This window comes from Stegostoma tigrinum, chromosome 2, assembly GCF_030684315.1.
Source record: "Stegostoma tigrinum isolate sSteTig4 chromosome 2, sSteTig4.hap1, whole genome shotgun sequence".
In the NCBI taxonomy this organism is placed as follows: domain Eukaryota; kingdom Metazoa; phylum Chordata; class Chondrichthyes; order Orectolobiformes; family Stegostomatidae; genus Stegostoma; species Stegostoma tigrinum.
The window spans coordinates 41,393,287-41,537,465 of record NC_081355.1 but is presented as its reverse complement, the minus strand read 5'-3'; the positions used below and the strand labels follow the sequence as shown (position 1 = coordinate 41,537,465).

Sequence of the window (144,179 nt, the reverse complement as noted above, 5' to 3'; positions counted from 1 at the left end):
AAAGAAATTGTATCTCTTGTTAAGCAGAAGGAGGCTTATGTGACGATGAGGCGAGATGGCTCAGATGAGGTGATGGAGAATTACAGATTAGCTACAAGGGATTTAAAGAGAGAGAGTTAAGAAGAGCAAGGAGGGGGATATGAACAGTCATTAACAGGTAGAATAAAAGAGAACCCTAAAGCTTTCTATTAGGTATGAGAGGAATAAGAGGATGACTAGTGTAGGAATAGGGCCAAAGACAGAAGTGGGAAGTTGTGTGGACCCTGTGGAGAACAGAGGTGCTAAACAAATATTTCTCATCTGTTTTCATTCAGGAAAAAAAGGAGAATACTGTAGAGGAGAAGACTGAGTTACGGGCTTCTAGAATTGAAAGGATTGAGGTTAATAAGGAGGTGGTGTTATCAATTCTACAAGGTGTGAAGGTAGATAAATCCCCTGGGCCGAATGGGATTTTTCCGAGGATTCACTGGGAAGCTAGGGAGGTGGTTGCGGAGCTTTTGGCCTTGATCTGTGAGTCCTCATTGTCTACAGGTTTAGTACCAGAGGACTGGAGGACTGAAAATGTTGTGCCCTTGCTCAAGGAGGGCAGCAAAGATGACCCAGGTAATTATAGACCAGTGAGCCTTACATCTGTTGTAGGACAAGTTTTGAAAAGGATTATAAGAGATACGATTTATAATCATCTCGCAAGCAACAATTTGATTGGAGATAGTCAACATGGATTCATCAAGGGCAGGTTGTGTCTCAAACCTCATTTGAGTTTTTTTGAGAAGGTGACCAAGCACGTGGATGAAGGTAGGTTGATGTGGTGTTCATGGACTTAAGTGAAGCTTTTGATAAGGTTCCACACAGTAGGCTATTGGAGAAAATGCAAAGACATGGGATTGAAGGAGATTTAGCAGTTTGGATTAGAAACTGGATGGGTTCATAAGTTTGCAGATGACATTAAAGTCGGTAGAGTGGTGGACAGTGTGGAAGAATGTTGCAGGGAGACTTGGATAAATGGCAGAATTGGGCTGAAAGGTGGCAAATGGAATTCAATGCGGATAAATGTGAGGTGATTCACTTCGGGAAGAATAATAGGAAGGGAGAATACCGGGTCAATGGAAAGATTCTTGGTAGTGTGGATGTGCAGGCGGATCTTGGTGTCCATGTACATAGATCCCTGAAAGTTGCCACCCAGGTTGATAGTGCTGTTAAGAAGGCTTAGTGTGTTAGGTTTTATTGGGATTGCGTTCCAGAGCCGTGATGTCATGCTGCAACTGCATAAAACGCTAGTGCGGCCTCACTTGAATATTGCATGCAGTTCTGGTCGCCCCATTACAGGAAGGATGTGGCAACATTGGAAAAGATGCAGAGGAGATTTACCAGGATGTTGTCTGGTCTGGAGCACAGGCCATATGAAGGCTGAGGGACTTGGGTCTGTTCTCATTGGAGAGAAGCTAGCTAAGAGGGTATTTAAATAGAGACATGCAAGATGATCAGAGGATTATATAGGGTGGACAGTGAGAGTCTTTTTCCTAGGATGATGACATCAGCTTCTACGAGGGAGCATAGCTACAAATTGAAGGGTGACAGATTTAAGACAGATATCAGAGGCAGGTTCTTTACTCAGTTGTAAGGGTGTGGAACACCCTGTCTTCCAATGTAGTTAACTCAAACATTAGGGGCATTTAAACAGTCCTTGGATAAGCATACGGATGATCATGGGATAGTGTAGGAGGATGGGCTTAGATTAGCTCACAGGTCAGCACAACAGAGGGCCAAAGGGCCTATTCTGCACTGTATTGTTCTACATTCTATGAAATAGATGGCAGGTTTAGACAAAGGATCTCAATCGGCACAGGCTTGGAGGGCCGAAGGGCCTGTTCCTGTGCTGTAATTGTGTGTTTTTGGTCACTAGGTGATAGGCCAACAGGTTGCGATCACAAGCTTTTGGAGCTCTACTTCATCAGGTGACAAAGGAGCAGTGCTTCCAAATAAACCTGTTGGATCATAACCTGGTATCATGTGACAATACACAATTGGTTTGAAAATGAGATAGTAGGGCTCATCCAAAAGTGAGCAGATTTTCCACTACCTCCGCACTTATTTCTTTAATCGTGAACCTAACCCTCCCTCTACTGACCCCTTCTCCTGCCTCCAACGCACCCCCTCCTCCTGGACACCACCCGAAGGCCTCAAACCCTCCCTTGACCTCTTCTGCTATCTCGAATTGTCGTTGAGGCAATCACCTCAACCTCTCCACCCCTCTCACCCACTCCAACCTCCCCTGCAGAACGTGCAGCCCTCTGCTCCCATCCTGACCTCACCATCAATCTCGCAGACAAGGGAGGTGCAGTTGTAGTATAGCATGCTGACCTCTACATTACTGAGGCCAGACGTCAACTGTCCGACACCACCTCCTACCGTCCCCTGGATCATGACCCCCCTCCTGGAGCACCAAACCATCGTCTCCCAAACCATCCACAACCTCATCACCTCAGGTGACCTCCCAACCAGCCTCTAGCCTCATCGTTCCCCAAACCTGCACCGCCCACTATCTCCTTCCCAAAATCCACAAAACTGACTGTCCTGGTCGACCTATTGTCTCTGCCTGCTCCTGCTCCACTAAATTCATCTCCACTTATCGAATCCATTTTCTCCACTTTGGTCCAGGAACTCCTACCTACATCTGTGACACCACCCATACTCTCCACCTCCTCCCAAACTTTCAATTTCCTGGTCCCAAACACCTCTTTCACTCTGGACATCTAGTCCCTATACACCTGTATTCCCCATGCCAATGGCCTAAAAGCCCTCCACTTCTCCCTGTCCCACAGGCTCAACCAGTCCCCCTCCACGAACAACATCATCCACTTATCCAAACTTGTCCTCACCCTCAACAATTCTCCTTCAATTCTTCCACTTCCTACAGACTGACAAAGAGGGTGGCCATGGGTACCTCTATGGGCCCAAGCTATGCCGGCCTTTTAGTAGGGTACATGGAGCAATCCCTCTTCCAAAGCTACACTTGCCCTATCCTCCATCTCTTCCATTACTGTGACTGTTTTGGTCCTGCCTCGTGTTCCCACGAGGAGCTTGAACAGTTCATCCACTTTAGTAACACCTTCCAGCATCAAGTCTACCTGAACTATCTGACACCTCTCTCCCCTTCCTGGACCTCTTCTCTCCATCTCCTGGAAACCAATATCCATTTTAAGCCTACTGACTCCCACAGCTACCTAGAATATTCCTCCTCTCACCCATCTTCCTGTAAAAAGGCCATCCCCTATTCCCAGAGGGAATGGGAACTGCAGATGTTGGAGAATGCCAAGATAATAAAATGTGAGGCTGGATGAACACAGCAGGCCAAGCAGCATCTCAGGAGCACAAAAGCTGACGCTTCGGGCCTAGACCCTTCATCAGAGAGGGGGATGGGGAGAGGGAACTGGAATAAATAGGGAGAGAGGGGGAGGCGGACCGAAGATGGAGAGAAAAGATGATAGGGGGAGAGGTAGGAGGGGATAGGTCAGTCCAGGGAAGACGGACAGGTCAAGGAGGTGGGATGAGGTTAGTAGGTAGATGGGGGTGCGGCTTGGGGTGGGAGGAAGGGATGGGTGAGGGGAAGAACCAGTTAGGGAGGCAGAGATAGGTTAGACTGGTTTTGGGATGCAGTGGGTGGGGGTGGGGAGAAGAAGAGAGAGCTGGGCTGGTTGTGTGGTGCAGTGGGGGGAGGGGACGAACTGGGCTGGTTTAGGGATGCAGTAGGGGAAGGGGAGATTTTGAAACTGGTGAAGTCCACATTGATACCATTAGGCTGCAGGGTTCCCAGGCAGAATATGAGTTGCTGTTCCTCCAACCTTCGGGTGGCATCATTGTGGCACTGCAGGAGGCCCATGACGGACATGTCATCTAGAGAATGGGAGGGGGAGTGGAAGTGGTTTGCGACTGGGAGGTGCAGTTGTTTGTTGCGAACTGAGCAGAGGTGTTCTGCAAAGCAGTCTTCAAGCCTCCGTTTGGTTTCTCCAATGTAGAGGAAGCCACACCGGGTACACTGGATGCAGTATACCACATTGGCAGATGTGCAGGTGAACCTCTGCTTAATGTGGAACATCATCTTGGGGCCTGGGATAGGGGTGAGGGAGGAGGTGTGGGGACAAGTGTAGCATTTCCTGCGGTTGCAGGGGAAGGTGCCGGGTGTGGTGGGGTTGGAGGGCAGTGTGGAGCGAACAAGGGAGTCACAGAGAGTGGTCTCTCCGGAAAGCAGACAGGGGTGGGGATGGAAAAATGTCTTGGGTGGTGGGGTCGGATTGTAAGTGGCGGAAGTGTCGGAGGATGATGCGTTGTATCCGGAGGTTGGTAGGGTGGTGTGAGAGAACGAGGGGGATCCTCTTAGGGCGGTTGTGGGGGCCCGGGGTGTGAGGGATGTGTTGTGGGAAATACGGGAGACGCGGTCAAGGGCGTTCTCGATCACTGTGGGGGGAAAGTTGCAGTCCTTGAAGAACTTGGACATCTGGGATGTGCAGGAATACAACGCATCATCCTCCGACACTTCTGCCACTTACAATCCGACCCCACCACCCAAGACATTTTTCCATCCCCACCCCTGTCTGCTTTCCGGAGAGACCACTCTGACTCCCTTGTTCGCTCCACACTGCCCTCCAACCCCACCACACCCGGCACCTTCCCCTGCAACCGCAGGAAATGCTACACTTGTCCCCACACCTCCTCCCTCACCCCAATCCCAGGCCCCAAGATGATGTTCCACATTAAGCAGAGGTTCACCTGCACATCTGCCAATGTGGTATACTGCATCCAGTGTACCCGGTGTGGCTTCCTCTACATTGGGGAAACCAAACGGAGGCTTGGAGACTGCTTTGCAGAACACCTCTGCTCAGTTCGCAGAAAACAACTGCACCTCCCAGTCGCAAACCACTTCCACTCCCCCTCCCATTCTCTAGATGACATGTCCGTCATGGGCCTCCTGCACTGCCACAATGATGCCACCCAAAGGTTGGAGGAACAGCAACTCATTCTGCCTGGGAACCCTGCAGCCTAATGGTATCAATGTGGACTTCACCAGTTTCAAAATGTCCCCTTCCCCTACTGCATCCCTAAACCAGCCCAGTTCATCCCCTCCCCCCACTGCACCACACAACCAGCCCAGCTCTTCCCCTCCACCCACTGCATCCCAAAACCAGTCCAACCTATCTCTGCCTCCCTAACCGGTTCTTCCTCTCACCCATCCCTTCCTCCCACCCCAAGCCGCACCCCCATCTACCTACTAACCTCATCCCACCTCCTTGACCTGTCCGTCTTCCCTGGACAGACCTATCCCCTCCCTACCTATACTCTCTCCACCTATCTTCTTTTATCTCCATCTTCGGTCCACCTCCCCCTCTCCCTATTTATTCCAGTTCCCTCTCCCCATCCCCCTCTCTGATGAAGGGTCTAGGCCCAAAGCGTCAGCTTTTGTGCTCCTGAGATGCTGCTTGGCCTGCTGTGTTCATCCAGCCTCACATTTTATTATCTTGGGAATCCCCTATTCCTTTCTCTGTTGAATTTGCTCCAGTGTTGAGGCATTCCACTCAAACATCCCAGATGTCCTCTTTTTTCAAAAACTGCAACTTCCCCTCCAGTGATCAACAATGCCCTCGATCATGCCTCCCTCACACCTGCTATCCGCAGCAATAACCAAAACAGAATCCCTCTCATCCTCACATCCCATCTCAACAACCTCCAAATCCAACGCATCATCCTCCGACATTTCTGCCATTTGCAATCTAGCCCCAAAGACATTTTTCCCTCCCCACCTTTTTCTGCTTTCCAGGGGGACCACTCTCTCCGTGACTCCCTTGTCCACTCCACACTCCCCTCTGGCCCCACCACCCTGACACTTTTCCCTGCAACGGAAGCAAGCGCTACACCTGCCTCTATACCTCCCACCCCACCCCACCCCACAACCTGATCCCAGGCCCTCGGAAGACTTTCACATCAAACCAGATGTTCACCTGCACATCTGTCAATGTTATATACTGTATCTGCTCTTCCTGATGTAGAGGAGGCCACAATGGGAAAACTAAACAGAGGCTTGGGGAAATCGCTTTGCAGAACACCCATGCTCTGTTTGCAACTAGCAACTACACCTCCTTGTTGCGAACCATTTCGATTTGCCCCACCTCCACCCCCTACAACTCCTTAGACGACATGAAAGCTGCAGGAACAGCACCTATTTCACTATGATACCATTGGGAACCCTGCAGCCCAATGTGGACTTCACAAGGTACAAAATCTCCCCTCCCTTGACCACATGCCAAAACCAGCCCAGCTAGTCCCTGCCTCCCTAACCATTCCTCCCACCTCATCACCACCCCCAACCCCTACCGACTAACCTCATCCTGCACCCCCGACTTGTCCATCCTCCCTAGACGGACCTCTCACCCACCTACATTTCACCTTCACTGGCTCTAACCCCACCTCTGACTTGTCAGTCTCCTCTCACCTCATCTTCTCTATTCATCTTCTATCCGCCTCCCCATCTCCCTATGTATTCCAGAATTCCCTTCCCCTCCCCCATTTCTGAAGAGTCCCGACCCAAAACGTCAAGCTTTCCTGCTCCTCTGAAGCTGCTTGGTCTGTGTTCATTCAGCCTCACACCGTGTTAACTGTGTAAGTGAGCTGAGGAAGGGTCACCAGACTGAAAACATCAACTGCATTTCTTCCTTCACAGATGCTGCCAGATTTGCTGAGCTTTTCCAGCAACTGTTTCTGTCCCTAATTTACAGTATCCACAGTTCTGATTTTAAACTGTGGAAATAACACTTCATGAATATCAGATTACTTGCTTTCTAAAATAAAAGTGCAGGAATCCCTAATGAACACTTGCTTTTTTGGAAGAAAATGTTTTCCCATTATAGCTTACAATCAAATACAGAAGAAACTATTCTTTAATCTTAATACAATAGAATTCTAAAGTTACATTTGAGTGCAATATAGTCCAATTACAAAATCGTGCAATTTCACTGAACCAAATTAGAAGTTTGGAGGAGATTGTTCAGGTCAAATGGATAAGATAGATAAGTATGGTGATAAAACAAAAAATGCTTCCTACTGTTTAAGTAATTCAAAATGCTCAAAAATATATTCATAAAAAGTCTCTGGAAAATAGTGTCCACACCAGATTTAATGGGAAAAAGTTAAGCAGTTAGAAGCATCTCTAATTAAGACAGTTAAGGCTTTAAACTTCTTTAGATCTTGGTTAAGAAGGTCACAGACTATTCCAAAACAAAAATGTCTCAAAACATGCCAAGTCAAAGTGGTGAAAACTATTCCTGAGACTAGAGGGCAAAAGAACTTGTATGAAACCAGCAAATCTATTTATGGTCTAAAAACTTTTTCCCCCAGTCATGGGGTGTGGTGTCACTGGCCAGGCCAACATTTCGTTATCATCCCAAATTATACAAGAATTTGTTACCGAGCCTTCTAGAATGACTGCAGTACTTCTGGCTGTAGGGATATAGTGCTGTTAGAAGGGGAGCTGTTTCAGAATTTGTTTCATATGGACTGAATCAAATTGGCTGAAGATTGGCATCTAGGATGCTGGGAACCTCAGAAGGCAGCTCAAATTATCTACTTGGCACTTTTAGTTAGCCTCCCTGATGTTGAAAATGGCAACAATTTGTGAAGCCTCTTCCTCCAGTGGGCTGTTTATAGTTTCCAGCCACATTCAGGCATAATCAGGGATGGATTTAGGCCAGATTTACATATGAACTTCAATGGGAGGAGCCATTTTGACTGACCACCATACCTTCCACCTGCACACCCCACCCCCAAACAAAAAATATTATCTTATTTAATAGAAAGCTAAAGTGTGTGCAGGTGAGTGAGAGAAAACAAATTCCACAAAGCTGCTCAAGGCCAGAATCAAGCCCAGGTTCCTGACTGAGGCAGTAGTGTTAACTATTGCGCCACTGCCTAGTTCTGTCTATTGCATACCACTTAAACCATTTGGCATGCAAGTCATCTTTTGTTGTAGTATCATGATGACACCCATTTGTTTCAAAGTATACTTGGCATTGCCTTTAACGAAGCTTCCCTGCCATATCTTGATCAGGTTCCTATTTCTAATAAATAGACTAATGCTGGGCAATGAAGCGAATGAACTTTTAGAAGAAAGAAAAAAAAACCATACTATTTGAACACTTAACTCTAACCCACTCACTGAACTTGTACTGTTTGAAATCACCTCACTATTTAAACCAAACTGGGGGATTAACAGAGTTTCAGTGAAGAGTGCAAGAAGGCATAGCAGATGAAGGAACTTGAATAAGGGTACATTTACCTCATGCTGCAATTTAGGGTTGTGCAAGTAGATCAGGAACAGACAGGTCCTGGGCAGTTCAAATGAACCAGACAGGTAATGCAGGTGCAGCTTCTCTCCCTTGTCCAGCATTGACAAACTTTCCAATTTTGTTTCTTATTTTCACCCTGCACTCACTTTCACCTGGACTGACTCCTCCCTTCCTCAACATCTCTTTCCATTTCTGAGGATAGACTAGCCACTAATACTCACTATAATACCACTGACTCGCAGTTACTTGGACTATATAGTCTTGCTCCCTGTGAAACACTATTCCATTCTCTCAGTTCCTTCATCTGTGCCACATCTATCTGTGGAGGCCAACTTCGACAAGAGGGACCTCTGAAATGCACATCTTCCTCAACCAAGGACTCCCCAGCACTATCGTCAACAAGGCTCTCGGCTGGGTCAGACCCATTTCTTGCATTTCAATCTTCACCCCCATCCTCTTCCCTCCCAGTGATAGGGATCCTCTTGATCTTACTTAACATTCCACCAGTATCCACATCCAGAGGATCATCAACCACCATTTCCAGCACCTCCAGCAAGATGCCACACTAGACAGATAGTCCCCTCCACCACCTGCCCACTTCAGGGAACAATCCCTCTGGGACACCATGGTCCATTCATCCTTCATTCCTAACAGCCCTCAAAAGCCTCACAGCACCTTCCCCTGCAACTGAAGGTTTAATACCTGCACACATACTTCCTCCCTCCTCAGTATCCAAGGGCTAAACATACCATCCAGGCAAAGCAATGCTTTACCTGCACTTCACAAATCTTAGTCTACTGTAGTTGTGGCTCAAAGTGTAGTATCCTCCACACTGAGGAAAAGAAGAGTAAAGTGGGTGACTGCTTCTTACGTTCTACCTGAAAAAAATTCCCTGCACTTTCAGCTGCTTGCCATTTCACCACCACCCTGTTCCCTGGCCAGCATTTCTCTCTGCTGCAGTGCTCCAAAGATCAGTGCAGACTAGCAGAACACTACCTCATTTTCTGCTTGGGGATCCTGCAGCCCTCTGGACTCAAGAATGCAATAATTTTAGGGCCTGAACTCTCGTGTCTTAGCCCCCTATCCCAAACACCAGACCTTATTACCATTCTGCCATTACTCACTACTTTTTGTTAGCCATCAAGTCTCCATTAACAGCTATTCATTCTCCTAGCCCAGATCATTATCCATTCCCTTGTCTGTCCAACTGTCCTCTTTGGCCAGTATCCCCACCTATCGTTTATTCTTTACCTCCTGCCCCCACCCTACCTTCTGCATATAAAACTGTCATTTTCCTAATTACTATCAGTTCAAAGTGCTGGCAGACCCAGGTCAGTGACATCATTAGGTAGCTCAGCTGCATAGGGTGGGGGAAAAGAGAAGAGCAATATTGATGTAGGTTGGGGTGCAGTGGTGTCATGGTACAGTCAGAATCCATTTTTTGTCCATATATGACTTCAGGATATTACAATGCCCCACTGAAGACAGAGTCAAATAGGTATCACAGGCTGGATGAGGTAGTAACCACAACTTGATTGTTGGGGGCAGAAGTGGGTAGAATAGTGCCGATTAATATGCAAACTGATTTTCAAAAACTAGGAGGTTATTGAAAAGGTGTGATCTCAAAAATCAGTAATTTCACGATTATTCCCAGCCCTTCATGCTAGTGAGCATAGAAATAAATAGGGGGAAGAAAAAAATACTGGACTCAAATAACACCATTAAAGGCCAGTATCCCAATCACTAAATCACAACTTATTTGTGTGTGACTAGCACATAAGGCTGGCCCAGATAGTTTTGGATCAGCTCCTAAACCAAAAGAGAACCACTTTCTTTTAAAAAAAGTGTCAGTGTCACCAGCAAATGTTCTTCTGATACTATTGTTTTCTCCCATCAGTACTGAAATAACTGCAGAGACCAGTATCCAGTCACCAAGTCACCCTTTATTTACATATGCACAGGAAACTGGCTTTGGACAACTAGTTTGAGCCTGGCCCTGACAACAGGCTTTTCTGAATTTCATTTAATATTTTTCTTCCAACCCCTACCACACTGTATGGCAGTAGGACCTTTTTTGCCCACACCACCCATGTTCATATTAACCTCACCCTGGTCAACTGCCCCAATTAGGGAACTCATGCCTGAGATTCACCTGGCTGATGTAATTTGAAATTACCAAACTACATCCCACTGCCCCCAAGCCCTAGATTTGTTTCACATGTCAGCACATCATGTCTGGGGTCATTGGTGCACCAACACCTCAGATGACAACTGCTTCTTCATTTCCCTAAAGGCTACATTTCACTACAAGACCATTTCCAAGACTGACCTTTCGTCAATAGAAAATGCAAAAGGTGCCAGGTTGGAGGCCATGTTACATGTCAAATTTCCATAACAGTTTACCAACCCAAGCTAAGACCCAAGCTCTCATACAGATGAGAACACCTGGGCACCTTCGATTGCCCTCACTATCTTCCTCTGGTGTAACTAGAGGTGTCACCTCTTAGCCTAAATATGTCATTTGCAGTGCCTGGAAAACATCCTACTTCCTAAAGCTTACCCCACCTTTGAGAAATGTTTAAGCACTGTTTAATTTCTCTCAATGCTGCTTATTAGCACATCATTCAGATGATGATGACCTGTCTTGTGACATTTTCTCCATCAGCTGCTAGAAAACAGATTGCCTTTTGGGGTTTGATTAGTCTCATTTATTGAGACAAACCCTTAGCAGCTATTAAGTTGTAGCAAAAAACTCAGGAATCCTCAAATCAGAATTGCAGGTAGGCATGGCTCATGTACAGCTTTCTGAAGGATAGCTCCTGCCAGTCAGATTTGCATACAAGTCCTTTGAGTGAGACTGGGTGTATATTCAAGCAGTTCACAGTTAGAAATTCCCACAAAGGCAAAATTGAAATGTTCAGCTTCACAATTGTGGCTTATTCTGTAAACTGGACTGGTTTATGTCTCCAGCAAATCAGTGAAAACTGGAGGACCAATATCTCATCTTCAAACATGGCACCTTACAATCTGGAGGCGTACTATAGAGTTCAACATCTTCAAACTGTTAACTTACTCCTTCTATTTTAGCTTTGTTAGTTACATTCTGGAACCAGTGATCTCCAGGGTTGTTTTCAGTTGAGCATTCCTTTGCTTTCTGTCTCTACTTTTACATTCAAGGCAAATGGCATTGGGTTGGCCTTGCCAAATCAAATTGCTTCTTGGTGAGTGTGCAAGGTTGTCTTGGCCCCTTTGATAATCCCTAGGCCTCCCTGAAAAATGTCCCCATATTTAATTAGAGCTTCAGTCAGGCAACCATTTTCTGATTGAAAAATATTGAGGCTAATCAAGTTCAAACTTACAATTCCACTCAAAAAGATTTGGCCCAAACCTTTAGTGGTAACTGAACTAGCTGTTTCTTGTATGAGACTGCAACCAAAGTAGTACCCTCTCAGGGGTTCCCTAGTATAGCTTGAGCCTGGCTGTGTATCTTATGTTTGCATAAGATAAGAGTCCACATTAAGTTTTGTTAAACACTGATTCTGCAAATCAATGATATAGTCACACCATAAATTGACCTCTGTTAGAGAGTTGGGTGACCATATAACTAGATGTTCAGTTTGATGGTCCCAATTTGGATGTTGCGATGCAATCTAATGTTCCAGAACAGCTGTAAGTAGACTATGGCCTACACTCTCCTAGATACTAGTTGTCCTACTCAATTCAGTAGGAGATTCTTTTGCAGTCTTGAATCTGCATACTGGTAGTGTCTACAGTGACCTGCCAGCCTGGATCCTTAAAAAATTTGACCATTTTGCCAAAGCTTGGCTTTATTTTGGGGTTTTGCTATGCAATTGTCTTCACTCAAGTGACTATCCAAGCTCAGTCAGCCTGGCAAGGGTGCCTACTTCCATGGATGGACACTGACTCAAGCTCTGTCTTGCAACGTTTTATGCATGACAAAGCCAGTAGTCGTGCCTGCTTGAAGTCCAGTTGGGCTTCAGCTAGTAGGCACCTTTTCATGACAGTCATTAATCTCACATACCAAACAAACAATGTCAGCATCTCTAAGACTTGAACTCTAATCACATTCCTTTGCCAGTCTCAATCTCATCAAAAACTGGATGTTGTGGCCATTTCGGAGACATGGCTAGAGCAGAGACAGAAATGGTTGTTGCAGGTTCTGGGATTTAGATGTTTCAGTAAGAACAGAGAAGATGGTAAAAAAGGTGGAGGTGTGGCATTGTTGGTCAAGGACAGTATTACAGTTGCAGAAAGGATGTTTGGGGACTCATCAACTAAGGTAGTATGGGCTGAGGTTAGAAACAGGAAAAGAGAGGTCACCCTATTGGGAGTTCTCTCTAGGCCTCCGAATAGTTCCAGAGATGTAGAGAAAAGGATAGCAAAAAGAGGATTCTTGATAGGGGGGGAAGAGAGAGAGAGAGACACAGTAGTTGTCATGGGGGACTTCAACTTTCCAAATATTGACTGGGAACACTATAGTTCGAGTACTATTGATGAGTCAGTTTTTGTGCAGGAGGGCTTCCTGACACAGTACGTGGATACACCAACAAGGGCGAAGCCACATTTGATTTGGTACTGGGTAATGAGCCTGGCCAGGTGTTAGATTTGGAAGTAGGTGAGCACTTTGCTGACAGCGATCACAATTCTGTTATGTTTACTTTAGTGATGGAAAGGGATAGGTGTATACCACTGGGCAAGAGTTATAGCTGGGGGAAAGGCAATTATGATGAGATTAGGCAAGATTTAGGGAGCATAGGACGGGGAAGGAAACTGCAGGGGATGGGCACATTAGAAATGTGGAGCTTATTCAAGGAAAAGCTCCTGTGTCCTAGATAAGTATGTACCTGTCAGGCAGAGAGGAAGCTGTAGAGTGCGGGAGCCGTGGTTTCCGAAGGAGGTGGAATCTCTGGTCAAGAGGAAGAAGGCGGCTTATGTTAGGATGAGATGTGAAGGCTCAGTTAGGGCACTCGAGGGCTATGAGGTAGCCAGGAAAGACCTAAAGAGAGAGCTCAGAAGAGCCAGGAGGAGACATGAGAAGTTGTTGGCGGACAGGATCAGGGTAAACCCTAAGGCTTTCTAGAGGTATTTAAGCAATAAAAGAATGATGAAAGTAAGATTAGGCCCAATCAAGGATAGCAGTGGTAAGTTGTGTGTGGAGTCAGATGAGATAGGGAAAGCGCTAAATGAATATTTTTTAAACAGTATTCACTCTAGAAAATGACAATGTTGTCGAGGAGAATACTGAGACACAGGCTACTAGATTAGGTGGGATTGAGGTTCACAAGGAAGTAGTATTAGAAATCCTTTAGAGGGTGAAGATAGACAAGTCCCCTGGGGTGGATGGGATTTATCCTCAGATCCTCTGGGAAGCCAGGGAGGAGATTGCTGAGCCTTTGGCATGGAACTCTCTTGTCTATCTTTAACTGGTCATTGTCTACAGGAATAGTGCCAGATGACTGGAGGATAGCAAATGTGGTTCCCCTGTTCAAGAAGGGGAGTAGAGACAACCCTGGTAATTAAAGATCAGTGAGCCTTACCTCAGTTGTTGGTAAAGTGTTGGAAAAGGTTATAAGGGATAGGATTTATAATCATCTATAAAAGAATAAAATTGATTAGGGATAGTCAGCACGGTTTTGTGAAGGGAAGGTCATGCCTCACAAACCTTACTGAGTTCTTGGAGAAGGTGACCATACAGGTAGACGAGAGTAAAGCAGTTGATGTGGTGTATATGGATTTCAGCAAGGCATTCGATAAGGTTCCCCACAATAGGCTATTGTACAAAATGCGGAGGAATGGAATTGTTGGAGGTATAGCAGTTAAGATCAGAAATTGGCTTGCTGAAAGAAGGCAGAGTGTGGTAGTTGATGGGAAATGTTCATCCTGGAGGCCAGTTACTAGTGGTGTGCTGCAAGGGGCGGTGTTTGGTCCACTGCTGTTTGCCATTTTTATAAATGGCCTGGATGAGGGCGTAGAAGGATGGGTCAGTAAATTTGTAGACAACACGAAGGTCAGTGGAGTTGTGGATAGTGACAATGGATGCTGTAGGTTGCAGAGAGACATAGATAAGCTGCAGAGCTAGGCTGAAAAGGTGGCAAATGGAGTTTAATGCAGACAAGTGTGAGGTGATGCACTTTGGTAGGAGTAACTGGAAGGCAAAGTACCGGGCTAATGGTAAGATTCTTAGTAGTGTAGATGAGCAGAGAGATCTCGGTGTCCATGTACACAGTTCCTTGAAAGTTGCCACCCAGGTTGACAGGGCTGTTAAGGCAGCATACAGTGTTTTAGCTTTTATTAATAGAGGGATCGAGTTCTGGAACCAAGAGGTTATGGTGAAGCTGTACAAAACTCGGGCACGGCCATACTTGGGAGTATTGTGTACATTTCTGGTCACTGCATTATAAGGAGGATGTGGAAGCTTTGGAAAGTGTGCAGAGGAGATTTACTAGGATGTTGCCTGGTCTTGAGGGAAGGTCTTATGAGGAAAGGCTGAGGGACTTGAGGCTGTTTTCATTAGAGAGAAGAAGGTTGAGAGGTGACTTAATTGAAACATAGAAAATAATCAGAGGGTCAGATAGGGTGGACAGGGAGAGCCTTTTTCCTAGGATGGTGACGGCAAGCACGAGGGGGCAAGCTTCATTGTCATTCTTGACAAAATGGACAAGCCTCACACATTGCATTCTGTACCTTTGGCACCCATAGCTACAATCTTGCCATGATGGAGAAATAATCAAGCCGATGCTCTTAACCACATTTGCCTTGATGCCATGAAACATTCCAGTGCCCAGAGTCAATATTGAAGACTCCCGGCACTACTGCTTCCTAAGCGCTGTCACAACGGCACCACCTGACAGTGGGTGAGGATATACCCAAAAGTGGTGCTGGTGGTGATTATGATACTGTCTGCCCGACAAAACACCTAGTATGGTTCTCTTAGGCTGCTATCTGCTGAGTTGCAAAACAAAAAATATAGCAAACAAAGTAGGAGTAGGACATTCAATCCGATTACAGCTGATTATCCAACCTAGTACCCAGATCCTCCTTTCTTCCCATACCAAGGGTAGCTAACTTAAGAACATTTACTGCTTTGCTTCATCTGTGGAAAAGCTCTCCTGGTTTTGAAATATAAAAATGTGCAGGGTTAAGGAAGTTTTGTAATATCAAGTTTGCCATCCTCATTTGATGTCCTCATCGATGCCAGGTGGCCTGTCTACTTTCAATTGTTTTGAGGCACTTCATGGAAAGAATGAGGTGCTGGGCTCCCTTCGAGAAATCAATCACATTGCTGTGGATATGATGTCACATGTAGGCCAGACCAGAAGATGGCAGGTTTTCAATACCCTCAAGTGCATCCATGAGTCAAATATAATTTTCCAATTCAGTTCTTCCCAGAGGGAATTGAAATTGAATGTAAGTTTTAGCCATGGTACAATTCTAACCCACATCCCCCAGACCATTAGCTTGGGATGCTGGATTAGTCACCCTGTGGAGAATTTACGTGTGTCTTCTGCTGAAGATGGAGTGTCTTCCAAGAGGAAAAATATTTAAGGTCAAGGAGAAAAAAAAGTTAGGAATTGATTTAAAAGCATGTGCCAAACAAAACCCAGAAATCAAGATATTGGCAAGTTGAGAAGATTTGTAGCTCAGGTTGAGGTTCTGGATGTGAGTTTGCTCGCTGAGCTGGAAGGTTCATTTTCAGACGTTTTGTCACCATTCTAGGTAACATCATCAGTGAGCCTCTGACGAAGTGCTGGTGTTAGAAAGCAGGACATAACACCAGCACTTCATTGGAGGCTCACTGATGATGTTACTAGAATGGTGACGAAACGTCTGAAAACAAACCTTCCAGCTCAGCGAGCAAACTCACATCAAGATATTGACTCTGAACTTACCTCAAGCTTAGAAAAAGTGTCTAAGGTAAGGGCTACACTCAACTTGTGGTGATTTAACTTGAGCTTCAGGCAAGGGGCAAGATTGAGAAAGCAGAATCTTTCATTCATAGTTTCCTCAGCTGGCACTGGAATTGAACTCATGCTGTCAGTGTCATTATGCATCGCAAACAAGCCATCCAGCCAAATCAGCTAGCCAACCAACTGAAAGATGTATTTTGGAAGATGCCATGAAATTTGAACCTTAAAGTGTTGTGACTTCTGGAAAGAAGAGTCAGCGAGTTTTAATAGTGGGCAGATTTAGAACCTGGCTTTCCCAGGAAATCAAAAGTTATCAAATAAATCTTTGAGCCAAAGCAAATATGCAGGGTAAATCAAAATCAGAGCAATAATATGTTGGCTCAAAAGATAGGCACAAGTCAAGTTGTTTGATTCCTCAAGTGCTGAAGAAAAATGCTGGGAGCTGCTCTGTTGGAACATCCTTCACATGAACTATGCTGGTACCCATTTTCTGACAAAATTATACAACTGAGGCAATAAGTGGTTTGAGGGTGCCACACATGGAAGAGAGTCAGAAGGATTGGCAAAGGTGTCCATGGTGAAGATCAGTCACAGTACAGGACAGGATAGCAATTTGGGTAATAATAACTAGAAGCTAAATTGGAAATGTTGGCACATATAAGTGTATAAAGTCCAAATCAGCAGATAAAAGGCACCAAACTTGGAATCATTGGAGATAACCATGTACAGCTGGAAGACGACATCAGGCCAAGCAGCAGAGGAGTAGGAAAACTGATGTTTTGGGTCTGGACCCTTTCTCTGAAATCTTGGTATCATTGTACAGTGGCTAAACTTTCCCAATCTATATAAAAAGTGAGGGGACAGGATGCAATCAGCTGACACCCCAACACCAATTCCTGTGGCAGTGCACTGTAATAGTTTGCCATCCTGACAGAGGCCCATTTCATCTCTATGCTGCTTAGCTAACTGACCCTTTGTCTATACTAATGTTGTCCACACCATGTACTCTATCACATGCAATCTTTAATTCTTAAGAGATGCATTTTGCAAATAAACATACCACATCTACAAGCTTTCCTCTACCCACCTGAATCCTTTCCAAACAAAATTGCTGGAGAAAGATCTGGTAGCAGCTGTGGGAAACTTTCCATTGTTTCTGCCAGCCTGGGGGCTTTTCTCCAGCTGGCTGTTTCTTTCAGATCTCCAGCATCTATAGTTCCATTTTAAGTGTAGTGAATAATTCTCAGTTTCTAAGCTGGCTAACATGCACTGGAAAACACCATTAAAATAATCAGACACTGGCACTACAAAACTAGACTACTAAAAGGCAAATATAGAAAACAGGATCAAGATTATGCTATTTGAATCTTGAAAGCTACTCCTTCCATTCAACGTGGCAAAGGCTGATCATCCAGCTCAATACCCTATTCCCACCCTTCCTCAGTGCTTTTGATCCCTTCTACATTCAACACCTTGAAAGTGTCCAATATTTTGGCCTCAACCACTTCCGCTGGCACAAAATAAAAGAAAAAGTCTCATCTCAGTCCTAAATCATTTACCCAAATCCTTAGACTCCTGATTCTAGCAGAGCTATCAGGAACCTCTGCTGTGTTTACCCTGCCTAGTCCTGCTAGATTTTATAGGTTTCTACAAAAGGCACCAGCATGGTGGCTCAGAGGTTAGCACTGTTGCTTCAGTGCCAAGGACCTGGGTTTGATGCCACCTTTGGCGGGTGGTTATCGAGCAGAATGGCCTGTTTTCATACTGTAGGGATTTTATGAAAATCAACCACCCCCACTGTTCGTCAAAATTCTAGTGAACAGTACTAACTCTATCTAGTCTCTTCACATCAGAACTGTCATTCCAGCAATCAGTTTAGTCAACCCTTGCACTCCCTCCATAACCAGAAGAGGATCTTTCTCAGATAAGCATACTGAAACCATACACAATAATCCAAGTATGGTCTCAGCAAGGCATTTCCACTCCTGTAGTCAAATCCTCTTGTGTTGAAAACCAACATACCATTTTCCACCTCCACCTACTGCATTTATATGCTTACGTTCAGTGACTGGTGTACTAGGATATCCAGATCTCATTGCACCTCCCCCTTTCCCAATCTATTACTATTCAGATAATACCTAACTTTCTCTTTTTACTAACGTGGTTAATCTCACATTTCTACAAATTATACTTAATGAGCCTTGTATTTGCCTACTCAAACTTGTCCAAACCACTTTGAAGTGGTATCTGCATCCTTCTCAATTCACCTGCAAGAGGTAGGTACAGCCCAGACACACAATAGGTTCCCACAGCAACATTTTCAAACAATTCAGCAAAATTGAGAGTTCAAGGGAAAAAGGATGTTCAATATGACAATTAGTTCAATTAATATGACAACTAATGCAAAGCAGTTGTACATACAAAGGTGGCTTGACAGGCAGATGCTGAGAACGTGTTAACTGTCAGGAGAGCTTTGGACCAAAATCCTTGTCTAGAATGGGCCAGTGGTGCTTCTGACTGCCAGAGAAAGCATTTGGTGTAAGAAGTCAGAAATTCTCCATCACAAACAACTGTGGATGTTTATTTCATGAGTATTCAAAGTAGGTTCAAGGCTGCCATTAATTGATATTTTGTTTCGAAGGGGAAAGCAAGGAATATGAAAACAGAGGAAGAAAGTGGATTCCTTTTAGAAGTTCAGCCACCATCTGTGTAAAAGGTGGAGCAGGTCTGGTCAGTCATGCAGTCTAACACCGCTCACAATTCCATTCTTGTTAATAAAGAAGAAATAGTGCAATGGTTGTGGTTGGGGGTCAAAGAAGAAAACGACATACATCCCACCCCCCACTTCCAGCTGGTTCTTCTACAGTACAACCAGCCATAATTGCACTAGAGCAGAGGGCTGTTCTCTTGAGAGATGGTTGGTTTAACTCAAGTGCCACAGACAACAGAGTATAGGACACTTCAATCCATAACCATTTGCTCCTCTGTAGCAAAACAAAAAAACAAAACAAACCTAATACACTCAGTCCATCATTGATATAGAGTATGGCCTAGTGAAGTCTATCAAAGAATTACATTCTCTCATCTAGAAAATATAGGGATGCTTTATTACAATATGGCAAGTAATGCTAAAATTTACAATTGAATGCTTTATTGATTCTATGATGTGTACAATCCCTGCAGCATGGAAACTGGCCATTGGACCCAACAAGTCCACACTGACTCTTGAAAGAGCATCCCACCCTAATTCATACTGAAGACTTATGATATAAACTCATGTATTGATTCTCCCTCACTAGCCGATTGTCAAGAGTTCCTGCATCTTAGAAGATCTTGAAGGTTCACTCATTTTTACTGGAAAAATTTTAAAAGTAGTAATTTATTCAAGTTTACTTCTATTCTTCTTATAGAAGTTACTCTAACTTTTATAGAATGCCTTTTAAATAGCCCTTCTAGTGAAGAAACTTCTGCCTTTTCCTCAGACTCCATGACAGGATGGCTTTGCTTCTGGTTTGATTTGCAGACAGATATTCACTACCTCCAAGCTTTCCAAACCAACTCTGCTGACTGATTTTTGCTGCCAAGGGCCACTGCAGATTTATTTCACTAAACAGACAGCTAAAGCAAATCATCCAACTGTTTTTCCTTCAAAAACCCAAATTGAGATACAGCCTTAACCAAATTCTATCACCACCTGTTGACTCTCAATCCATTTTATTTTGATTCATTTTCAGGATGAGGGCATTGTTGGCTGGGTCAACATTTAATTGCCATCAAGGATGGGCAGTTAGAGTCATCCATATTACTGAGCATCCAGAGTCACATTGTCCAGACCAGGTAAGGATGGCAGTTTCCTTCCCTAAAAAGGATACCATTCAACTAACCAGGTTTTTTCAAACCTCAATAAATGGATGTTGTTATCATTAGACTCCTAATTCCAGATCTTTATTGAATTAAAATTCTACCATGGACTGGAACATTATAATTATCATCACCAAAACAAAGGATTTGCAGTCAGTAATGATAAAAGATCACAAGAAATCTAAAGAAAGATGATCAGCCATGATCTAACATGGCAGAGCAGACTGGAGAAATTGAATAGCTTAACCTGGTCATGATGTCCTTACAATTGCCTTTGACTTTTCCTTCAAATACACAAATTTTCTGTGACAATGCTGTGTACCTTGGGCTGACTGAGCTAGACATGCAAAGAATTTAACAATATTCTGCAACACATGAGTTGTTTCTACCCTTAGAATGACACTTTACAATGATCGTTCCCAGAAATGGGAGTTTTTTTTAAAAACAGGCACAATTTGGTACTAACAAGAGACACTCGGTCTCTTAGAGAGGTCCAAGAATGGGCTATCTATTGTTCAGTATTTACTCTTTATTGTCATTACCTTCAAGATCAAGTTGAAGTGTAATTTTATCAACTCCAAGCTTTTTTGCTTCAATTTAGCCAAATTCCCCTTTATATCTACAGTTAGCTTCTAAAAAAGTGAATTTTTTTTTAATAACAGTAATGAACTAGCTGTTCATGTGAAGTACCTTACCATGAATTCCTTTTTAACTGGCATACTTTGTCACTCGTTTACTTGCCTAGTACAATTCTTCTTCCCTAAAATTAGAAGAGTTTACAGTCAGAAATACAACAGCAAGCTTCACGAAAGAGATCTTCGTACAAAGGATCATTCTTAAAGCCAGGTCAGGCACCTGTTATGACACCTGCCATTTCAAATGGCCTCAACACTTTTGGGGATTCAATGGATACTCAATTTCTACAAACAGTGCTCAGAAACTGCCCCCTTTAAAAAAAGGTTAGTGAGCCTTTTGGAGGAGAGGCAGCAATGCAATAAATGAAAGGGTGGATTAAAAGCTGGTTGGCACAAGCATGGACACCTGCATGGTGGATTTTTCTCCTCACTTGACTAGTGAGGGGGAGGAAAAAGATGAAATAAGTCACCATCTATCATGCATTTCTATTCAATTAATGACAAAAATGGCATTGCAAGACAATTGCAGTGCTGGGACTTTGTAAACAATAACTGATACATGTGATCAGAGATAATGGGAACTGCAGATGCTGGAGAATCCAAGATAACAAAGTGTGAAGCTGGATGAACCCAGCAGGCCAAGCAGCATCTCCTGAATGGTCTTGGCCCGAAACGTCAGCTTTTGTGCTCCTGAAATGCTGCTTGGCCTGCTGTGTTCGCCCAGCTTCACACTTTGTTAACTGATACACATGCCCCATTACAAAGAAAAAAAGATCAACTTTGAAACACAATAGCACATTGAGGGGTTGTAAACTTGCTCACCAAGTTGATGGGTTTGATTGCAGATGTTTAGTCCATGCACCTTTGGTGAAATATTGGTGTTCTGTCCAAAGAACAAAGAAAATAACAGTATAGGAACAGGCCCTTCAGCCCTCCAAGCCTGCACCAAACCAGATCCTCGATACCTGTCGTCCATTTTCCAAGGATCTGTATCCCTCTGCTCCCTGCCCATTAATGTATCTGTCTAGATACATCTTAAATGATACCAGTGGAGGTGGTAGACACAGGCATGATAGCAACATGTTCAAGGCACCCACCATCTGTGTAAAGAACTTTCTACACATCTCCCTCAAACTTTTCCCCTTTCACCTTGAAATAGTGACCCCTAGTAATGGAGTCCCCCACTATGGGAAAAGCTGCATGTTATCCACCCTGTCTACACCTCATGATTTTGTAGACCTATCTTGTTTCCCCCCCACCCCAGTCTTTCTAATGTAAATAATCCTAATCTACCTCAACCTCCTCATAGCTAGCGCCCTCCATACCAGGCAACATCCTGTGAACCTCCTCTGCACCCTCTCCAAAGCAGCCACATTCTTTTGTTAACGTGGCAACCAGAATTGTGCCCAATATTCCAAACTTGGTTGAACCAAAGTCCAATACAACTGCAACACAGCCTGCCAACTCTGGTACTCAATACCACATCCAATGAATGAAAGCATATTGTATGCCTTCTTGATGACTAATTGACTTGCACTGTACTCCAAAGGTGGCAATAGACCTGAACACCCAGATCTTTGTGCATCAGTTTTCCCCGTTTACTATACAGTTCACTCTTGAATTAGATCTTCCAAAATGCATCACCTCACATTTGCCTGGATTGAACACCATCTGCCATTTCTCCAATCTCTTTTTATGCTGCTGCATTCCCAATAGTCCCCGTCACTATCTGCTACTCCAATCTTAGTGTCACCTGCAAACTTGCTAACCAGACCATCTATACTTTCCTCTAGATCATTTATGCATATCACAAACAGTGGTCCCAACACAGATCCCTGCAGAACACCACTAGTCACAGTTCTCCATTTTGAGAAAGTCCGTTCCACTACAACCCACCCCCATCTATTGTTGCTCAGCCAGTTCTCTAACCATCTAGTTAATACACACTGCACCCCAAACAACTTCACTTTCTCCATCAGCCTACCATAGGGAACCCGATCAAAAGTCCTGTTTGTTACTTATATGCCAACCACTGCAGCATACTAAGATTTTGCTTCCGGTTCTGTTTCTCAGTGGTTTGTATTAATCAGGTCCAGGTCAATGTGTTTGTTGATGGAGTTTCAGTTGGAATTACAGGACTCCAAGAATTCCCTGGCACATCTGTTTGTCTCAGATTATTATGGATGTGCTGTCCCAGTCAAATTCATGTCCTTCTTTAGCAGTGTGTATGGAGGCTAGTGAGAACTGGTCATATCTCTTGGTGGTTAGTTGGTATTGAATATATGGATAGGCATTTTTCTTCCAGTTTGGTCTATCGATCTTAAAATCTTAAGCACAGAGTTGGCTAGATGGCCAGAATATTGAAAAGACTAAAACAAAAGAACTGTAGAAGCTGGAAATCAATAACCAGAAATTCCTGAAAATCTGCCAGCATCCGAGAAGATCAAGTAGTGTCAACATTTTAGGTCTTGAAATATTGACATACTTTCTCTCCTGAAGCCGCCAAAAATGTCAGTTTTGCCAGCAACTTCTGCTACGTTATTTCAAAGTCTATTTCTAACTTTGTAAAAAGTGCTTCAGGTTTTAGCCCAGTATCAGTTGGCAAGTCAGATGACCCTTGACTGAGTATTTCTGCTTAAGCCAGTTTCTCCAACAAGACTGGAAATAATGGTACAATGCAGTGGCAGTATTCCCATCTGAGCCAGACAGCCTGGGTTCAAATCTCACCTGGTCCAGTTGTGTGCATTAACACCTCAAACAGTTGGTTAGAAAATATCTGTAATGACACTTGAACACAAGGGTAATGTTTGGATCTGTCACAATTTTCATTTGAGCATTTAACTCTGCTCCACATTCATTACTTCATGAGTATTAAATAATATAGTTCATTTGCACTGTGTAGCATTAGGACATAAAACAAACGTGAGATAAGAATACAAAGTAGCAACAATCCAGTGAATAAAACTAGAATGTAAAATAAACTGCAGTGCTAACAGCAATTAATACTCTTGATTTACAATTGCTGTAGCTGTACAGCTATATTGCAAAAGAGAAAGCCAAAACTTGGTATGCAGGATGATGGGATACAAGTGAGATAAAGGGGCATAAAGGGGAAGCATGGTGGCTCAGTGGTTAGCACTGCTGCCTCAGAGCCAGGGACACAAGTTCAATCCCACCCTCAGGTGACTGTCTCCCCACATCTAGGTGGGTTTCCTCCAGTTTCCCCTCAGTCCAAAAGGTGGGCAGGCTAGGGGGTTGGCCATACTAAATTGTCTATTATGCATGGAAATGTGTAGATTAGATGGGTTCTAGGGGGAACAGGTCTGGGTGGGATGCTTGGAGGGTCAGTGTGGACTTGTTGGGCCAAAAGGGCCTCTTTCCACATGAGGGATCCTATGATAATGATTACACAAACAACCACCTTTACATATTCATGTCACTCATTTGAGAGTGCAGAATCTGTGTTGCAAATATAGTCAAAACATTTCAATAGCCAGGACAATTTGCAAGTTTAAAAAAAGGAATGCACTGGAAAAGGAGGATAGTGCTGGTGGCTTGCACAATAGAGAATACATGGTTAACTGCCAATCTAACTTTTCAACCAAGCAAATTAGTTCTGGCAATCAAGGCATTGTTATCACTGGTGGCAGAAATGAACCAGAGAACATTGGCGTTTATTTTCTGGATTTGAAACAAGAACTGTGTGCAAACCTGATTGAAGAATTACACTATAGGATTGTCAATCATAAAATCACACCCAATGTTAGATTGGAGTTTTGCAAGCAGAGACTAATTGGATCTAGCCAGCACCTTGCTTGTTACAAACATGCTGAAAGTTATGTTTATTTATCAGTTTTGCTCTATTGCACAAGAAGCAGAACATGTTAAGGTTTGATGACAGCCTGATACATTGCACTCATCAGGGCAAATTCACAAGTTGCAATGCAAAAAGCTTTGATGTGTATCAACAGTACCCATTTTATTGTAAGATCTCCTGGATTCCTGTAGAATTATTCTGATGATTAGTAATAAACAATATACCTATTCAAGACAGTAGGAACTGCTGATGCTGGAGTCTGAGATAACAAGGTGTGGAGCTAGACAAACAGCAGGCCAGGCAGCAGAGGAGCAGGAAAGCTGACATTTCAATCTGGACCCTTCAGAAGTGGGGGAGGGGAAGAGGGCGGCGATGATAGCAGGTGGAGAGAAGACAGACGAGGTGGGGATGAAGCCAGTACAGGTTAACGTAGGTAGTGAGTTGGGATAGGGGTTGGTCAGTGAGGAAGGAGGGAGGGGCAGGTAGGTGGGAGAAAAGACAAGACAGGACAAGGAGCAGGGTACGAGATGGGCTGGGATGAAGAGATTGCAAAACTGGTAAAGTCCACATTGAGACCTTTGGGCTACAGAGTTCCCAGGCAGAATATGAAGTGCTGTTCCTCCATTTTTCAGGTGGCATCAGCGAGGCACTGGAGGTGGCCCAGGATGGACATGTCATTGAAGGAGTGGGAGGGGGTAGTTGAAGTGGTTAGCAACTGAGGAGTTTGTCACAAACCCAGCATAGGTGCTCCACAAAGCAGTCTCCACTTGGTTTCCCTGGTGTAGAGAAACAGTACATACAATATACCACATTAATTGATGTTCACTTGCAGGCCTAGGATGGAGGGGACAGGGTGGTGCAGGGACAAGTGTAGCACCTCCTGGCCTTGAGGGGAAAAGTGCTGGGGCTAGTGGGGAGTGTGGAGCCCAAGGATCTTAGAGAGAGGGTCCCTCTGAAAGGCAGATTAGGATGGGGAGGGAAGTAGATCCTTGGCCGTGGGTCCAGATTGCAGGTGGCCGAAGTGGCAGAGAAGTTGCATTCAATCCAGAGACTAGTGGGGTGATAAAATTCCCCTAGTCCTCACTGTCTGTTGTCATTGTGGTGAGGGTTGAGGTGCATGGAACAGGAGAGATGCGGTCAGGGCGAAAAACGAGGACACAAAAAAAGTAAATAAATATTTTGATTCTTCGGAAAACCGAATGTGTAGTGTCACCAAGCATCCACGTAATACCAACTACAAAACGCAATACTAAAGTATTTGTCTTGAATATTTTCAAATAGAACACTTGAGGATCTGATCATATGATTGTTTCGTTTACTCTAATATTAAAGTTCTAGAGCGCAGCTCATCGCGTAATGTGGGATGAGGTCACGTGCCGGGGAGAAAAAATATCGCAGCTGCAGTTTAAAACATAGTCTCGTTTTGACTCGCAACTGTGCATGTTCAATAGTCTCCCGTCATTATTACAGCACAAGTAAATAACCCAAAATAAGTCACAGTACTGCACAGCTTTTGGTTCCATTTAGCAAAATTATCGGATCGTAGAAAAATCCCTACATGCGGAAAGACTTCGGCTAATTGAATAGCCACAAATTCTCTAAAAGGATCCCACCCAAAACCAGCACCCACACCCCTCCATTTACCATTGTTAATCCGCTTTTCCTGCGCATACCTGGACACTACAGACAATGTAGCTGATCGATAAGTGAAAAATAGAAACCATACCAGGATTAGAGATAATATTAATATCAAGTTCTTACCTTGGAGAGAAATTGAAGGGCGAATTAATTGAAGTCTAAAAGTTAAGACGTTTGATAGGTTGATTTAGAGAAAAATATTTCTCCTGGTGGACAAGTCTAAAACGAAAGTTTTAAGTGGAATAAGTTTCACAATAAGAATGAGAAACTCTTCATCTAGATGACACAGCCGCTGCAATTTGAAACGTTAACTACAAGTAGTATCGAGATGCGGCATAAATACATTTCAGGGGGAAGCTAGTAAAGTGACATAGAAACGAATAAAACACACTAGCTAGGTAAGTTAGACAGCAAATAGATTTCTTGTCCACAATGTTTAATTGAGGAAACAAAGAAATACATTTCAAGCTTAAATTAGAAAGCAATTTATAAACGAGAAGACCTAAACAGTCACCTCAAAGCAAGAAAATCGCACATATCTCCACAAATACCTGTTACCCTGATTGCTGACATGTGGCTTTTCAAAGATTGTTAATGATTAATCAGATGGAAACAAGCTGCACGTGTGCAAATGAGACAGAAATTCTAACTATCCAACCCCTCGAATGGGTAATACTTAATTAGACGGCAGTCTAGATTGAATAAAATTGTAGGAATTTTTACAATTAAAGATTTTGGCTCTTGCCGTGTTTCAACAATCTAATTAATGAATTGAAAGTTGGAGATTTGAGTGCTTTTTTAAATAATGTCGCGCAATTCCCACATTTCCTTCGATGACAACTTAATTCGACTTTAAAGCCGACGAAAACCATCACCGTACCCCATTCAAAACAAGTTGGCCAAAACTGGATCATCTAAGAAATAAAATTAAAAGCTGAACTGTCGTATAAAATTCTTTCTCAAATGTGTTTCTTGCTGAAAACGAAGTTCAATTCATTCAAACATCAGTCAAAAAAAAGTACGACACAAAATAGTATTGTTTCGAAATAACAAGTTTCCAAAAACAGGCAAATTCCAAAGTACTCCACTGCTAAACAGAATAGTGCCGAAATGTTCCAGCACAACCCAAACTTTATTGAGTATTATTTAATGCAACTTATATTTTGATAAATGTTTTTCTCTCCATTCACTTGCAAGTAGGTTAAATATTGGAATCAGCCAGTCCATTTTTTTGATGGGTAGGTGTCCTGTAGACTCCGTCAGCTATAATAAATTCGAACTCGTCTCCAGCTTGATTTTTTTTCGGGCTGAAGGAACACCAAATACATTACGCAACTTTCCAAATCATCCGTTCCTAACCCCCAGCATTTCAGAATGCGAACCTGGAGTGGAAAGGAGAAGCTCAAGTTCTCATGGTCCATGTAGGAATCAGCTTCATAGGTAGTGCTGAGAAGAATACCCTGTTGAGAGTTTGCGGAGTAAGGGACGAAATCAAAACACAGAACCTCAAAGTTAATCTCTGCACCATTTGTCATAGATTAGAGAATTAAATCCGTAACCCAAAGAGTGGTGTGTGTGATGTTTGATTTATGGGACTACAGCGCCGGTGTTTGGGGGAGAGGGGAATGTTCTATTAGCATAGGCTCCATTTAAACAGGGCTGGAATCAGTAATCTGGTGAATCATTTAACAATAACTGTTTTTAAACTCTAAGAGTGAGGAAAGGTCAAGTTAAGGGAGATTTAGAAAATTAAAGGGGAATTTAAAGGCTAGATGGCTGAATTGAGATTTGGGTGAAGATAATAGGGCAAGGCAGGAAAGGATAGGGAGTTTAACAGTAGCAGTGCTTTAATCAATAAGGTCCAAAGAAAGAATCATTATGGAGCTACTTCAGCACAAAAGGAGATATTCAATATCCATCCATAGCCTTGTAACCTTACAATCAAGTTTCTTCAAATTCACCTAATTTCCTTTTGAAACTATTAATCATCTCTGCTCTGAGATCTGGAAGCAGTGAATTTCAGATCACCACAAGATATTTGAGGCTGAATCCTATCAAAACTTGGCTAAGTACCATTTTTGGTGAGAGCCATGGAGGGTTACGCTTTACAAGCCCTAGCATTTTTTTTGTGCTATCTTCCCAGATAATCTCATTAACTATGCACAATGTACCACATCCCACTCATCATATACTCCCAATTACCTCAGGTAACAGTACTGACTACTGCTGGATCTCCTGGAATTTAGGTACTGGCCTATCTTTAAATCGCAATTTTGCATCCAGTCAAGTGATAGCTGTGCTGAACAGTTGTTAGTAGATGTAACTTACAGCCCATCCTGGCTTTTGTCATGGATGTGTAAGAATGGGATTGGTGCATGTGGTTGCTGCTCATGGAGCATGCCCCAAGATGTCAGGGGGCAAGAGGACCAAGCAGAATGCTGCAGTTGCCAGTTTACCACACTGAGTTCTATTATGGGATCTGTTGCTGTTTATTTTCTATGCAGCAGGTGGGAAAATGGGAAACTGCATTTCAGTGAGGCAAAATAATATTTTGATGAAGATATTAATCTCATTTCTCTGTTCAACACTTGGTTGGAAAATGGAATTGTTTGATCTCAGCTCCATATTGCTGAACTCATGTATTTCTCTCAACTTTCTCATGATTGCCCATGTTGTTTTGGAGCTCAATGAACAGGTGTACTATGGGAAAGCTCCACAAACTCTCTTTGACCAGTAGAAATTTTAATAACTGATTAGACACTCCTGCTGAAACATTGAGTTAGCATATTGTTTTGACAGACTAGAAATCTCTTAAATTCTTACACCTTTTCTAAAATGACCTTTCAGAGGTCAAGAAGAAGACTCAAACCAACTTTTTACAAAACTAACCCATTTTTACAGGGGAACAATATATAAAGAATTAAATCAGGAAAACCAAGGATTTTTTTTTCCATCTGGAGGTCTGTGACTAGCTAGTAAGTTTGCAGATGATATAAAGATCATTGGAATTGTGGACAGTGTAGAAGGTTGTCAAAGGATACAGGGGGATTAGATCAGTTGCAGATATGGGAGGAGAAGTGGCAGATGGAGTTTATTCTGGGTGAGTGTGAGGTGCTGCACTTTGGGATATCTAATGTTAAAGAAAAATATGCAGTTAATGGCAGGACCTTGAACAGCATTGATGTACAGAGGAATCTTGGGGTTCAAGTCTGTAGTTCTCTGAAAGTGGCCACATAAATAGGTCGGGTGGTAAAGAAGGTATATAACATGCTTGATTTTATTGGTCAGGAAATTGAGTACAAAAGTCAGGATGTCATGTTGCAGCTTTATAAGACTTTGGTTACTCAAATTCTCGTCACCACATTACAGGAAGAACTTGGAGGCTTTGGAAAGGGTGCAGAAGAGGTTTAGCGGGATCCTGCTTGAATTGGAGGGGTAACAGCTATAAGGAGGGTCTAGAAAAACTGGATAATAAAATGTGAGGCTGGATGAACACAGCAGGCCAAGCAGCATCTCAGGAGCACAAAAGCTGACGTTTCGGGCCTAGACCCTTCATCAGAGAGAGGGTCAGCTTTTGTGCTCCTGAGATGCTGCTTGGCCTGCTGTGTTCATCCAGCCTCACATTTTATTATCTTGGAATTCTCCAGCATCTGCAGTTCCCATTATCTCTAGAAAAACTGGAGTTGTTTTCTCTGGAATAGCTGAGGCTGAGGGGAGACTTGATAAAAGTCGATAAAATTATGAGATGCATAGATGGGTTGATGGTCAAAATCATTTTCCCAGACTTGAAATGCCTAATAGTAGGGACATACATTTAAGAAGAGGGGGGAAGGCTCAAAGGAGAGGTGAGGGGCAATTTTTTTTTACACAGAATCATTGGAGTCTAGTACACGCTGCCAGGGTAGTGGTGGCAGCAGATACAATAGGGGCATTCAAAGGACTTTTAGATACAAGGAATGGAGGGATATGGACCAAGGACAGGCAAGGAAACTAGTTTAGCTTGGAATCATATTTGGTGCAACATCATGGCCTGAAGGGCACATTCCTGTGCTGTACAGTTTATGTTCTATTTTCTATATTCTATCTCTTACACACTTAAATAGTAATATTGATCTTGATGTCAGCTATGCAATCCAAGTCCTGCACTATCCATCATTTACAGAAATTCTGACACACTCATGGACATTTCATGCTCTTTTGATGGGATTATTCATGCAGCTAACTTTGTTAAGGAGTGTTAGAAGCCAGAGTGAATATCCTCATTAGCCATGAAAATGAAATCTGAGGTTGCTCATTTTGATTATGCATCAAGCATTTATGGTTAATTAATGTCTTTTGAAGTGCATTTTGATTTGTATGCAATGATTTCTCAGAGAACTAGGAAATGTAGCTCTGAATGATCAAGTGAGTAATAAAAAAGGGAAGTGTTGAATAGATAGTGGGAATGATTACAAAGTGATAATGTCACTGGACTGGTAGTCCAGAGAATGAGGTTAATGCTCTGGGGACATGACTGCAAATCCCAGCATGGTAGCTTGGTGGAATTCAAATTCAATTATCAAAATCTAGAGTTCAGAACTAGACTCAGCAATGGTTAAGGGGTAGATCAATAGTGATGCACTGCTAGATATTTAAGGAGATATTTCAGAATACGCAGAATAGATTCATTTTATTGAGAAAGCAGAGTTCCAAGGGGAGCATGAGAACAGAAAGATTAAAGGTAGTATGAATCTTCAGGAAAAAGCACATAATTGTGCAGACAGGATGCAAGTCTTCAGATAGGACAGAATATAAAGACAGGAAAGAATGAAAAAAATATTAATAAAGGAAGGAATAATTACAGTATGAGACAGAAAGTTAGCTTGAAATATACAAACAAATAATTTATAAATAGAAAGGGTGAAACAATTTTAATTTTTTAATGTCTTTGCATTTTAGAAAGTACAAAGCAACAATAGAACTTCAGAAAATCGAACATCTGGAAAAAGCACTGCAGATTAATCAGCTGTCAATATTTATAAAAAATTGGAGTTTTTTTTACTACCAGGCTACAAGAGTAAATTAACTCCCATCTCTTCAAAATCCCCACTTGGTCACAGCAAATACATAAAAACAAATTGTGTTTGCATGAGTTTGGGCACAACCGTCTAAAATTAAAAAATGCATTTCAATTTTTTCTGTGAAAAATGAGAAACCAATTAATAAGCTTTTCTTAAGTCAAAGAAAGAAGAAGCAAATTTACTAACTGCGAAACTCAAGAAAAAGATAAAACCTGTCCCTTGGACCACACATGCATGTACAATACAAGGGGAGATTAAGAATTATTATGATTTAGAGGTCTGTGGTTGTATTCCCGTCATTGAATTTTAACCTGGGGCTGATGATGATTAGTTAGTTTCTTGAATATAGTCAGTCACAGCAAACGTTGCAGCCATTAACATTTTTTGGTCCCTTTATGATTTTTTTTGTACCTGTTTCTGTGGGATCCAGATGCCAACATTTATGGAGACAGAAAATGGAGGCAGTAATGTTTCTTCAACCATCTGCCAAAATACTGTTAGATCCTTCTGTGAAATATTCATTCCTGCGTGTATTTTCAATTGGTTCTTTGGGTGGGTAAGCCATAGAAAAGTAGAATCCCTACGATGTGGAAACAGGCCTTTCAGCCCAACAAGTTCACATTGACCCTCAGAACACCACACCCAGACCCATCACCCTATAACCCACCTAATCTACACATCCCTAAACACTATGGGCCATTTAGCATGGGCAATCCACATCTTTGGACTGTGGGAGGAAACCAGGGCACCTGGAGGAAAACCACGCAGACATGGGGAGAATGAGCAAACTCCACACAGACAATCACCCGAGGGTGGAATCAAGCCCAGGTCCCTAGCTGTGTGAGGCAGCAGTGCTAACACTGAGCTACCATGCTGCCAAGGGGCAGCCATTGTGTCATGTCCAGTAATTTCCATTTATTAATGTCTTCCTGAGACCGTTGTACAAAACAATACAACACAATATAGGGGAGATGATGCCTAGTCATATTATCATTGGATAGTTAATCCAGAGACCCAGATAACATTCTGGGGACCAAGGTTCAAATCCCACCATGGAGGATGATGGAATTTGAATTCAATAAATATTTGGAATTAAGAATCCACCGATGACCCGTTAACCCATTGTCGATTGTTGGAAAAATGCAGCTGGCTCACTAATCCCCTTTAGGGAAGGAAACTGCCATCCTTACCTGATCTGGCCTACATGGCACTCCAGACCCACAGCAATGTGGTTGACCCTTAACTGCCCTCTGGGTAATTAGGGATGTGAAATAAATACTGCCTGGTCAGCGAAGTCCTCATCCCATGAATCAATATGAACAAAAAATACAGCACAGAAACAGGCCCTTCAGCTCACCGAGCCGGCAACAATTCCTAATCCTTATTTAGACCTGCCATTTGTTGCCCATATACAGCTTCTATCCCTTTGTTTGCCTCCCATTCATGAGTCTATCATGATCGTCATGAATCATTGGGTGAAAATCTGGCCAATGGTCCACAATGTGGAAAATCCATTTTTAGACAGCTAAGTAGTAAATTGTTATTTCCACTCATCCACTTGGATATAAATAGGAGTCAATTTTGGTTTTTACACATATTTAGAAGAATTTATTTATAGAGGTAAACATTGCTGCTGTACACCTCCTAATCCAGCAGTCACAGTTTTCATTTGTTCCAATTTATAAGATCGCAGATGAAGTTTCAGACAATGCCTATCACCTGCAATGCATAACAAGTTGAGAACATAGAACGTAGAACAACACAGCGCAGAACAGGCCCTTTGGTCCTTGATGTTGTACCAACTTGTGAACTAATCTAAGCCCATCCCCGTACACTATCCCATCACCATCCATATGCTTATCTAAGGACTGTTTAAATGCCCCTAATGTAGCTGAGTTAACTACCTTGGCAGGCAGGGCATTCCACGTTCTTACCACTCTGAGTAAAGAACCTGCCTCTGACATCTCTGACATCTGTCTTAAATCAATTTGCAGCTATGACCCCTCGTACAAGCCAACATCATCATCCTAGGAAAAAGATTCTCACTGTCCGCCCTATCTAATCCTCTGATCATTTTATATGTCTCTATTAAATCTCCTCTTAGCCTTCTTCTCTTCAATGAGAACAGACCCAAGTCCCTCAGCCTTTCCTCATAAGACCTTAGCTTCAGACCAGGCAACATCCTGGTAAATCTCCTCTGCACCTGTTGCAATGCTTCCACATCCTTCTGGGGCGATCAGAAATGTACGCAATATTCCAAGTGAGGCCACATTAGCATTTTGTACAGTTGCAGCATGACATCATGGCTTCAGAACTCAATCCCTCTACCAATAAAACCTAACACACCGTATGCCTTCTTAACAGTACTATCAACCTGGGTGGCAACTTTCAGGGATCTATGTACATGGACACCAAGATCCCTCTGCACATCCACACTACCAAGAATCTTTCCATTGACCCAGTGTTCTGCCTTCTTATTATTCTTCCCAAAGTGAATCACTTCATTTTTATCTGCATTCAACTCCATTTGCCACCTTTCAGCCCAATTCTGCAGTTTATCCAAGTCTCCCTGCAACCTGCAACATTCTTCCATACCGTCCACCACTCCACTGACTTTTGTGTCATCTGCAAACCTACTAACCCATCCACCTATGCCTGCATCCAAGTCATTTATAAAAATGACAAACAGCAGTGGTTCCAAAACAGATCCTTGTGCACACCACTAGTAACCGAACTCCAGGCTGAATATTTTCCACCAACCACCACATGTTGCCTTCTTACAGGAAGCCAGTTTCTAATGCAAACTGCTAAATCTCCCTCAATCACATGCCTCCGCATTTCCTCCAAAATCTACCATGTGGATCCTTACCAAAGGCTTTTGGTATGTATACCACGTCAACTGCCCTACCCTCATCCGCATGCCTGGTCACCTTCTCAAAAAATTCAGTGAGGTTTGTGAGACACAACCTGCCCTTGATGAATCCATGTTGACTATCTCCAATCAAATTGTTGCTTGCTAGATGATTATAAATCCTATCTCTTATAGTCCTTTCCAAAACTTTTCCTACAACAGACGTAAGGCTCACTGGTCTATAGTTACCTGGGTCATCTCTACTGCCCTTCTTGAACAAGGGGCACAGCATTGGCTATCCTGCAGTCCTCTAGTACCAAACCTGGATACAATGATGACTCAAAGATCAAGGCCAAAGGCTCCGCCATCTCCTCCCTAGCTTCCCAGAGAGTCCTGGGAAAAATCCCAACCAGCCCAGGGGATTTATCTATCTTAACACAATAGTCAACTTATATTTATCTACTTCTACAATATTCTCCTTTCCCTGAGTGAAAACAGATGACAAATATTCATTTAGCACCTCTCCAATCTCCGCAGTATCAGATCTAACTCTTCGTTTCAGCAATATCTATATGTCTCAGACTCTTGATGGCCTCATGGTGAACTATACATTCTCTCTGATGAATTTTAATGTTTAGGTTGTTACCCTTGCATAATCTTTTCCAGTCTATTCCTATGAGTTTGGCTACTTTCAGGTCACTTGACTTTGGTGGCTATTTAGAGTATCCTTGTTCTTTTTAACAGTTTTTTTCTCTCAATCCTAAATTCTTTTAAACTAGTTGATGAGATTTGAAAGAATAATGATCTGTATTTTATCATTGTGGCACTATAACAAGGATTAATTAAAATATATCATTATAACAGGGAACTTGAATACATATGAATCAGGTATTGTGTACAATTTAAGTCAGGTATTAATGAGGACAAATCCTCTGTTGATTTCAAGTAGTTAACATATTGTATTCATTACTTGTTGGTATTTCAGCATTGAAAATTAAAACATAGGATAGCTAGTGTACTCCAATACACCTTCTACAACACCTGTTTTGTTTTCACTGAAATATAGAACTGATGTACTGAATATTTCTGCTTCATAGAACATAGAACATTGAACAGTGCAACACAGTACAGGCCCTTCAGCCCACAATGTTGTGCCAATCTATTATCCTACTCTAAGATCAAACTACCCTGCATACCTTACATTTTACTATCATCCATGTGCCTATCCAAGAGTTGCTTAAATGTCCTGAATGTATCTGACTCCACTACCACTGCCGACAGTGCATTCCATGCACCCACCAATCTCTGTGTAAAGAACCTACTTCTGACATCTCCCCTATACCTTCCTCCAATCACCTTAAAATAATGCCCCCTCTTGATAGTCATTTCTGCCCTGGGAAAAAGTCTCTGCCTATCCACTCTATCTATGCCTCTCATCATCTTGTTTACCTCTATCAAGTCACCTCCCATCCTTCTTTGCTCCAAGAGAAAAGCCGTAGCTCCCTCAACGTCTCTTCATAAGACCTGCCCTCCAGTACAGGCAGCATCCTGGTAAATCTCCTCTGTACTGTCTTTAAAGTTTTTACATGCTTCTTTTATTAAGGTGACCAGAACTGAACACAATATTCCAAGTGTGGTCTAACCAGGGTTTTATAGAGCTGCTGCATATCCTCATGTCACTTAAACTCAATTCCCCTGCCAATGAAGGCCAGCACACCATATGCCTTCTTAACAACCCTATCAACTTGGATAGCAACTTTGAGGAATCTCTGGACATGGACCCCAAAATCTCTCTGTTCCTCCACTCTGCCAAGAATCCTGCCATTAATCCTGTATTCTGCATTCAAACTCAACCATCCAAAATGAATCACTACATACTTTTCAGTGTTGAATTCCATCTGCCACTTCTTTGCTCAGCTCTGCATCAATCAATGTCCTCTTGCAACTTACAACTGCCCTCCACATTATCCAATATTCCACCACCTTTGTGTTATTGGCAAACTCACTAACTCACCCTTCCACTTTCTCATCCAAGTCATTTGTAAAGATCACAAAGAGCAGAGTACCCCAAACAGATCCTTGCAGAACAAGGGGCGGCATGGTGGCATGGGGCGGCATGGTGGCTCAGTGGTTAGCACTGCAGCCTCACAGCGCCAGGGACCCAGGTTCGATTCCAGCCTCGGGTAACTGTCTTTGCGGAGTTTGCACATTCTCCCCGTGTTTGCGTGGGTTTTCTCCGGGTGTTCCGGTTTCCTCCCACAGTCCAAAGATGTGCAGGCTAGGTGGATAGGCCATGCTAAATTGCCCATAGTGTTCAGGGGTGCGTGGGTTGTACGGGGATGGGTCTGGGTGGGATGCTTCAAGGGGTGGTGTGGACTTGCTGGACCGAAGGGCCTGTTTCCACACTGTAGGGAATCTAATCTTAAAAAAAACACCACCACTGGTCACCGAGCTCCAGGCTGAATAATTTCCATCCACTACCACCCTGTCTTCTACTGGACAGCTAATTCTGTATCCAGACAGCCAAATTTTCCTGAATCCCATGCCTCCTTACTTTCTGAATGGGCCTAAGTGCTTGTCCACTTAAAATGTCCTGTCCATTCATTTTTAGGGGTGTGGAAAATTATGGTCTGGCAACTGCAGAAGTGTAAATTCAAGACAGCTAATGGTTGGATTATGTAAGTTAATTGTTGGATTGTGTAAGTTAATTGTATATCAGTTTTATTTTGTTGCTTTCCTGGTGATAGGTTTTATCTGAAACTTCACCTAAGATCCTATAAATTGGAACAAATGGAAACTGTGACTGCTGGATTAGGATGTATACAGTTGCAATGTGCACTTCTATAAATAAATTCTTCTGAAGGCGTGTAAAGATTGGCTTCAATTATATACTTCTGCATTTGGTTTCTAGACTGCAACTTGACAGAAAAGTTAGTTGCAAAAAAAGGGTGAAGGTTGGAAACCAATTTTCAGACAGAAAAATACAATCTGTGTAACAATTGTGGAAAAAAGGTAGAAAGCAACTTTACATTGTTAGAGTGCACAGAAATTACCTTGCAATGTTCTTGAAATCTGAATCACCAGTGAAAGAATGAAGTTCATAAGGAGACGTTGGTCACGTTCTATCAAAACTAAAACACGTCTGTACTTGACATTTTTACTTTCTACATTGACATAACTGCACAGAGGCTGGAATTCTGTAACCAATACACTCTTTATTTACTTGTGCACAGTGCACTGGCTATGGCCAGCCACCTCGGAGTTAATCCTTTGAACTGAGATTTTAAATTCCCTATCTATATTGATCAGTTAGGGCTTCCTGATTGGCCTGGGATAACAGTGCCAGTCAAGGACTTCAAACTCTAAGGCGTATTCCCACCTGGGAGAAAAGTTTAAGCACTGCATCTAAGTTCTCCAAGTGCTCTTTATTGGTCTTCCTGCCTCATTTTTGTGTCATCCAGATAAATGGCAACCTGGGGTCACCCTTGTAAAATATTCTCCATGGTCTACTGGAAAAGGGTGCAGGCTGATGATACCCCAAATGGCAATATTCTATGTTGGTAATGCTTATAGGTGTTAATTGTGGAGCACTTCTGGAGCTCCCCATCCAGTTACAATTGCAGGTAGGCATGGCTCATGCCCAGATTCCCAAAGGACACCCTTCCACCAACTTTGGATACAAGTCCTCAATGCAAGGGATTGGGTATTTATCCAGCTGCAAGAAGTGGCTAACCATTTGTTTAAAATCCCCACAAAGGTGAATTCAGCCATCAGGCTTCACAACTGGTACCCCCACCCCTCCTCCCTCTATTTATTTCCCAGCTCCCTTTCCCCTTCCCAGTTCTGATGAAAGGACATGACCCAAAGCGTCGACTTTCCTGCTCCTCTGTTGCTGCCTGACCTGCTGTGTTCCTCCAGCTCCATACTGTTGACTCTGACTCCAGCATCTGCAGTTCTTGCTACCCCTTCACAATCAGTACAACTGGTGCTGCTCATTCCGCAAACTGCACAGGTTTGACAATTCTTTCTCTCTCCAGCCTCCTGATTTTTGCTTCTGCTTTTGATCACAAGGCAAGTGGCAGCAGGTGGGCCATGCAGAATCATGGGATTTCTTCCTGGTTAACATCTAAATTTGCTTTGGCACCTTTTGATTGTCATTGTTGGACAGGACTGGCATACAGCCATTTTCAAATTGAAAGTTTTTGAGCCAATCTCAGTGAATCTTTCTCAACCAATTCTCTACTAATGGGTTTGGGCCCAAGCCTCTTATGCCCATCAGTCATAACTGCACCAATGCTTCTTGATGGAGACTGAAATTAAAGTCGTAGCCCTAATTTGCAAGTCACTGTGTATATTCTCAGGCTGGCTAAGGTCTTGCACAAACTTAATGTTTGGAGAACCAAACGATAGGTTCTGTAACCACAGATGCAGTTGCATCATTTTCAATCATCCTGGGAAGTGGGTGACCATTTGACCAAGCATTAATTTTAGTCAGTTCCCATTCGAATGTTGCCAAGCAATTTACTTGTTCCAACCCGCATGTAGGGGACTTTCCAGGGTGTTCACTCTCCTGGGCACTGACCTACGAGTTTTCTTGCTCAAGTCAGGCCTTTTAGGACATTGTTTACCCATGCAACAAATTTAATCAATCGGGCCATATATGCCAATTGAGTTCCTTTTTGATGGTAAATTTAACTAGAGACATTATTCCGCAATTTGAATAAATAGTTACAACCAAGATTTGGTATTGCCAACTTTTGTTTCAGAGCGATAAACCTTACCAGTCACAGCGCACTTCTACTTCTTACTTGAGCTCACTCTGGCGTTTGTCCATCAGCGTCCTGTCCAATTTGATCCTCACACCACCACCGTGCTCTGGTTTGTTTGCTTGTTTTAAAAATGGGTATCGCGGCTCACAGATGCAATTGACACAGGCTTGCTTTACCTTTGGGTGGTAAAATATAACGTACTCATCCTCTTAGCAATTCCATGACAGTGGTCTCAAGTGGGACACGCTGCTTGCTGCACCAATCTGTAAAACCGACCTTCTCAGAGGCAGTAACAACTTGGATGCAGAGGAGTTCATTTAAGTGAATTGAACGGTTTATCACAAGCAATTACTGGTAAATGCAGGGAGAGGAGTTCTAGGTAGACATGCAAGAATACCGAACTCCCTCTGATTCGTGAGCACGAGCCACAGCTTTCAATAACTATCATCAAAGACCCATTGCACCCTGGTGATGACCTCCTACAACCTCTTCCATCAGGCAGAAGATACAGAAGCCTGAACACGCACAAGCAGGTTTAGGAACAGCTTCGTTCCGGCTGTTATCAGTCTTTTGAATGTAATACTAATGTAACCTGCAATGTATCCTGTATGCCTCTAAGTCTTTTTAATCTGTACATTTTTTACTTGCTGTGATTTGTGTGTATTGATGGTAAACAAAGCTTTTCAGTGTATTTTGAAATGCATGATAATAAATTAATCAATCAATAACAAACAACCTCATCTACTGTATCCATTGCTCCCAATGTGGTCTCCTCTTATGAGGGAAACCAAACATAGACTCGGGAACCAGTTAGCAGAGCATATGCACTCTGCACACACCAACCAACCTGACTTCCGGTTGCTATCCACTTTAACTCACCCTACCATTCCCCTAGTGATATGTCCATCCTTGGCCTCCTCCGGTGACCCTTCCTCAGAACCAGACCTGCTGAGCTTTTCAGCAACTTTGTTTTTGTTCCTGATTTACAGCATCTGCAGTTCTTTTGGTTTTTATTAAGTTAATTCTTAGAAAGATTTAGTGTCTGGTACCTCTGGGAAAATTAAGTCCCTTATAACAGAAAATGCTGCAGGTTAACAAGCAGCCAGAAAGATTCCTCATTGCTTTTCATCTGCCCAAATATCATTAGCCTGGAAAAAATATCGCATTTTCGCCACATATTGGGCCCAGTCTTCAACAGCAGAATCAAATGAGCAAGCTTCCCAAATAAAGTCATAATGCCAGAAATGCTTACCCAACTCCAAAATGACTCATGAACATATGAACTTTTTATTGGAGGACTTGGATGATGTATGACAAACCTAGTTTAGATCTTCAACGAACAGTCAGAGTTTTGTGTGGATGGTGTAGTGGTCAGACATGAACCAAAGAAGGTATGTGATTCAGGAAAACTTGGCTGACGACTGGCCAGCTAACTCTGTATCCTGTAAACAGAAGGTGGTAGTAGATGCAAGGTATTCAGCCTGGAGCTCAGTGACCAGTGGTGTTCCACAGGGATCTGTTCTGGAACCCTTGCTCTTTGTGGTCTTTAGAAATGACTTGGATGAGGAAGTGGCAGGGTGGGTTAGTAAGTCTGTTGATGACATGAAAGTTGGTGGAGTTGTGGATTGTGTGGAGGGCTGTTGTAGGTTGCAAGAGGACATTGACAGGATGCAGAGCTGAGCAAAGAAGTGGCAGATGGAATTCAACACAGAAAAGTGATTCATTTTGGGGAGTCGAATTTGAATGCAGAATACAGGGTTAATGGCAGGATTCTTGGCAGTGTGGAGGAACAGTGGGATCTTTGGGTCCACATCCATAGATCCCTGAAAGTTGCCACCTGAGGTGATAGGTTGTTAAGAAGGCGTATGGTGTGTTGGCTTTCATTGGTAGGTGGATTGAGTTTAAGTGCTGTGAGGTTATGCAGCAACTCTGTTAAACTCTGGTTAGAACACAATTGGAATATTGTGTTCAGTTCTGGTCATCTCATTTTAGGAAGCATGTGGAAGTTTTAGAGAGGGTGCAGAGGAGTACCAGGATGCTGCCTGAACTGAAGTGCAGGTCCTATGAAGAAAGGTTGAGGGAGCTAGGGCTTTGCTCATTGGATTGAAGAAGGATGAGATGTGACTTGATAGCAGTGTACAAGATGATGTGTGGTATAGGTAGAGTGAATGGCCAGAGACTTTTTTCCCAGGTCAGAAATGGCTATCACGAGGGGCCATAATTTTAAAGTGATTGGAGGAAAGCATAGGCGAGATGTCAGAGGTCAGAGGTAGGTTCTTTACACAGAGAGTGGTGGCGGGGGTGGGGGGGGGTGGGGGGGGGGGTGTGGAATGCAGTGCCAGTAGTGTTAGTAGAATCAGATACATTAGGGACATTTAAGCAACTCTTAGAAAGACACATGGATGATAGTAAAATGAAGGATATGCAGGTCAGTTTGATTTTAGAGTAGGATAATAGGTGGCACAACATCATGGGCCGAACGGCCTGTATTGTGCTGTACTGTTCTACGTTCTGTGTTCTAAATGCTCAATGAGTATAGTGAAAAGTTTAAACATGGCCATATACAGTGCCATTTTAACTACAAAGGTACCTAGGTACAATTTATTTAGTTACAAGATCTTCGAAAATAGAGACATAAAATGTCTCTTGTTGCAGAAATAAAACTTCAGAACCATGGTTTTCGAACCTAGACCACGCTGGCACCTAGTCTTCAGTCCACATCAGGCCCTGTCTCCAGACCACATCAGACTTCACCTTGAGGATCATGAGACTAGGTGATTGCTTTAGATCGCTATGTCAGGCCATGAGGATGCCACACTGGGAGGTTGCATGGGGATCTGCTGTGCCAAGCCAGTAGGTTGCCACACTACGCCATGCCAGGAGGATGCTGCACCAGGGCAGGAGGTTGTCACACTACTCTGGGAGGCCACTGTGCCAAACTGGGAGGTCATCATTTCATGCTGGGAGGCTGCTGTGCCAGGATGGGTACTCCTCATGCAGGAGGCCTCTATGGGACACTGCTCTATTAGGCCAGGAAGTCGCCACAACTGGCCGGGAGGCCGTTGCACACACCTGGTCGGGAGGCTGGAGGTAATCAGTCATTGCAGGCAAGGAATCATGGCGGAGGCTAGGAATCTTCACCCGGCCTGAAATTGTCGCCAGTGGCCAGTAAAGAAGGAAAAAAAACACTAAGTGGGAGAAAAGGGAGGAAAAGAAAAGGAAGAATGGATGGGATGTATGAGCTCCAGCTGGAGCGTTGTATTCTACCACTATTCCAATCGAATGTGGGAAATGAGGGAGAATTTCATTGTTCCTGATGATTATGTCTGCAGGAAATGTGTTTGGTTGTGAATCCTATTGGATAATATGGATCAGATGAAGCAACACTTAGATAATCAGCTAGATTGCATTTGGAAAGCTTGGAGAGGTCGGCTGGATGCACAGGATTCTCCTGTGGCTATCCACATGTCAAACAAGTGTGCTGTTTTGGAAAATGTAGGAGGTGATGGACTGTCAGGGGACTGTAGCATTGACAGCCAAATTTCTGGTACCAAGGCTGACTCTACTGTAATGAAGAGTACAAGTGATCAATTGTGATAGGACATTCTCCAGTCAGAGGCACAGACAGATGCTTTTGTGGCTGACAGTGAGCCATCAGATTGGAATGTTGCCTCCCTAGTACCAGCATTAAAGATGTACCTGTCAGGCAAGGAGGAAGCTGTAGAGTGCAGGAGCTGTGGTTTACGAAGGAGGTAGAATCTCTGGTCAAGAGGAAGAAGAAGGCTTATGTTAGGATGAGATGTGAAGGCTCAGTTAGGGCACTTGAGTGCTATGAGGTAGCCAGGAAAGACCTAAAGAGAGAGCTCAGAAGAGCCAGGAGGAGACATGAGAAGTTGTTGGTGAATAGGATCAGGGTAAACCCTAAGGCTTTCTATAGGTAATAAAGGAATAAAAGAATGACGAAAGTAAGATTAGGCCCAATCAAGGATAGTAGTGGTAAGTTGTGTGTGGAGTCAGATGAGATAGGGAAAGCGCTAAATGAATATTTTTCAACAGTATTCACTCTAGAAAACGACAATGTTTTCGAGGAGAATACTGAGATACAGGCTACTAGACTAGGTGGGATTGAGGTTCACAAGGAAGAGGTATTAGAAATCCTTCAGAGGGTGAAGATAGATAAGTCCCCTGGGCCGGATGTGATTTATCCTCGTGTCCTCTGGGATTCCAGGGAGGAGATTGCCGAGCCTTTGGCATTGATCTTTAACTGGTCATTGTCTACAGGAATAGTGCCAGATGACTGGAGGATAGCAAATGTGGTTCCCCTGTTCAAGAAGGGGAGTAGAGACAACGCTGGAAATTATAGACCAGTGAGCCTTACCTCAGTTGTTTGTAAAGTGTTGGAAAAGGTGATAAAGGATAGGATTTATAATCATCTAGAAAAGAATAAATTGATTAGGGATAGTCAGCACGGTTTTGTGAAGGGAAGGTTGTGCCTCACAAACCTTATTGAGTTCTTTGAGAAGGTGACCAAACAGGTAGATGAGAGTAAACCGGTTGATGTGGTGTATATGGATTTAGGCAAGGCGTTCGATAAGGTTCCCCACAATAGGCGATTGTACAAAATGCGGAGGAATGGAATTGTTGGAGATATAGCAGTTTGGATCAGAAATTGGCTTGCTGAAAGAAGACAGAGCATGGTAGTTGATGGGAAATGTTCATCCTGGAGACTAGTGGTGGAGACTAGTAGTTACTAGTGGTGTACCGCAAGGGTCGGTGTTGGGTCCACAGCTGTTTGTCATTTTTATAAATGACCTGGATGAGGGCATAGAAGGATGGGTTAGTAAATTTGCAGACGACACGAAGGTCGGTGGAGTTGTGGATAGTGACGAAGGATGCTGTAGGTTGCAGAGAGACATAGATAAGCTGCAGAGCTGGGCTGAGAGGTGGCAAATGGAGTTTAATGCAGACAAGTGTGAGGTGATGCACTTTGGTAGGAGTAACCGGAAGGCAAAGTACAGGGCTAATGGCAAGATTCTTAGCAGTGTAGATGAGCAGAGAGCTCTCGGTGCCCATGTACACAGATCCTTGAAAGTTGCCACCCAGGTTGACAGGACTGTTAAGAAGGCATGCAGTGTTTTAGCTTTTATTAATAGAGGGATCGAGTTCCGGAACCAAGAGGTTATGGTGAAGCTGTACAAAACTCTGGCGTGGCCGCACTTGGAGTATTGTGTACAGTTCTGGTCACCGCATTATAAGAAGGATGTGGAAGCTTTGGAAAGGGTACAGAGGAGATTTACTTGGATGTTGCCTGGTACGGAGGGAAGGTCTTACGAGGAAAGGCTGAGGGACTTGAGGCTGTTTTCATTAGAGAGAAGAAGGTTGAGAGGTGACTTAATTGAAACATAGAAAATAATCAGAGGGTTAAATAGGGTGGATATGGAGAGCCTTTTTCCTAGGATGGTGACAGCGAGCACGAGGGGGCATAGCTTTAAATTGAGGGGTGAAAGATATAGGACAGATGTCAGAGGTAGTTTCTTTACTCAGAGAGTAGTAAGGGAATGGAACGCTTTGCCTGCAACGGTAATTGATTCGCCAACTTCAGGTACATTTAAGTCGTCATTGGACAAGCATATGGACGTACATGGAATAGTGTCGGTTAGATGGACTTGAGATCGGTATGACAGGACGGCACAACATCGAGGGCCGAAGGGCCTGTACTGTGCTGTAATGTTCTATGATCTATGATGTTCTCAGAAAGGATGCAGAATATTCTCACAGTGGAAAGTGACCAGTAGGAGTTTATTTACATTGGTACTATGACATAGGAAGAGAAAAGGACAAGTTTTTGAGAAGAGAATATGGGAAATTAGGCAGGAGGTTAAAAAGTAGGTCTTCGAGGTTAGTAATATCTGGATTGCTCCCAGTGTCATGTGCCAGTGAGATTAGGGACAGGAAGATAAGGCAAATGAATGTATGGTGGAGGAGCTGGTGCATGGGAGAAGAATACACATTTTTGGATCATTAGGATCATTCTGGGCTAGAAGTGACTTGTATGAGAAGGATAGTCTGCACCTGAATTAGAAGAGGAATACAGGAAGGGAGATTTGCTCTGGCTGCTTGGGAGGATTTAAACTCGTTAGGCAGGGCAGAGATAGCATGAAAAGAGATCAGCCTGACGCTAGTGCAGTTGAGAAAAAGAGCAAGGCAGAGAACAAGATAGGACTGATGAATTAAACTGTATTCATTTAAATGCAAGAGCCCTGATAAGTAGAGCAGTGAACTCAGGGCATGGTTGGGAACATGAAACTGAGATATCACAGCTATTACAAAAACATGGCTCAGGGGTGGACAGGGCTGGCAGTTTGATGTTCCAGGGTACAGGTGCTATAAGAATAATAGAAAGTAGGACAAGAGAGGTGGGGAGTGGTGTTTCAGGTTAGGGATAACGTGATGGCTTGTAAGTAAGGAGGATATTCCATTGACTATGTCCAGTGAAGTTATTTGGGTGGAACGAAGAAATATGAAAGAGATGATCACCTTTTTGGGATTGTATTATTGACCCTGCAATAGTCAGAGCGAAATTGAAAAGCAAATTTCCAAGGAGATCTCAGTTATCTGTAACAATAATTGGGTTGTAAAATAGTTTTAAAATAGTGATGGAAAAGGATGGACTGGATCTAGAGGTTAAAACTTAAAATTAGAGAAAGTCTAATTTTGACGGTATTAGACAGGAAATTTCAAAAGCTAAAGGGGGAGTTGGATATTCATAAGTAAAAGCATGGCTAGAATGTGGGCAATGTTCAAAAATGAACTAACGAGAATCCAGAGACAATATTATTAATGTGACGGGCAAGGCTGGTTGATGTAGAGAATGCTGGATGACCAGAGAAATTGAAGGTCTAGTTAAGAAAAAAAAGCATATGTCAGGTGTAAACAGCAGGGATTGACTAAATCTCTATCAGAATAGAAGAGTATAGAACATAGAACATAGAACAGTACAGCACAGAACAGGCCCTTCAGCCCACAATGTTGTGCCGACCATTGATCCTCATGTATGCACCCTCAAATTTCTGTGACCATATACATGTCCAGCAGTCTCTTAAATGACCCCAATGACCTTGCTTCCACAACTGCTGCTGGCAACGCATTCCATGCTCTCACAACTCTCTGCGTAAAGAACCTGCCTCTGACATCCCCTCTATACTTTCCACCAACCAGCTTAAAACTATGACCCCTCGTGCTAGCCATTTCTGCCCTGGGAAATAGTCTCTGGCTATCAACTCTATCTATGCCTCTCATTATCTTGTATACCTCAATTAGGTCCCCTCTCCTCCTCCTTTTCTCCAATGAAAAGAGACCGAGCTCAGTCAACCTCTCTTCACAAGATAAGCCCTCCAGTCCAGGCAGCATCCTGGTAAACCTCCTCTGAACCCTCTCCAAAGCATCCACATCTTTCCTATAATAGGGCGCCCAGAACTGGACGCAGTATTCCAAGTGCGGTCTAACCAAAGTTTTATAGAGCTGCAACAAGATTTCACGACTCTTAAACTCAATCCCCCTGTTAATGAAAGCCAAAACACCATATGCTTTCTTAACAACCCTGTCCACTTGGGTGGCCATTTTAAGGGATCTATGTATCTGCACATCAAGACCCCTCTGTTCCTCCACGCTGCCAAGAATCCTATCCTTAATCCTGTACTCAGCTTTCAAATTCGACCTTCCAAAATGCATCACCTCGCATTTATCCAGGTTGAACTCCATCTGCCACCTCTCAGCCCATCTCTGCATCCTGTCAATGTCCCGCTGCAGCCTACAACAGCCCTCTACACTGTCAACGACACCTCCGACCTTTGTGTCGTCTGCAAACTTGCTGACCCATCCTTCAATCCCCTCGTCCAAGTCATTAATAAAAATTACAAACAGTAGAGGCCCAAGGACAGAGCCCTGTGGAACTCCACTCACCACTGACTTCCAGGCAGAATATTTTCCTTCTACTACCACTCGCTGTCTTCTGTTGGCCAGCCAATTCTATATCCAAGCAGCTAAGTTCCCCTGTATCCCATTCCTCCTGACCTTCTGAATGAGCCTACCATGGGGAACCTTATCAAATGCCTTACTGAAGTCCATATACACCACATCCACAGCTCGACCCTCATCAACTTTTCTAGTCACGAGGAAATCTGATGGCAAAAAGGAGACTCAAGGTAGCTTTCGTAGATAGGGTTAAAGAGAATCCAAAGTGATCCTGCAAATATATTAAGGTCAAAAGAGTAAGTAGGAAGGGAATAGGGCACCGTAAAGATCATCAAGGATGATGTGGAACCACAGGAAATGGGTGAGACATTAAATAAGAATTTCTAGCTATGCTTTTACTTATGAATATCCAACTCCCCCTTTAGCTTTTGAAATTTCCTGTCTAATACAATGTTTATGGTGGAGAAGAATATTGAAGCTAGACAACGTGGGGAAATAAACAGATTTCTTGAAAGTGTCTATATTACAGAGGAGGAGGTGCTGGATGTTTTTAAAATGCATAAAGGTGGATAAATCCCCGAGATCTGATCAGGTGTATCCTAGAACTATATGGAAAACTAGGGAAGTGATTGCTAGGCCCCTTGTGGAGATATTTGCAACATTGCCAGCCGCATCTGAGGTGGCAGAAGACTGGAGGTTGGCTAACTTGGTTTCATTAGTTAAGAAGGGTAATAAGGAAAAGCCATGGAACTATAGACCGATGAGCCCGACGTCAGTGGTCGGTAAGTTGTAGAAAGGAATTCTGAGGGATAGGATTTACATATATTTGGAAAGGCAAGGTCTGATTAGAGATAGTCAACATGGCTTTTTGTGTGGGAAATCCTGTCTCACTAAATTGATTGAGTTTTTTGAAGAAGTAATGAAGAAGATTGATGCAGGGAGAGCAGCAGGCGTTGTCGATATTGATTTCAGTAAGATGTTCAACAAGGTTCCACATGGTAGACTGGTCAGCAAGGTTAGATCACATGGAATACACAGAGAACTAGTCTGTTGGATACAAAATTGGCTCGAAGGTAGGAGAGAGAGGATGGCAGTAGAGGCGTGCTTTTCAGACTGGAGGCCTGTGACCAGTGGTGCGCTGCAAGGGTCAGTGCTGGGTCCACTGCTTTTTGCCATTTATACAAATGTTTTGGATGTGAACATAGGAAATATGGTCAATAAATTTGCAGATGACTCCAAAATTGGTGGTGTAGTGGACAACAACGAAGGTTACCTCAGTATACAATGAGACCTTAATCAGATGGACAAATGGACCAAAGAGTGGCAGATGGAGTTCAATTTAGATAAAAGGGAGTTGCTGCATTTTGGTAGGGCAAATCAGGGCAGGACTTCTACATGTAATGGTAAGGTCCTGGGGAGTGAGTTCCACATGGCTGATGTCCCTGACTCGTATACGTGCAAGACGTATGTCCAGCTGCAGCTCTTGTTAGACCATATGATAGAACATAGAACATAGAACATAGAACAGTACAGCACAGAACAGGCCCTTCAGCCCACAATGTTGTGCCGACCATTGATCCTCATGGATGCACCCTCAAATTTCTGTGACCATATGCATGTCCAGCAGTCTCTTAAATGACCCCAATGACCTTGCTTCCACAACTGCTGCTGGCAACGCATTCCATGCTCTCACAACTCTCTGCGTAAAGAACCTGCCTCTGACATCCCCTCTATACTTTCCACCAACCAGCTTAAAACTATGACCCCTCGTGCTAGCCATTTCTGCCCTGGGAAATAGTCTCTGGCTATCGACTCTATCTATGCCTCTCATTATCTTGTATACCTCAATTAGGTCCCCTCTCCTCCTCCTTTTCTCCAATGAAAAGAGACCGAGCTCAGTCAACCTCTCTTCATAAGATAAGCCCTCCAGTCCAGGCAGCATCCTGGTAAACCTCCTCTGAACCCTCTCCAAAGCATCCACATCTTTCCTATAATAGGGCGACCAGAACTGGACGCAGTATTCCAAGTGCGGTCTAACCAAAGTTTTATAGAGCTGCAACAAGATCTCACGACTCTTAAACTCAATCCCCCTGTTAATGAAAGCCAAAACACCATATGCTTTCTTAACAACCCTGTCCACTTGGGTGGCCATTTTAAGGGATCTATGTATCTGCACACCAAGATCCCTCTGTTCCTCCACGCTGCCAAGAATCCTATCCTTAATCCTGTACTCAGCTTTCAAATTCGACCTTCCAAAATGCATCACCTCGCATTTATCTAGGTTGAACTCCATCTGCCACCTCTCAGCCCATCTCTGCATCCTGTCAATGTCCCGCTGCAGCCTACAACAGCCCTCTACACTGTCAACGACACCTCCGACCTTTGTGTCGTCTGCAAACTTGCTGACCCATCCTTCAATTCCCTCGTCCAAGTCATTAATAAAAATTACAAACAGTAGAGGCCCAAGGACAGAGCCCTGTGGAACCCCACTCACCACTGACTTCCAGGCAGAATATTTTCCTTCTACTACCACTCGCTGTCTTCTGTTGGCCAGCCAATTCTGTATCCAAGCAGCTAAGTTCCCCTGTATCCCATTCCTCCTGACCTTCTGAATGAGCCTTCCATGGGGAACCTTATCAAATGCCTTACTGAAGTCCATATACACCACATCCACAGCTTGACCCTCATCAACCTTACTAGTCACATCCTCAAAAAACTCGATAAGGTTTGTAAGGCATGACCTACCCCTCACAAAGCCGTGTTGACTGTATTTGATCAAGCCATGCTCTTCCAGATGGTCATAAATCTTATCCCTCAGAATCCTTTCTAACACCTTGCAGACGACAGACGTGAGACTTACCGGTCTATAATTGCCGGGGATTTCCCTATTTCCTTTCTTGAAGAGAGGAATTACATTTGCCTCTCTCCAGTCCTCAGGTACGACTCCAGTGGAGAGCGAGGATGCAAAGATCTTCGCAAGTGGCGAAGCAATTGCATTTCTCGCTTCCCAAAGCAGCCGAGGACAAATCTGATCCGGGCCTGGCGACTTGTCAATCTTAATGTTTGACAAAATTTTCAGTACATCAGCTTCCTCTATCTCTATCCATTCCAGCATGCACACCTGCTCTTCAAAGGTTTCATTCACTACACAGGTCGTTTCTTTCGTAAAGACAGAAGCAAAAAACTCATTTAGGGCTTCCCCTACCTCCTCAGGCTCCACACACAAGTTCCCTATGCTATCCCTGATCGGCCCTACTCTTTCTTTGACCATTCTCTTATTCCTCACGTAAGTGTAAAATGCCTTTGTGTTTTCCCGGATTCCTTCTGCCAAGCCTTTCTCGTGCCCCCTCCTGGCTCTCCTCAGACCATTTTTGAGCTCCTTCCTTGCCTGCATGTAATCCTCTCTAGCTGAACTTGACCCTAGCTTCCTCCACCTTATGTAAGCTACCTTCTTCCTTTTCACTAGAAGCTCCACCGCTCTCGTCATCCAAGGTTCCTTTATCTTACCCCGTCTTGCCTGTCTCAGAGGGACATATTTACTCATCACTCCCAACAACTGTTCCTTAAACAATCTCCACATGTCTATAGTTCCCTTACCATGGAACAACTGCTCCCAGTCCATGTTTCCCATGATGGGTCTGGAGCTGCGGATAGACTCACTTTGGAGCATCCTTGATGCTGAGGAAGTCGTGGACAGCATGATCAGCAAATTGGTCACACCAAAGATTAGGATTGCTGAGGGAGAAAGGAAAGGGTGACCAAAAGGCAGAAAAAAGCACGAAGGCAGTGCAGGTGTTCCCTATGGTTGTCTCCCTCCAAAACAGGTGCACCGTTTTGGATACTGTTGCGGGAGATGGCTCACCAGGGGAAGGCAGCAGTAGCCAGGTTCATGGCACTGTGGTTGGCTCTGTTGTACAGAAGGGGGAAAAAGAGTGGAAAGGCTGTAGTCATATGGGATTCAATTGTAAGGAGAGTAGATAGCGGTGCTGTGGTTGAAAACGAGACCCCCGAATGGTATAATAAAATGTGAGGCTGGATGAACACAGCAGGTCCAGCAGGATCTCAGGAGCACAAAAGCTGACGTTTCAGGCCTAGACCGTTCATCAGATGAAGGGTCTAGGCCTGAAACATCAGCTTTTGTGCTCCTGAGATGCTGCTGGGCCTACTGTGTTCATCCAGCCTCACATTTTATTATCTTGGATTCTCCAGCATCTGCATTTCCCATTATCACTCCCCCGAATGGTATGTTGCCTCCCAGGTGCATGGGTCAGGGATGTCTCAGATCGACTGCAGGACATTCTGAAGGGGGAGGGTGAACAGCCAGCTGTGGTAGTGCATGTAGGCACCAATGTTATAGGTAAAAAATGGGATGAGGCTCTACAACAGAATTTAGGGAGTTAGGAGCCAAGTTAAAAAGTAGGACCTCCAAGGTAGTAATCTCAAGATTTTTACCTGTGCCACGTGCTAGTCAGTGTAGAAATGAAAGAATATGCAGCATAAATGAATGGCTTGACAGATGGTGCAGGAGGGAGGGGTTCAGATTTTTAGGACATTGGAACTGGTTCTGGGGGAGGTGGGACTATTACAAATTGGATGGTCTACACCTGGGCAGGACTGGAACCAATGTCCTAGGTGCTGCTTTTGCTAATGCTGTTGGGGATGGTTTAAACTAATGTGGCGGGGGGGGGGGTGGAAAACAAATGAGGAGGTTAGTGGACAGTAAGGAGGTAGTAACTAAAGCTTGTAAGGAACTAGATAATGAAGTCAGTGTGACAAAGGGGAAGAGTAGGCAGAGAGCAAATGAGGAATGCAAAGGGACAGGTGGTCTGAGGTACATTTGTTTTTATGCGATAAGTGTAGTAGGTAGGACAGATGAACTTAGGGCTTGGATCAGTACCTGGCAGTAAGATGTTATTGCTATTACTGAGACTTGGCTGAGGGAAGGGCAAGATTGGAAACTAAATATTCCAAGATATAGATGCTTCAGGTGGGATAGAGAGGGGCAGTAATGGGCATCCCAACAGGGAGCATGAAATAGAGGCACAAATACGTGGATAGATTATGAAAAGATATAGGAGCAACAAGATGGTGATGGGAGATTTTAATTTTCCCAACATCGACTGGGATTCACTTAGTGTTTGGGGGTTAGATGGAGCAGAATTTGTAAGGAGCATCCAGGAGGGTTTTCTAGAGCAGTATGTAAGTAGTCCAACTGGGGAAGGGGTCATACTGGACCTGATGTTGGGAAATGAGCCCAGCCAGGTGGTTGAAGTTTCAGGAGAGGATTGCTTTGGGAATAGTGATCACAATTCTGTACATTTTAGAATGCTGATGGACAAAGACAAGGGTGGTCCTAAAAGAAGAGTGCTAAATTGGTGGTAGGCCACCTATACCAAAATTCAGAAGGAGCCGGGGAATGTGGATTGGGAGCAATTGTTTGAGGGTAAATCCACACTTGATATGTGGGAGGCCTGTAAAGAGAGGTTGATTAGAGTGCAGGACAAACATGTTCCTGTGAAAATGAGGTATAGAAAAGGCAAGATTAGGGAACCATGGATGACAGGTGAAATTGTGAGACCAGCAAAGCATTAAAAGGGAGCATACATAAGGTGTAGGTGACTGTAAACAGATGAAGCTTTGGAAGAATATCAGGAACGTAGGTCCAATCTGAAATGAGGAATTAAGAGGGCTAAAAGGGGTCATGAAATACCTTTAGCAAACAGGGTTAAGGAAAATCCCAAAGCCTTTTATTCATACATAAGGAGCAAGATGGTAACAAGAGAAAGGGTTGAAAACTCAAGGACAAACAAAGGAAGTTATGCAAGGAGTCAGAGAAAATGAGTGAGATTCTTAATGAGTACTTTACGGCGGTATTCACTGAGGAGATGGACATGATGGATGTTGAGGTTAGGGATAGATGTTTGATTACTCTTGGTCATGTCGGCATAAGGAGGGGGTAAGTGTTGGGTATTCTAAAAGGCATGAGGGTGGACAAGACCCCAAGTCCAGATGGGATCTATCCCAGGCTACTGAGGGAAGCAGGAGAGGAAATAGCTGGGGCCTTAACAGATATCTTTGCAGTATCCTTGAGCATGGATGAGGTCCTGGAGGACTGGAAAATTGCAAATGTTGTCCCCTTGTTTAAGAAGAGTGGCAAGGATAATCCACGAAATTACAGACCAGTGAGCCTGACGTCAGCAGTGAGAAGCTGCTGGAGAAGGTACTAAGGGATAAGATCTATTTATATTTGGAAGAAAATGGGCTTATTAGTGATAGACAGCATGGTTTTGTGCAGGGAAGGTCATGTCTTTCCAACTTGATAGAATTCTTTGAGGAAGTGACAAGGTTAATAGATGTGGGACGGGCTGTGGATATCATATACATGGACTTCAGTAAGGCGTTTGATAAGGTTCCCCATGGTAGGCTGATGGAGAACGTGAAGATGCATGGGGTCCAGGGTATACTTTCTGGATGGATAGAGAACTGGCTGGGCAGAAGGAGACAGAGAGTTGTAGTGGAAGGGAGCTTCTCAAAATGAAGAACTGTGGCCAGTAGTGTTACACAACGATCCGTGTTGGGACCACTGTTGTTTGCAATATACATAAATGATCTGGAGGAAGGAATGGACGGTCTGATTAGCAAGTTTGCAGATGACACCAAGATTGGTGGAGTAGCAGATAGTGAAGGGGACCATCGGAGAATGCAGCAGAATATAGAGAGATTGGAGAGTTGGGTGGAGAAATGGCAGATGGAATTCAACCCAGGCAAATGGAAGGATGCATTTTGGAAGATCCAATTCAAGAGCGAACTATGTGGTAAATGGAAAAACCCCAGGGAAAATTGATACACAGAGAGATCTGGGTGTTCAGGTCTATTGTAAACTGAAGGTGGCAATATAGGTGGATAGAGTGGTCAAGAAGGCAATATGGCATGCTTTCATTCATCTGACAGGGTATTGAGTACAAGAGGTGGCAGGTCATGTTACAGTCATATAGGACTGTGGAGCGACTACATTTGGAATACAGCGTACAGTTCTGATTGCCACATTACCATAAGGATGTGAATGCTTTGGAGTAGGTGTGGAGGAGGTTCACCAGAATGTTGCCTGGTATGGAAGGCACTAGCTATGCAGTGAGGTTGAGTAGATTAGGATCATTTACACTGGAAAGATGGAGGTTAAGGGGGGACATTTTGAGGGCCACAAGATCATGAGACATATAGACAGGGTGGGTAGCAAGAAGCTTTTTCCTAGAGTGGGGTCTCAATTACTAGGGGTCACAATTTCAAGGTGAGAGGGGAAAACTTTAAGGGAGATATGCACAGAACGTTCTTTATGCAGAGGGTGGTGGGTGCCTGGAATGCATTGCCAGTGGAAGAGGGAGGGGAGGGCACAATAGCATCATTTAAGATTTATCTAGACAGATACATGAATGGGCAGGGAGCAGAGGGATACAGATCCTTGGAAAATAGGCGACAGGTTTAGATAGAGGATCTGGATTGATGCAGGCTTGGAGGGCTGAAGGGCCCGTTCATGTGCTGTAATTTTGTTTGTTCTTCGTTCTTTGAGTGTTGCTGAACAGAGTTTGGGATGAAGGTTCATCGTTACTTGAAAGTGGAGTCATGGCTAGACAGGGTAGTGTAGAAGGCATTTGGTACACTTGTCTCTATTGGTCAGTGCATTAAGTATGCAAGTTGGAAGGTCATGCTGCAGCTGTCCAGAACATTGATTCGACCTCTTTTAGAGTACTGTATTGCATTCAGTTCTGGTCTCTGTGCCGTAGGAAAGATGTTGAGAATCTTGAAATGGTGCCCGAAAGATTAACAAAGATATTGCCAGGTCAGAAGATTTGAGCTGTAGGGAGAGGCTAAATTGGCTGGGGCTATTTTCCCTGGAGCCTCAGAGACTGAGGGGTGACCTAATAGAGATTATAAAGTCATGACATGCATGGATAGAGAGAATAGACAGGGTCTTTTCCCCATGGTAGGTGAATCCAAGACTAAAGGGCACCATTTAAAGTGAGAGGAAAATGATTTAAAAGGGAGCTTAGGGGCAACTTTTTCACACCGAGGTCGGTGAACGTATGGAATGTGCTGCCGGAGGAGGTGGTTTTGGCTTGTATAATTACAATATCTAAAAGGCATCTGGATGGTACAACAATAGGACGTGTTTAAAGGGATGTGGGCCAAATGCTGACAAATGGGACTCAATTAATTTAAAATTTAGAGTATCAGCATGGACTGAAGGGTGTATTTCTATGTTGTGCATCTTTATGGCTCTATTGTATTAGACTCTATTTTAGACATTAATTAGCTAGCATTTTAAAATAAACTATGAAAACAAAATGCATAAATAAAATAAGCATGCATATATATGGTATAAATTGCATTATGCATTAATTTCTTACAACTTTTCTAACAGCAAAGGCCAACCTATTAAACCTATCTGATTTGTAAATTCCTGCTTCATTTAATTCTAATCAAATTGAGTTCGTTTAACACAAATTGACACAGCCGAATACATATCTTGATTTTTTTTTAATGTCCCTGATAGCATTTGCAAGATTTGCAGAACTGTCAGCTGAAGAGAAATATAATTGTCAGTCATATACAATTGAGCAATTCCACTGGAATGTAATTTCTGCAAGGACCTCAGCTTCATCCTAGTCCAGCCTTCTCTTAATGAAGTTCAAGCGCGCACAGCACAGAGCTGTTCTTCCAACATCTTCATTTCTGTTACCATCTCTTGGGCTATTAGTCTTCCCACACTGCAGTTCTTCTCTTTCAGCTTCAAAATTTTCATTCCATCTGGATTCAACATTCTGGCCTCTTAATCTCAACAGATCCTTTTATCAAGAACTACTCGTCTGACATTTCAATTTCCCATTCTGTCTCTCCATTTAACTATTTCCTTCTGAACCTACTTTACTCAGTAAATCTGTAGCTGCAATGTAAGCTAACACAATGGAATATTTTTTCAATTATTCTTTCCATTGAAAATATCTTACTTCAGAGAGGTAATTTGATACAGTTTTATCAAAACTTGGGTTCACCATGAAATATATATTTGTCTTTGATTGGGTTGTCCAATCCTCCTTCTGTGAGTAACCCTAATTAAAACCACTGAAAGTGACTTTTGAAGGATATGCTGGACCATTTAATAGTTTCATTAATATGTAACAGTCAGTTGTTTTTGGGGAAATTGAAGACATTTTGACTTGATAAAGCTTTCTATTGGTACCTGCCTTTGCCTAAGTGACTAAAAAGATGAGTGTAACTTGATGAATTAACAACTTCTGTTCCTATACTGCCTTTTACATAACAAAATACCCTCAGGGTAACCCATGGAATCTACGGGATCTCACAATTACAAATTTGGCACCTGGCCCTACTCAATTAATTAAATCTTGGATGAGAGTAAAAGATTGCTGAAAAATATAATTTAGTTGTTTTGGGCGTTGCTCTATTTATATTTAAAACTTCCTGTCTTTTGTGCTGGTTTGGCTGTTTCGAATATTTCTGGTATAAATGATTGTCTGCCCTTTCACTTTATGACTGACTTAAGAAAGCCTTTTTTACACCTACTTAATATTGCCCAAAATTACCACTTTCACATATCATATGCTGCGAAATTTTTATTCAGTCTTCTTTTATCCCTATACTCTGTTCCAATGCACTCTGACTCCTGGCTAATCTTGCACATTCTAGCCTCTGTCAACTTGAGGTCAACCAAAATTCTGTTACCTGCTGCTCCTAACATTCACCAATCAGCCCTCTGTTCATTGATCGACTTTAGATCCCAGTCAAACAACATTTTGATGTAGAAATTTCATCGTTGTTTTCAAATTCCTCAATGGACTTGCCCGTCCCAACTGTGTAATCTGCTCCAGTTCCAAAAAAAACCCTAAGTTATCCTCAGCTCTGATCAGTACCCGATTTTAATTGCTCTATCATTGGCGAAGGTGTTTTAACTTGCCTTGGCTTTAAGCTGTATGTGGCATGACACATTTTTGCCTCTCTACACTCATTTTCTTCCATTTGGTGGTTCCTTAAAGTATTATTTGCTTTTAGTCAGTTTAACCGAATATCTCCTCACATGATGGAGCTCCCTTTCCAACAACATTATGGCTGTTCCTACCACTGCTTCCTAAAAACGTAGAAAATGTGAATAATAGTAGGCTAGTTAGTCCTTCAACCCTGCTCTTCTATTCAATATAAAAGTTATAGCCCTACAGGTTTATTCGAAGTCACACACACTTTCTGTGCACAGCCGCTTTGTCAGGCGCAGTCACTTTACCCTGTCTAGTTCTAAAGGGAGAGGGTAAATAGTTATAACACAGCGTGGAGCTGGAGGAACACAGTAGGCCAGGCAGCATCAGAGGAGCAGGAAAGTTCACGTTTCAGGTGGCAACCCTCCTTCGGAAAAATCTGCAGTTCTTACTATCTCTGGGAAATGGTTATGATATTTTAATCTCTGATTTTATGTCCCAGTTGTTTTTTTTTCCCCAAAGTATTCAGTTGGTTCAAATAATGACTGATTAAAGTGCAATGATATGAAGAAACGTTGTTTCACTTTAGTTATGTGCATGAAAAACGAAATAATCCACGCTCCATTTTTGCTAGTTTAGTCCTACTGCAAATGTAATATTTATCAAAAGATTTAAATATTATCTGGGCATTGGAGACTTTGAAAGTGAACATGATCAAAAACAAGAAATGAGTGCCAACATCATGAATTGGATAACCTGCCAGGTAGAGCTTTTCAAAGTGATGGATTTTGCTTCTGCGAGCAGCCTCAGTGCCTTGTTTAACAGAATTGCAATCCAGTTGGCTTTCAGGATCCTCCATTCGCTTATACTCCTTTCACTAATTAAAAACGTTCACACGATGGTCAATGTTTCAATGTTCAAATTGTCCAATATTTTTCACTTTTAAAGTGATCTGTTAGTATTTGGAAATGCCAGCTCTGTGATGTTTATGGCTATATAGAAAAGAAAACACAATGATTCTCGGGTTACTGGTATACCGGGAAATACTCTTAGTTCAGCTGGATTCTCTTTAACGATTCAGAGTTTTCTAAAAGTGTCGTAATCAACTAAACTCAAAGGTAGAAACTGGGATATTTACGTCGAATCCCTTTATTTCCACCCTACCTGTCTATGTCAGTTCTAGTGTATTGAACACACCGGAAACTGATGTATGTGCTGTTCATTGTGATATTTATTGGTAAGATGTTGTGACTGCCTTAGTTCTCAAAGTCCTTAAATGTATAATATTTAGAAAGTCAGTCCGACAACTTTATTTCATACTATTCCTCTGAGCAGTCCCTTTCAGTCACTGAATTGTTTTGTTTTCTGTCCGCTTAAACTGTCCACATTTAAGCTAAGATTGCATTCGTTCGTAATAAAAGCAGAAATTGTTGGAGAAACTCAGCAGGTGAGGCAGCATCTGTGAAGAAGGAAACAGTTAATGTTTAGACTTCTGCAGAAGGATTCGAAATGTTAACTGTTTTCAATCCACAGATGCTTCTAGACCAGCAAAGTTTCTCCAGTAATATCTGTTTTTTAAATTTGCTTCAGGTCTCCAGCATCCACAGCTCTTTGTTTTAATTTGTTCCATTCGTCTATTTTCCACCCCAAAGGTTTCAATTTTTCTTTATGTTCCATGAATCAAGTTGTTCGTGCTACAGTGTGGTTAGAGTGACAAATCTTGTTAGCGTTACGATAGAAACTGAACACTTTCAAAAGCACGATTTAAATGTGTTTAAAATCTCACAATCGTCAAGTCACTGATAATCAGTAACCCTTCTTTGTGTTCTTAAAACATTGTCTTCCGTTCCCAGTGATCGACACCAATTGTGAAAACAATATCGGTGATTCTACCTCAGTAAATGTAATGGAGAAGCGGGTGTAACATTTCAAGGTAAGGTTTGTTGCCATCACATGTTTAATTCAATATTATGTTGGAAGACTTTGTTAATAGAGTTTTATTTTAAATTGGGCAATATTGTTCTATTGAGTTTATTCGAGTGTATATGACTCCGAATATATACATACACAATTTAAAATTTAATAAAATGTAATTGCTTGATATGTCTTGTTATGACGATGGGTGAGGAGCTTAGTTACTCAGATTTAAGTTTTTAAAAAAAATGTTTTATGTCTTTTCGGTACAGCTCCAACTGTGAATCAGTAACATCCCATGTTTTAAGTCGCAGCCGGAGAATCCGAGGATCATGTCGGCAGAGAATGTCCATAATGTATTTCAGCCTTTTTTCCGTGCCAAGAATACAATCTAAAACAAGGAGTTATTCCAACTGGATCTTACAAAAAAGTACTTCCCATTACTTAAACAAAACTAAATCACGAAAGAACCAAAGAATTTTATTGGTGTCTCTTCAGCAAAGTATCCAAAGCGAGATTCCCGCGCAGGTCGGGCGTCTGAAAGGTGGTAGCTTTGAGTGAATTCCTATCTGGTTATGCTGTCAGTCAAACGAAACATCAAATGCAGCTCTGCCCATCTGTGCAATCTCTTCCAACACCGAAACCTCCAAAATAGCTGTGTCCCTCTAACTCGGGCTTCCTGTGTATGTTTAAATATAATTTTTCAATCTTGATGCCTCCATTGCTTAGGCTCCAACCTTGTAATTACCTAACAGGTTTCCGACGCCCAACCGAGGATTCCTCATTTAATACTTTTATTTAAACTGATCTCTTTGTCCAATCCTTCGGTCCTCCATTTTAGTATTTCCTTTCTACACTCTGTACCATCATTACAAGGTAAAATAATTCATATTGCTGAACAAATGTGAATTGATCACTTGTTTAAAAATACTTAAGTAACGCAAACAATCTTCAATGAAGCTGTAACTCTGAGCGAACAATTTGGCAGCGTTTACATTGTATAGATCACAGGCTGATGTGCCTGTTAATCTTGGTCAGTGGTCATGTTCTCTCCTCTAAATCAATACGTTCTGTGCTTAAGTTCCACTCCAGAGCCTTGATACCTGAACTACTGAATGAGTGTAATGTGCTCGACCAGACAAAATGTCAAAGTGATGCCCTGTCTGCTGCGTGACATGAGCATAAAAAATTGAATACGTCTCATTAAAAAGCAGGAGAGATTATTCAGTTGTCCTAGTCAATATCACTAAAACAGATTAATTGTTTACTTAGCTCACTGCAGTTTGTAAAATCAATGTGTGTTTCCCTACATTAAAGGAGTAGCTGCATTTTTAAAAAAGCATGGCAGAGTGATCATTGTACCATAAAGTTTAGATTAGTATAGGTGAAGAGCAAGGGATGATCTAAAACAGAATTTATAATTGGAAGAAGTATAACTTCAGTGCAATAACAGAGAATGTTAGGGTAAAAGCAAAGGTTGACGGGGGAAAATCTCTAACCTCTTGGTTGTGTTCTTTTTGGTACTCTGTTTATTTGTTGAATTTCAATTTAACTCACTGTGATGCAAATCAATATTTGCAGTCAAGTTTGACCAAAGATAAAAATGTATTAAAAACCAAAAGAACTGCGGATACTGTAAATCAGGAACAAAGACAAAGTTGCTGGAAAAACTCAGCAGGTCTGGCAGCATCTGTGAAGGTGAAAACAGAGTTAACATTTCAGATCCAGTAACCCATAAAAATGTATTATCTAGTTATACGTTTTATGTATACATCAAGATAATTCATTCCTGAAAATTACTAATAACTTCTTCAATTTTCAAATATTAATTTGGGACCATTTACAAGTTATTAAAACAAAATACTGCAGACACTCAAATTCTGAAACAAACACATAAATCAGTTCTGAGGAAGGGTCACCAAACCCAAAATGTTAAGTCTGATTTTTTTCTTCATAGATGCTGCTAGGCCTGCTGAACTTTTCCAGCAACTTCTGTTTTTTTGCATATAAACTGCTGGATTTAAAGTATTAACTATGGTTCTCTTTCCACAGATACTTCCAGACCTACTGAGTTTCTCCAGCATTTCTGTTTGTTTCATATATAAGATATTGTCTCTTAATTCAAATTTAGATTATGTGTTTCAAGAGATTCTTGTCGTCCCAGCAATGTAATTTTACTGGAAAACATTAGGATTGCAGTCTGAGTGTTTTCCAGCATCCTATTCCGAAGAAAATAATTTCTTTTCCCCAGGATAATTTATCTCTCATAACTGGGCAAATCAAGCAGCATCTGTTGAAATAGAAATACTTCTTCTCTTAATATATACTAAGGATAATGAATAAAATTTTCAATACCCCTACTTTTGATTCTACATTTTAAAAAAATACTTATTTCACAGAGCATGCAAACTTGCAATGATTTGAGGCATGGATTCTTGTCAATGGTTGGTATACTTTTCAAGTGACATTCAAATCTTCATTGTATTTGGGGCAAGTGGCAACAGTCAATTTCTGGTTAATTGTGAAGCAAGATTTTAGAAATTGTTAAGTCCTAGCCTGGGTCTGTTAAGTTTGGACAAGCCTTGCATTGAATATTTAAAAGTTATAAGAAGGTACAGAACTGCAGTCACTCTGTTAAGATATAACAAAAGGAATGCAAATTCATGTAACACAGAGTGCCCTGAATAGAGTTCTACAGATACATGGGAGCAGTCAGCAACATTTAATAAACAGTTGTTATAAAGCAGAGGTTGACCCCCTTCTGAGAACTAAAACCAAAACACTAACCTCACTCCATAATCTATCAAAGGAGTGTGAAAAGTGGTGTAACAAGGAGTAGAGCTGGATGAACACAGCAGGCTAAGCAGCATCAGAGGAGCAGGAAAGCTAATGTTTCAGGCCTAGACCCTTTCCTTCTTCATACCCTTCTAACTACACCTATTCCCAAACAAAACAACATTCTAATGGTATGTTGTTCCAATAAGTATAAGTCGCACTAATAGATATTTGGCATCATCTGCCAAACTATTAGATATAAGTCACTCAAAATTATAGCTAGGTTACCAGCTTCCAGAATGTTCTGTGCCTTCTCCATCAATTCTTCTGCCAAGAATATTAACTAATTGTGCTGTTAGTTTCATTGTTATTTAGATGGTGCTTTCTCAAAGATGGAGAGGAGAGTATGAGAGGCAGCGATTCTTTGTAGTATGGCACACTGACCTTGACATCGCCAAGGCCAGATGCCAGCTCTCTGACACCTCCTCCGACCACCCCCTTAAACATGACCCCACTCCTGACCATTACAACATCATCTGCCAAACCATCCACAACCCCATCATTTCAGGTGAGCTCCCATCCACAGACTCCAACCTAATCATTCCCAACACTGTGCCACCCATTGCTATCTCCTTCCTGCCTTGTTATTTCAGATTCTGCAGAATCTGCAGTTCCTACTATCTCTGAAAAGTGATGCAATCTGCTTTTCGGCAACTTCTAGTGATTTAAAAAAAATCCCTGACACTCACTTTAAAATTAACAAGTAACAAATTATTTATCCAACTCTAATAATGAACAAATTAACTAAACAATTAATAAACCAAATAAATCCCTTCTAACTACAACCATTCCCAAATAAAGCAACATTCTAATGTACATTGTTCTGATAAATACGAGTCGCACTAGTAGATATTTTAAAAAATTTAGTCACTTGAAATTATAGCTAGGTTACCAGCTTCCAGAAAGTTCTGTGCCTTCTCCGTCAATTCTTCTGTCAGGAATATTAACTAATTGTGCCATTGGTTTCATTGTTATTTTGACTGGAAAATCTATAGGTCGAGTATGTTAGATGGGTCAGTTTTTGTCCAATGTGTGCAGGAGGGTTTCCTGACACAGTATGTAGCTAGGCCAACAAGCGGTGAGGCCATGTTGGATTTGGTTCTGCGAAATGAACCAGGCCAGGTGTTAGATTTGGAGGTAGGTGTGCACTTTAGGGATAGTGACCACAGTTTGGTTACATTTACTTTTAGCGATGGAAAGGGTTAGGTATATACCACAGGGCAAGAGTTATAGCTGGGGAAAGGCAATTATGAGGAAATTCAGCAAGGTTTAGGATGCATAGAATAGAGAAGGAAACTGCAGGGGTTGGGCACAATTGAAATGTGGAGCTTGTTCAAGGAACAGCTGATGAGTGTCCTTGATAAGCATGTACCTTTCAGGCAGGGAGGAAGTAGTCAAGTGAGGGAACCGTGGTTTACTTAAGAAGTTGAATCTCTTGTCAAGAGGAAGAGGGAGGCTTATGTAAAGATGAGGCATGAAGGCCCAGTTAGGGCACTTGAGAATTACAAGTTAGCCAAGAAGGATCTAAAAGAGAGAGCTCAGAAGAGCCAGGAGGGGACATGAGAAGTCTTTGGCAGATAGGATCAAGGACATGAGAAGTCTTTGGCAGATAGGATCAAGGAAAACTCTAAAGCTTTCTATAGGTATGTCAGGGACAAAAGAATGACTAGAGTAAGATTAGGGCCAGTCATAGACAGTAGTGGGAAGTAGTGCGTGAAGTCCAAAGAGATAGGAGAGGTGCTAAATGAATATTTTTTATAGCATTCACACACGAGAAAGATAATGTGGTCAAGGAGAATACTGAGATACAGGCTATTAAACTAGACGGGATTGAGGTTCACAAGGAGGAAGTGTTAGCAATTCTGTAAGGTGTGAAAATAGATAAATTCCCTGGGCCAGATGGGATGTATCTGAGGATTCTCTAGGAATCTAGGGAGGAGATTGCAGAGCCTTTGGCTTTGGTCTTTATGTTGTCATTGTCAACAGGAATAGTGCCAGAAGACTACAGGATAGCAAATGTTGTCCCCTTGTTCAAGAAGGAGAGGAGGGACAATCCTGGTAATTTCAGACCAGTAAGCCTTACTTTGGTTGTGGGTAAAGTGTTGGAAAGCATTATAAGAAATAGGATTTATAATAATCTGGAAAGGAATCATTTGATTAGGGAGTCAACATGGTTTTGTGAAGCATAGGTCGTGCCTCATAAACCTTATTGAGTTCTTTGAGAAGGTGACCAAACAGGTGGATGAGGGTAAAGTGGTTGATATGGTGCATATGGATTTCAGTAAATTGTTTGATAAGGTTCCCCACGGTAGACTATTGCAGAAAATACAGAGACATGGGATTGAGGGCGATTTAGTGGCTTGGATCAAAAATCAGCTAGTTGGAAGAAGACAAAGGGTGGTGGTTGATGGGAAATGTTCATTCTGGAGTTAGTTACTACTGGTGTACTGCAAGGATCTGTATTGGGGCTACTGCTGTTTGTCATTTTTATAAATGACCTGGATGAGGGCGTAGAAGGATGGGTTTGTAAATTTGCAGATAACACTGAAGACAGTGGAGTTGTGGATAGTACAGAAGGATGTTGCAGGTTACAGAGGGACATAGATAAGCTACAGATAACAAGGTGTGGAGCTGCATGAACACAGTAGGCCAAGCTGCATCTTAGGAGCAGGAAAGCTGACGTTTCTGGCCTCGACCTTTCATCAGACATTTTCTGACATTTTCTGTCGAAGGGTCTAGGCCCGAAATGTCAGCTTTCCTGCTCCTAAGATGTTGTTTGCCTGCTGTGTTCATCCAACTCCACACCTTGTTATCTTGGATTCTCCAGCATCTGCAGTTCCTATTATCTCTTAGATAAGCTTCAGTGATGGGCTGAGAAGTGGCAAATGGAGTTTAATGCAGAAACGTGTGAAGTGATTCACTTTGGAAGGAGTAACAGGAATACAGAGTACTGGCTAATGGTAAGATTCTTGGTAGTGTGGATGAGCAGAGAGATCTTGGTGTTCATGTACATAGATCCCTGAAAGTTGCCAGCCAAGTTGATAGGATTGTTAAGAATGTGTACGGCATGTTAGGTTTTAACAGTAGAGGGATTGAGTTTCAGATCCATAAGGTCATGTTACAGTTGTACAAAACTCTGGTGCGGCCGCACTTTGATTATTGCACACGGTTCTGGTCGCCGCATTATAGGAAGGATGTGGAAGCATTGGAAAGGGTGCAGAGGAGATTTACCAGGATGTTGCCTGGTATGGAGGGAAGGTCCTATGAGGAAAGGCTGAGGGGCTTGAGGCTGTTTTTGTTAGAGAGAAGAAGGTTAAGAAGTGACTTAATAGAGACATACAAGATGATCAGAGGATTAGATAGGGTGGACAGTGAGAATGTTTTTCCTCGGATGGAGATGGCTAGCATGAGGGGTCATAGCTTTAAATTGAGGAGTGATAGATACAGGACAGATGTCAGAGGTAGGTTCTTTGCTCAGAGAGAATAAGGGTGTCGAATGCCTTGCCTGCAACAGAAGGAGACTTGCCAAGTTTAAGGGCATTTAAATGGTCATTGGATAAGCATATGGATGATAATGGAATCACGTGGGTTAGATGGGCTTCAGTTTGGTTTCCCAAGTTGGCGCAACATTGAGGGCCAAAGGGCACATACCGTGCTGTAATGTTCTATGTTCAAAGTGCTTTCTCAAAGACAGAGAGGAGGCTGTAAGAGGCAGTGATTCTCTCATGATAGTTGAGGGCTGTTAGCTCTGGCAGATGCCAACTAGCTCTGGGGATTTGTCCAACCTCCCCATTTTTAATACCCGTGATGACACATCAATATTTCTTACAACAGGATTAGTCCAATATTGTCAAAATCATCAAAACTAAATTTAATAGGTTTTTGGTATCTTAGTACCTGGTTCAAATTTATTGGATAATTAAAAGCCTGTTTGTCTCCGTCACAATTGCTGCTTGGCCTGCCAACTGAGTGGCCTTTCAATACAAATGTTTCAATTCAGGTGCTCTTTATATACTTGCAAATTTTCAAACTGCCACTCATAGACATTCATTTTAAATCTCTAAGCACAGAAAAAGCACATGATATTTGCTTTCCCCTCTAGTATTTTATAAACACCAAATTGTAACTGCTTCCTAATCCAAAAATACCCTACCCAACTTCGCAACTCTAACCGATGGCTTTCTTTTTAAAACTTTAACTCCATTACATTGCTATCAGAGATGATGGGAACTACAGATGCTGGAGAAGCCAAGATAACAAAGTGTGGAGCTGAATGAACTCAGCAGGCCAAGTAGCAACTTAGGAGCACAAAAGCTGATGTTTCAGGCCTCGACCAGGATGAAGTGTCTGGACCCAAAACCTCAGCTTCTGTGCTCCTAAAATGCTGCTTGGCCTGCTTTGTTCATCCACCTCCACAGTTTGTTATCCATTACATTACTAGATCCTTAGCTCATTAATCTAGAGTTACCCAATGCATACTAGTTCTATTTATAGATAATGTTGAACACTACCGTTTCTCATATAAGCATTTTTCTTTTAAACTCATGATAATGTATCTGTGATAATATTTTCACGATCTGCAACATGTACAATCTCCAATGAAATAATCTAGTGTTCTTGCCCTTAAATCTTTCCAGATATGTCAAAGGATTGTGATTGGTATGCGCAATCGTTTCTGATACATTGTTTGCAAAGTAAACATTAAAATGTTGTAAGGCCATTAGTAAGCTCAATAACGCTTTTTCAATGGTTGAGTTTTTTCAGGCAGACATTGAATTTTTTTGAAAAATAACTGATTGGCCTTTCAATTCCATAACATAATTCTTCCTGTAACAACACAGCTCCAACACCTACACTGCTTGTGTCGTTGGTGACTATGAAGGGATTTTAAAATTTTGGCTTGACTAAAACTGGTGTGGTGGTTAACAGAGCTTTTAAACCTAAAATGCCTCCTGGCATTGTTCTGTCCATTGATATTTTGTGTTATTTTTTAACAAATCCATCAGTTTGGTACAATTTCCTGTGGAATCTGCTCAATCATAAGAATCACAGCACTTCCTTCTTCGAGGATGGTTTTGGAAATTCTTCAACGGCTTTCATCTTCACCTCCTTTGGTGTCATCTGTCTGTTTCTGATGTTGTGCCCTAAGAATGTCACTTCCACCTTTGCAAGTTCTGTTTTTGCCATGTTTATGACAAAGTTTGCATTCTGTAGTCTCTCAAAGAGCATTTGGGGTGGCATCTAGCTCAATGGTTAGCACTGCTACCTTACAGCGCCAAGGACCCAGGTTCGATTCCACCCTCAGGCAACAATCTGTGTGGAGTTTGCACATTTTCTCCTCATGTCTTTGTGGGTTTCCTCTGGGTACTCTGGTTTCCCCCCACAGTCCAAAGATGTGCAGATGAGGTGGATTGGCCATGTTAAATTGCCTGTAGTGTTCAGGGGTGTGTAACTTAGTTGGGTATAGGGGGATTGGTCTGGGCAGGATGCTTGGAGGGTCAGTGTGGACTTGTTGGGCCAAAGGGCTTGTTTCCACACTGTAGGAATTCTATGATTCTAAGCTTTGCCAAATGCACCATGTGGTCTCTCCATGAATGGCTAAAGATCACTAAGTCATCTCTGTAGATGGCACAAGTAGTTAATCCTACAACATCTCTCTTTGTACGCCTTTGAAAAGTGGCTGGTGCATTTTTCATTCCAAAGGACAGTACTTTAAATTGATAGAGCCCATTTGGGGTTACAAAAGCAGAAACTTCTTTTGCTGTCTCTGACAAAGGTACTTGCCAGTAACCTCAAAGTAAGTCCAACTTTGTGATGTAAGTGGCTTGTTATGCTTTTTCTGCACAATACTCCAGCTTTGGAATTGGGTATAAGTAGATTTGGTCACAGTGTTGACCTTCTGATAATCTATGCAGAATCATTGAGTACTATCAGGTTTGGGAACCAACACAATTGGCAAACTTCACTCATTTTGACTTATCCCCATGATGTCTTCTTGGAGCATTGCTTCCACTTCCTCCTCAACCTGTGCTACTTTGAAAGAATTAAACTTGGAGGGGTGTTGTTTTATCAGATCAGCATTCCCCAGTCAACCTCATGTACTATGACATTAGTCCTTCCTATTCTATTTCTACATATGTCCTCCTAGCATGGTAACAAGTCTTTCAATTCAGTTCTCTGTTCCTGGGACAGATAGACCCCTGCCAATCCCATTCCCTAAGGACTTCCTCACTATTCAATTTATTCTGAGGCGCATCAAAATCCAAATCCTCTGGGTTTGCTTCGTCACCCTGAGTAGCAGTAACTAGTATCTGTTTCTTCAGATCCTTTTCCCCATCGTAGTAACGTTCCAGCATGTTCAATGACATACCTGAGAATATTTTTTCCGATCTGGCATCTTTACCAGATAATTCACCTCACTTAATTTCTTCTCAGTCTGTTAGGGATGACTAAACCTTGCTTTGAAGGGATCTCTTACCACTGGGAACAGTATCAATACTTTACCCCCACCGGCAAATGTACGAATTTTAGATTTCTTAGCTACTTCTTGCTTCTTTAGGTGCCGTACCACCTTCAACTGTTATCTAGCTAATTCGCCTGCTTTGTTTAATCTTTCTCTCACCTCAGATACAGAATTCAACTGTCAAATCTCTGACTTTGAGCCTATTAATATTTCCTTAATTCATTTTAAAGTCCCTCTTACTTGGTGTCTGAATATCAATTCAATTGGAATAAACTGAGTCAATTCATTTGGGGCATCTCTAATAGCAAATAATATAATGAGATACCTTTATCCCAGTCATTTGCATAACCCTGGCAATAAGCTGTCAACATTGACTTTAGGGTCTGATGCCAACTTCCCAATGCTCCCTGGGTTCAGGATGGTGCATACCTAATTTAAAGAGTTGGATGCCTAAGCTATCCATGGCCTCTTTAAAGATTTTGGCAGTTAAATTGGACAGTTGGTCTGACTGAATCTCCCTGGACAGTCCATAACAGGTAAAGAAAGCAAGCAACTCCTCCATATCCTTTCTCGCCCTAATATTCCATAATGGAATTGCCTCTGGAAGCCTGGTAGCCGCATCCATCATGGTTAGCAAATACTACTCCCACTTTTGATTTTAGGAAAGGGACCTACACAACCAGGAATAACCCATGTAAAATCTTCTTCAACTGTGGGAATTGGCATCAACGATGCTGTGGTTATCACTGCCTATGGCTTTTCTACCATGTGGCACATATGACAAGTACAGCAAAATTCAACCACATCTTTGTAATCTAGGTCAATAAAAATGCTTCTGTGTCCTAGCTTGAGTCTTCTTCACTCGTAGGCGACCATCTAAAGATAATTTGTGTGCTACCCACAAAACTTCCTGTCTGTATGCTAGCAGCAACACAATCTGATGAACTTTCCTGTCCATTTCTCATCTGCACTAACCTGCCAACGTCTCTATTTCCATGTTAAGATTTTATCCTTAAGGTACTTAGCAGTCTGGAATACGCTCTGATTCCTTTACCGAGTAAGGCTTTATAATAGAAATCATTTGTCATCTCTTCTCTTTGTTATAACTCCATTAATCTTTCAGAACTAAACACCTCCATCTGATCCTTTACCTACAGGCTTTTCCTTTGCCATCTCAGCAAACAGAGAATCAGCTAACTGGATCTCAATTCCTTCATCTTTCTCTTTTGCTTTTTTTTTAACTTGTTGTTTTAGCTTATGACTGTGGGATCTTGTCACCACATAGCCCAGAAAAGTTCCAGGGTATTTTTCTTTAACTCCTCAGTTCCTTTGTTTTCTTTACATTTTTCCACTACAGTAGGCATCACTCTCACCTGAGATCCAGGCTATACCATTTCCAAGAATAAGCTATATTCCTGGAACAGCCACTTTTTCCATCACTCCCACTACCACTTTCCCAGTCTTGATTGGATTTTCTAGCATTATCTTACACAGGGGAACGCTATTCCTCTCTCTATTTATTCCACAGATTACCAGTCTCTCGGGCAATATTTCAGAAGGAATGCAAATATTTTCATCCTCTTGGAGACACACTAGCTCCCATATCCCTCAATATTTTGACTGCTTTACCTAATCCCCCTCTTCTCCCTGAGTAAATCTTACCTACACATGTATCAGAGATAATGGGAACTGCAGATGCTGGAGAATTCCAAGATAATAAAATGTGAGGCTGGATGAACACAGCAGGCCCAGCAGCATCTCAGGAGCACAAATGCTGACGTTTCGGGCCTAGACCCTTCATCAGAGAGGATGCTCTCTGATGAAGGGTCTAGGCCCGAAACGTCAGCTTTTGTGCTCCCGAGATGCTGATTGGCCTGCTGTGTTCATCCAGCCTCACATTTTATTATCTTACCTACACATGTGAAGATTTTGAAAAGATTGGGTACTATCTTATTATCCAGCCTGTGTCTAAGCTGTGCACTCTCCTGAAGCTCCTCAACTTCTCTTGGAATTTCCTTCACTACCTTAGATAATCCCAAACGTTTGACCTCTTTTACCACATCAGTTTTCTCAGCGCCTTTCTTAAACCACCAGCATTGTGACTTTGTGTGTCCCATCTTATTGCAGTGAAAACACTTGAAGCCTTTCACCTCTTTTCTATCCTCTTGGGTTTCTTTTTTCACATGTGGTAAATTGTTCCCAGTGTGATCTAATTTTTGTTTTTCATAGAAGGATCTTCCTCTTTCCCAATTTCTCTCATGGAATGAAATTGCTGTCAGAAGCTAGACTTCAATTTATGCACTGTGTATTCATCTGGCATTTCTGCAGATGAACTTGCTGTTTTAATTTTCTGTTCCTCACCATGAGTTCTTGTCACTTCTGCACGGCAAACACCACACTAGCTCTGTCTACCAGTCTACCCACACAGTATCTGGCTAGTTCATTTGTTTAGCCAATTTCTCAAAAGGAATGAGAAAGGCTTCTACATTTTTTTCATAGAATTTTGGTAATTTTTGGACATATTTGTATATGTTTCTATCAGGGGGTTGGCTCTGATGAGTTTGCTCATTAACACTTCTTCTTTGTACTTCCAGTTATATCATTTGAATTCTTTTTCCTTCAAGTTCCAACTTCATCTTTCCCAACTTGAACATTCTTGCCCTTTCTTTTTCTTTGTCTAGGGGTTTTCTTTCCCTTTCTTTATCTTCTATCATGGCTATCCTTTCTTTTTCTTCAGTAGCTGTCTTCTTTCTCTTCCTTTATTCTCTAACTCCAATTGCCTCACTTGCAATTTATTTTTTTCTAACTCCACTACACTTGACTGTTTCTCTGATATACCTAAATGCTTGGCTAACTTAGCTACAAATTTGCTAATTCCAGAAGTATCATCTTTTCCTGTCTTTCTAAATGTTCTTGGCAAATTTGGGAAGCAGCTTTGACTCCCTCGAAACTCTTTATTGATGTTTAACCAACAAAAAGCAAAAAAAATTGAACAGATTTTCCACTTCTCACTTAGGTTTTATTTAAAGATTTCGGACACTAGTCCCCAAGTCTGTTTAAATCTGCTGGGACTTTTCATACCCTAAATCTGTTCAAATCTGTCCAAATCCCAGATGTGGTTCTATTATAAAGCAGAGGTTGACTCCCCTCCAAGAACTAAAATCAAAACACCCAAAGAGGAGCACCTTGCCCCGTAATTTTTTTTTCTTTTACAGGCCCTTCAGCCCACGATGTTGTGCCGTGGAATAATCGTAATCCAAGAATAAAATAACCTAACCTACATTCCCCTCAATTCACTGCTGTCCATGTGCATGTCCAGCAGTCACTTAAATGTGACTAATGACTCCGCTTCCACAACTACCACTGGCAAACTATTCCATGCACTCACAACTGTCTGGGTGAAGAACCTCCCTCTGATGTCTCCTCTATACCTTCCTCCTAACACCTTAAAACTATGACCCCTCATGGCAGTCAATCCTGCCCTGGGGAAAAGTCTCTGGCTATTGACTCTCCATGCCTCTCATTATCTTGTACACCTCGATCAGGTCACCTCTCTTCCTCCTTCTCTCCAGACAGAAAATCTGTAAAAGGATTGTGAAAGGAGGTTTAGCCTCCTTTTCAGCAACTTCTAGTGGTTAAATACAATAAATCGCTAACATTCACTTTAAAGTCAAGTAACTATTTGTCTAACTCTGACAATGAACATATTAACAAACCATTAATAAACTGAATAAATGCTTTCTAATCACTAAATATTCCTGAATAATGCAAGATTCTAAGGTATGCTGCTCCAATAAATACAAGTCCCACTTAAACAAACATATTTAGTCTTTCGAAATTGTAGCTAGGTTACAAATCTTCCAGAATGTTTGGTGCCTTCACTGTTAATTCTTGTGTAAGGAATGCCTTCTCTGTTGATTCTTCTGTTAGGAATATTAACTAGTTGTGTCTCTGGCACTGTTGTTGTGTAGATGGTGCTTTCTCTAAAACATAAAAAAGACTGAGAGAGGCAGTAATTCTCTCTTGAGAGCTGAGGGCCATTAGGTTTCGCAGAGGGCAGCTAGCTCTGGGGCTTTGTCCAACCATCCACTTCTTTTTATACCCTTGATGACATATCAATATTTCTTATGATAGGATTGGTCCTACATTCTCCAAACCATCAGACTTAAATTTAATAGGTTTGTGGTATCTAAGTACCTGGTTAAAATTGATTGGCTAAATTCAAAAGCCTTGGTAAAAATTGCTGCTTGGCCTGTTAACTGTGCTTGCAATACAAATGTTTCAATTTGGGTGTTCTCTGTGTACTTGCAAACTTTCAAGCAGCTGCTCACAGACATCTATTTTGAATCTGCAAGCACAGGAAAAGCACATGATCTTTCAAAAGGCCCACACAATGCTTCCACCGCCCCCCCCCCCCCCCGGCCCTGTGATTTACAAATACCCAATTCTAACATCCTGCCTCCCAATCCACAAGTACTGTACCCAACTTCGCAACACAGTGCTTTACACTGGTGGAGCTGCACAGCCAAGTATTTGCATGACCGCATAATCTAGAGCAAAACTCTAGAAGCTTATTGACCTAATCTGAGTACTGAAGTATGTCATGTTTGAAACGTGCTGCTAACTAATCTTTATAATGATTTGACATGTATAACGGAACATGTTATTTAAGTCAAGATGTTCTGTATTGTTTCTCAAAACTCATGGCTCTTCATTGCAGGGATATTGCATGAATTGAGAATCCAGATCTAGATAATATATAAAGAGCATTTAACAAGAAGCAATGCAATGCATGTTGTTCAAATTTAAACATAATTACAATCACTGAATCCCTACAATGAGGAAAGGGGCCATTCAGCCCATCAACTCTGCACCAGCCCTCTAGAGAGCATCCCAACCAGACTCAACACCCTACCCTATCCAAGTAATTCTACATTTACCATGGCTAACCCATCTAGTCTGCACATTCCTGGGCACTACTGACAATTTGCCCATGGCCAAACCACCTAACCTGCACATATTTCAACTGTGGGAAGAAACTAGAGCACTTGGAAGAAACCTGCGCAGACAAAGGGAAAATGTGCAAAGTCCACATAGACAGTCACCCAAGGCTAGAATCAAACCTATGTCCCCGGCACTGTGAAGCAGCACTGCTAACCATTGAGCCATCATGCCACCATAAATTGACAGTAATTAACAGTCCATAGCTTTAGTTTTGTTCACATTGGACTTCACACCACTGAATTTAAGATGTGAAATTATTTCTGTTTCAAACATGCAGATGCATGTGGCTCCATTTTACTACTATGCAACTTGTTAATGAATGCCTCGGTTTCTAAATCTCTAGGATGAATATTTTGATTTATGCATGCCTCAAAGATTATGTTGCAGCATGTTTTGAAAAGTAGCATATCTAAGTGTTTAGATTAGATTGGTAAACTACTGAAACAGAGGAGGAGGACAGTAGACGCAGAAATTGAGGAGAGGTAGAAACCAAGGCAAACATGACTAGGAACAAGAACAGGCATGGAAACACTGTTGAAAAGAGCAAGGGACATGTTCTGAAATGCATGTGCTTCAAAGCGAGAAGCAGGATAGACAAAGTAAATGAATTTAGAGCTTCGTTTAGGACTTGGAATTGTGACATGATTGTGGAGACTTAGCTGAAAGGGGTACAGGACAGGCAGCTGAAAGGGGTACAGGACAGGCAGCTGAATGTCCCAGGATTTAGATGTTTCAGCTGAGATAGGAAAGAATGTAAAAGGGGTAGGGGAGTTGCATTACTGAGAAAGGAGTATCTTCTAGCTGTACTGAAGGAGGAGTCATCAGAGGACCTGTGCAGTGAGGCAATATGAATAGAACTCAGGAATAGGAAACGTGAAAGCACAATGCTGGAGATATACCACAGGCCTCCCAATAGCCAGTGGGAGATGGAGGAGAGACTGCAGGCTGATTTTGGACAGATGTAAAAATCAGCAAGGTTGTTGTGTTGGGTGATTTTAACTTCACCCGTATTGAGCGGGACGCATTTCGTGCTAGGGTCCTGGGTGGGTCAGAATTTGGAAGGACTATTTAGGAGGGTTTCATGAATCTGTGTATAAACAGTCCAACCAGGGAAGGAGTTATACGAAACCTGGTTTTGGGAAATGAGCTCGGCCAGGTGAGCGAAATTTCAGTGGAGGAGTATGTTGGGAGTAGTGATCGTAATACTATGAGTTTTAAGATACTCATGGAGAGGAATAACAGCAGTCCACTGGTGAAGGTGTTAAATTGGAAGAAGGTGAACTACAACAATATTAGGCAGGAACTGGAGAGTGTTGATTGGAAGTAGCTGTTTAAGGGTAAATCCACGTCAGACATATGGGAGTATTTCAAACAGCAGTTGATAAGCGTTTGAGACAGGCGTGTTCCTGTAACAATGAAAGATCGATGTGGCCTTGGATGACCACGGGTGTTTTGATTTTGGTCAAAAGAAAAACGAGGCAAAAAATTTACAAGAATGCTGCCACGTTTGGAGGGTTTATGCTATATGGAAAGGCTGAATAGGCTGGGGCTATTTTCCATGGAGCATCAGAGTCTGAGGTGTGACCTTATAGACGTTTATAAAATCATGAAGGGCATGGATAGTGTGAATAGCCAAAGTCTTTTCCATGCAGTGGGGGGGGGGGGGGGGGGGGGAGTAGAAAGCTAGAGGGCATAGGATTGAGGTGAGAGGAGAAAGATTTAAGAAGGACTTAAGGGGTAACATTTTCATGCAGAAGTTGGTGGGCATTTGGAACAAGCTGCCAGAGGCAGTGGTGGAGGCTGGTCCAAAAGCAACATTTAAAAGGCACCTGGATGGGTGCATGAATCTGAAGGATTCAGAGACATATGGGTCAAATGCTGGCAAATGGGACTAGATTAATTTAGGATATCTGGTTGACATGGACAAGTTGGGCTGAAGTGTCTATTTCTCGGCTGTATAACTCTATGACTAGCATTTTGGTTCCGTGGTTAGCACTGCTGCTCACGGCACCAGGAATCTGGGCTTGATTCCACCCTCAGGTGGCCGTCAGTGTAGAGTTTGCACATTCTCCCCATGTCTTTGCAGGTTTCCTCCGGGTGCTCCGGTTTCCTCCACAGTCCAAAGATGTGCAGGCCAAGTGGATTGCCCGTGCTAAATTACTGATAGTGTTCAGGGATGTGTAGATTAGGTGAGTTGGAGGTGGATGGTGGGATATAGATATAGATAGGATACTCTGAGGGCTGGTGTGGTCTGGTTGGGCCAAAGGGCCTGTTTCCACATTGTTGGGATTAAATTTGATGACTCTATGATGTAAGGTCTAGAAGGATGGGAATTGACAATGCCTTTGAAGTACATAAGGAAAGTAAGAACAAATTTAAACACGGCCATGACAAATCATTAGCAAACAGAATTAAGGAAAATCCTAAGACCTTTTATACATACATAAGAAAAACAAGAGGGTAGCCAGGGAAAGGTTTGGCCCACTCAAGGACAAATGACGGAATCTATGTGTGGAGCCAGAATAGGTAGATGTTGTCTTAAACGAACACTCTGTGTTGGTATTCACAAAAGAGAAGAAATTGGTGGATGATAATCTCAGGTAAGGAGTGTTGAATTTCTAAGCCAAGTTGCTATTAAAAAGGATGAGGTTCTGTGCATCTTAAAAAAAGTATTAAGATAGATTAGTCTCTGGGCCCTTATGGGATCTATTCCAGAATATTGAGGGAGGCAAGAGAACAAATTGCAGGAGCAGTGACAGATATCTTTGTGTCTTCTCTGGCCACATGTGAGGTCCCAGGGGACTGGAGAACATGCAATGTCATCTCAGTTTTAAGAAGGGTAGCAGGGATAAGTCAGGAAATGACAGGCCTGTTAGCCTCACATCGTCATTAGGGAAATTGTTGGGAAAAGATTCTCAGGGACAAGATCTATGAGCATTTTGAAGCAAATAGACTTATTAGCAATAGGCAACATGGTTTTGCGCAGGGGTGGTTGTGACTCACTAGCTTGATCGAGTTTTTTGAGGTAGTGACACAGAAGATTGAGGGAAAATCAGTTTATGTTATTGATGTGAACTTCAGTAAAACATTTGACAAGGTCCTTCATGGCAGGCTGGTACAAAAGTTGAAGTCAATTTAAAGTCTTAAAAAATCTAAAAGGTGAAGTCACATGGCATCTAGGGTGAGCTGACAAGATGGAAACAGAATTTGCTTAGACATAGGAGACACAGGGTTAGTGGTAGAAAGAACCTTTTCAGAATAGAAGGTTGTGACTAGTGGTGTTCCACAGGGATCAATCCTGCAACCTTGGTTGTTCATGGTCTATGAAAATGATTTAGAGGAAAACATGACTGGTCTACTTAGAAATCGATTCCAGCCTCGGGTGACTGTCTGTGTGGAGTTTGCACATTCTCCCTGCGTCTGTGTGGGTTTCCTCCGGGTGCTCTGGTTTCCTCCCACAATCCAAAAATGTGCAGGCTAGTTGGGTCAGCCATGCTAAATTGCCCATAGTGTTCAGGGGTGTGTGGGTTATAGGGGTATGGGTCTGGGTGGGACTTGTTGGGCCATAGGGCCTGCTTCCACACTTTAGGGAATCTAATCTAACCTAATCTAAATTTGCAGATGATACAAAGATTTTTGGAATCGCACATAGTGAGGAGCATTATCAAAAGATAGAGCAGGATATAGATCAGTTAAAGGCAAGGGCAGAAAAATGGCAGATGGAGTTTAATCCAGACAAATGTGAGGTGAATTATTTTGGAAGGTCAAGTACTGATGGAAATTATACAGTGAATGGTAGAACTCTTAGGAGTATTGGAATGCTGAGAGGTCTAGGTGTGCAGGTCCACAGATCACTGAAGGTGGTAGCGCAGATAGACAAGATAGCAAAAAAAAAGACCTATAGCATACTTGCCTTTATTGGAAGGGCTATTGGGTATGAGGATAGGTAAATTATGCTGTAGCTGTACAGAACTTTAGTTAGAAGCCAGACTTGGAACATTGCACACAGTATTGGTCACCATGCTATGGATCAGGATGCTTTGGAGAGGGCATAGAAAACAGGATGTTGCCTGATATGGGGGATTTTAGCTATGAGGAAACATTGGATAGACTGGGTTTGTTTTCACTGGGGTGCAGGAGTTTGAGGGGTGACCTCATAGAAATTTACGAGATTATGAATGGCATGGATACAGTGGAAAGTATAAGGCATTTTCCTCGGGTGGAGGGGTCAATTACTAGGTTCAAGGTACTGGGGTAATTTTAAGAGATGTGCAAGACACGTTTTTCACTCAAAGGGTCTTGAGTGCCTGGAACGTGCTGTACTGTTTTTTTGTTCATTGCTGAAGTTTTACTCTCACAGTTTTGAGGTCATCTGAATTCTTCAATGTGTTATTCTTTTCCATTTATTTTCTTACTTGTGTGATTTGGAAAGGAGCATACAAAAACATGTTCCTCATAATTTTCTTTCATTTAAAATGAGGGCTAAAGTATATGATATAAGTAAAAATATTGTACACTTTAATTAACATGCCATTATCTTAGCTAATTTTAGAGGAAGTTCCAATCCTTGAAGATTTACAAGATTGTCATTTGATTTCTTTTCATTGATGCAATGAACCTCTAAATTTCTAACAAACTAAAACACCCTGTACAGATATTAATCTACCTCAGCTGGGGAACATTTCGAGTTACTTCTTTTGATAATATAATTTCAACAATTGACTGTGTCGCTAATTATCATCGTTGCCTACACACTATTTAGAACTTTGTTTTGGCTCCAGGGTCCTAAATTATTTAGAAAACCAGTGAGCCTTACCTCAGTTGTTGGAGACAAGTGAGCCTTACCTCAGTTGTTGGTAAAGTGTTGGAAAAGGTTATAAGGGATAGGATTTATAATCATCTAGAAAAGAATAAATTGATTAGGGATAGTCAGCACGGTTTTGTGAAGGGAAGGTCATGCCTCACAAACCTTATTGAGTTCTTTGAGAAGGTGACCAAACAGGTAGATGAGAGTAAACCGGTTGATGTGGTGTATATGGATTTCAGCAAGGCGTTTGATAAGGTTCCCCACAATAGGCTATTGTACAAAATGCGGAGGAATGGAATTGTGGGAGATATAGCAGTTTGGATCAGAAATCGGCTTGCTGAAAGAAGACAGAGGGTGGTAGTTGATGGGAAATGTTCATCCTGGAGACCAGTTACTAGTGGTGTACCACAAGGGTCGGTGTTGGGTCCACTGCTGTTTGTCATTTTTATAAATGACCTGGATGAGGGCGTAGAAGGATGGGTTAGTAAATTTGCAGATGACACTAAGGTTGGTGGAGTTGTGGATAGTGACGAAGGATTCTGTAGGTTGCAGAGAGACATAGATAAGCTGCAGAGCCCCGCTGAGAGGTGGCAAATGGAGTTTAATGCAGACAAGTATGAGGTGATGCACTTTGGTAGGAGTAACCGGAAGGCAAAGTACAGGGCTAATGGTAAGATTCTTAGCAGTGTATATGAGCAGAGAGATCTCGGTGTCCATGTACACAGATCCTTGAAAGTTGCTACCCAGGTTGACAGGGCTGTTAAGAAGGCGTACAGTGTTTTAGCTTTTATCAATAGAGGGATTGAGTTCCAGAACCAAGAGGTTATGGTGAAGCTGTACAAAACTCTGGTGCGGCCGCACTTGGAGTATTGTGTACAGTTCTGGTCACCGCATTATAAGAAGGATGTGGAAGCTTTGGAAAGGGTGCAGAGGAGATTTACTAGGATGTTGCCTGGTATGGAGGGAAGGTCTTACGAGGAAAGGCTGAGGGACTTGAGGCTGTTTTCATTAGAGAGAAGAAGGTTGAGAAGTGACTTAATTGAAACATAGAAAATAATCAGAGGGTTAAATAGGGTGGATAGGGAGAGCCTTTTTCCTAGGATGGTGAGGGCGATCACGAGGGAGCATAGCTTTAAATTGAGGGGTGAAAGATATAGGACAGATGTCAGTGGTAGTTTCTTTACTCAGAGAGTAGTAAGGCAACGGAACGCTGTGCCTGCAACGGTAGTAGATTCGCCAACTTCAGGTACATTTAAGTCGTCATTGGACAAGCATATGGACGTACATGGAATAGTGTAGGTTAGATGGGCTTGAGATCGGTATGACAGGTCGGCACAACATCGAGGGCCGAAGGGCCTGTACTGCGCTGTAATGTTCTATGTTCTATGTTCTAAAAATAAATACCGCAATTAACCAACTGATGTGACTCAATTCTTTATGCTAAAATTGAAATACAGAACGATTTTATTTCGAAATAATTTTGAAGGCTTTTAATGGAATTCTTAAACCTCCTTTTTCATGTTGCCAGTTACAATTTTGTCGCCACAATTCAGTTCTTCAAACATTTCACGTTCGGTAAAATCTTGATATTTTCCCCCCTATTCGTTTGATACGACATTACTAAGATAGTGGTGTGTTCAATTTGTATTTCTGAGGTATTCACTTCGTTTGTAACTGTGTGGTTTGAAACTGCCTTTACTTAGCTCTTCGGTAACTGCCATAAGTTCTTAAAAGCTCATTGCTGCTTCATTTATCGGCTAATTTGATTGCTCCAGAATTTAAAATACCACAGAATTCCTAACTCTTGAAAGTATGGGGCATCAATCTTTAAGAATTATTAATAATTCTTAATATTCACATCTACCTCAGGTTTGAGCAGGGTGGCAGTTTACTTTATATCAAATTTACATCACTTCCTTGAACATTTCTTTGAAGGAGCTTTTTCTTTGTTTCAAGAAGCCTTCCTGGTTTTGCTATTGTTTTGTCAACTTGATTCGATGCTATTTAACTAATGCGACGAAGAAGAAAAACGGTGTTTTCCAACCTAGTGCACTTCCGAATTAGAGTTAAACAAATGGTTAGATTCCTGAAGAGCTTGGATGTTTGCGGCATTTGGCAAATGGAAATTTAAAAAAAACACTTCCCAATGAAAATATTATCCAAAATACGTTAAGATCGTGTGCTGTGTTCCATTGTGTGGCTAAACTAGGGGAGATCTTATCTTTTAGGAATTTAGTTCCAGTAACGGGGTGGGGTCGGGGAGTGCGTTCATGTACTCACTACTGGTTTAAATTTCTTGGCCAATATTGATTTTATCTTGCGTTCAACTTTGGTTCAATTTGGTGTGAGTACTGGTTGTTATTTTGTTTGGTATCTATTTATTAATAATCAGTATTTTGAGGTAAATAATTATTTATTTTTATGTCAAGTATGCAGATTTCTATGAAGGAAATGCGCGATTAGACCAGTAGAGAGCTCAGATCATGAAATGTTCAGACGTTAGCGCTCTGACTTCCTTTTGCTGGTCAACTTTTTCGTGCTAGTGGGACGTGAGCTGGGGTCGGGGTTGATTAACCTTCGTGACGAATATTTGTATCGATTTCGTTGAATACGATCATTCGATTCAGTTCTAACTGCAGAATATTCAGTGTTTCCTCTCATTCTAACTGGCATATTTTTCTCATATATTTTAAATGTAACTTCAATGTTCCGTTTTTAAAAATAGAGTCGCCGTAGTCCTGCTCTGTCATTGGAAACCACTAGTGGTGATTTGACATGGGTTGGAGAGGAGACTCCTTTGTGGTAACTTCAGCTGGTGTAGGAATGGAACCGACATTGTTGGGGTTAGCATCACTCTACATCACAAACCAGTTGTTCAGCCAACTGACCTAACTGGCCAGGCAGTGCTGTCTAATGGCTAAAGAAATCGTGAATAGACCATGGTTTCATTCTGATATGCAGACTAATTAATAAATGCTCTGCCAGAATCAAGTGTAGGAACAAGTTTGGCTACAACGTCAGACAGGTTTCTGAATCCCAAACTGAAAAATCTACGAGGTTTACACAAAACAATTAGACAACGGGTTTGCCTATTTCTCTGTTTGATTCATTACACTCGGAAAGGTTCCTCTTTAATGAGACAAAGTGAAGCAGTGTTTAGCAATGTTGTTATATAAATAAAGGAAAGGGCAAAATACCCTTTACTTTCAAAATGCACAACGTCGTGCATGAGGAATGTTTTCCACCTCATCTTCGCTTGACCCCGATTGATATTATTTAAATATTCTAATTGTCATGCACCCGATTTTTAAAATACTAGTTTTCAGTTGACAAGCAATTTGCAGAAATTTAATTCACGCTTTTTTAAATCGCAATGTTTGAACTAAAAATCAATATCCAACCTTGTAAAATTTCCAACGAAGGTAAACGTTTAACTGTGGAAATAACCCCATTTCTTGCCTTTCTAGCTTGTATCAAACTGCATCTCGAGTCTTATCCCTCTCACCGAACTCAGATTCACAAGTAACAAAAATACAAGTACTCGATGATTAGGATGCATTGTGTCATCTCCAGTTCAAAATAACCTCCAAAACAACTTGAAACGCCCCAACAATCAGCTACACACCTCGAAGCTCACTTTGATCTATGGTGAAATGAACGGACATTCATTTTCATTGATACTTTCACAGGATCTAAACGTTCGTCTAAAATTCGCCATATGTTCTACACACATCATAACACCTGTGTATTGCCCACATTAGACAGACGGTTTGGTAGGACGTGATCACCTTCGTGCTGATAACGTTTTTCTTCAGTTGTTAAGGAATCGTATGGTATCAGAATTCCAATAAGGCAAGTTTACAAATGTTTATTACAAATGTTTTTACATGGTCATTTCAAGATCTCTGCTGACTTTGTTTTGATGTGGGATCTAACCTTGAATTTGTGGTTAATTCCTGTTCAATTTGCGGCTGATTATGTCTTTGGAGGCTGCTGTATTTGAGACACTGGCAGGCGGGTCATGTTGGACTGAATGTCTACGTGCAGATTAGAACAGGCTATCTTCGTAGGTCACCAACACGGTTCACCTGACATGAAAGCTAGTGCTGGTGTTCAACTCCTATTCAACTGTGTCAAAAAGTGCGTGTATCCTGAATCAGCGCGAGGTTAACCGGGGATGTAGGGAGTGTTCAGAACGTCTTTTAAGGTTTCAGATAAAGAGCCGCAAAGCGGCGCGTTGCACTCCTCGCGGCATCAAATGGGACACAAATGCCTAAGTTGGTTTCCGTGAACACGAGCACTTCCTGTCAAACTTTTTTTTTCATTCCGTGTATGTTTTGCCTCTATTAATTCATACCTCCAGCATCTTTGACGATTCCTTCACTCTGCCGTTTATTTTGCGCAGTACATGAACCGGAGAGCTAGTGGAGTCCTACGCCAGCCTATGTCACCTTGCGTCGTTGAGCGGAGCTGATTCCTGGCCCAGAGACAAGATGTCTAAAGGGGACCAGTACCAAGATGCCGACTGCGTGTGTTCTTACGGGATGAAAATCACCTGGGACATTAATGACCCCAAACTGCCCCAGGTAACTTTTTTGTAAAACATTTGTCTTGTAGGAGAACGCGCTCAAATGTGATATTTCTAGCAGAATGGTAAAAGTTATAGTCAAATGTCGTTCCTCAAACGAATTTTGAAATCCTTGAAGTTGGTCGAGCAGGCTGGAAAGATCAATTTGGAACAGTCTTGCTTATTTTTGTGCTTCTTCCATTTGAAAAAAAAATTGTGCATATTGTATTCATCTCAATGAACATTATTTTAATGTTTTCAATTCAATTTCAAAAGTTAAATTGGAAACATTTTGAAATAAATAATTTATGGGGTAGAGACAGGATCAGAGTCGTTCTGAGGACGACAATATTTTAACCAGACCTGAAACAAAAACAGAAATAGCTGGAGAAACTCAGTAGGTCTGGCAGCATCTGTGGAGCGAAACCAGAGACAATATTTCGGGTCTAATGACCCTTCATTGAAAGGTCCATACCTGTGGATTTCAGCAAATGATTCTGTCCCTGCACCTTAATATTAACGCCCATTTGCTGGTGATTTTAGCTCGTTCCTTTGGAAGTGCTTAATAGTTTAAAATCTAATGTATTTCAAAAGAAAGTCGACAATTTTGGGTTGGATTCGGATGTTCTGAATGGCAACAAATGCAATTTAATAAAATTTGCGATAAATTTTACACATGCAATGCACATGTAAACCAATTTCAATTTGATCGTTTGGATTTACTTTAGAGAGAGATTGCAGATTTATAAGTAAGACATAGATCTAAAATTGATCTAATAATGGTCTAAATTTGGCCTCATAATATGCGTGTGGTATGGGGCCTAGAAAAGGGTCACGTTTGCTTTTCTCATGTAATATTGTTTCTCTGCTGCCTTATACAATTGAAAATAAGTCAATATTTGTGTGTAACTCGCAGGATATAAAGCAGTTTGATACGTTCCAGGAATGGACAGATGGCTATGTACGATATATTTACACTGCAGATGATAAAAATGCGCAAAGGCACCTTAGTGGTTGGGCCATGAGGAACACCAACAACCACAACTGCCAAATCCTGAAAAAGTCCTGTCTCGGAGTAGTGATCTGCGCCAGAAACTGCACCTTACCTAATGGTGGCAAATTACAGCTCAGACCAGCCATCTGTGACAAAGCTCGTCAAAAACAGCAGAGTGAGTAACTCGCAGTCTGGTATTGTATATTGTTGGATTAATACAACTTTATTTATAGGAGACTGCTTGTTTCTAACAGATTGAACCCGATTTGCATCAGGAAAGAGAATGGCTGCCGGTATGTACCTTGTAAATATTCACTCAAAGGTTTTGGGCAGCTGGCAAGGCCATCAAATATTGCCCATTCCCTAATTGCCCAAGAGAAAGCAGTGAGCTCATTTCTTTAACCGCTGCTGTTCTTTTGCTTTAGGACCACCTATATTGCTGTTTGGATGAGAGCTCCAGGATTTTGACAGACAATCATGTAGTTTCAAGCCAGTATGGTCTGTAGCTTGGAAGGGAACTGTGGTGCTCCTGTACATCTGCTGTCTTGCCCTTCTAGATAGTAAAATATTACTCAAATATCCCACTCACCAAAGAACAATTGGGCCTATTTGAAATCAAAACAAAGGTTTGACGGGAGGAGGGAAAGGTAAAACATCAGATAGGGATGGAGATGGGACTGAATCTGCTTATAAAAAACAATTATTTGACAACTCACTGGATGTGCTGCAATACAATCTTCTAAAATATATTAGTATAAAATACGTTATGAAGGAAGCTTGTTTTTTTTTAAGAGTTCTCTTTCTCTGCTCTAAAATCTTAACTTCTCAGCAGGTGGACTTGGAGTGATTTTTGATTTGGTGCTCAGTTTTCTATAGTTTGAGGCATTTCTTCACTTTCCAAAAGTACTTGCTCCATACGTTGGATTACAGATGCCCCCTAAAAGAACCACAGTGAAATTTTTAGATTCTTTCTTCAAAATAAACTAATCAAAGGAAATTTATGTAATTAATATTATCCCCTTTCTGTATGTATTTCTGCATGTAAGTCTCACAAAATGCTGAGTATATTGAAACTTTTCTGGGAATGAGCCAACCTATTCAATCTAATTTTGATTTTGTTTAAATTGTGATCACTACAGAATTAAAGAATGTATTACAGCTCAGAGATATAATTTTCTCAACACAATCTAAACTAAAGCTGCTAATTTGCATGCAATTAAATATTACCATTTTTCAAGCAGGTACCCAATTCCAGCCCTTTATTGTAATTATGTATGATTAAATTAAAACTGTGATCATTCATTACTGTTTCACCAAGCAGTACAATAAATCTGTCACAATATATTATGTTACAATTTTTGATAACTTGGAAGAGCTCTGTCATTTTACACTTAATCTTTTCAGATCCAGTGATCAGAAGCCCTAACTTCTCATGTCTCTTTAAGAACTTGTACCTCGTTGGTGGCACTTAAGCCAGAGACAATCAAAAGTGGTTTGATATTTCTAACATGACTACAGAGGACCAGGAGCCAAATTTCCTGACATCCACAGGAACTTTAAGTAGAACATTTAATATTTCATGATACCATTGTTCTGTTATAAAGTTTTAATCATGTGGAATAGGATGGGTAGCTGATGGATGCACATTGTATTGAAAATCGAACAATTGCGTGTAATTCTTCTGTCAGCAAGTGAGAAACAGGGAATGTACTCTGCAACAAAATATTAGAATTATAATTAACTTCACTGTAATATGTACAGTAAAAAGTTTATAAATCGCCACTTATGGTGCCATCTTAGGTGCAAAGATACCTAGGTACAGATTCTTAGTACAATTTTTTAGGGAAAAATAAAAATAAAAAGTCCAGCATTACAGATCATAGGAATAGGTTAGAAAAATAAAGAAATAAAATGCTCAGAATAACAGCCCAGTCCAAGCTGGGCCTTGACTTCAGACCACACGTGCTTCACCTTGAGGCTGTCAAGGCCAGCAGATGGCTCTGGAATCATCCTGAGGCGATAAGTCCATGCTGAGGCCATGCTGGGCTGCTGACAGACTGCCACGTTGGGCTGGGAGACGGCCAGCCAGGACCAAGAGGATGCCACACCGAGTTGAGAGATTGCCATGCAGGGTCCAGACTCCACCACATTAGGTCTGTATTGAGGCTGAGAGTCTGGGTCCATGTTCAGGCTGGGAGTTCAGTATATCACCGAGAAGAAAGAAGGAAAGGAAATGCTAAAGGGATAAAAAAAATGAATAAAAACGAAACAGACGGAGTGGACAAGCTCTGGCTGAAAAGTTTTTCTGCATTGCCACCTTGGAAGTGTATGTATATTTTTGGTTTAATATAGAGTTACAGAGTCATACAGCATGGAACAGACCCAGTTCAACTTGTCCATGCCAACCAGGTTTCCCAAATCAAACTAGGCTCACTTGCATGCATTTGCCTCCATTTCCCTTTTAAACCTTATCTCTTAAATGTTGTAACTATTTCTGCATCTACCACTTCATTTGGCGGTTCATTCCACATATGTACGACCCCATACAGAACCCATTCATTTAGCCACCAAACTTTAAAGTTGGGAAATTATTGCTAGAAGTTAACATCAGCAGTATTTAAAAAGTAGGTTTCTGTAGTGTCCAGGATATCCTCTGGACGTGCTGATGTCTTCTACTGTGTGATCATGCATGATTGGAGTTACAATGAAATCGCAATTAATCAAATTTGGATAATGCACAACTCCACTTGTGGTGAAGTTGTCAGTTATTCCCACTTGCAAAACAGGAAATTTGGTAGAATGAAGCCCATAATAAACTGAAGTCCCAGAATGGTAATTCTGGATTAGCCAAATGTGCAAATGCTTGTTGGGAGGATTGTGCCAATCAATTGGAGTGGAGTTAGACCTGCTAGAGTACGAATTGCATGCAAGACGTCATTCAATATTGAAATTTTCCTGTGGAAGTAATCCACATATATGGCTATACCTGTTCAGAAAATTAAAAGTATTTTCAATCAGAGACAAAGTGAAGTTAATGAAGCAAGTGGACCACCAGGGTGTGAAACGAAAAGCAGTAGGAGATTCCAGCACTGGATTTGTCAACTATTCTGAAGTAATTCTCTCCATTAAGGAAGAAGCTGAGAACAGCCTGTCACTGAAGAGGCTGTGCTAACTTGGCTCAAAGGCAGCTGAAGCAGAGAACATTCCCGTCTTATAGTGATGAAAATGTGGAAAATGGAAGCTGTTCCAGCCACACAGGGTTCAACCAGGCTATGATTGCTCAAGATGCTGAGAATGAAGAACAGCAGGTTGATGCCAACTGACCTGATGACGAGGCTGTTTTTGCAACACTGTCTGTTGCACAACAGAAATGACAAATGAGGCAATCATTAAATGCAGTAGGTTCTTCAGCCAAAGATCCTGAGGAGCTTGAAGGGTCCAATGAATCCCATCCAGTCACCTGCCTGTTTCACCAGCTATGCCAAAGAAGTGATAGAAATGTTCTAGGATTTTGCAAGCAGCATAAAAACATGGAAATATTGATGACATGGTGGAATGTAGTACACAATCCAAGGAGAGCATGTTAGGCAGGAACTTTTGTCAGAACTGACTCCAAACTTTTTTCAACGTCTTTTAGTTTTATATGATACTTTTATAAGATATGAACAAATTTAAACAAAATACATCTTTTGCATAATTGCTGTGTCAATGAATTTTCATTTTTTGCAATGAACACATTTGTAAGTAAATCAGATTACATAGGGCCTTCTTTGGCTATTTCAAAGCTCTGCTTAATGTGAATTTGTTGGCAGCCTCCATGTTATTTTTACCTGGATACTGTCCTCAGTTTGAGATCAATGTCCAGAAATGAATTTGCGTTTTTGAGTTTTAGAAGTAAATACTTGGAATGGAATCCTCCCAGCCTCTAAACAATGTGGGGATTGATGAAAAAGTTGGGAGAATTCAGTGAGATTGGCAGGAGGGAGCTTCATAGCTTTGAAAGCAAAAATTCCCATTTTCCAACCAACAGTGAGATGAGGTTCACACTAGTGAGCAGTGAGTGCTGAGCTGCATGTATTAACATGAGCTAATATCAACACTGACCCCTGTGGGACCTTCATGGACATAGACTTTTAGTTGAAAAAAACAACTCAACATCACATTCTGCTTCCTGCCTCTCATAGAATTTTACAATACATAAGGAGGCCATTCAACCCATTGTTTGAATGGGACAACACATCCATCCTAGGAAAAGCCAAACAGAGACATACACGAGAATTCCTAGAAGCATGGCATTCCAACCGGAACTACATCAACAAACACATGATTTGGAGACCATCTACCACCCGCTGAGAAAAAGAACAGGAAACATCACCAACACAGGAAATGACATCAACACAGGAAATGACATCACCAACCCAAGGAAACCCAAACACGTAAATAGAAAGCAGAACATAACACCAGCGCTTCACCGGAGGCTCACTGATGTTATCTAGAATGGTAACAAAACGTCTGAAAACGAACCTTCCAACTCAGTGAACTAGCTTACATCTGGAACAAAATAAAGACCCACTCTTTTGTGGACTGAGAAGTGGAGAGCGCAACTGTGTTGGAGGTGGAAGGAAGACGTCGGGTTGGCTGTGTATCCTTGCAACTGGTGGATCTTAATGCTGACTTTGGCCTAACGCTGGTTCAGGGGAGCAGCCAACCTGCAACAATGGCTGCGGTGAGTGCTCGTGCCCCGGGTCAGGGGGCCCAGAACACCATCCTCATTTCCGTGAAGAAGGTGGATGAAGGTGCACCTGTGGACTGCACCTTCGTCGTGAAGAGAGTGCTGTTGGACTGTTGTGGGTTCGCTGCTGCGGACATTTATTGCCTGCAGGATTTCCCTGGAGGAGGTTTCTACGATATAACCTTCAGGAGTGCCAAGCTTTGCGAGTGCTTCCTGGAGGTTTTCAAGGAGAAAGGAGGTGAGAGCCCCCTCTCTGTACTGACCGCTGTCCTGCTGTTTGTGATGCCGGTGCAGAGGGGCCATATGGTGACTGTACACATGTACAACCCACATGTGCCAGCAGCTGATGTTCTGACCTTCCTTGGACAGTACGTGAAGGTGGAAGGGGACCTAACTAACATCATGGACCCCTTCGGGATCTGGACCAGTAAGAGGCAGGTCAGGGTGACGCTGAGGACGGGCGCGGACGGGAACATCGTACACTCACCATCCAGCTTCGTGATCAGTGGGAGCAAGGGCTACCTGACCTACGCAGGGCAACCCAAAGTCTGCCATGCCTGTGGTAGGTCAGGTCACGTGGCGGCCGACTGCAAAGCCACCTTCTGCGGGGAGGAGGGACACCTTTCAAAGGATTGCCCAAAAGAAAAAAGCTGCAACCTTTGCGGGGAAAGGGGCCACCTCTATAGGGCATGCCCACGGCAGGGGACCACCTACGCCCAGGTCGCCGGCAGGGGCGATGTGGGGCAATCCCCCCCTGGAGGAGAGGAAGGCACCAGGCCCCTGCAAGGACCCCCTAATGTGCAGGAGGGCCAGGTCGTGCAGGAGGGACCAGCCCTGCAGGACGGACCCGAGGCCAGCAAAGCACCCCTGCAGGCTCCGCTCCCCCCCGACAACCCTGAGTCGATGGAGGAGGTGACAGGTGACCCAGGGGAGTGGACGACGGTCCGGAAGGTAAGGAGGAAGGTGCGCCGGTGGGCCCCGGCACTGCAACTATCAGGCGGGAAGAGGCAGCTACAGGGGTCCAAAAGAGCTCTTCTGATGAGGGGGATTCGGAGGAGGCCCGCCCAAAGCAGAAGCTAAAGATCTCAAGGGAGAAGGAAAGCAGCACCCCGATTCCAGGTGATGGGAGGCGTCCTGAGGCTCCCTCCAACACCCAGCCATGCGCCGCTGGGGCCCTGGAGGGCCCCCGGAACCTTCAGATGGGAAGCAAGAAACAGCGTGTCCCTAACCTGACCCAGAGCCGGACTCTCCTGTCTCCGTACCCCCAATGGGGTATGATACCCAGAAGGCAGCACGGACGGTTTCCTGAGCCCGGAGAGCGTCCAGCAGTTACCCCGGGCAATGGGCATGAAGGGACAGATGGATGGGCTGGACCTTGGACTCGGGGAGGGTACTGCGGTCACTGCCCACAATGGGGGTATGAGTTGTGAGCATTAATGTGCGCAGCGTCAAGTCCACCGCAAGATGTGTGTCCACGTTGGCCTACCTGACCACCGTCAGGACAGACCTCCCGTTTCTGCAGGAGTGCGGGATACTGCACCTCAGCAGGTGTAGGAAATGGTCAGATGCCTGGACCTGTGGGCCTTCGATCTGGTTGGGGGGTAATGACTGTCGTTCCTTGGGCCTGGCTATTCTGCTGCGGGGGCGCAACTGCACCATTTCTCAAGTTCAGGAGGTGGTGGGGGGGGCACCTCCTAGTGGCTGATGTCACCTACAGGAATCCCCTGAAGCTGATCAACGTGCACGCCCCAGCAGTACGGAGTGAGCGGTTGGCCATCCTGCAGCGGCTTCCACCCCTGCTGGCTACGTCCAGGCCGGTCATCCTAGGCGGAGACTTCAACTGCATCATCGATGCAGATGGAAGATCCGGCATGGGGACAGCGGGTGGGGGGAGTCAACTGGACATCACGTCCAGATCCCTGATGGGCACGGTGAAGGACGCCAAGCTGCTCGACGTCTTCAGAACCCCTGCAGATGGAGCGCAGCAGAGACACACCTGGTCGCGGCCAGACGGATCTATCCACTCAAGGATAGACTTCCTGTTTGTGTCACGGGCGTTCTCGGTCAGGTCCACTGGCGTCGAGCCGGTGTTCTTCTCTGACCACTGCCTCCTGCTGGTCGACTGTCACTTCCAGGCTGACCAGCAGGCTGGCAAGGGGACGTGGAAGCTCAACAGGACTCTGTTGACCCCAGAGAACATCGAGGAGCTTAAGAGGGAGTGCGCCGGTTGGAGAACCGTGAAACCCCCCTTTGAGGCTCCAGGCGACTGGTGGGAGACAGTGAAGGAGAACATCAAGAGGTTCTTTGTTCTCAAGGGTGTTCAGAAGGCGAGAGAGAGGCGGGGAAAGCTGTCGCGACTCCAAAAAAAGATGCAGAACCTGCTCCTTCTGCAGTTGATGGGGGTCGATGCCACAGAGGACCTCTGCGAGGTGAGGGGCCAGCAAGCCTCGCTCTTTGCCGCGGAGGCCTCCAGGATAATCTTCCGGTCCAGGGTCCGCTCCATGGAGCAGGACAAGACCTGCTCGCGTTTCTTCTTTCAGAAGGTGCACAAAGAGAGCTCTGTGCTTAGCCGGCTGAAGGAGGACGATGGCTCGGTGACGTCGTCTCGGCCCGACATTTTGAGGACTGTACTGCCGGACTGTACGACGCGAAGCACATGGACAACACGACCTCCAAGTCGTTCCTGTCTTCTATCACGGAGGTCTTAGATAACGGCGCGAGGGAGTGGCTGGAGCGGCCGATATCCCTGGACGAGCTCATCAGAGCCCTCAAGTCCTTTGAGAGGAATAAGACTCCTGGGAGCAACGGCTTACCGGTCGAGCTGTATTCCGCTCTGTGGGACCTGATCGGCCAGGACCTGCTGGAGGTGTACGATAGTGCGCTTTGGGCAGGGGAAATGTGCAAGTCCATGAGGAAGGGCATCATCACCCTCATTTACAAGAGGAAGGGGGAGAGGGAAGAAATTAAGAATTGGCGTCCCATTTCATTATTGAACGTGGACTACAAAATCCTGGCCAAGGTCATAGCCAACTGGGTCAGGTCTGTCCTGGAGTCGGTGATTCACCCTGACCAAACCTATGCTGCGCGGGGCAGGAAGATCGCTGAGAGCCTCGCGTTCATCAGGGATACAATTGCCTACGTGTAGGACAGGAGGGTGGACACCTGCCTTGTCAGCCTGGACCAGGAGAAGGCCTTCGACAGGGTCTCTCATGCTTACATGAGGGACGTCCTCTCCAAATTGCGGTTTGGGGAGGGCATCCGCAATTGGATCCGGCTGCTCTACACAAACATTGTTAGCGCAGTCTCGATCAACGGGTGGGAATCGGGCCGTTTTCCTGTCAGATCTGGAGTCAGGCAGGGCTGCCTGGCTCTCCTGCCTTGTTCGTGTGCTGTATGGAGCCCTTTGCCACATCCATCAGGAAGGACGTGAGCCTAAAGGGCGTGACTATCCCAGGCAGCGGAGGCCTTCAGGTCAAGACCTCCCTGTACATGGTCGACATCGCCATCTTCTGCACCGATCGTCGGTCGGTGAGTAGGCTGTTGGACATCTGCGGCCAGTTTGAACTGGCCTCGGGTGCAAAAGTCAATAGGGGTAAGAGCAAGGCCATGTTCTTCGGGCGCTGGGATGACCGCTCCTTCATCCCCTTCACCGTCAGGACAGACTACCTGAAGGTGCTGGGTGTTTGGTTCGGTGGAGCTGGAGCGTGCACTAAGACTTGGGAGAAGTGTATCACCAAACTGAAGCAGAAGCTGGGCAGGTGGATGCTCCGGTCCCTCTCTATCGCGGGTACGAACCTGGTTGTCAGGTGCGAGGGGCTTTCGGTACTGTTGTATGTGGCGCAGGCCTGGCCTATTCCCTGGACCTGCACCGCTGCGGTCACCCGGGCCATCTTCCACTTCATTTGGGGGTCGAGGATGGACCGGGTCCACAGGGACACCATGTACAAAGACCTGGAAAATGGGGGAAAGGACGTACCGAACGCCACCCTCGCCCTGATGGCCACCTTTGTGTGTGGCTGCATCAAGCTGTGCATAGATCCTCAGTACGCAAACACAAAGTGTCACTACTTACTGAGGTTCTACCTGTCCCCGGTGTTGCGAAGGATGGGCCTGGCCTCATTGCCGCGGTACGCTCCGAGTAGTTGAACCATCCCATATCACCTGTCTTTCGTGGAGAAATTTTTGAAAGGAAACACCTTTGACCACAAGGCCGTCAGGCAGTGGTCAGCACGTAGTATCCTCGGGACCCTTCGGGAAAAGGAGAGGGTGGATCCTGTCATGTGGTTCCCCACGCAGACTGCCAAAGTCATTTGGCAGAATGCCTCATTGCCAGAACTTTCAAACAAGCACAAGGACATTGCTTGTCTGGTGGTGAGAGGGGCTCTGCCAGTGAGATCCTTTATGCACGCCCGGAATCTCTGCGCCACCGCATGCTGCCCTCGAGGCGGCTGCGGGGGTGATGAGACTGTCTATCACTTCCTTCTGGAGTGTGCCTATGCGCAGGAGGTCTGGAGGGGGATGCCGCTGTCAAGGCACGGTGGGGAAAGACCACCGTATGAAACTCCGCGTCCAGAATAGAAAAAAAGGGCCCTATCTGGTAACTGGGCCCAGCTGGTGCCTTCCCCAACTGGTCACGGGGCCAACGGGGACTGTGCGGGGAGATGACTGTCGGGGTATTTTCTTTGCTTTTTTTTTCTTCTTTGTTTTTTTTTCCTTTAGTTGGTGTACGTATGCCCTGGGTAACCCGGAGTGGCTTGCATGACTGGGTAGGTGTATAAATGTTTTATTTTTTGTACATTCTGTGAATAAAGTATATTTTTTCAAATTAAAAAAGGTGACGAAACATCTGAAAACAATCCTTCCAGCTCAGCGAGCAAATTCTTAGTTTGAATACTGAACTACTTTCCTCCCTTCTGTTTCATTTCATGTCCTATCAACCAGCTATATGAAAGCAAAATCTCCATTATCTCTTTGTACTTGTGGTATAATCTAAAATACATATTTTCCGATTACCAACTCATGGAAGTAGATCTCAACTAAGAGTCCCTACACTTGTGTTGAAACTGCAAAACATTGAATTTTATTAATATATCTCCTTGTTTGTTCAGTTATCTTTCTTCAGTCCTTGTTTCAGAAATTGTGTATGTTTTGGTGAGTAGTTTAGGAAGAAAATTTAAAATAATTATGTTATGACAATTCAGCGGCTGTTCTGTAAAGGTGCTGGCTCTTTTTGTCGAGTGGTTGCAGTCTTTGTGTGCTACACTGATGGATTCAGGTGAACATTAGCCCAGCAATACTGAAGAAATTGTAATATATAAACTCAAGTCAGAGAGGAGCAAGTAGTGTTTCTAAACCATTGTTTCTTTTAACTTTCTTGCCAGTAGAGCCAAAGCGTTTGGAAGTATTGTTCAAAAACCTTGGTGAATTATGTTTTCTCTGAGACCCTGATTTGTTGAATGGATAACTATTGAGTTCAATAGTTGGACTCAAGCTAATTAATTTTGAGCTTCTTACAGTGGAGCATACTATTTAGAGTCATAGAGTCACAGAGTAATATATCATGGAAACAGGGCCTTTGGCCCAGATGGATCCATACTGACCATGGTGCCCACTCAGCCAGTTCCAGTTGCCCACATTTGGTCTATATCCCTCAACCTTCCCATCCATGTACCTATCCAAATGTGTTTTTTTTAAATGTTGCTTTTTTTACCTGCCTCAACCACTTTCTCTAGCAGCCCATTCCATATACACGTAGAAATTGCCCCTCAGGTCCTTCATAAATCTTTCCCCTCTGACCTTAAACCTATACTCTCTAATTTTCAATTCCAGCAAAAAAAGACTCCATGCATTCATCCTATCTATGCCCCTCACGATTTTATGCACCTCATTCTCTTATCTTCCAAGGAATAAAGAACTATCCTGGCCAACATCTCTCTATAACCTACTAGTCCTGATAATATTCTTGTAAATCTTTGCACACTTTTCATTTTACCTATGTCTTTTCTATAACAGGGTGACCAAAACTGTACACCACACTCCAATGTGCAGCCTCACAACTGTAACATAATGCCCCAACTCCTATACTCAGTGCTTCGATTGCTGAAGACCAGCATGCTAAATGCTTTCTTTGCCACCTTGTCCACCTGTGACACCACTTTCAAAGAACTATGTACTTGTACTCCTAGGTCCCTCTGTTTTGTAACAGTCCTTAGGACCTTACCATTAATTGTATAAGTCCTACTTTGGTTTGACTTTCCAAAATACAACATCTCACATGCACAAACCCATGCTGACTAGCTCTAATCAGACCTTGACTATCCAAATATTGGTTGATCCTGTCCCTCAGTATCCTGTCCAATAACTTGCCTACCACTGATGTCAGATTCAATGGCTTGTAGTTCCCTGGCTTATCTTTGCTACTTTTATGAAATGATGAACACATCAGCCATCTTCCAGTCTTCTGCACCTTCATCAGTGGCTAAAGATGAAGCTACAATCTCTGCAAGGGCTTGTGCAATTTCTTCCCTAGCCTCCCACAATGCCCAAGGATGAACTTGATCAACCCCATGGGATTTATCCACTTTAATGAACTTTAAGGCTGCAAATACCTCCTCTCTGGTCATTGGCATACGATCCAAAACTACCCCACTTATTTCCCTTATTTCCTTAGCATCCATGATTCTCTCCTCACTGTTTAGTGAGGCGAAATATTACTTAAAAATTGCCCCCATTTCCTGTGGCTCCACACTTAGATGGCCACACTGATCTTTAAGGGTACCCATTCTCTCCCTAGCCACCCTCTTACTCTTAATATAGCTATAGAACCTCTTTGGATTATCTTTAACCTCATCTGCCAGATCCATTTCATCTCTTCTTTTTGCTCTTCTGATTTCCTTCTTGTGTGTGTCCCCACACTTTTTATAGTCATTTAGGGATTTATTTGAGCCCGATAGCTTAAACCCAATGCATGCCTTCTTCTTTTTCCTGACCAGATTGTCAATATCCCTCATCAGCCAACCACTGCTAAACCTGCCAGCTTTTCCCTTCACCCTAACAGGGATATTATTGTCCCTGGACTCTTGATATCACACTTTTGATATCTCCCAAAACTGGCCCTGCTCCAGTTCAGCACCTAACCTGGCGACTTCCCAATCCTATATATTTCCAAATCTATGTTAAAACTAAGAGAAGTATGGTCACTGGACCAAAAGTGCTCTCCAACTGACACTTCAGTTACTTGCCCGACCTCGTTTCCTAAGAGGAAGTGAAGTGTTGCACCCTCCTGAATAGGGCCCTCTATGTATTGATTTAGGAAACTTTCTTGGACACGTTTGAGAAATTCCATCCTGTCCGGACCTTTTATACTCTGGGTGGCCCAGTCGATACAGGGGAAATTAAAATCTCCAACCAATTCCTTTAGGTACTTGCAATCCCTGAAAACATCTGCTCCTCTAGTATCTGCTGGCTATTTAGAGTTCCATAATACAGACCCAACAGAGTGACCACCCCTTCATTTTTTTCCAAATTATAACCATATGGCCTCATCACACTTTGTCCAAATGAGATAGTGAAGACATTTTGAGAAGCCAGGAAGGGTCGCCTGTTACTGAGTAACCAATCTCAAATCTGGTCTTGTAGCTCTGATTTTCAGTTTGCTAGCTCAGTTATGATACTGTTCAATGGTCACTTGCCCAAAAGGATGTTAATGATGGAGACTTGTTTAACATAGTACAGTTCAACTTTGTTGGATGTCGTTGAGTTTTCATTTGTTTAGAACATAATTTCCTGGTACTTAGTTGCTGTGAATATTACTTGCCATTTATGATTCTAGATCTTACTCAATGATGTGCAAGTACTGCTGTAGGCTGATATGGTTGTTTTCATTAGTAGGCTTACAGATGAAGCTGAAAATCATCTTTGAGTAGACTCATATGTAACATGATGATGTAGGGAATGTCACTATTTATGAAGTAGCTAAATATGTTTGCATCATGGATACTTGGGAAGTTTCTACAATGGCATCCTGGGGTGATTGGTTACTGCCAAGTACAGATTATGTGATCCAGAAGGTGACCAAGCATGTGGATGAGGGTAGGGCAGTTGATGTGGTGTACATGGATTTCAGTAAGGCCTTTGATAAGGCTGCACATGGTAGGCTATTGGAGAAAATGCGGAGGTATGGGATTGAAGGAGATTTAGCAGTTTGAATTAGAAATTGGCTTTCTGTAAGAAGGCAATGAGTGGTGGTTGATGGAAAATATTCAGCCTGGAGTTCGGTTACTAGTGGTATGCCTCAAGGATCTGTTTTAGGACTACTGCTATGTGTCATTTTTATAAATGACTTGGATGCAGGCATAGGTGGATGGGTTAGTAAGTTTGCAGATGACATGAAAGTCGGTGGAGTGGTGGACAGTGTGGAAGAATGGTGCAGGTTGCAGGGAGACTTGGATAAACTGTAGAATTGGGCTGAAAGGTGGCAAATGGAGTTGAATGCAGATAAATGTGAGGTGATTCATTTTGGGAGGAATATTAAGAAGGCAGAATACTGGGTCAATGGAAATATCCTTGGTATTGTGGATGTGCAGAGGGATCTTGGTGTCCATGTACATAGATCCCTGAAAGTTGCCAACCAGGTTGATAGTGCTGTTAAGAAGGCATACCGTGTGTTAGGTTTTATTGGCAGAGTGATTGAGTTCTGAAGCCATGATGTCATGCTGCAACTGTACAAAATACTAGTGCAGCCTCACTTGGAAAATTGTGTACAGTTCTGGTCGCCCCATTACAGGAAGGATGTGGAAGCATTGGAAAAGGTGCAGAGGAGATTTACCAGGATGTTGCCTGGTCTGGAGCGAAGGTCTTATGAAGAAAGGCTGAAGAACTTAGGTCTGTTCTCATTGGAGAGAAGGAGGCTAAGAGGGGATTTAATAGAGACATACAAGATGATCAGAGGATTAGATAGGGTGGACAGTGAGAGTCTTTTTCCTAGGATGATGATGTTGGCTTGTACAAGAGGTCATAGCTGCAAATTGAGGAGTGATAGATTTAAGACAGATGTCAGAGGCAGGTTCTTTACTCAGTGGTAAGAGCGTGGAATGCCCTGCCTGCCAAGGTTGTTAACTCAGCTACATTAGGAGCATTTAAACAGTCCTTGGATAAGCATATGGATGGTGATGAGATAGTGTAGGGATGGGCTTAGATTAGTTCACAGGTCGGTGCAACATCGAGGGCCAAAGGGCCTGTTCTGCGCTGTGTTGTTCTATGTTCTATGTGCAGCACTGGAAGATCTCCTTTGATTCCTACTGAACTACTTTAGTTTGGTCAGAGATAATGGGAACTGCAAATGCTGGAGAATCCAAGATAAAGTGTGGGGTTGGATGAACACAGCAGGCCAAGCAGCATCTTGCAGGAACAGCAACTCATATTCCGCTTGGGAGCCCTGCAACCCAATCGTATCAATGTGGATTTCACCAGCTTCAAAATCTCCCCTCCCGCCACTGCATCCCAAAACCAGCCCAGCTCATCCCGGCCTGCCTAACCTGTTTTTCCTCTCACCTATCCCCTCCTCGCACCTCAAGACGCACCTCCATTTCCTACCTACTAATCTCATTCCGCCCCCTTGACCTGTCCGTCCTTCCCGGAATGATCTATCCCCTCCCTACCTCCCCACCCATACTGTCCTCTCCACCTATCTTCTCCTCTATCAATCTTCAGTCTGCCTCCTTGTCTCCCTATTTATTTCAGAATCCTCTCACCATCCCCCTTTTCTGATGAAGGGTCTAGGCCCGAAACATCAAAAAGCTTTTGTGCTCCTAAGATGCTGCTTGGCCTGCTGTGTTCATCCAGCCCCACACTTTGTTATCTTACTTTAGTTTGGTCTCTGCCAGCTTGATATTGGAGGACATTAATGTCACCTCTCCTCTGACAGATCCACCTTCACTCAATGTATGTTCTTGATTCAATTAGAAAGGAGATATTTCTGCTTCTGATGCAATGGTGTGAGTTAGATGAAGTGGATCAAGTGTGTACAAAGGAACTCTTTCTCTTATAAGGTTTAGATCAGTAATGTTTAAATCAGAGGAAGAAGAAGCAATGTAAAGTAGAACATTTGATTTGTTACAGGTGTAACTTCAATATAATAAGAGAAGCTCTAGCCAGAGTAATATGGAACTAAAGAAAGACAGGGAAACCTACAACAGTGCTCTTTAAGGAATAGTTGTTGTTGGTATAATTTAGGTACATTCCAATAAGAGGAAAGGTGGGAGAACCAAAGGCGTTGGATGATAAGGGCAAGAGACAATATAATGAAACAAATGAAGTTGGTACATGATGCATCTTAGGTAATTTCTTCAAGCAAGAACAAGGATACAAAGATTGGGAGTGGAAGTGAAGAATAAAGGAAGACTTGCAAAGGAAGAATATGAAAACAGAAGGGCAGCTAACATAAAAGGAAGATGTTGAGACAGGTTATTGATAAGCTAAAAATTGATAGGCAGGATATACTGGAAAAAAACTGGCTATGTTTAGAGTGGACAATGGGTCTCGTTTAGATGGTTTTCATCAAATGGCTGCTAAAAATGTGATGGTGGAGATAACAATTGACATAATCTAATCTTCCCTGGACAGGATAAAAATGCCAATAATTCACATATTGGAAATGTAATACTCAAGAAAGGATGTAAGGACCTTCCTCACAATTATGGTCTGGTCAGTTTAACATCACTGGTGGATAAGGTGCTAGAAACAATTGTGATACATATGTAGTGGTTCTGCGATTATCGAAGATGGGAATGGGAAGATGGGGATTTTGATTAAGTTTTGTCCTGTTGGTGCTCAGCCAGGCAACTGTCTTCCTTGACTAGAGTTAACTGGACTAGAAAGTTGATCTGAACTGTTATAAAACTTTGGTTAGACCGCACTTGGAATACTGCGTCCAGTTCTGGGCACCCTATTATAGGAAAGATGTGGATGCTTTGGAGAGGGTTCAGAGGAGGTTTACCAGGATGCTGCCTGGACTGGAGGGCTTATCTTATGAAGAGAGGTTGACTGAGCTCGGTCTCTTTTCATTGGAGAAAAGGAGGAGGAGAGGGGACCTAATTGAGGTATACAAGATAATGAGAGGCATAGATAGAGTTGATAGCCAGAGACTATTTCCCAGGGCAGAAATGGCTAGCACGAGGGGTCATAGTTTTAAGCTGGTTGGTGGAAAGTATAGAGGGGATGTCAGAGGCAGGTTCTTTACGCAGAGAGTTGTGAGAGCATGGAATGCGTTGCCAGCAGCAGTTGTGGAAGCAAGGTCATTGGGGTCATTTAAGAGACTGCTGGACATGCATATGGTCACAGAAATTTGAGGGTGCATACATGAGGATCAATGGTCGGCACAACATTGTGGGCTGAAGGGCCTGTTCTGTGCTGTACTGTTCTATGTTCTATGTTCTATGTTAGCCTTGGGATCGGTAATTCTGCCAGTGGTTTGCAGTTTTTGACTGGCGAGTATGCAAATACCATTCAGCATAGAGATGGACTGGTTCATGAATTAGAAGGATCAGTACTTTAGGATGAACAGGAGGTCTGCCTTATATTTTGACCTGAAGTCATGAGACCTTTCAAATTTCAGAGAAGGTGTTGAAGATTCCCAGAAATCTTTGCACTCAACAGTACACCACTGTGTTACTACCATCGGCACATTTGGCAAAGGATAGGGATGTTTCCAATGCTGTGAATCATAGAGAAAATATCAAAATACTCAGAGAATGATTATAGAATCACATACTAGAAATGCATACAATATGAATTTGACTTCATGTAAGTACCAAAAGTGTAGTATAGGCTGAATGTTCAAACCAAATGATCCTAGAGGAGCAAAGTGGAATGAAACTCCTTCCACCAGGGAATTTTCCAATGTCTTGTTCGGCCAAGATATGGATTCCAGCTACATTCACAGTAAAGTTGCAGCAAAGGTGTAAAACAATGCGAGTTTGGATACCAGGCAAATGCAACTTTTGTCTTGCATCTGATTGAAAACCAGGTTGAAATTTGCCTTGGCTAGGAGTACAAACTAAGCAATTGCAAAGTTATTACATCTTTTCCAATTTGCCGATTTTGCACAATGCCCTATACAGATTTTTACCTAACTTGACCCTGAGTCACATTTCAGTTATTTATCGCTTCCCTTAATCCTTTTTTAAAGTTGTTTGATATTTGTGTTTAAATGGTTCAAATGTTTCAGCATGTATTTTAATATTGCATTCCCAAGTCTTCTTCACTATAATGAAAGGTTAGATTTTGCCTCTTGTGAAAACATTTCTTCATCAACTAGCAATTTATTTAGTTGTTGTAGGTGATATATAATCATAAGTAACTAATCTCAAAATATGGAGGTGCCCTGTTTTAAATGAGATACCAAATGGAGCCTCAACTGCCTTTTCACATGAAAAAGAACCCACAACAGGTTCCAAAGAAAAGGAGGTGAATTATCCCAGGTATTCTGATCAATATGTATCTCTAAATCAACATCAAAAAAACAGGTTATCTGAGCACCATCACTTTACTGCTTGTGGGAGCTTGTTGTGCACAAGGTGACTCCCATGTTTCTGCAATTACAATAGTGACCACACTTCAAAAGATACATCATTGTTTTAAAATACTGTGTGAGATCTTGAGTTTGCAAAGGTTGCTAAATAAAATCATTTTTTTCAGACAATTTTCACAACTATTTGTTTAACGTGCGAGTTAACCTATGTTGCTACCTAATTTGGAAACTGTAACCCACATTTGAAGATAATTTTTATCAACCTTATGTTGTTAAAGTAAGAGGCAAGTAACTTGGGCTTTTAACAAAATTTATAAAGGTTAAATTCATGGACTATTGCAAATAACAGGAGTGAGATTCATATATCTGTGAACTGGAGAATATGTAGATTTCAAAAATTCATGGTAAAATTTCCCTGTGTGCTACTACTCACATATAGCCATGCAATGCTGTTGCAAAAATAATGGATCAAGTAAGTTCCTTTAACACAACACTAAAAAAGTTGTACAAATCAATTTCACCAATAGAACTGTCACTTAAGATGGTGGGAGGAATGTTATGTTGGTATGAAGGTGAGAAGGTTCGTACAGTGCAGCAGGTAATTTGTCCAGCACATTTACAACCTCTTCGACCCATCTTTCATTTTACAAGGTTGTAGTACATTACTTCAGGATTCAGGTGTCCCACACAACCTTGAAGATATTGAGGCATTGTCGCCAATTAACAGTCAGTGGAGTACTTCATTTCTCCAGGCCACCATTTTACTTACAACGGGAGGAAGCCCACACAAAGTGGGCATCTCACTGCTTTTCCTGGAGTATTGGGTAACAGGATGACTTCCTTTGTCAGTCCCTATGCCCAACAGAGGCTCATTCTCCCTACCATCAAAGTTCATAAACACCCCCATGACCCCTTTTCCACCGTTCATCCAGTCTCAAACGTGATGACCAAACTCCCTCACTCAACTCACTAAGGTTTACCAGCCAGACTTTGCCAATACCTCAGTCTTACCTTTAGTCTGTCTGCAGTAGCTGCTTTCCCTTGCGGATTGAAGCTGCTGGCCATCCAATTGGCTGGCACCTTTACAAGGCAGGACTTCCTCACTAGATGGAGACCCAAGCCCTGCTGTTAAACAACCAATATTCTGCCGAATGTTAAATCAGTGTTGGCAGCTGGTATCAGCTTTCCCTGTTGATTTATTGAGTCAGCAAGCCCTGTCATTTAAAATCCTGCTTCCTTTAAAAAAAAGTGTGATAAGTCTTGTCAAACAAAATCCCTGGCAATAAAAATCTAATTTTAAAAACTTGTGTCTGATTTCTTCAGAATTAAATTATTAATGGCGATTTAAAAAGATTAACTCCTTCTGACTCTTTTATTTTCCCACCTCTCTTGTAATCTTATCTTTCTTCTCTTTAGTTTACCTATTATGTATCATTTTGCAATGAACTAAATTCATATATCTGGTTCATACGTCATGATTTCAACTTTGTGTTTCAGAGGATTCTTCGCTCCCATTTGTTGTAGAGTTATAGTTTTGCTTGCCCTACTTACAGTGTTACAGTTCCCCAAATGGAGGTGCCATGCTAAAAGAGATCTCCAATAACCATAAGTTGCCATTAAAAACCCCAAGAAGTGTTTTTAGGTAGCAGTTAGCATACTGAATGCTGATTGTAAAATACTAGTAAATCTTTTTTAATAATATTGTTTGAAGGATAAATATATATAATATAATACAATATACTACAATACAGCACAAGAACTTGCCATTTGGCCCACAAGCCTGTGCCGATTCCATTCTTCATTTCGACCTGCTACTTCTTGCCCATTCATGGTTCCTATCTCTCTGTTTGCCTCCCATTCATGTATCATTCAAGTTTTACCTTAAACAATGCTAACATGCCTGCTTCCACCACCTCCACTGAAATGCATTCCAAGTATCCACCACCCTCTGTGTGAAAAATTTTCCCTGCACTTCGCCCCTAAACGTTCCCCCTCTCATCTTGAACCTGTGCCCTCCTTTCCATGCTGGGGGAAACAAATTCCCCTGATTCTGATATTGGGCAGGATGCCAAGTATAACTCCCATCCACGCTTTGAATAGCATCATGGGGTCTTTTATATTCACAGTTTCAATATATCATCTAAAAGGTGACCCCTTTGAAATTGTATCATTCTCTCAATGCTGCACTGAAGTATTTTCTCAAGCAATACTTTAAGCCAAACACTTTTGATTGCGACTGCTGTTACTGTTACTGAAATATTTGTTTATGACCACTTCCTTCAAGCTCTGCTGAATTTGTTTTGAAATGTTGTGATTGATTCAACTAAACTTTATGCTTTAGGTAATAAAAATGGAAATAGCTGGACAACTCAGCAGATCTGGTGGGGAGAAATCAGATTTAATGTTTTGAGCCTGGTGATTCTTCATAAGAACAGGAATTGACTTCTCCACTGATTATAAAAGTGATTTACCATTGTGAGTGTGGGTGGTCACCACTTTGAAAGGTTATCAGCATCCATGACAAAAATTGCATGTCGTAAACAGTGAAAGATCTTATGAGCACCGCCTATATCGCCTACTAAATAACTTACACCCAATTATAGATATTAGCCAGTAAAATAAGGATCTGTGGGATGAAAAATTGAGGCTGACCAGGCATGTAGGTATAGTTTGGTACTGCATTAATGGGGGTGACCTATATGCTAAATATATGTCAAGTATTTGCAAACTAATTTTGAGGCCAAAGCAACAGTACCATCAGGAGCAGCAGGATATTCCCAATATCAAAGATGCAAGGGGTAAAAGTTGTGGCCCTGAGAACCACGATGCAGCAGTGGTTGGCAATTGTCTATTGCAAGTAGTGGCGGTAGCTGTTGACAGTGCACTTACCAGAGATGCATGATCAGTGAGAGAACCCAAGCCACAGGTGAGCGAGGGCATAATTGAATGATGATTTACTTGAATGACGATTTATTGTCAGTTGAATTCTGCAATGAAAAGATTTAACTGAGGCCACAATCCGGCACCATTTGAACATTTTTAAAAATAAAAAGATAAAGCTGAAAGCGTCCATCTTCGATCTACCGTTTTCACCATGCATCCTGAGCCCCGATCCAGCTGACCAATGACACTTGCACCTCCAACCCTCTGATAGGCTGCATCAGACCCATCAATGTCATGGTTGCCACTCTTTGCTGGGCCAAGCTGCCAACAGGGTCTCATGCTGGACCCACACTCGCTCTGCAACCAGGAGCCGCTGACTCTGCTGCAGCTGCCACTTTGCAAATAATCAGTAGACCTCAGCTCCAGAGCTACCATGACCAGGAGCTGCTGTCACCACCACTGTGATAAACAGGAGCCTCCACTCTAGGACTACTGCAACCAGGACTCCCTATCTCTGCTGCTGCCACAGCCTTGTTAATGCTTGGAGTTCCTGCTCTGGACATACCACACTGCTGGTGCTTCAGCCTCTGCCTCACTGATGCCTGGAGTCCCCACTCTGGGCCTACCACAACCAGAAGTCCCTGACTCTGCTGACAGGCCAGTCCATTGCCTCACCAAGAGTTCCACTGTAGCCGCTCTGCTCCATGCCATTGGGCCTTCTTTGTTGCCGTCAACAGGAAAAAGATGAAGAAAAAGAAAAAGAAAGAAGACAAAACGATAAAGAAAGAAGAAAATCAGCCATCTGGAGCAAATGGGCCTGATAAAGGGTTTAGATCCAAAATGTAGACTCTCCTGCTCCTCTGATGCTGCCTGACCTGCTGTGTTCCTCCAGCTCCACATCATGTCTTGCAAATTTGACAGTGTTAGCTTTTTAGGCTTCTTGCATGGTGATTGCTCTTCCCACCACTAGTTAAATACCAGTGTGATCAGGTCTTTAATTGGGCATTAATTTGCAGCAGGACTGGATGTCCATCCATGAACCTTCCCTCTGTAGGCATAATTTGGTAAGAAGCATAAAGGTGGCAGTGACTTCAAGCAGCTCGCCTCCATTCAAGTAAATTCCTCCATGACCTCCAAACTTATTTTGATGAGGGCATTCAATTATGCTTCTACAGTGCTTTTCTCCTGTAACAATTTGAAATAGTTGAGTGTCTTGTCAAGTTATTTCAGAGAGCACTTAGGAGTTAACCACATTTGCAACGACAATCTGATAGATTTATGGACATTGGTGAAACCAGCAATTTATTCCAAATTTATTAATTCATTGAATTTCAATTCCCTTAGTTGATGTGATAGGATTTGAATCCATATTTCATTAGCTGGGGCCTCTGGATTAATAGCCAACTATCTTAACCAATTTATCACCATCCCCTTTAAAAGAATGGCTGGCATGTACATGATGGTCCATATGGCTTCCTTTTATGCTCCAAAATTCTATGATTCAACAGAAAAAAATTTAAATATTCCATAGTTTTTTAAAAGCCCCAACAATTATCAAAATTTGAAACAATAAGACTGTACTCCTGGAAAAGATATTTTCAATGGCAGAGAAGTTGTTTGTTTAAAACAAATTACTTGCATTGTAATGGACAAAACTTAACCTTTTCTATTTAGGTCAATAGATATTTTACCATGTTGGTATAGCTTCATGCCATGTATTTATGCAATGAGTCTGTTGGTAAGATACTAGTGTAGAAAAGTGTCCAGAGGAACAGGGAAAATTGGAAAGCAACTTCCTGATATTCACGTTTAACTGTATGTGTAAGGCCACTGGAAGTCGCTTTCTAATTTACATTGAAATAGGAGTTTTACATTAAATACATAAGCACTGATAGTATTGCTTTTGTTTAAACATCAAAATGCATGGCATTGTTTTTATACTAGGAACAGAGATTGCGAATTTAGGTATAGCCCTGATGGGTGGCATGGTGGCTGAGTGGTTAGCACTGCTGCCTCATAGCGCCAGGACCTGGCTTTGATTCCACCCTCAAGTGACAGTCTGTATGGAGTTTGCATGTTCTCCCTGTGTCTGTGTGGGTTTCCGCTGGGTGTTGTGGTTTCTTCCCACCATCCAAAGATGTGCAGGTTAAGTGAATTGGCTATGCTAAATTTCCCATAGTGTCCAGGAGTGTGTAAGTTAGATGGATTATGCTTGGGAAATGCTTGGTTACAAGGAGAGGGTAGAGGTTTGGATCTGAGTGGGATGCTTTTCAGAGGGGTGGTGTGGACTTGGTGTGCTGAATGGTCTGTTTCCACACTGTCAGGATTCTGTGATTAACTACAATATACCAGATGAGCAAAAGATAACATTTTCTCTTCTGTTTGGACATTTCTGCAGAGCATCTGTCCCAGAGGTGACCACCAAATGATCAACCATGATTTTCATAACATCAAGATTCCAATTAGATTTCCTGGTAGGCCACATAGACACCAGAATTATGGTTTGCAATACATCTGGAAAGCTATATAAAACAGGCTTCTTGATTATTTTTTATCAACTGGAAAACCAGATTGAGACCTGTTTATCGAATTGCAATAGCATTGATAAATGGCCAACTTTGCTTTTTTTTATTCATTCATGTACAGTGGGGAATGCTGGCTTGATCAACATTTAATGAACACTCCCATCTGCCCTTGAGCTACTTTCTTGAACCGACAGGGTAGGCCTGCAATGTTGTAAGGGACAGCGTTTGACCCAGCGATACCGAAGAAGTGGTGATGTATTTCCAAGTCAGAATTTAAGGTTGTGGTGTAGATTTGTAGCTTTGGTTGTGGATGTTGTGGTTGGGTGGCTTCCTGAGCTGTTTTGTTGTCGTTCTGCAGACGTTTCATTACCCTGCGGGGTAATATCATCTGTGCAGCCTCCATGATAAGTGACTTGGAGGGGAACTTGCAAGTGATAGTGTTCCATTTTATCTGCTGCCCTAAAATGCATTTTAAAATGGATTAGGCAGCACCCAGCATCCATTCTGTGGTCTTGGCAGTATCCATTGTGTCTGTTTTACTTCTTTTCTCTTTTTTTCCTCATTTTCTTATTGCTTTAGTATTTATGTCTCTTTTTACTTACTTTCTGGAGAGAGCTCGGTTGTAGAGGCAGTGGCAGTGGTTGGGGCCCAACACATGCCTAGATGATGGGGAGCAGTGAGTGGCAGTTGGCAACAAAGCATCTGCCAAGTGAAATGGCAGTTGGCGACAAATGTCTGGTGAGCGAAGCGGCGGTTAACAGCAAAATGGCTGGTGAGCGAAGTGGCAGTCAGTGGTGGAGCAGCTGGTGAGCAAAGTGGTGGTCAGTGGCAAAGTGGCTGACAAGCAAAGCAGCAGTCATCCACGTAACAGTTGGTAAACCCAGGCAGGACTAGGCCTGATGCGGGTGGAAGTATGCCCAGCACTGGGGGAGAGCAAGCCCTTGTGGGGAAAGCTGAGCGTGGAACGACTGCAGGCGCGTGGCTTAAGAAAGGACTGTATTGTTTAACTTCTAATTTTTAAAAATTTATTTTTCTGCTTTATGCCAAGGACAACTGTAGTGATGATTTTTTTCACTTTTTATAATTTTTCTGTTTTTGTACCGAGTTACCTTTGAACCTAAGATGGAAATGGCGACATTGTACACTTTTAACTGTACTCCTGTACCTTTGTACTTGAGTTCAGGTGACAATAAACCTAAATCTAAACCTTCTAGATAGTCATTGCCATGGGTTTGGAATGTGATGGCAAAGGAAATTTGACGAATTTTCAGTGTATCTTGTAATTGGTACACACTGCTGCTACTGACCGGCGGTTGTGGTGGGAATGGATGTTTGTGCATGCAAGATAATCAAGTGGGCTGCTTTGTCCTGGATAGTGTCAAGGTTCTTGAATGTTGTTAGAACTGCATTCATCCAGGCAGTGGGAAGTATTCCATTACAACCTTGATTTGTGCCCTGTAGGTAATGGGCAAGCTTTGGGAAATCAGGAAATGTGTTGCAAGCTGCAGAATACTTAGCCTCTGACTTGCTGGTTGTGGCCATAGATGTACATGGCCAGTCCTGTTCAATTCCTGTCAATAGTAACCCCCAGGATGTTGATGCTTTCAGATGTGTGTGAATTGTACTTTCAGGAACAGAGGAAACATCCAGCAACAACTTCACAACAACCAACACATTGATAATCAAACTGTCTGGTGAAGTAGCTGGAGTTCAAGCTTGGCCCTGCATAGCATTTTAGATGACAGCCAATTACCTTTGAAATGTAGAGACAACACAGCGTGGAGCTCGAGAAACACAGCAGGCCAGACAGCATCAGAGGAGAAGGAAAGTAGAGGTTTTCGGTCCCAACCCAAAACATGTACTTTCCTGCTCCGCTGATGTTGCCTGGCCTGCTGCTGTGTTCCTCCAGCTCCACATTGTGTTGTCTCTGACTCCAGCATCTGCAGTTCTTGCTATTTCCTTCTGAAATGTAGTTACAATTGTTACATAGGAAAAGATAACAGAAAATCTGTGCGCAGCTAATTTCTACCGACATCAGCAAGCCAAGTGATCAGATACCTGTTTCGTCAAGTTTTGCTGAAGATTAAACATTGATTCTGGTACATAAGAACATGAGTAGGACATAAACCCCTCAAAAATATTTTTAATCGAACTGTTCAGAAATATTATTACACACCTGTGGAGCTTGTGGGATTTGAGCCAGACTGCCTGGTCCAGAGATAGGGACACTTCCATGTCACAAGGAAGAATCAATAACTATGCAGCACAGAAGGTGGAATATTAACCTGCCATGACCCTCTTGGCTCTTTGAGACAACCATCCAAAATAGTACCCTGCATCCTGTTTGAAATGTGAAGCCCTGTATTGAACACCTTGCTCAACATAGCCTGGGACTGGTGAAAATTTGGCTTGCTTGTTTTTGTATTCAATACACTTTTATTTGCAAAGTCAAACACCTATTCATCCTTTGTTAATCATCTACTGAATCTTCCCTGTCAGTTTGAAAAATTTTTTAATTTGCGTCTCTAAGCCCATCTTACCTTGTGCTCCTCAAGTCTGCTATTATCACATTCATTGCTTAAATCATTGCATTGTTTCATTTGTAAATTTTAAAATTACACTCCCTTTACATATCTACGTCATTTATGCCGATGAATGTTTTGCTATTCAGTTAGACCTGAGCTTGAAACCAACTTATCGACCTTTGGTCTTGTCAAGGTTACTTAATACCCATTACTGAATAAAAATGAATAAAAAACCTCAATGTTGAAAATATCAGTTGAACTTGCATCCATAATCTTTTGACTGGATTTTTTATGATTATCACTTCTGGTTTTATTCCTAAGTGAATTAATGTCCTTGCAGTTCTTCACGTAAGTGACATAAAATCTTCACTAGAGATTACAAGGTGTAGAGCTGGATGAACACAGCAGGCCAAACAGCATCAGAGGAGCAAGAAGGCTGATGTTTTGGGCCTAGGCCCTTCTTCAGAAAATGAAGAAGGGTCTAGGCCTGAAATGTCAGCCTTCGTGCTCCTCTAATGCTGCTTGTCCTGCTATGTTCATCCAGCTCTCCACCTTGTTATCTCATATTCTTCAGCATCTGCAGTTCCTACTATCATTGATAAAATCTTCACTCACTACCTGAGGTAGCAGGTGAGATCTTGAATTAGGGGCTCATTGACAAACTATTGCAGCACTCCCTTGTTGCTGTAATGGAGTGTCAATCTAGATTGTGTGGTTCAGACTGGAAGTGAAAATTGAGCCGGTAATTTTCTGACTCCGAGAAAGGGCTACTAATAAACAAATGCTGACACTTGATATGCCCTGCAACATGCTGTATTTGAATATTATTCACAGAAACATTGTAATGTTTAAAATCTTTATTTTTGGTGCAGAGATAGAATCACTGCATGATTTAGGCCACAATAGCTACATTATCTTTTTCTTATTTAAATTTCAGAGGAAATAATCTTGGAAATTAATCTTTTTGGGGAAAGCTTCATGCAGTGGAAGTAGATAATACTTTGTAACTTTGACATAAGCTGCTAGTGCTCTTAGTGTGGAGCAGCAAATCAGAAAATGTAAAATACATGAATTAAGTGGTGGTTCCCTCAAATTTGCATTCCTTTATTACAAAATATCCTAATGTATAGTTTTATACTTTACAGAAAGAGTATGTCCAAACTGCAACTCAGCACTGGAACTGATATCTTGTCGAGGTCATAGTGGCTATCCAGTTACGAACTTTTGGAGACTTGATACCAAAGCCATATTTTTCCAGGTAAGTGATATTTAGACACAAAATTGTTCAATAACCTGTAAAGTATGAACATATTGAATGGAATCTTTCCCAGCCCCGAACAATAGAGGTTGCAACAATAAATTTGGGAAAATTGGGTGACATTTTGAGTAAAGCTGTTTTTGAGGTTGAGGCCAAGAAATCTCATTTGATATCTAAGTTCTGGACTTCGAGATATGATTTTCACTATGAAGTGGGAGATCTAAAAACAGCATGGATTATTGCTCATTATCAACCTCATCATTCTCTGAACTTGCCTAATTATTATGCAGTCTTCAATTCTCTCCCCTGCCGAACAGAAAGTAGATATTAAGAGTTCCTGACTTAAATTTTAGAGCAGATACCTAATGACTCCAGTTCACCATTTTCTTCATTGGACCTCCACTTTGGATACCCGGTAGCAGCATCTTAGGACACACTCCACGTGCAGCGGCTTCGCACATCCCTACCCACGGACATTGGCATCTAACACATATCAGTCTTATAACATCATTGTCATGCACCTCCGTTCTACTTACAGTGCAGTTCTGCACTTCTGTGGTATATTTGAGATCACTTCAGAACTTTAAAATGCAATGCTGCTGCAAGGGTACTTTGCACTTAGGACAGGCACCTATCTTACACAATGAATCAGAGTGCATCTCAGGGCTGCTTATTTGATCTCTTAGAATATACTCACTTTGCCCTTTCCTGAATGCTCAAAGCATCCTTGCCTTGCCTTGCCTGTTGGTGCCTTCCTGCCTCAGCCAGTGCTTCAAGGCATACAGAATGGCAAGAGATCTCAGACCCATGTTATGCTCCTCTTGCTCAAGGTGACTGATGTCCCTGACTCCGACATGTGCAAGAAATGTGCCCAGCTGCAGCTCTTGTTATTCCACATGATGGCTCTGGAGCTGCGGATAGACTCATTTTAGAGGATCCTTGATGCTGAGGAAGTTGTGGATAGCACATACAGCAAATTGGTCACACCACAGATTAGGATTGCTGAGGGAGAAAAGGAATGGGCGACCAAAAGGCAGAAAAAAAGCAGAAAGGCAGTGCAGGTGTCCACTGCAGTCGTCTCCCTCCAAAACAGCTATATTATTTTGGATACTGTTGGGGGAGATGGCTCACTAGGAGAGGGCAGCAGTAGCCATGTTCATGTCACCGTGACTGGCTCTGCTCTTCAGAAGGGCGGGAAAAAGAGTGGACGGGCTATAGTCGTAGGGGATTTGATTGTAAGGGGAGTAGATAGGTGGTTCTGTGGCCAAAAACGAGACTCCCAAATGGTACGTTGCCTCCCAGGTGCACGGGTCAGGGATGTCTCAGAACGACTGCAGGACATTCTGAAGGGGGAGGGTGAACAGCCAGCTGTCGTGGTGCATATAGGCACCAATGATATCAGTAAAAATGGTATGAGGCTCTACAAACAGAATTTAGGGAGTTAGGAGCCAAGTTAAAAAGAAGGACCTCAGACATAGTAATTTCAGGATTGCTACCAGTCCCATGTGCTAGTCGGAGTAGAAATGAAAGAATGCACAGGATAAATGAGTGGCTTGAGAAATGGTGCAGGATGGAGGGGTTCAGATTTTTGGACTTTGGGACTGGTTCTGGAGGAGGTGGGACTATTACAAATTGTACGGTCTACAAGGGGGTTACAACAGCAATTTTCCAATCATCTGGGACTTTCTCTGACTCCAGTGACTTTTGAAAGATCACAACCAAAGCCTCTCCTATTTCCTCAGCCACCTCCCTCAGAACTCTAGGATGTAGCCCATCGGGGCCAGGAGATTGATCAACTTTTAGATGTTTTAGCTTTTCTGGCACTTTCTCTTTTGTAATGCCTACCATACTCAACTCTGCCCCCGACTCTCCCTAATTGTTGACATACTATTCATGTGTTCCACTGTGAAGAGTGACGCAAAGTACTTATTAAGTTCTTCAGCTATTTCCTTATCTCCCGTCATTAGCCTTCTAGCATCAATTTGGAGCGGCCCAATGTCTCCTTTCGCCTCTTGTTTGTTTCTTATGCATTGAAAGAAGGTTTTACTATCATTTCTAATATTACTAGCTAGCCTACCTTCATATTTGATCCTCTCTTTCCTTATTACTCTCTTTGTTATCCTCTGTTTCTTTTTGTAACCTTCCCCATCTTCTCCTTTCCCAGTGCTCTTGGCCACTTTATAAGCTGCCTCTTTTTCTTGATATATTTCCTGACTTCCTTTGTCAGCCATGGCTGTCTAATCCCACCCCAGATAATCTTTCTTTTCTTTGGGATGAACCTCTGTACTGTGTCCTCAATTACACCCAGAAACTCCTGCCATTGTTGTTCTACTGTCTTCCCCACTAGGCTCTGCTTCCAGTCGATTTTCATCATTTCGTCTCTCATACCCCTGCAATTACCTTTATGTAATTGTAACAGCATTACATCCGATTTTGCCTTCTCTCTTTCAAACTGCAGACTGAACTCTACTGTATTCTGAGCGCTGCCTCCTAAGTGTTCCCTTACTTTAAGGTCTTTTATAAAGTCTGGCTCATTACATAGCACTAAGTCCAGAATATCCTGCTCACTTGTGGGCTCTATCACAAGCTGTTCCAAAAAGCCATCCTGTAAACATTCCATGTGAGTAAGTGTGAGGTTTTGCACTTTGGAAAAAAGAATACAGGCATGGACTATTTTCTAAATGGTGAGAAAATTCATAAAGCAGAAGTACAAAGGGATCTGGGAGTGTTGGTCCAGGATTCTCTAAAAGTTAAATTGCAGTTAGAGTCCATGATTAAGAAAGCGAATGTAATGTTGTCATTTATCTCAAGAGGGTTGGAATATAAAAGCAGTGATGTGCTTCTGAGGCTTTATAAAGTTCTAGTTAGGCCCCATTTAGAATACTGTGTCCAATTTTGGGCCCCACACCTCAGGAAGGACATACTAGCCCTGGAGCGTGTCCAGCGGAGATTCACACAGATGATCCCTGGAATGGTAGTTTTAACGTATGATGAACGGCTAAGGATCCTGGGATTGTACTCATTAGAGTTTAGAATGTTGAGGGAAGATCTAATAGAAACTTACAAGAAAATATATGGCTTAGAAGGGGTGGACGCTAGGAAGTTGCTTCCGTTAGGCGGGAGGCTAGGACCCGTGGGCACAGCCTTAAAGTTAGGGGGGATAAATTTAAAATGGAAATGAGACGACATTTCTTCAGCCAGAGAGTGGTGGGCTTATGGAATTCATTGCCACAGAGTGCAGTGGAGGCCGGGACGTTAGATGCCTTCAAGGCAGAGATCGACAAATTCTTGATATCAGAAGGAATCAGGAGCTATGTAGAGAGTGCAGGGAAGTGGAGTTGAAATGCCCATCAGCCATGATTTAAATGGTGGAGTGGACTTGATGGGCCGAATGGCCTTACTTCCACTCCTATGTCTTATGGTCTTATGTGGGCAGGTCTGGGATCAATGTCCTAGGGGCTGCTTTTGCTAACGCTGTTGGGGAGGGTTTAAACTAATGTGGCAGGGGGGGTAGAAACCAAATGAGGAGGTTAGTGGACAGTAAGGAGGTAGTAACTGAAGCCTGTAAGGAACTAGATAATGAAGTCAGTGTGACAAACAGGGAGATTAGGCAGAGAGCAGATGATGAACACAAAGGGACAGGTGGCCTGAGGTGCACCTGTTTTAATGTGAGAAGTGTAGTAGGTAAGGCGGATGAACTTAGGTCTTGGATTGGTACCAGGTAGAATGGTGTTATTGCTATTACTGAGACTTGGTTGAGGGAAGGGCAAGATTGGAAACTAAATATCCCAGGTTATAGATGCTTCAGGTGGGATAGAGAGGAAAGTAAAAAGGGTGGAGGAGTTGCATTACTGGTCAAATAGGATCTCATAACTGTGCTGAAGGAGGGCACTGTGGAGGACTCAAGCAGTGAGGCAATATGTGCAGAACTCATAAATAGGAGAGTTGGGCTGAGAAATGGCAGATGGTGTTCAATCCAGGCAAATGTGAGGTGATGCATTTTGGAAGATCCAATTCAAGAGCGAAGTATGTGGTATATGGAAAAGCTCTGGGGAAAATTGATACACAGAGAAATCTGGTGTTCATGTCCATTGTACCCTGACAGGGGCAAGGCAGGTGGATAGAGTGGTCAAGAAGGCAGTACAGCTTGCTTTCATTCATCGGATGGGGTATTGAGTACAAGAGTTGGCAGGCCATGTTGTAGTTGTATCAGACTTTGGTTCGACCACATTTGGCATACTGTGTAGAGTTGTGGTCACCACATTACCAAAGGGATGTGGATGCTTTGGAGTGGGTGCCGAGGAGGTTCACCAGGATGTTTCCTGGTATGGAGGGTGCTAGCTATGAAGAGAGGTTGAGTAGATTAGGATTATTTTCATTAGGAAGACAAAGGTTGAAGGGAGACCTGATTGAAGTCTACAAAATCATGAGATGTATAGGCAGGGTGGATAGCAAGAAATCTTTTCCCACAGTGGGGGACTGAATTACTAGGGTTCACAATTTCAAGGTGAGAGAGGAAAAGTTTAAGGGAGATATGCATGGGAAGTTCTTTATGCAGAGGGTGGTGGGTGCCTGGATGCATTGCCAGTGGAGGTGGTAGATATGGGCACGATAGTGTCCTTTAAGATGTATTTGACAGATACATGAATTGTCAGGGAGCAGAGGGATACAGATCCATGGAAAATAGGCAACAGGTCTAAATAGAGGATTTGGATTGGCACAGGCTTGGAGGGCCGAAGGGCCTGTTCCTGTGCTGTAATTTTCTTTGTTCTTTGTTCTTTATAGAACCTCTGTCCTGCCTGTAGACAGAAGACCAGCTTATCATATTTGTCAGCACTGATCAGCTAAGAGAGTGGACATTTTGCAGTATTGGAGAGCACTATGTCAACCTCACACCTATACCATCATTCAGAAGCATACACAGCAAGCACACCTCAAGGGCTTCAAGCAAATGGCCACCTCTCAAAATTTAAGTTGAGTAGTCCTCAGCTACTCCCTTTAGTGAAAGCCAGTCACCATAATCAGTTTAGAGACTTGGGCATTGTCAGTTGGGCAATCGGGAGATCATGGTCAGGATTTTCTCCACGTTGACGAGCTGAGTAGTTGGGAAACAACCCCCACCCCTCCCATTTGGCTTGGCTCTTTCCACTGCTCTGTGGCTGTTTTCTCCTTGAATGAGAGAGAGAGAAGGAGTAAGTAAGATGAAGGTCACTGGCACAGCTTTTATTGTAGAAAGGAAAAAAGATTGTGAGTGAATGGGGGGCACAGAAGCCCGCACAGGGTCAGTAGTCTGGAGGCTTTTGGTGGGTGAGAGTGAGTGGGTGAAGTTGTTGCAAGTGACCAAAGAGTGCAAGAGTGTAAGCCTTTCCAGAGGTGGATGCTGGAGAAGAAATGGAGCAAGTGTGAGGCAGCAGAGAGAAGATGGTGGCACTTGCCTTTGCAGAGCGGAGACCATGATTAGCTTTCCTGCTGCATTGCAGGACATTTCTCCAGGTGTTTGGGAACCGGCTGGTCAGGTTTGGAGTCATGGTCTCCTCTCCAAGTCCTTGAGGAAGTGGATGGCCCTCCTCTGCACTACCCATTCTACTAGGACCCTCATATCCCTGTTCTCTAAACAGCACACCAATTTTCCCTTAAGTCCCATGGCCAGAGCTAATACTGTGAACCATATAGAACAGCTTCTTACTGCTAGATCATCAGACGCCATTTCAGCCACCTCCAGCAAGGTGCCACCAGCAGACATATATTCCGTCCCCCTCTCTTGTCCGCCCTCCGCAGGGACCGTTTCCTCTGGGACACCCTGGTCCACACTTCCTTCACCCCTACACCTCCCCACGGCCCTACGGGATCTTCCCCTGTAACCGGCAAAGGTGCAACACCAGCCCATTTATCTCCTCCCTCCCCGCTATCCAAGGGCCCAAACATACCTTCCAGGTGAAGCAACACTTCACCTGCACTTCCCAGAATCTACTGTACTGCATTTGCCGCTGCAAGTGTGGGCTCCTCTACATTGGGAAAACAAAGCATAGACTTGGTGACTGTTTCGCAGAACATCTACGTTCTACTCACAAAAAAGACCCTGAACTACCAGTTGTCTGCCTCTGCATGACCTTGCTCTCTGGGCAAGATCTCTGTCTCCAGCTTACTACAGTGTTCCAACGAAGCCCAACACAAGCCGAAGGAACAACACCTCATTTTCCGCTTGGGGCCCCTCCAGCCCTCCAGACTCAATATTGAGTTCAATAATTTTAGGGCCTAAACTCTCCCCTGTCCCAGGCCCTCACCCCACACACCAGGCTTTGTTACCACATAGTCTGCCATTACACGACCCCTGTTGTTAGTCACTAACAGTCCCCATTCACACTATTCACCCTCTCAGCTTGATTGTCAGCAACTCCTTTGTCTGTCCAACAGCCTTTCTCTCTCTTCGGGCCCTATCCTGTCATTTACTCCCTACCCCACCCATCTCCCTATTTTCTACTTATAAACTGATGTTTTCCCAGCCACTATCAGTTCTGAGGAAGGGTCACCGGACCCAAAACATTAAATCTGTTTTCTCCTTCACAGATGCTGCCAGACCTGCTGAGCTGTTCCTGCAACTTTGTTTTTATTCCATACAGCTAACACTTGAACGGGTGCACAATGGCATCTTATAAATGGTGCTGGGGCCAGAAATCTCAAGGTGTACCAGCGTTAATGGGAGAGTCTGGTTAGTATCAGATGAGAGGGGCTTTATATACAGAACATAGAACATAGAACATTACAGCACAGTATAGGCCCTTCGGCCCTCAATGTTATGCCGACCTGTCATACCAATCTGAAGCCCATCTAACCTACACTATTCCATGTATGTCCATATGCTTGTCCAATGATGACTTAAATGTACTTAAAGTTGGCGAATCTACTACCAGCCTCCAATACAACTATTATGATGTTTCATCTAGTTAATGATGCAAGTTTGGGCTCACAACGTGAGAAAACTCGCTAGGGCTCAGAGTGAAATCTTTCATAAAATTCAATGAAAATGAAGGGAAGGGTTGAAGTAGGCTATCGCTTTGCAGCTCAGTGAAAGCAGAACCAAAAGCACCACGGGAAAGTTTTCAAGTGCAATTTGCTCAGTTGAAACTAACTGAGAAGTGAGAATACCCATGCACAGAATGTGTTATAATGGTAACACACAAGGCAGAAATAATACGAGCAGGGACAGATGAAGAAGGAATAGAATATCATCTAACTTATTTTGCAGTACTTGTATGTAAATATGTAAACTAAAACACAGAACATTGAACAGTACAGCACAGTCCCTTTGGCCCTTAATGTTGTACTGAGTTATTATCCTACTCTCAGATCAAACTAACCTGCATACCCTTCATTTTATCATCATCCATGTACCTATCCAAGAGTCACTTGAATATCCCTAATGTATCTGACTCTATTACCACTGCTGGCAACGCATTCCTTGCACCCACCATTCTCTGTGTAAAGAACCTACCTCTGACATCGTCCCTATACCTTCCTCCAATCACCAGAAAATTATGCCCACTCATGATAGTCATTTCCACCCTGGGAAACAGCCTTTGGCTATCCAGTCTGTCTATGCCTCTCATCATCTTGTATAACTTGGTCAAGTCACCTCTCATCCTTCTTCGCTCCAATGAGAAAAACCCTAGTTCCCTCAATCTTTCCTCTTAAGACCTGCCCTCCAGTCCAGGCAGAATCCTGGTAAATATCCTGTGCAACCTTTCTGAAGCTTCCACATCTTTCCTGTAATGAGGCGACCAGAACTGAACACAATATTCCAATTGCAGTCTAACCAGGGTTTTATAGATGTGCAGCATAACCTTGTGGCTCTTAAACTCAATCCCCATGCCAATGAAAGCCAACACACCAAATGCCTTCTTAACCCTATTAGATGGGTTGGCAACTTTGAGAGATTTATAGATGTGGATACCAAGATCTGTCTGTTCCTCCACATTGCCAAGAACACAGCCATTAACCTTGTATTCTGCATTCAAATTCAACCTTCCAAAATGAATCACTTCACACTTTTCTGGGTTGAATTCCATCTGCCACTTCTTTTCCCAGTTCTACATCCTATCAATGTCCCTTGCAACCTACAACATCCCTCCACACTGTCTACAACTCCACCAACCTTCGTGACATCGGCAGTACTTACCAACCCACCGTTCCACTTTCTCATCCATGTCATTTACAAAGATCACAAAGAGCAGAGTACCCAGAACAGATCCCTGCAGAACACCACTGGTCACTGAGCTCCAGGCTAAATATTTTCCATTACTACTGTCTTCTTTTGGACAACTAATTTTATATCCAAACAGCCAATCTTTTCTGAGTCCTATGCTTCCTTTCTTTCTGAATCAGCCTACCATGGGGAACCTTATCAAATGCCTTGCTAAAATCCAAATACACCATATCCAATGCTCAACCTTCATCAATCTATTTCGTAATATCCTCAAAGAATTCAGTGAGGCATGACCTGCCCATCACCAAAGCCATGCTGACTACTTCTAATCAAACTGTGCTTTTCCAAATAATCATAAATACCATCTCTCAGAATCCTCTCCAATAATTTGCCCATCACAGAAACAAGACTGACTGGTCTGTAATTCCCAGGACTTTCCCTATTTCCTTTCTTGAACAAGGGAATAACATTTTCCACCCTCTAGTCATTTGGACTAGTCCAGTGGACAGCGAGGATGCAAAGATCATCAGCAAAGGAGCAACAATCTCTTCCCTCACTGCCTGTAGCAACCTTGGGGAGATCCTATCCTGCCCAGGGGACTTATCTATCCTTATATTTTTCAAACTTTCTCACACATCTTCTGAACATCATGTTGGAGCATATCAGCTTGTTTCACGCAGTCCTCACAAACCAAAAGGCTCCTCTCCCTGGTGAATACTGAAGCAAGGTATTCATTAAGGACCTCCTCCAACTCCAGGCACAAGTTTTCTCCACCATCCCTGATCAGCCCTTCCCTCATTCTGGCCATCCACTTGTTCCTCATGTAAGTATAGAACATCTTGGGATTTTCCTTAATTCTATCCACCAAGACTTTTCCATGCCCCGATCTAGCTCTCCTAAGTCCATTCTTCAGTTCCCTCCTAGCCACGTTGTAACCCTCCAGAGCCCTGTCTGATCCTTGCTTCCTCAACCTTAAATAAGCTTCCTTCTTCCTCTTAACTAGATGTTCCACATGTCGTCATCCAAGGTTCCTTCACCGACCATCCCTTCCTTGCCTCAGTGGGACAAACCTATCCAGTGCTCACAGCATGTGCTCCCTAAACAACCTACACATTTCTGTTGTGCATTTCCCTGAGAACACTTGTTCCCAATTTATGGTCTGCAGTTCCTGCCTAATAGCATTGTAATTCCCCCACCCCAATTAAATATTTCCCCATACTGTCTGCTCCTATTTGTTTCCATGACTACAGTAAAGGTCAGGGAGTTACGATCATTATCATTTGAAATGCTGTCCCACCTGGAGATCTGACAACTTGCCTGGTTCATTGCCAAGCACCAAATCCAATATGGCGTCCCCTCTAATTGGCCTATCTACACATTGCATCAGTAATCCTTCCTGGACACACCTGACAAAATCTGTTCTGTCCAAACTATTTGCACTTCGGAGGTTTCAGTCAATATTAGGGAAGTTAAAGTCAGCCATGACAACAGCTCTATTACTTCTGCACCTTTCCAAAATCTGTCTTCCAATCTATTCATCTGTATCTCTGTTGCTGTCGGGGCATCTATAGAAGACTCCCAATAAAATAACTGCTCCTTTCCTGTTTTTGACTTTCACCCATACTGACTCAGTAGACAAACCCTCCTCGACAACCTCCCTTTCTGCAGCTGTGATACCATCCCTGATTAGCATTGCCACTCCCCCACCTCTCTTACCTCCCTCCCTATTTCTTCTGAAACATCTAAACCCTGGAACATCCAACAACTATTCCTGCCCCTGTGATATCCAAGTCTCCATAATGGCCACAACATCATAGCTAGTAGTAAATGAAGTTGCTTATGTTCCAGTGCACATAAATGTGTAGAAATATCAATTGCATTGATCATCAAGACCTAGTCAAGAAATGAATGTGACTCATCCTGGACTGAAGGTATTCTATAAAGATAGAGAAGAAAAGAAAGGGATGGGCTGAGTGGCAATCCTGGTTAAAGGGATGGAAACCATAGTATGAGTTAAGATAAATATACGCTTAAAGAAAAATAAGCTAATACTATACATCGAGGAGGCTTTGCCAAGGGCAGGTCGTGTCTGACAAATTTGATTAAGTTCTTCGACAAGGTGGCACATGGATCGGATAAGGATCGTCATTGAGCTGTATGGCGTGGAAATAGACCTTTCAGTCCGTCTCATCCATGCTGACCAGAAATCCTACTTGACCCATTTCCCTTTAAACCCTTCCTATTCATTTCCCCATCCAGATGCCTTTTTAATGTTATATTTGTACCAGCCTCCATCACTTCCTAGGACAGCTCAGTCTATACATTCACCACTCTTCTTGTGAAAACGTTGTCCCTTCACCCCTTTCTAAACCTTTCCCTCCCACCTTAAACCTATGCCATTGACTTCTGGACTCTCCCATCCTGGGGAAAAGACCTTGGCTACTCACCCTATCCATGACTATCATGATTTTATAAAACTCTATAAAGTCATGCCTCAGCCTCTGATGATCCAGGGAAAATAGCCCCCTCCTCTCCCGATAGCTCAAACTCTCCAACCCTGGCAACATTCTTGTAAATCTTATCTGTACCGCTTCAAGTTTCACAACATTCTTCCTATAGCATGGAGACCAGAACTGAATGAAGTATTCCAAAAGTTGCCTAATCAATGTCCTGTACCGCAGCAGCATGACCTCCCAAAACATATGCTCAATGCACTAACCAATAAAGGCAAGCATACCAAATGCCTTCTTCACTAGCCTACCTACCTGCAACTCCATTTTCAAGAGCTAAGAACCTACACTCCAAAGTCTCTCTGTTCAGCAACATTCACCAGGATTTTACCATTAACTGTATTAGTCCTGCCCTGATTTGCCTTTCCAAAAAGCAGCACCTCACTTTATCTAAATTAAAGACCATCTGCCACTCCTTGGCCCTTTGGCCCATTTGATCAAGATCCCAAATAAAAACCAAAAGAACTGCAGATGCTGTAAATCAGGAACAGAGAGAAAGGTGCTGGAAAAGCTCAGCAGGTCTGGCAGCATCTGTGGAGGAGAAAACAGAGTTAAAATTTTAGGTCCGGTGAACCTTCCTCGGTGTTCTGAGGAAGGGTCACCGGACCCAAAACATTAACTCTGTTTTCTCCTCCACAGATGCTGCCAGACCTGCTGAGCTTTTCCAGCAACTTTGTTTTTTTTTCTTGATCAAGATCCCATTGTACTGTGAAATACACTTTGTTGCTGGCACTATGTCACTAATTTTGGCATCATCTGCAAACTTACTCACTATAACTCCTATGTTCACATACAAATCATTCATTTAATTAACAAAAAGCATTGGATCCAGCATCAATCCTCATGGAACACCGCTGGTTACAGGCTTCCAGTCTGAAAAGCAATCTCCTACCACCACCATCTGCCTCCTACCTTCAAGCCAGTTCTGTATTTAAATAGCTAGTTCTCCCTAAATTCCATGTGATGTAACCTTGCTAACCAGTCCACCATGCGAAACCTTATCAAATGCTTAATGAAGTCCATATAGATCACATCCACTGCTCCATCTTGATCCCGGGGATTTATCCATCTTTATGCATTTTAAGACATCTAGCTCCACCTTCTCTGCAACATCGATGTTTTTCAAGATTTCTCTATTTATTTCCCCAAGTTCTCTGGCTTCTGTATCCTTCTCCACATTAAAGGCTGATGCAAGATACTTGTTTATTATCTCCCCCATCTCCTGCATTTCCATACACATAGGCAGCCTTGCTGATTTGTCAGGGGCCCTATCATCTCCCTAGTTACTTTTTGCCCTTAATGGATTTATAGAAACCCTGTAGATTCTCCTTAACCCTATGTGCCAAAGCTATCTCATGTCCCCTTCTTGCTCTCCTGCTTTCCTACTTGTTAAGTATATTTCTTTTGCTTTTGTATTCTTTTTGGGATTTGCTTGGTACCTGCTATCTATGCATGACATATGCTTCCTTCTTTTTCTTGACCAAAACCTCAATTTCTCTAACCATTTGGCATTCCCTACACCTAATAACCTTGCTCTTCACCCTAACAGGAACATACTGTCCCTGGACTCTTGTTATCCCAAGGTTTTGAAGGCTTCCCATTTTCCAGGTGTCCCTTTACTTGCAAATTTCTGCCCCCAATCAATTTTTGAAAGTTCTTGCTTGATACTGTCAAAATTGGATTCCCTCCAATTTAAAAGTTTAACTTTTAGCTCCAGTCTACCCTTTTCCATCACTATTTTAAAACTAATAGAATTATGATCACTGGCCCCAAAGTGCTTTCCCACTGACACCTCAGTTACCTTCTATGCCTTATTTCCCAAAAACAGATAAAGTTTTTCTCCTTCTCCAGCGGGTACATCCACATGTTGAATCTGAAAATTTTCTTGTAAACACGTAATAAATTACTTTTAATTTAAGCCCTGAACACTGTGGCGGTCCCAGCCTATGTTTGAAAAATTAAAATCACCTACTATTACCTCCCTATTAGTCCAAAAATGCGAATCCTTCTCCTCTGCACAAACTCTTCATCTGCTCTATCCTCCTGTTCCTACTCTCAGTGGCTCATGGGACTGTGTGTAAATCTGAGTTATTAACCTTGAGGGCCTACTTTTTAAATCCCTGCCTATTTTGCTAAATCCTCCCCATTAAAATCTCATTCTTTTCTCTTCCTATGACATTAGTTCCAATGTATACAAAGACCTCCTGCTAGTTCCTCTCCCCTTCGAGAACATTCTGCACTATCTCCAAGGTTTCCTGGATCCTGGCATCAGGGAGGCCATATACCATTCTGATGTCCCATTTTCAGCTGCAGAAACATCCATCTGTGCTTCTGACTAGAGAGTACCCTATCACAGGAGAGGTTTATGGATGTGTATTAGGACTTTCAGAAAGCATGTCATAAGATGCCATATGGCAGTTTGGTTAGCAAATTAGAAATGTGATTCATGGGTCCTTGGCAGCATTGATCAGAAGTTGGTTAAAACATAGGAAACAAAGGGTAGGTTTAGATGGGCATTTCCCAGATTTGAGATGAGCTGAAAGTGGTATTTAATATGGGAGCCTTGGCTTTTTCTGATTTATATAAACAATTTGTAGTTGGGTGTTGAGGGCAAAATTTCTGAACTTACAGATGATGCTAAGTCACGGAAAATAGTGAATTATGAGGATGATGCTGAGAGTCTTCAGAGTGACATTGACAAGTTGGCCAAATGGACAGACACCTGCAGTGAAATGTGAGGCAATGCATTTTGGTAGAAGAAACATAATACTCAATCGTACAACCTTGAGGGAGTACAAGAGCAGAGGGATCTTGTGATTCATGTGAATGATTCTCTGAAAGTGGTCCAGCAAGTTGAAACAATTGTTAAGATGGCTTATAAGATCCTTTGGTTTACAAGTAGAGGCACAGAGTATAAAAACAAGGAAGTAATGCTACATCTCTACAAATCATTGATCAGACTACATTTAGAGTTTTATGTTCAGTTCTGGGCACATTATTTAAGGAAAGGTGGTTAAGAGATCAAAGGAGATTAACTAAATTGATACCAGGAATGAGGGCTTTTAAACACAGGGAAGGATTAGAGAAATTGGGCTTGTTCATTTTGTTGAATTATAGACCAGTGAGTCTGATATCAGTGGTAGGGAAAGTATTGGAGAAAATTCTGTAAGAGAGAATTAATCTCCATTTAGAGTAATAAAATCACAGAGCCATTCAGCATGGTTACTGACCCTTTGGTGCAACTTGTCCACACTGACCAGACTTCACAATTCGACCTAGTCCCATTTGCCAGCACTTGGCCAATATCCATCTCAACCCTTCCTTTTCATATACCCTTACTAAAGAACAAAGAACAAAAAAAAATTACAGCACAGGAACAGGCCTTTCGGTCCTCCAAACCCGGACCGATCGAGATCCTCTGTCTAAACCTGTCATCTATTTCCTAACGGTCTGTATCCCTTTGCTCCCTGCTGATCAATGTACCTGTCCGGACACATCTTAAAAGACATTATCATGTCTATGTCTACCACCTCCGCTGGCAAAGCATTCCAGGCACCCACCATCCTCAGTGTAAAGAACTTTCCACGCATATCTCCCATAAACTTTCCTCCTCTTACTTTGAACTCATGACCCCTAGTAATTGAATCCCCCTCTCTGGGGAAAAAGCTTCTTGCTATCCACCCTGTCTACACCACTCATGATTTTGTAGACCTCAATCAGGTCCCCCCTCAGCTCTGTCTTTCTAATGAAAATAACCCTAATCTACTCAACCTTTCTTCATAGCTAGTGCCCTCCATACCAGGCAACATCCTGGTGAACTTCCTCTGCACCCACTCCAAAGCATCCACATCCTTTTGGTCATATGGCAACCAGAACTATACGCAGTAGTCTAAATGTGGTCGAACCAAAGTCTTATACAACTGTAACATGATCTGCTAACTCTTGTACTCAATATCCCATTTGATGAAGGAAAGCATGCCGTATGCCTTCTTGACCACTCTATAGACCTGCATTGCCACCTTCAGGGAATAATGGGCCTGAACACCCAGATCTCTCTGTGCATCAAGTTTCCCCAGGACTTTTCCATTTACTGTACAGTTTGCTCTTGAATTAGATCTTCCAAAATGCATCACTTCGCATTTGCCCAGATTGAACTCCATCTGCCATTTATCTGCCCAACTCTCCAATCTATCTATATTCTGCTGTAGAAGATGCTATCCAAGCCATGGTGGAAATGTTGAGGTAGTGGATGGGTTAAAAATTCTAACAAGAGACTATTTAAAACACATACATCACCATCAAATAATACAGACAGAATTAAGAAGTAAATTTGAGAATTAACCATAATCTTCTAATCCTCCTTCAATACAAGGGTGTAAGAATAAACCCACAATCCAAATGCCAATCAGATGAACCAAAGCTCTCTGAAACCATAAGCAAATTTTGACAATCTTGATTAGTTCAGCAAATGGATTCATTAAAGAAACATTTGCATACCTGAAATGTTGGAAGTCTGAAATAAAAGTAGAAAATGCTATAAATATTGCACAGATCTAGCAACAACTGTGGAGAAAGAAACAAAGTTAACTTTAAGGTTCTTATGAATCGTCACAACTTGAAATGTTAACTTTGATTTTCTCTGCACAAAAACTGTCAGATCTGTAGAGTATCTCCAGTACTTTTTTATTTTACTTTTAAGAGGCAAATTGTGTGTAATGAACATAGAACATAGAACATAGAACAGTACAGCACAGAACAGGCCCTTCAGCCCACAATGTTGTGCCGACCATTGATCCTCATGTATGCACCCTCAAATTTCTGTGACCATATACATGTCCAGTAGTCTCTTAAATGACCCCAATGACCTTGCTTCCACAACTGCTGCTGGCAACGCATTCCATGCTCTCACAACTCTCTGCGTAAAGAACCTGCCTCTGACATCCCCTCTATACTTTCCACCAACCAGCTTAAAACTATGACCCCTCGTGCTAGCCATTTCTGCCCTGGGAAATAGTCTCTGGCTATCAACTCTATCTATGCCTCTCATTATCTTGTATACCTCAATTAGGTCCCCTCTCCTCCTCCTTTTCTCCAATGAAAAGAGACCGAGCTCAGTCAACCTCTCTTCACAAGATAAGCCCTCCAGTCCTGGCAGCATCCTGGTAAACCTCCTCTGAACCCTCTCCAAAGCATCCACATCTTTCCTATAATAGGGCACCCAGAACTGGACGCAGTATTCCAAGTGCGGTCTAACCAAAGTTTTATAGAGCTGCAACAAGATCTCACGACTCTTAAACTCAATCCCCCTGTTAATGAAAGCCAAAACACCATATGCTTTCTTAACAACCCTGTCCACTTGGGTGGCCATTTTAAGGGATCTATGTATCTGCACACTAAGATCCCTCTGTCCTCCACGCTGCCAAGAATCCTATCCTTAATCCTGTACTCAGCTTTCAAATTCGACCTTCCAAAATGCATCACCTCGCATTTATCCAGGTTGAACTCCATCTGCCACCTCTCAGCCCATCTCTGCATCCTGTCAATGTCCCGCTGCAGCCTACAACAGCCCTCTACACTGTCAACGACACCTCCGACCTTTGTGTCGTCTGCAAACTTGCTGACCCATCCTTCAATTCCCTCGTCCAAGTCATTAATAAAAATTACAAACAGTAGAGGCCCAAGGACAGAGCCCTGTGGAACTCCACTCACCACTGACTTCCAGGCAGAATATTTTCCTTCTACTACCACTCGCTGTCTTCTGTTGGCCAGCCAATTCTGTATCCAAGCAGCTAAGTTCCCCTGTATCCCATTCCTCCTGACCTTCTGAATGAGCCTACCATGGGGAACCGTATCAAATGCCTTACTGAAGTCCATGAACTTGAGTTTTTTTAAAATTATGTAACCTAATCAGGATAATGTGGTTGATGTGGTGTACTTAGATTTCCAAATGATGATTAACAAAGTACCACAAAATAATACTTGCAGTAAATGCAAGAATAAAGGTAAAGGACCAGGACTAGGTCATTCAGATCACTGAGCCCGCTCCACATTCACCTATAACATGGCTAATCTTTTATCTCAATGCTATTTTCCCTCCCCATTCCTGTATAGCTAGAAATTAATTACCTAGAAATCCATAGATCTCTGTCTTTAATATACTCAATGACTGAACTCCATAGTCTCTGCAGTAGAGAATTCCCAAAATTTACCACTGCTGATGGATAAGTCTTCCTTACTTCAGTCCTAAATGGCAATCTTATTCTGAGATTGTGCCCTTGGGTTCTAGAACTCTCAAACAGGGGAAAACAACCTTCCTGCATCTACCCTGTAGAGCCCTGGAAGAATTCTGGATGCAAAATTGAAGCCTATAGAATAAAACTTGTTTTTATGACAGAAAAGAAATCAAGTAGTTGTAGAAAATTATTTCTCATACAATGAAATTCTCTGGTGCCTTTCTTCATATGTTCCTTAATAAAACATCGTATTATGAACTGTGAGGAGAGTAATGACAGACCTCAAGAAGAAATAAACAGAGTGGTGGAATGGCTTGGTATCTGGCAGATTCAGTTTAATGCAGAGAAACTATGACCTGCATTTTCCGCTGGCCAGTCACTACTTCAGCAGAGGTAGGAGTTACGTATTGGGAACCTACAGAATCCCCATCATCGCAACGTCTAAGAAAATTGCCTGAAAAGTTAAAGATTCTGAGATAACAAGCTGTAGAGCTGGATGAACACAGCAGGCCAAGCAGCATCAGAGGAGCAGGAAAGCAGATGTTTCGGGCTTAGACTCTTCAGAAACTCTGAAGAAGGGTCTTGACCTGAAACATCAGCTTTCTTGCTCCTCTGATGCTGCTTGGCCTGCTGTGTTCATTCAGCTCTACACCTTGTTATCTCAGATTCTCCAACATCTGTAGTTCCTCCTATCGCTAAATTAAAGATTCTATTGGGCAATTCCTCTTTGCCTGGAACTCTCCGAAAGCATCCATTTAAATCAGAGAATTCGGGGGATTTTTGCAGTTTTATAGAGTCATGCAACATAGAAACAGGCTCGGCCCACTGTGTCTACATCAGCCAAAAAACACCAAACCACACTAATTCTATTTATCTGTTCTTGGTTCGTTCATTACTATGTCCTGGCATTTTATGTATTTGTCCAGATGCTTCTAAAATGTTGCCAGAAACCTGAATTCACCAACATCTCAAGCAGCATATTCCATGTATCTACCAACATCTGTGTGAAAAAAACCTTCTCAGATATCTAAACTATTTACTCCTCACCTTGAAATTTTGCCTCTCGACTTAAACACATTTGCCATGGGGGACAAAAGATTCTCATGACCTATTCTGTTTATGTCTCTCAATTTTGTACACTTCAAATCAGATTCCACCCTCAGTCTCCTCTATTACTTGGAAAACAATCCCAGCTTCTTGGTCTCTCCTCATGACTGAGACTTTTCAACCCAGGCAACATCCTGGCAGATCTGCTCTGTATCTTCTCCAGTGCTAACACATCCTTCTGATAGTGTGGCCAATGAAACTGCATGTTGTATTCCATCTATGGCATAACCAATGTTTTATCAAGTTGTAACAAAACTTCCCTGCTCTTATATTCCGTGCCCTGGCTAACAAAGGCATGTAACTGTATTCACCACTCTGTCTCCTTGTGCTGCCACCTTCACAGATCTATGAACTTCTATACCAAAGTCCCTTTATTCCTTAGTACTCCCTAGGGGCCTGCCATTCATGATGTGTATCCTTCCCTTATTGGACCTCCCAAAATGCATCACCTTGCACTCATCGGGATCAATTCCATCTACAGTTGCTCAGCCCAATTTATCAGCTGGTCAATTGCAGACTGCAGCTTGAGATCATTCTTCTCAGTGTCAACAACATCATCAATTTCCGTGTTTTATAAAGTTGCCACAAGACTTCTCTGCTTCTATATTCCATGCCTTGGCTAATGAAGACAAGCATCTGTACGTTTTCTAATTGTACCTTCTACATTCACATCCAAGTCATTAATGTTCGTATTTCACTTACATTAAGTAGAATAGTTACTCAGGAAACATTTCACTATTAAAACATTGTCTAACTCATGATTAATTTTTAAGCAGACCCCATACTTATCTCGTATTCCCCAGATCTATTAGAGCCCCAAACTCTGACCCAACATGTGCCTCAAGGCCCAACAACTCCCGAACCCACCAACTGATATGCATCCTCTCTACCCGACTCTGCTACTGACCCCTCTACCCCTGTCAGACACAATCTGATTCCCCTAACACCTGAACTAAACCTCTTGTACTCTGATCCTCCTTCTCACACCAGCATTACCAAGCCCTCAAGACTGTGCCTAATGCAACTACCACCAAACCTCTGAGGATTCACTGTCCCCAACAAACACTGGACTGGTTCGAAACCCTCAACCAACTTCTGTCTGGACCCAAAGCAATGTGCTGAAGTCTGTTGCCAGACCTGGCAAGACTAACCCCATCATGCCATCCAGACCCAAACAACTTCACCACCCCTTCGCCTGACTAGAACCGCCAGCCTCCCTGCCTCTCATTGAACCTAATTTCTCCTAGACACCTCATTAACCCTAAATGTGGCATCAATGACCTGGCCCCTTGCTACATTTTAATCTGGCACCATGCCCATTTGGCACCCTACCCCCCTCCCACCTTGCACCTTATCCTTGCTCTTGTCATCATACCGTACTGCCTCCCGAGTCAGCAGCCTACGTACTTGAACGATAGTTATCTGGCATTCTACTCCTATCCATCTGGCATCTTCCCCTGGTAGCCTAGCATTATCTAGCTGGAACCTTATTTAGCCAGCACCTTACCTACCTGACATCCTACCGTCTCTTAACACCACACTTACCTTATGCACTTATGGTTTGACAACAGCTGTCAATCTGTCTGAGACTGCCACCTGTCAAAAACTGGCCCAAACATTTGGCAAGTTAAGTAAGGAAATGCAAAATGACATAATGGATACAATTTGAAAGGAGGTGAAGACACAGAAGAGATAATTGCAACTGCAGATGCTGGAGAATCCGAGATAAAAAAAGTGTGGAGCGGGATGAACACAGCAGGCCAAGCAGCATCTTAGGAGCACAAAAGCTGATGTTTCGGACATAGACCCTTCATCAGAAAAGGGGGATGGAGAGAGGGTTCTGAAATAAATAAGGAGCGTGGGGGAGGCAGATCGAAGGTGGATAGAGGAGAAGATAGGTGGAGAGGAGACAGACAAGTTAAAGGGTTGGGGATGGAGCCTGCAGAGGTAAGTATAGGTGGGGAGGTAGGAAGGGGATAGGTCAGTCCGGGGCTCGATGTTCTGGATGTAGCTGTGGTCACAGTTGGGGCCAAACTGGGAAGGCTTGAATGTGGACTGTAGTCCATTGACGATGATCTGGTTCCATAGGCAGGCGCTGAGGAAGATGATGTGGTTCTGTACTCGATGTTCTGGATGTAGATGTGTAGTTGATCTATCTATGTAATAAACAACTGCACCTCCCAGTCACAAACCATTCCAACTCTCCCTCCCATTCCCCAGACAACATGTCGATCCTGGGCCTCCTGCTGTGCCACAATGATGCCACCCGAAGGTTGCAGGAACAACAACTCATTCTGCTTGGGAGCCCTACAGCCCAATGGTATGAATGTGGATTTCACAAGCTTCAAAATCTCCCCTCCTCCTACTACATCACAAAACCAGCCCAGCTTGTCCCCGTCTCCCTCACCTGTTTTTCCTCTCACCCATTGCCTCCTCCCACCTTAAGCCGCACCTCCATTTCTCTACCTCCTAACCTCATCCCGCCCCCTTGACCTGACCGTCCTCCCTGGACTGACGTATCTGCCTGCCACCTACACTCACCTCTACAGGTCCCATCCCCGCCCCTTTAACTTGTCTGTCCCCTCTTCACCTATCTTCTCCTCTATACATCTTCGATCCGCCTCCCCCTCTCTCCCTATTTATTTCAGAACCCCCTCCCCCTCCCCCTTTTCTGATGCAGGGTCTAGGCCCGAAACGTCAGCTTTTGTGCTCCTAAGATGCTGCTTGGCCTGCTGTGTTCATCCAGCTCCACACTTGGTTATCTTGGATTCTCCAGCATCTGCAGTTCCCATTATTCCCGATTTGAATTTTCTGCTTTAGATTCTACTTAGCTCAGTTAGGAGTCTTCAATTTGATTGGTTGTAAGCCCTGCTCACAAATGCCATTGATCCTTTGCAAGCACCATTCCACTATCACTAATAGCAAAATGAAGGCCCAGAAATGAAGAGCCAGGATGACTTGCCTGACAGTGTCAAACAATGATTACTGAAACAATTTCTAAAAATTTAGGACTGCAACCAACTGTCAAACTGACAATTTCCTTTATCTGTTTCAGGCGTTTCCACAATACTCAGTGGAGTGGAGCATTGATTGATATGAGAAACATCAAATTGCATTATATACTGTCATTAACATAGTATGATGCCGTAATAAACATTCAATGATAACAAGGTGTGAAGCTGGAGGAACACAACAGACCAGGCAGGATCAGAGGAACAGGAAAGTTGATGTTTTGGGTCGGGACCCTTCTTCCAATTTCTGCCTCGCCTGCTCTGTTCCCCCAACTCATCACTTTGTCATCTCTGACTCCATCATCTGCAGTTCTTGGTATCTCAAACATCCAGTTGGTGTTGCTTCAGTCTATTTTATCACTGCATCAAATTCCTCAAACATGTTGTTTCTCATTTGATAATGTTTCCGACATATATGTTCATACTTTTCTCTTCTGCAGAAAATCATTTTTTTTGTTCACAAACTATCAAGCAAAATATTCATCAACAGAGAAAGTGTTGGAGACAATTTTATGAATAATTAAACAATTTGTGACAATGTTCTTGTGATTATACTCCACTCAGACTTCATGGAACCAAATTACAAAGAATACAGTTACAAAAACTGTCAGCAATCCAATTTATGAGAATTCTAATTCTTGTGGAATGGAATCATGAAAATCCAGAAAATTTCACATTTCAGAATGTACCCACCTTCATCGCAAATAGTTGACTCCTCAATTAAAAAGCAAAATTGTGCACCTGATGTAAATAAATATGTTTGATTTTCATGTCTCCGTATGTGTCAGAGAAAAGGGTATAGTATTTAAATATCAAAGATACCAAGAACTGCAGATGCTGGAGTCAGAGTCAACACAGTGTGAAACTGAAGGAACACAGCAGGTCAGGCAGCAACAGAGGAGTAGGAAAGTCAATGTTTTGGGTCTTCAGACTGGGGAGCGAAAAGGGAGCTGGGAAATGAAAGAGGGAGGAGGGGTGGGGCCGGGGGAAGGAAGGTGGGATGGTGATAGATAGATGCAGGTCGTGGGTGGTGAGGGTTGGTCAGCGGCAAGCGTGGGAGATGAGAGGGAGGATGGGTGGAGCTGGGGAAAGGTAGGTTGGGTGGTGTCTCTGAGCTATGCTTGCCTCTTTGTAGGATACGTGGAATAGTTACTTTTCCACTGATATACCGGTACCATCCCTCACCTGTTTCTTCATTACTTTGATGACTGTATCGGCACTGTCTCATGCTCCCATGAGGAGCTTGAACAGTTCATCAACTTTACTACCTCCTTTCACCCCAACCTTAAATTCACCTGGACCATCTCCTATACCTCCCTCTCCTTCCTGGATCTCTCCATCACCATCTCTGATAACTGCCTCAATGCTGACGTCTACTTCAACCTCACTGACTCCCATAGATATCTTGACTACAGCTCCTCTCACCCACCCTCCTGCAAGAATGCGATCCCATATTCTCAATTACTCAGCCTCTGCAATTTACTCTATTTCAAGGACCGCAACTTCCCTCCTGCGGTGATCAGAAATGCCCTGAACTGCATCTCTTGCATTTCCCACACTTTTGCCCTCAAACCCCTTCCACCCACCAAAAATAAAGACAGCGTCCCCTTGGCACTCACATACTACCCCTCACCACAACCTCCGCATCCAGCATATCATCCACCACTGCCACCACCTACAATCCGAGCCCATGGCCAAAGAGATATTTCCCTCCCCATCCCTATGTGCCTTTGATAGGGACAGCTCACTCCGCAACTCCCTTGTCCACGCCACACTCCCCACTAACCCCTCCCAACCCGGCACCTTTCCCTGCAACTGTAGGAAGTGCTACACCTGCCTTCTCACCTCCATCCAAGGCCCAAAACAAACTTTCCATTCTGACTAGCGTTCACCTTTATATCCTCCAACCCGGTCTACTGTATCCATTGCTCCCGATGTGGCCTCCTTTATATCGGTGAGACCAAGTGTAGGCATGGGACCATTTCATGGACCATCTGCACGAGATACTCGACAACACCTATCAGTCACTAACATTTTAACTATCTCATCCCACTCCCTTGTTGACATGTCTATCCTGGGCCTCCTCTTGTGCCAAAATGGTGCCACTCGCAAACCGGATGAGCAACTCCTCAAATCCTGCCTCGGCAGCCTACAGCCCAATGGCCTGAATTTAGAATTCACCACTTTTAAAATCTCTGCACCCCAAGCCTCATCCCACACCTAACCCTCCTCCTCATGCCTGCATCCTTGAGCTGTCATAATCTGTCTGTCTTCTTCCGCATTTATCTGCCCCACCCTTCCTACTGAACAATCTCCACTACCTCCTACCTGCATTCATCTATCACCACCACACCTACCTTTCCCCAGCCCCATCCATCCTCCTTCTTGTCTCCTTGACCTCACACAACCTGCCCATCTTCTCTCCCATCTCTGCCCCACCCTTCCCACTGACTAATCAACACCATCCCCTACCTGTATCTACCTATCACCATCCCACATACCTCCCCCAGCCCCACCCAACCTCCCTCTATTTATTTCTGAGCTCCCTACTCCCTCCCCAGTTCTGAAGAAAGGCCCCAATGCAAAATATCGACTTTCCTGCTCCTTTGATGCTGCCTGACTTGTTGTGATCCTCCGACTCCACACTGTGTTGACAGAATGTAAATATGGTTCACGGGTCTGAATTCCAGAATTCCATCCTGCTTTTTTTAGTGCCTGCAATTGTGGCTATTGTGGAATTAGGTTTCAGGCAATCTGCAACTTTGCACTCTCTTCCTTCATTGTAGGGTGAGGTATCTGTTAGCGTCCCACAATTTTATTACAGTCGGGCTGGCACCTACTTTGCTGATCAAAATCAGAGGAGTTTACATTCATAAACTTATTGAAAGCTAAGTTCAAAAGATCTTACCTATCGCAACTCAAGATCCACTCAGCCCATTGTACTCTCTATTACAGTTCATGGCATAGTATCCACTTACCAAACATGCCAAACAAGTAGGGTGTAAAGAAAAACTCTGGTAGGTACCTGATGAATTCAAGTTGCCAATGTACTGAATAATCTTTAATGTTGTGTTTGGCCAAACTGAATTGTCCAGCACGATTCACGGGCAAGAGCCGCATGCATCTCACATCCATGGACTTTGACATCTGGAATTTGCCAACTCTTCACAACCATCTTGGCACGTCTCTGACGCAGGTGGTGTGGAAGCACAGACTTCCATTAAAGAGTGATAACAAAGTGTGAAGCTGAATGAACACAGCAGGTCAAGCAGCATCTCAGGAGCACAAAAGCTGGTGTTTCAGGCCTACACCCTTCATCAGAGGGCTCTCTGATGAAGGGTCTGGGCCCAAAATGTCAGCTTTTATGCTCCTGAGATGCTGCTTGGCCTGCTGTGTTCATCCAGCTTCACACTTTGTTATCTTGGATTCTCCAGCATCTGCAGTTCCCATTATCTCTTCCATTAAAGAGTGCACTGGTTATTAGAATTGAAATATTTTTGCAGGGACATTTTGCAAGCAAGACAGGCACTCAACTGAATAATTTAATCAGAATGCAGCAGAAGTCTGCTCACTTCCTTCCTTAGCATCAGTTATCTTAAGAGTCTAACTGGTCACATTTGAGTTCCGTATAGATCACAAGCATCAAAATTATAAAATGGTCGTGAGTATATTATACCAAAAAAATACTATAAGAAAATCTTACAGAGGATAGTGGGCTACCAATATCCAAAACTGTAGAATTCTCTCATTAGTGAGGAGGTTTGAGGATGGTTTTTCTGTTGAAAGGTCAATTTGAGGACCATAGAAATCTAATTAAAAGCAGGGATTCTTTCCACTACTGTTCATGTTCTATCAATTTGTGGATCATCAAGGGTACTTTAGTGGCTGGGCCCCAATGGAAATGTTCTCCAGTACCTTCACCAACCACATATCTCCTGTCATCAAGATCTGCCTTTCTAGCCTCAGTTATCACAACCTGAATTATCTCAGTCCCATAGTAGAGTACAAGAAGCTGCTGAGAACTAAATTATGTTCTTGCAATGACAGCCCATCCCGATTACACTGCTGGGACTGAAAAGCAGCCGGACCTGCAAGTGACTGACAGCTCTAAGGGGTGAGATTTAATCATTGAAAGGGATGGGAGCCTTGACGTCTGGCAGTTAATTGCTTGATTGTTACAGAATTGGAGTGAGGCTGTAGGAAACAGCTGAGGTAGGATTGCACCCATTTTCCAGACTGCTGTCAGGCTGTCCTCATCCTGACTGAAGTCAGCCCATGGAATCATTGTGGCACAGTGAAGGCCATTTGATCCACTGAGATCAAATTGGTTACGTATAGCAACGCAGTCAGTTCTATTTCCCTGTTCCATCTCCGTTGCCTTAAACACTTTCAAACTTCGCACATCTTTTGTCCAGTAGATGGAAACGTGGAAACGTCACAGGAAGTATATGTTTGCTTTCTTAAAATGCACTGCTACTGGTTAAAAGTACAAATTGCAACATACATTCAACAATTTTACCCAATATGATTAGGTTTTATTTTGATTTGAATTAGGTAGTTAAATATAATGTGTCATTACATCAAGTCCATTTTTAATGTTTATTGAAATTGAAAAATGGAAATAAATGTCGTAAAATCCACATTTTATCCATGTCTGATCCTGTAAAACTATGAGGTGAAACTGTGAGACTAGGTCAGCTTAATAATGTCAAACTTCTAACTGAAGTTGTTTCTCTTTAATTCAAAAAAAGTTTTCTTTCATATTATAGGTCAGGGGCGATGTGAGGGCCTGACTGATTAAATTTATATCTTAAATACACAGGCTAAAGGCATACATGATCATCCAAGACCAGAGAGTAAATCAGAAACAGAAGCAAGGAGAAGTGCTGTTAAGAGACGAATGTCATCCCCACACTTTTCACACAATAAACGGCATACGGAATTAGAGGTAGGGGACACATCTGGAGGGATTTGTGTCAGACTTTAGTGTTAATATTGCAACAGGCTAACATATTTCTAGCAATTATTCAATCAGATAGCAATACTGTGCAGAAGGAGTTGTTGAATGGATTTTCAACCCCTAAACATTGTTGTTCAAAATTAATGACTGGTAACATCAAAAAAACAAATAGAGCTTTGTAAATACCTACATGGAATGACTGATCTGAATGGTGGTTTTTGTTATATAATGTCTAGGTATTTGAATAACAAAATAGAATTTTTAAGTTGAAATTCCATTCATATTGAGGCTGTATATTTTTCTTTTGGGTTTTCTAGTTTCAACTGCTCTCCTCAAGAGGTTCTACACTGCTTTGTTTCTAATTTGAGTGAACCTCTTTTTAGAATTGGTTTAACTTTTACCATAGTTAATAAGCTGAAAAGCTGACTACTTGAGTTTTTTGTTATGTGAATATATCAGTTGGATCTTTTTAAATTAGGAGTCTTGCTGATAATCTCATTCATGTGGATGCAGTGTGCAACTATTCCCTGGGGATATATGTACAAGCAAGTTTTATTGAATGTTTTCGTTTAATCAATGGTATGGTGAATCACTAATTGTGAGACATTGTTGTGAGAGTTGGAGGTAGGGGATTTTGTGAGGGGCTAGATGTTTAGTGTTTGCACCTGTTTTGATGGGAGTTATGCAACTGGTTCGCAGGGATTCAGAAAGTACTTGATGCCCATAGTCATAAAAGTTCATAAATCATTTCTTCTTTTGGCAATGAAACATAGACCTAAGCAGTATATTGGCATTAATTTGTTACTCATCTACTAAAAATCCTCTGAACTGAGCATTACTTGAGTGACTAAGGGTGGCATGGTGGCTCAGTGGTTAGCACTGCTGCCTGACAGCACTAGAGGTCTGGATTCGATTCCACTCTCGGGCAACTGTCGTGTGGAGTTTGCACATTCTCTCCGTATCTGTGTGGGTTTCCTCCGGGTGCTCTGGTTTCCTCCCACTGTCCAAAAATGTGCAGGTTAGCTGGACTGGCCATGCTAGATTGCCCATAGTGTTCAGGGATATGTAGAGTAGGTGGGTTATAGAGGGATGGGCCTGCGTGGAATGCTGTGAGAGTCGGTGTGGACTTGTTGGGCCAAAAGGCCTGCTTCCAAACTGTAGGGAGTGTACGTCTAGGATCAAAATACAGATTGGAGCAATTCCCTTCTTCCTTGACCAGAGGCCTGAACAATTCTCATCCGTCTGGTTCAGCTTGTTCTGTCACTCAACAATTTCTCCTTTAATTCATCTCACTTCTGCCAAGTCAAAGGAATGGTTATGTGTGACTAAGGAGTGACCCACATGGGTTCCAGTTATGCCTGCCTCTTTATGGCGTATATGGAATGATCTTTGTTCCAGTCATACACTGGCCCCTTCCCAAAACTCCTTTCTCAGTCTCTGCTTGAGTGCCATTCATGCTGCTGCCATTTTGCCTGCAATTCCCACCTCTCTATAACTTTCACACTGCTCATTTCTGATGCTTCCTTCCCTTGACCTGTCTGTCTGAATTTCAGGGAATAAACTGTCTACTGCCATCTGCTACAAAGCCACTGACTCCCATAGCTAGCTTCACTACAGCTTGTCATACTCTATGTCCTCCTAGAACTCTATTCCATTCCCCTAGTTCCTTTACCTACGTTGTATCTGTTTGGATGATGCCACCTTCCAAAGCAGCACTGCTGACAGGGTTTGCTTCTTCCACGACCGTGGTTTCCCACCCACTGTGGTTGACAGGGCCCTCAACTGCATCTGTTCTATCACCCCTACATCTGCCTTTGCGCCTTCCCATCACTCACAACAGTATGTTCGGCTCCCCTTTGTCCTCACTTTACTCATCAGCCTTCTCATTCAAAGGATCATTCTCCGCCATTTCAGACAACTGCAGCAGAATGCCACCACCAAACACACCTTCACCTCACTTCCCCTGTATGCATTTCACAGGGATCGTTCTCCCTAAGACGCACTAGTTCATTCCACAACCACCAACATCAACCGCCCTCTTAAAGGCATCTTCCCTTGTAACAACATGCCCCTTCACCTACTCCCTGCTCATCATCCAAGGGCCTAAACAGTCTTTCAAAATGAAGCAGCATTTCACCTGTACCTCCTTCAATTTTGTGTTTTGTATTCGCGGCGCCCAGTGTGGCCTACTCTACATTAGAGAAACCAAACACAGACTTTACGAAACACATCTGCTCTGTGCACAAGCCAGACCCTGGCCTTCCTGTAGCCGGTTATTTTGACACAGTGTCCTGCTCGCATGCCCACTCATCTCACAGTGTGAACAAAAGGAACAACATCTCATCTTCAGCCTAGCACTATAAAACCATGTGAACTAAATATTAAGTTCAAAACCTTCAAATTGTGAACCATTTTTTCACTTTTCTTTTAGCTGGTTACATTCTGTTATCAAGTCCTCTCTCTCCTCCCCCCATCCCCATAGGACTGTCTTTCTTTTCAAGTCAAGTAGGAGACACACCAATGTTCTGCCATTCTTACATTGTGATCACTTAATTTGAATGATCAACATCCTTTCTCTACCAGCATTCTACACCCAGCACTCCCACGCCCACTCCTCCCCAAAATTACAGTATAAATTTATGCCCTCCACACTTCATTTCAGTTTTGATAATGAATCATCTAGACTCGAAACGTTAGCTTATGGTCTCTCTCTGGATACTGTCTGACCTATTGAGATCTCAGGGCAATGGACCATTTATTAGCCTGATTGTGTTTGGTACTTAGTTACCAGTGGACATTGTCCATCTGTACAGCTCTCTCTTTCTCATAACTGGCAACAAGAGCAACTTAAATAACAATTTTAATCAAAATCCATTATGAAAAAAATTCCGTCAATGTATTTGATTCCTGTATTATTAAATTGATTCCAGTCCAAAGTATTCATTTAGTTCTTTCTGCTTATTTTGGTTTCCTCCTATAGAAACTTGATGTTTTCCTCTGGAGGCTTTAGCTTCATCAAGAAATTTTTTGTAAAAAAAATTATTGAGTTGACTACTGTTTTTAATTAGGTTGGATATTTGGAAGTAGTCTAGAACAGAAAATATAGGTTGATTTTGGCATATCCTGCAATTTGTTGTCAGCTTTTAATCCTCTCTTGACCATTTTGGTCAAGCAGCAGAAAGTATCTCTCGAGTTGTACAACAAACCCCATTAATAATGTGATATCACCAGACTGATTGTGGAGTGAGGGGGACTGAAAATCACAAAGCTTTGTTTCACTATAAAATGGGTAATAACAAAGGACAAAGAACAAAGAAAATTATAGCACAGGAACAGCCCCTTCAGCCCTCCAAGCCTGCACCAATCCAGATCCTCTATCTAAACCTGTCACCTATTTTCCAAGGATCTGTATCCCTCTGCTCCCTGCCCATTCATATATCTGTCTAGATACATCTTAAATGATGCTGCTGTGCCCGCCTCTACCACCTCCACTGGCAACGTGTTCCAGGCGCCCACCACCCTCTGCATAAAGAACTTTCCACATATATCTCTCTTAAACTTTTCCCTTCTCACCTTGAAATCGTGACCCCTAGTAATTAAGTCTCCCGCTCTGGGAAAAAGCTTCTTGCTATCCACCCTGTCTACACCACTCATGATTTTGTAGACCTCAATCAGGCCCCCCCTCAACCTCTGTGTTTCTAATGTTTATAATCCTAATCTACTCAAACTTTCTTCATAGCTAGTGCCCTGCATACCAGGCAACATCCTGGTGAACCTCCTCTGCACCCTCTCCAAAGCATCCACATCCTTTTGGTAATGTGGCAACCAGAACTGTATGCAGTATTCCAAATGTGGTCGAACCAAAGACCTATACAACTTTAACATAACCTGCCAACTCTTGTATTCAATACCCTGTCCAATGAATGAAAGCATGTCGTATGCCTTCTTGACCACTCTATCCACCTGCGTTGCCACCTTCAGGGTACGATGGACCTGAACACCCAAATCTCTGTTTTATACGTGCTCTTAGTCACTTCTAGAACATTTTTTGGAAAGAAATATCTGTACTTCCTTTAGGAAGAGAGGTAGTACACTGGTCAATTACAGCATTAGTAGCAATCTTTTAACATGCATACCTTCTGAAATGTGAAGCACAAATGTTCTTGCTTTCTTTAACTCTTTGTCATAATTAATATTTTGTTATTTCCTTTTCTCCAGGTAAATAGATACCATGACAGTGGTAGTTCTTTCAGTAGCCTTCACCACTTGCCATGTATGGAAACTCCAGACAGATTTGGCATAATACCAGAATCAAACTTTCCTATTCCTTCACACCATTATTCACCGTTTCAAAATACAGAGCCTTTCAAGCCTGCTTATGAAGCCAGCAGCAGTTTTGTGGAAACAACCTCCCCAGTACAGAAGGTCTCCAACCCAAGGATTTATGTCCCTCGAGGTTCCTGTGGTTATGATTTTACACTGCCTGGCTACATGGGCTCCAACTCTTACCCAGCCCTTTATAAAGATTGTAGTAACATACATTCTGAAACTGACTCACGAAAGATGTGTGTGCAACTTAATGGATCCCAGCACAGTATGGGCACTCTGAATGTCCATGATCAAAACTTTGATGTACCAAGTAAACATCTTGGGTGGAAGCAAATATTGAAAGGAGGATATGGAGAAAGGAATGAGTGTAGCCATATCATACCCAATTCAAGTCATTACTACAATGGAGAATACCCCTGCAGATTAGATGGCAAACCCTCAAACCCTCCTGCTTTGCAGACTATCATAACCACAACTACAAAGGTTTCCTACCAAACCTACAAACCTGTGACTAAGTTTGATGACAATATTTGTGATGCCAAAAATCTTCCGAACTGCCACTTAACAGACAACATATCTCCTACCATTTACCCTGAGACAAAGTTCCAGGAAGATAACAGCATGGTCAAATCAGCCATACTCTATCAACAGGAGGGGCCCTCTAAAACAGAGCGGACTGAAGGACTGGAAAGCTACAGATACGGAAATTATTCTGTCAATTCCTATATTACCCGATCAGCTCACCCTTTTAGATATGATACTGGAGAATACTGAAAATGAACTCACCTTTGTTTGACCTTAAGCGTCACCTTAATTCTTCATAAGCACACAATGTCCCTTTTGGAATTTTAATCCATTCAAGATAACATTTGCAAGTGATGTGGTGTCATTGAATATTTTACACTTCTAAAAAGGAAGCAGCAAAGCACTGAAATATAGGAAAAAAGTAGAGGATTCAAACTTGACTGAACAGTTAGATCTATGTTCCACTTTCTCAAAAATTTCCTTTAGCTTGTGGGAAACTTGAAACATGTTAATTTCACATTTAAAACTGCAGTTCAAACCAGTGAAACTTAACAGGTTAAAGATGAACATTATTTTGTCTCCTGCATGTTTCTATACTCATGGTTCATTTCAGTACTTGCCATTACAAAAGTTTTTAGTTTGTGCATAGCTAAATGTTCAGATAGAATATGACAAGACACATATTTCACTTGATGTTAAACACATACAATCAAAAATATTGTCTGATTATGATGTAGGATGTTGCTGTGTGTTTCTGCATAATTTCTCTTTTAACTTGGCTCCTTGAGAGGTAGCTGTTGGAGATCTGCTATCAGACTTTGCTCATTCCAAGTGGGCAATGTGCAACATACATGGTTCCAGATTCCCAAACATATTGTATCAAAAACATTGGAGACCAAAATAACACAAACATGTAGGGGTATGCTGGGATTTTAAATACCTGGAGAACTGCTCACTGAGTTTGAAGGTTATGAGTTCTAGCAAATGAAACTGTCTTCTTGTATCTAATATTAGAATGAAGAGATTGAATGAGGTTTAACATAGCAAAATATTTAACCCTACTTGATGTCAAGTAACTACCCTAATTGACAGATGCATCATTTCATGATATTTTGAAACAACAAATTGAGTTAACATCACAAAATAGAGAAATGAACCTTTTATTCAGACATCAGTAATAAAAATAATTTGCATCACATTTGCATCCTTTGCGTCACCTAGATGTTGTAATATGCTTCATGTAATAAGACATCAACGGAATATATTATGCTAACTAATTATATTTAATCAAGGTGTCAGTTTATGTAGATAGAACTGGTAGAGAGCAGAACCTCTCCTAGAGTCATACAAGAATGCATGACTTACTATGCTGAAAATAAAGAATTCTTATGAAAAACACTCTGGACTCAAGAAGCTGTACTTGGGAGACTAATTGCAGTTGGAACCCCTACGCATGATAAAAGAGCAGAAAAATACAGAAGTATACCAACCAAAAATGCAACTATTAAAATAAACTTTGTTGACAAGAAGAAAAGAAATACTTTCAAGATTAACAAATACATTGATGGAAGCGTGCACAAAGCAGGCAGCTGAGAAAAGACCAGGAGACCAGACTGCAGTGAGAACCAACCGGAAAAACTAGGCAGTTGAAGGAGTAGCTCCAGAGCTCCAGAGGTTAATTTGAGAGTCATTCCAAGTGAATGAAGCACTGCACCAGAATCAAGAAAGGGAGGTTTGAATTAAAATATTTACAAAGTATAGAATAGCTCAGGCTTAGAACAAAGGGACAAAAAGATCAGATCTGTTAATTGGTAAATGCAGGAAAAACAAGGTATGCAGTTGCAAAATGGGGCATTATTAAAAATGCTGAGATGAAGAAATATTGAGGGTGCTTCATCCATCCTGTGAGTTTGAGGAGAAATTTAAGAATAGTGTGTAAAATTTAATGGGAGAGAATAAAAACCTGTGGAAAGCATCAATTTGATCATAATTGGTCACATTCATTACCTGATAACAGAAACATGTGCATACAAGGGGTAATAGGAACTGCAGATGCTGGAGAATCCGAGATAATAATATGTGGAGCTGGATGAACACAGCAGGCCAAGCAGCATCTTCGGAGCAGGATAGCTGACGTTTTGGGCCGAGACCTCTGCTTGATGTGGAAAGTCTTTATGGGGCCTGAGATGGGGGTGAGGGAGGGGTTGTGGGGGGCAGGTGTAGCATTTCCTGTGGTTGCAGGGAAAAGTGCCGGGTGTGGTGGAGCTAGAGGGGAGTGTGGAGTGAACAAGGGAGTCACGGAGAGAGTGGTCCCTCCAGAAAGCAGAGAAGGGTGTGGAGAGAAAAATGTCTTTGGTGGTGGGGTTGGATTGCAGATGGCGGAAGTGTCGGCGGATGATGCATTGGATCTGGAGGTTGGTGGGCTGGTATGTGAGGATGAGGGTGATTCTTTTTTGGTTGTTATTGCGGTTTGGGGTGTGAAGGATGAGTTGTGGGAAATGCAGGAGACATGATTGAGGGCGTTCTTGACCACTGCCTTGGGGAAGTTGCAGTCCTTGAAAAACAAGGACATCTGAGATGTACGGGAGTGGAATGCCTCATCCTAGGAGCAGATGCGGCGGAGGCGACGGAATTGGGAAATAGGGGATCGAATTTTTGCAGGAAGGTGGGTGGGAGGAGGTATTTTCTAGGTAGCTGTGGGAGTCAGTGGGCTTGAAATGGATATCGGTTTCTAGGTGGTTTCCTGAGATGGAGACAGAGAGGTCCAAGAAGGTGTAGGAGGTGTTAGAAATGGTTCAGGTGAACTTAAGATTGGGGTGGAAGGTGTTGGTGAAGTGGATGAACTGTTCGAGCTCCTTGTGCGAGCACGAGGTGGTGCCAATACAGTTATCAATGTAACGGAGGAAGAGGTGGGGTTTTGGGCCTATGTATGTACGGAAGAGGGGTTGTTCCACATAACCTACAAAGATGCAGGCATAGCTTGGACCAATGCAGGTATACACGGCCACCCACTTTGTCTGTCGAAAGTGGGAGGAATTGAAAGAGACATTGTTGGGGGTGAGGATCAGTTCGGCTAAGCGGATGAGGGTGTCAGTGGAGGGGGACTGGCCAGGCCTGCGGGACCGGAGGAAGCAGAGGGCCATTAGGCCTTCTGTATGGGGAATGCAGGTGTATAGGGACTGGATGTTCATAGTCAAAATGAGGTTTTGGAGACCGGGGAATTGGAAGTTCTGGAGAATGTGGAGGGCATGGGTGATGTCACAGACGTAGGTAGAGAGTCCCTGGACCAAGGGGGAGAAAATGAGTCCAAATAGGTGGAGATGAGTTCAGTGGAGCAGGAGCAGGTGGAGACAATGGGTCAACCAGGGCAGTTAGGTTTGTGGATTTTGGGAAGGAGATAGAAGCCGGCAGTG

General features: G+C 42.8%; 1 protein-coding gene across 2 annotated transcripts; it reads left to right on the top strand.

Moving 5' to 3' along the window:
- The first annotated feature begins 82,140 nt into the window (after window positions 1-82,140).
- Window positions 82,141-142,171, top strand: gcm2 (glial cells missing transcription factor 2). 2 transcript variants are annotated; one of them, XM_048562685.2, is made up of 5 exons: window positions 82,141-82,461; window positions 83,359-83,611; window positions 109,776-109,888; window positions 135,775-135,900; window positions 140,131-142,170. In XM_048562685.2, exons 1-5 carry the CDS (start codon window positions 82,369-82,371, stop codon window positions 141,013-141,015), a joined length of 1,470 nt encoding a protein of 489 aa, XP_048418642.1. In that variant the 5' UTR covers window positions 82,141-82,368; the 3' UTR covers window positions 141,016-142,170. The 2 variants fall into 2 exon arrangements, with proteins under 2 accessions (XP_048418642.1, XP_048418649.1); XM_048562692.2 differs by having other exon boundaries at window positions 82,373-82,461; window positions 83,426-83,611; window positions 140,131-142,171.
- Window positions 142,172-144,179: the final 2,008 nt, after the last annotated feature.

Bases quoted from the DNA above. Each gene is read 5' to 3' on its own strand.
- gcm2 (XM_048562685.2), top strand. From the start codon at position 82,369: ATGTCTAAAGGGGACCAGTACCAAGATGCCGACTGCGTGTGTTCTTAC. The intron at 83,612-109,775 runs GTGAGTAACTCG...TATACTTTACAG, and splicing joins AGCTCGTCAAAAACAGCAGA to AAAGAGTATGTCCAAACTGC. The intron at 109,889-135,774 runs GTAAGTGATATT...TTAAATACACAG, and splicing joins CCAAAGCCATATTTTTCCAG to GCTAAAGGCATACATGATCA.